Raw genomic sequence first — 144,179 nt, forward strand, 5'->3', positions numbered from 1 at the left:
GGACGTACTAATGATAATGCTGATGCTTTATCCAGGCTTCCCACAGAGACAGCTCCTGATGATGGGCGAGATGCTTGGGAAGATGTAGAGATGCCGGCCTTCTATAACAAATTTGCTCAACAGGATCAGGCTCGAGCTACCCATGACAGAGCCGCAGCCCCTTCACCCTCCAGTAGGCCTGAGCCCAAAGAGGAAAGGTGGGTGAAACTACAGTCTGAAAGTAGAGTGCTGGGTGAGTTGATGGACTTTATTACTAGTGGCAGAGCCCCTGAGAGGATTAGGCGTAAGAGTGCAGATCCAGAGCTCATCAAACTGTGGAGACAGCGCCATCAGCTCTTCATACAAAAAGGCCTATTGCTACGGAGAAGCCTAGACCCAGTGTCCAACGAAAGAGTGCACCAGATTCTCATACCCCGACGAGATGCAGGTATGGTGTTGGAGATGTACCACAATCAATCTGGTCATTTTGGAGTTCAAAAGACTGAGGCTAATATCCGCCAGCGGTTCTATTGGGTGGGCATGAGAGAAGACATTGAGAAGTGGTGTCGGGAGTGTGTAGCCTGTGCCTTAAAACGAAGTGAGCACCATGACCAGAGGGCACCACTGAGACCCATTGTAAGTACCCGTCCTCTTGAACTTGTCGCCATCGACCATGTGAAACTGGAGCCTAGTCGCTCAGGGTATGCTTATGCCATGACTATTATTGACCATTTCACTAAGTTTGTTGTAGCGGTGCCTGTGAGAGACCAGACGGCCAAGACTACAGCCGAACTGTTCTGGAAACACTTCCTCCTGCCCTACGGATGTCCAGAAAAGATCCTCACCGATCAAGGACCTGCTTTTGAGTCCCATCTGTTCCATGAACTGTGCCGCTTACACAACTGTAAGAAGATCCGGACAACGGCCTACCATCCTCAAGGTAATGGATTGTGTGAAAAAATGAATCAGACCTTGATAGAGATGCTGAGGGCCGTGCCTCCTGAAACCAGAGGAGATTGGCCCAGTCTGTTGCCACAGCTCATGTACACATACAACCATACCATCCATTGTTCCACGGGGTATACCCCTTTTTATTTGATGTTTGGGCGCCAAGGGACATTGCCTGCAGATCACTCATTGGACATACACGTACCTGATTGCATTAACCCATTACCTAACACCGACTGGGTTGCTGAGCATCAAAGGCGATTGAATACAGCCAAAGCCATTGTTCAGGAACGTATGGATTATGCTAGAGACCGACAGCAGAGAGACTATGATCAAGCAGCCCATGCAGAACCCTTGACAATAGGGGCTGTGGTGTGGTTAAAAAATAACCGCCGTACAAGTAAACTGGACAGTAAATGGGAGTAAAGTCCCTATGTTGTCACTGCAATCCCAAATGTTGGGACTCACACTTATGAGATCACCCGGGAAGGCAGGGGATCCCAAATTGTACACAGAAACCGGTTAAAACTCTGCCTGACGCAAGAACCCAGTGCTGAGAGTTCTAGTTCTGAATCACCTGTGTCAGAGCCATCAATACAGCCCGAGGATCCTATGCAGGCTGTCAGTAATCTAAGGTATGACTCTGATCCCATGCATTGGCTTCTGACACCATGGTTGAACTTGTTGGTGCCCGCTCCGGCACCTAATGTATCTTCACCTCCAGAAGAGCCGGTTCAAGATGCCCCGGATCCAGTCCCCCTTCTAGGGGATCTGGTTGTTCCTGTTGTTCCTGTTGTGCCTGACCAGGGTCTCACTGATGGAGACCCTCCTGTTGCTCCTCTCTCTTCTACCTCGATGCTAAGGGAAGAGGAGACCCCTGTGTTGAGAAGGTCCACCCGGATGAACAGGGGACGTCCGCCAGTCCTTTTAGGGGACTTTGACTATGCTGGTGGTGTCTCCTCCCGAGCAGTTGCTACTGGAAATAGCTTGCTGGACATTTGTGCGCAAGAATGGACTCCTCCACGTGAGCCCTTGCCTGTTATACACCCGCAGGAAACCCCTGGGTAGTTCTGTTATTATCCTGCAACCAAGAAAAATGGACTAACCTGGTTCACCTTAAGTCCGCTGTGCCAGGTCAGCGGCCGTGTCTAAGAAGTAAGAAGACGCCCCTTTCCCTTGTGTCATTTGTTCATTAAGTTACAAATGTTATAGTTTCTGTGTGAAATAGTTATTTATCATATTTATAATGTAGTGCTTAAATTATGTACCATTTTATGCCGGTTCAGGAAGGTGTGTGTGAGTACGAGGCCTTACTCATGTTAAAGTCTGGGGGTGTGCAGCATACGGGTAGGTTACCCGACACTGCTAGATTGTAATGTGTATTTCCCTTTAAGCCAGTTAGGCCTGTTGCAGGCAATCCTTATTCCAGCCAGCAGAGGGAGCCCCCAGTTCAGTATAAATAGGCTAGGGCCTAGCCTAGGAAGTTAGTTAGAAGTTTCTAGAGTCAGTTCTGAGAGATTCAGGGCTCCGTCAAGAGTGCAGAGATTGCACTACTGGTGTGGAAGGTCATTCCCACCCAGTTCTCCAGGTTAATTATACCTGAGGTACTCCAAAGATAGAGCCTGCCATCAGGAGGGAAGAAGACCTCTACCAAGTCCTTGCTCAAGGGATATCACCAGGATTTAGGTGTCTGGACCTTGAGGGTATTGCTGCAAGTAGCATAAGAGGGAATCCCTGATCCTAGGAGGCCTGTCTTGAAGCTAGTCTTTTTGTAAGTAAAAGCCTGAACCACTACTGTTAACTGTATGGTAAAGTGTGGAATAACTCTGGAACTGTATTCACTGGCTGTTCACCCTACTACAAACTCGTTCAGTAAAGTTAACCTGTTATATAAATATCCGGATTGCTCCATTATTCCACCTATCATTACACGGTGTGTCACCGTTCAATTGACACTGGCGTCACGACATTTATTAACTGCCTGTTCCAGTATTGACTCGGATTGAGGACGACAGTGAATCCCAGGTTAGTGGGTTGCCCTGCACTACGACTCCCCGCTTACCTAAAGCTGCTCTACTGACCCCCTGGGATACTGCACTCACGGTTGCCCCTGTACCGGTTCATTTCATCAAACTCGCACCAATGTCACAGATTTTTCGTACAAGTCACCAGTATTCATTTCTGTCTCGCCTTGTTCATGCACAATTTGTTCACAACCGTACCACCATTCCGGTCAACAGCTTGGCGCAGGCGGCCAATGAATTCTGGGCTAATCCCCCATTTCTGTTCATTTCATTTCATACATGCTGCACCAATGTCACGGCTTTCTCGCATCAACCACCGGCATCTCATTTCTCCTATGTCTTTTTCTGGCGTCTTCCCACAGTACCAACACTCCGGTCAGCACCCCTGTGGTTCCGGGCTCATTCCCCATTTCTGGGTTAGTCCATATCACCCCACATCATCCACATTCATGCCCCCCCCCCTCCTCATGTTCATGTGCACGGCTGCGGGTGCCAGCTGCGGTGCACCCGGTACACCCTCCCTTCATGTCCACCTTCACTGGGCATATCGCTGCCACAGGCATCCCCTCCCCACCGCCTCCGGCCTGTTCCGCCGCTCCTCCTGCCGCGCGGCCGATGGCGCCCGGCCGCGTCCCGGTGCCTGGTCTGCGCACGCGCGGCCGGGGTACTGCGCATGCGCGGCGTCCCGGCGGCCGTTCGCGCCGCATCTGATACGGGGGGCCGCCATCGGGCGGTCCGGCTCGGCTGGTCGGCGGAGCTCCAGGGGCGCCGGTCCCACAGCAGGCCCCTCCTGCGCAGGCTGCAGGGGGGGCTTCCAGCACGCCCCAACTAAGCACCCTGCAGTCAAAATCGCCCCAGCAGCCCAACATTAAAAAAAAAAAAGGGAGCAGGGATATCAATTGGTTGCTAATAAAAAATTAAAAAAATTAAAGTAAACAGAGCATGGAGGCTTTTGGATTCCGCCTCATGTCAAAAAAAAAAAAAAAAAAAAGGGGCAACAAACCAAAACATACCATTGGATTGCAAACCGCACGTTCCCACTTGGTGCATAGGCATGCGGCCACGCGCTGGTCTCTTTTCACACCATGCGCAAAGCTGTCATTTCACTGACAACCGTCATGATCCTCCGGGTCATGCTATATGTACCTAATGCATTTCACATTTCATCATACTGTTTTATGTCTACCCTCCCCCCTTTTTCAGGCGGTCAACCTATATTGTATTTTGCACTACCGTGTATCCGGAGAATATTTTCTTACTACCAGGTACGTTCACCTGCTCATTTACAAAGGTCTTCCATACATTTCGGATGGTCCCGCTAGGGTCAGCATGCTGGCTTTAGGGGCATCATCATCCCACTAGGTTACCCCCTTTTTGGCTTCGCCATCAGTTAGTGGTCCCGCGAGGCCAACACCCCGCCTCAAACGTTCAGAGGCAACCGCCCATCGCGCCACTCGTTAGTAAGCTGCCTCGCGTGTTGCATAGAGAGGGCCTCACCTGTCACTCCCCTCCCCTAGTCCTGTCTTACAGTCACCGAGAGGCCAACGCTCCTGCCACTTCGACAAGTGGCCTCATTAACCCCTCGCACCAACTCATAGGTAGAGCCTCTCAAGCCGCTTGGCAAATTAGCAGGGCCTCATCTGTCACCACACAAGTATAATTTTTCGCCATCCGGCCTAGCTAGCTTGCCAGCACGATCCTGTGTTTCCTCAAGCTAATCAACTGTTTTATTTTAGTATGTCTCTGGATGGGTTAGAAAACTTCTCCCTGCCTGGCACCCCTGCTAGATCCGTCACTGTTACCCTGGGAGACGATCTAGCCAGTCCAGCATCCATCAGATCCTGGACAATTCCGCGCATTACGGCGGAGTTGAGGAAACGGCATGTTCCCTTCCCCGCACGGCAAGGAAAGCGGAGCTGTTCCGGCTGCTGCGCGCATCAACTGATAATAGAGATGCAGGGGAAGGACCCAGCCAGTCCGGCACCGGGGACATCCATGCCATGCTGGCCTCCCTGATGACATCCATGTCGACAGTCAACGCCAGGTTGGAGAGGCTAGAATCGGTCACCACGACCCTTTCCTTGGCAGGTCCGCCACCAGCGGCGTCACCAGCACCGGCCGGATTACCGGTGATCACGCCGGCCGTTAGCCTGGAGGACCGGGAAGTCAACCCGGCGCACATGATACCAGAGCACTTGAAGAGGGATATCCTGGAAGGTAAGGATGTAAACCTGGCCTCCCTTCTGATTGCCTCCCAGGATGTGGTCGAGAACACGACTTATGCCTATGACGAGGTTTCAGTTGTGGTCAAGTCCAGGGATGCCCATCTAAATAGGAAGCTGACCATTCCCGAATTCGTTTTGGCTTTCGGTGTCTATAGAGAGGTCATCTGTGCGGTCTACCCCAACAGAAGGGAGGAATTCGACCTAAACATGCACAAACTGGTGGACTTGGGCAACAAATACGGAGGGTCAGCGTTATATGACTATCACAGGTCTTTTTCGGCGAAAGTGGCGGGGGCTTTCTCCCAGTACGGAGTCCGCTCCAACTGGGCAAGGATCGACACGGTCATATTCTGTCGCCACTTCGCAGGCCTCAGGACCCCAGCCTGTGCTCACTGCTCCTCCACGGCCCATACCACCAATTTCTGCCCGAACACGTCGGACAGACAGGCCCTCTCACAGGCAGCCGGTCCCTCCGGGGTCCCGGAAAGGTCAGCCCGGGACAAGCTGGGTCGGCCGATCAAGTTTCTGGGCAAATCCCAGATTTGCAATAATTTCAAGGAGGGGTCCTGCAATTATAGCGGGTGCAAGTTGTTACACATATGTACCAAATGTTTCCGGGTGCATGCCAAGTCCATGTGCCCAAATAAAATGTTTGCAAAAGCGTATCTAACAACTATCAACATGCCAGTTTTTACTGCGTTCATGTCACAACACCCATCCAGGCATCTCTCAGATTTCCTCGTTTCAGGGTTGACAGAAGGCTTCCACACGGGCATCCTGTATATGCCAACTGGCACCCTGGAGTGTCCCAATCTTTTATCCGCTCTACACAACCCCACCGCCATTGACGCCCTCATAGCCCAAGAAGTAACGGAGGGCTTTGTGCTAGGTCCTTTCAAAACCCCCCCATTCGCCACATGGCGCACCAACCCCATTGGCATCGTCACTGGAAAATCTTCCCAGAAACAGAGGCTCATCATCGACCTATCGGCGCCTCACGGGTCGGGCAACCCCAGTCTCAACTCCCTCATTCCCTCGGAGGAATTCTCTCTGCAATACACCACCATAGATCACGCCATCACAGCCATCATACAAGCAGGGGTGGGGGCATGGCTCAGCAAAACCGACATCACCAACGCCTTCAAATTGCTACCAATTCACCCTACACTGTGGCACCTGCACGGCATCAAGTGGTCCGGGGATTATTATTTTTTCTCCCGGTTGACCTTCGGGTCCAAAAGTAGCCCGGCCATCTTCGACATATTTGCAGGAGCATTATGCTGGTTGCTTTTGAATATAGCAAGGTGCCCGTTGGTATTACATTACCTTGATGATTTCCTATTGGTGGAGGAAAACACTTCCCCCCCCTCCAGCCTCAGAGCCACCACCGAGCTGTTCAAGGAACTGGGGGGTACCCCTCTCCACCAAGAAGACAGAGGGGCCGGACACGATCATCACCTTCCTGGGTATCACGGCCTCACGTGACCAGACCAGGCACCAGTGACTCACTCACCTTACCTACAGGCCAGGCCAGACCAGACCTGCCACTGCCGCGCCAGGAGGGGAGGACTCGGTAGGTAAAGGCTTTAAAGCAAAAAGCACGCATATATATTGACTTAATTCTACATTAGAAATTTAGACCGGTCAGGCTAATCACCAAATTAATAATTAACCACCCCAGATCCATTCATAAATTAGTGGGGGATTATAGAGACGGACGGCCCAGGAGACATAAGGGGTTGGGTTCTGTCTGCTGCTGAACTGGCCTGGGGCCACCACCGGCCACATTTACTAATCTTTGCTCAGGGGGGCCCTCATGGTGTGGTGTGGAGTGGTCATTTTCACTAAGGAATATAGTTTAACCGTTTATGTGAAAAACTGAAAAAAAGAGGTCACTATGTCAGCACCACTCCACACCACACCATGAGGGCCCCCCTGAGCAAAGATTAGTAAATGTGGCCAGTGGTGGCCCCCAGGCCACAATTCAGCAGACAGACAGAGAGAATCCCTTATTTCTCTCGTCTGTCGTCTAATAATCGACCAGTAATTTAAATAACCCCATTAGTGGGGGATTATTATAGAGACGGGAGACATAAGGGGTTGGGTTCTCTCTGTCTGCTGAACTGTGGCCTGGGGCCACCACCGGCAACATTTACTAATCTTTGCTCAGGGGGGCCCTCATGGTGTGGTGTGGACTGGTCATTTTTACTAAGGAATTGCAGCGTACTCAAGTTAGGTTTAGAAATGTTCCTGGGTGTTGTAGTGCAATAGACACTAACCTGAGACGGCTGACTCTCTGCAAGGGCAGGTGAGGATGAGAAATGTTCGTGACGCCAGTGCCAATTTGTCATGGTCTTACCTGCTTGCTGCTCTCCTTCGTTTGACATGTGCTGGCGGCCATCTTGGGTCCTGGGTTTCTTGTAGCCTTCCACCCTGCGGCTCCTCCTTCCCCTGGGAGGAGCTGGATGCCTAGCTCATATATATAGGAGGTCTGTGGCTTCAGTTCCTTGCTTGGTCCTCTTGTGTTCACATGCTTCTAAGACTGCTGCTGCTTCTGGTTCCTGATCCTGGCTTCGTCTGACTACCCTGCTGGTTCCTGATCCTGGCTTCGTCTGACTACCCTGCTGGTTCCTGATCCTGGCTTCGTCTGACTACCCTGCTGGTTCCTGATCCTGGCTTCGTCTGACTACCCTTCTGGTTCCTGACCTCTGGCTTCGCAAAGACTCTGCTCGGTTTCACCATCCGTTTGGACTTTTGCTTTACAGCTTTATTTTCAATAAAGCCTTCTTATTTTCACGTATCTCTTGTTGTACGTCTGGTTCATGGTTCCGTGACATTAGGACCAAGCCATGAATTCTGACGGTACAGGGCCATCCTCGCTACCCACGCTGGTTGCCAGACTTGATCAGCAGGATCACCTGTTGGGTCGGTTCGCTGTGACGTTGCAAACCCTGCTTGAACGCACGGCTCATTTCGCTCCCGTTGCCGATGGGTCGGTTGTCGCTCCTGGGCTCGCTCCTACTGCCGCTCCGGTTGTTGCGCCAGAGTCTACCCCGACACCTGTTGTTGCGCCTGCGGTGTTTCGGGGTATGACCGGTTCTGCCCCTCTTCCACAGCGCTTTGGGGGAGAGCCAACTCAGTGCCGAGGTTTCCTTAACCAGGTGGGCATTTATTTCGAGTTGCTGCCACATGCCTTTCCTACTGAGAGATCAAAGGTGGGCTTCTTGATCTCGCTGCTCTCGGACAAGGCCTTGGCCTGGGCCAGCCCTTTATGGGAGAACAACAATCCGGTGGTTGCCGAGTTTTCCGGTTTTGTTGCTTCTCTTCGGAAGGTATTCGATGTGCCGGCTCGTGCTGCCTCTGCTGCGAAGCTCCTTATGTCCATCAGACAGGGTTCACGATCCGTAGCTGAATACGCCATTGAGTTTCGTACCCTGGCAGCAGAGGTGGGCTGGAATAATGAGGCTCTGGTCGCTGCTTTCTCTCATGGTCTCTCGGATGCCTTGAAGGATGAGGTTGCAGCTAAGGACCTACCAGTTGAGCTCGAGTCTCTTATTTCTTTCCTGATTTTGATTGACACCAGACTCAGGGAGAGACCTTCCTTTAAGGAGAACCTGCGGAGGTCTTCTAACAGATTGGTGCCTACGTTTGCTGTCCCACCCGTGCCTCCCTCTCCTCCCACGCCTCCTGGGGATGACTTGTCTGGGGGTGAACCCATGCAGCTGGGGTTTGCTCGCCTGTCCGAGGGGGAGAGGGCACTCCGGAGACGCGAGGGCCGATGCATGTACTGTGGTCTCGGTGGGCATTTTCGGTTGGCATGTCCGAACCGTCCGGGAAACGCTCGTACCCTGAGATCCTGTCGGGGGCAGATCTTGGGTGGAGTCTCCTCGTCCCCGGTTTCCCGTGTTGACAAACCACTGATCACTGTTGTCCTCTCCTGGGTCGGGGGCTCGGTGACGACCCAGGCGTTGGTGGACTCTGGTGCTGGTGGTTTGTTCATTGATAGTGTGTTCGCTGCCGCCAATTCCATTCCTCTGCAGGCTCGAGGTTCCCCACTGGCTCTTGAGGCGATAGACGGCAGACCCCTTCTGCCGCCACACGTGACTCATGAGACCCTTCCAGTGGGGATAGCCATTGGTGCCGTTCACAGAGAGTCGGTCTGCCTCCAGGTTATTTCGTCTCCACACTACTCGGTGGTCTTGGGGTACCCCTGGCTCCAGAAGCATAATCCGACTTTCGATTGGAGATCGGTCGAGATCCTCTCGTGGTCACCGCAGTGTGGGGCTAGTTGCATCCATGGGTCTGTCAAGTTGCTGTGTACTTCCTCGGACTCTCTGTTGCCTCCTGAATACGAGGAGTACCGGGATGTATTCGATAAGGTGCGCGCGGTTGCCCTACCTCCGCACTGCCCATACGATTGTGCCATAGAGTTACAATCTGGTGCCGTTCCTCCTCGTGGCAAAGTCTATCCACTGTCGGTAGCGGAGAATGAGGCCATGGAGGAGTACGTGAGGGAGGCGCTTTCACGCGGACACATTCGCAAATCTTCGTCCCCGGCAGGGGCTGGATTTTTCTTTGTGAAAAAGAAGGGCGGTGAGTTGAGGCCTTGCATCGATTACAGGGGTCTCAATCGCATCACGATCAAGAACGCTTACCCGATACCCTTGATTTCCGAGCTGTTCGATCGCCTTAAAGGGGCCACGGTCTTTACCAAACTCGACCTGAGGGCGGCATATAACCTGGTAAGGATCAAGGCGGGCGATGAGTGGAAGACCGCGTTTAACACCAGGACCGGTCATTACGAATCCTTGGTTATGCCCTTTGGGTTGTGCAATGCGCCCGCAGTCTTTCAGGAATTCATCAACGATGTTTTCCGTGACCTGTTGCAGCAGTGTGTGGTAGTCTATTTGGATGACATCTTGGTATATTCTGAATCCATGGAGGCCCACATTCTGGATGTCAGATGAGTGTTGCAACGGTTACGAGAGAACAAGCTGTTCGGTAAGCTTGAGAAATGCGAATTTCACCGATCCCAGGTAACCTTCTTAGGTTACATCATTTCCGCTGAGGGGTTCTCCATGGATCCTGAGAAGGTTTCGGCTGTCTTACAGTGGCCCCAGCCCAGTGGTCTTCGTTCCCTGCAGCGCTTTTTGGGCTTCGCCAATTATTATCGGAAGTTCATCAGGGACTTTTCCATGCTGGCCAAGCCTCTCACGGATCTGACCAGGAAGGGCAGTAATTCCCAGGTCTGGCCGCTCGAGGCCATCCGAGCTTTTGAGGCCCTAAAGTCCGCCTTTGTGTCGGCTCCGATTCTGTCGCATCCCAACCCTGGGTTGCCCTTTGTCCTCGAGGTGGACGCGTCTGAGACGGGAGTAGGCGCCCTTCTGTCTCAGCGTAGAACACCAGAGGGTCCTCTGCTTCCTTGTGGGTTTTACTCCCGGAAACTGTCTTCCGCGGAGTGCAACTATCAGATTGGTGACAGGGAGTTATTGGCCATCGTGCAGGCCCTTAAAGAATGGAGGCACTTGCTCGAGGGTTCGGTGGTTCCGGTTCTCATCCTGACGGACCACAAGAATCTGACCTACCTTTCTGAGGCCAAGAGATTGACACCACGTCAGGCCAGATGGGCTCTGTTCTTGTCACGTTTTAATTACGTGGTCTCCTACCTACCCGGTTCCAAGAACATCAGGGCGGATGCCTTATCACGGCAGTACTCCGAGCTGTCCAGGGAGGAGTCGATTCCGACTTCGGTCATACCTCCGAATCAGATCCTGGCCGCCATTCGCACCAGCCTGACCTCTCCCCTGGGTGAGCAGATTTTGGCGGCTCAATCTGGTGCTCCCTCTGGGAGACCCAACGGCAGATGTTTTGTGCCTGAGGAGTTGCGCACTCGGTTGTTGCGAACCTACCATAACTCCAAGACCGCGGGGCATCCTGGAAAGAATCAGCTGTCCTGGGCTGTTTCACGTCTGTTCTGGTGGCCTTCCCTACGTTCCGACATCGCCGCATATGTAGCGGCATGCTCCGTTTGTGCCCAGAGTAAGTCCCCTCGGCACCTTCCGTTGGGCCTTCTGCAACCCATAGCCACCGGGGAGCGCCCATGGTCACACCTGGGGATGGATTTCATTGTGGACCTCCCTGCATCCCGAGGCCATACGGTCATTCTCATGATTGTGGATCGGTTTTCCAAAATGTGCCACTGTGTTCCTCTCAAGAAGTTACCCTCTGCACAAGAGTTGGCCACGATTTTTGCCAGGGAGGTCTTCCGGTTGCACGGTTTGCCTAAGGAGATTGTGTCGGATCGGGGGAGTCAGTTTGTGTCCAGGTTCTGGCGCGCCTTTTGCTCCCAGTTGGGGATTCATCTCTCCTTCTCCTCGGCCTACCACCCTCAGTCCAATGGGGCCGCAGAACGATCCAATCAGGCCTTGGAGCAATTCCTTCGTTGCTATGTCTCCGATCACCAAGACAATTGGGTTGACCTCCTGCCTTGGGCTGAGTTTGCCAGGAACACGGCGGTGAACTCTTCCTCTGGGACGTCTCCCTTCATGGCCAATTATGGGTTCCAACCTGCCGTGTTACCGGAGGTATTCTCTCCCCAGGATATTCCGGCTGTGGAGGATCACCTTTCCGTCCTACGTGCTTCTTGGGTACAGATCCAGAAGTCCCTTGAGGTCTCTGCGCAGCGCCAGAGATTCCAGGCTGATCGCAGACGAGCGCCTGCTCCTTCCTACCAGGTCGGAGACCGTGTATGGTTGTCCACCCGCAACCTCAACCTTCGAGTGCCCACTCCCAAGCTGGCGCCTCGCTTTGTTGGTCCCTTCCGAGTGCTTCGCAGGGTAAACCCGGTAGCCTATGCCCTTGCGCTTCCTCCTGGCATGCGGATCTCCAACGTGTTTCATGTCTCCCTGTTGAAGCCACTGGTGTGTAATCGTTTCACTTCCTCGGTTCCTCGGCCTCGTCCGGTCCAAGTGGGCAATCGTGAGGAATATGAGGTGAGCAATATCCTGGACTCACGCCTGGTCCGCGGTCGGTTGCAGTTTTTGGTCCATTGGCGTGGTTATGGTCCAGAGGAGCGTTCCTGGGTTCCCTCCGCAGATGTCCATGCTCCTGCCTTGCTCCGAGCCTTCCACGCACGCTTCCCTCAGAAACCGTTTGTGCTCCGCGGAGGAGGGGCCCTTGAGGGGGAGGTACTGTCATGGTCTTACCTGCTTGCTGCTCTCCTTCGTTTGACATGTGCTGGCGGCCATCTTGGGTCCTGGGTTTCTTGTAGCCTTCCACCCTGCGGCTCCTCCTTCCCCTGGGAGGAGCTGGATGCCTAGCTCATATATATAGGAGGTCTGTGGCTTCAGTTCCTTGCTTGGTCCTCTTGTGTTCACATGCTTCTAAGACTGCTGCTGCTTCTGGTTCCTGATCCTGGCTTCGTCTGACTACCCTGCTGGTTCCTGATCCTGGCTTCGTCTGACTACCCTGCTGGTTCCTGATCCTGGCTTCGTCTGACTACCCTGCTGGTTCCTGATCCTGGCTTCGTCTGACTACCCTTCTGGTTCCTGACCTCTGGCTTCGCAAAGACTCTGCTCGGTTTCACCATCCGTTTGGACTTTTGCTTTACAGCTTTATTTTCAATAAAGCCTTCTTATTTTCACGTATCTCTTGTTGTACGTCTGGTTCATGGTTCCGTGACACAATTAAACGGTGGCACGCCGTTTGCTGATAGCAGGAATAACTGAGGAACCACGTGATGTTAAAACAGAATTCAAACTTTAGTAGTCATCATATAGGGACATTGACGGAAGCGCAGTTCCTTTGAAGACAGTTGATTTTCAATACAGTTGATGCAGGCAATATATATATATATATATAGCAAGGTGACTTTAGAGTGTTAAACACAGGACTTGCAGTACAGGCAGCTTGCACTCTATTCCTGACTGATCCTGGAACATAGAAACTCTTCTCCAAGGTCCAATACCCTAGCTCTGGCGTATATCCTTGGTTTTATCTCTATCAAGTACCTCCTCTGTAGTCTTGAGTACCTCTTGCTTTTCTTGACTTGCCTCTGTCTCTCTCTCAGTGTCCTCAGGCTGATTAGCTGTGGTGTTCCTGCTTCTGCATATATAAATTCAGGAGGGGAACCTTTTCCTTGGATCTGGAACCCGGTTACAGGGACTGCATTACCCTCTCCTGGTCCACAGGCTTCAGGCCTGGACTTGACTCTGACATAGTCTAATCTCTGGTTAGACTAGACTACAGACTTCAGACTCCAACTACAACTAACTTTCCTTTCCCCGTCTGGGCCTTATATAGACTAGGGCTCCCTAGCTCCCTCTAGTGACTAAGAGCTGGAATGACACCCCTAGCAGGCCTGTACATGCACATTTTACAGCAACAGGGACATACATAGCATTACATTACATTTTATAAAGATGACTTATACCAACTTCCCCATAAATAAGGGGGACGACAGCACACAAGTGACCCTTCTGTAGTGACGGGCATTACAGTCCCCGTACACTACATACCCCACTGCTTTAAGCTGAGTACGACCTCGTACTCCATCAGGGCCCGCCCAACTGGAATTTCTACCTGAAACAGAAAAAGAGACATGCAGGCATACATATATGTAATTCATCTGCATTTACATTCATATCAGGTCCAATTGGCAAAGGTGAAGGGTGGTGACAAGGGGCGTCGTTCTCTTCTCTCAGGATAGTGAATGGAACTGGGGCGCTGACCTGGCACAGCGTGACATTAATACCAGGATAGTCCATATGTGCAAATTGTCCTTAATAGAACAGCAAGAAACGGTAAACAGTATAAAAGTTCTTGGAGGCTCAAAGAACAAATATGAGTCTGTACCCAGGTTACTTTCCTATAAATCACAGAGGCTCTCATGCGGTGGAGTCTATCTCTGGGCACATTTCCTTTAAAAAGAGTAAGATTCTCAGAGGCTCAGGTTCTTTTGAGTCTATCTCCGGGCACGGTTCCTTAGTATCAAGTTGCACAATATAAAACAAGTGCTGTAATACCCCTGATCAACCTGAAAAGGGGGTTAAGGGTAAAAGGTGCAACAAAGGAACAGGCACAACTTGGCGTGGGATAGCAAAAGCAGGCAGGAGGTCCTGGAAACAAACTTGGCTTCGTTGACTTTAATACTTCAGTGGTTAACACCTACCAGTGAACCGTGGATAAACTGGCAGCAGCAACAAACGACCAGGAAACATAGGACTCCTGTCCTGGAAGGGTTAAGCTTTCAACATCATTTTTTTGAGCAAAATAAATCAAAGGCCTAGCAGGCTGATTCACAGTGGCATGTCATAATCACCTGGCTCTGCTGGCAAATACGGCCTGTAGTAGTCCTCTACAGGGGGATGTGCCCACATCACAGTGTTAGGGGGCAGCTGCAAAGTGAAGGGACCCCTAATAAGTATTGGCCCCATAGGCCCAGGGGCAAACACTCTTGTGGACCGTACCGGTCCCGGCACAATGATTGTGGGTTGTGCTGCATTGGGTACCGCCGCTGCAAGCGGTCCGGTGGGCTCTGTGCAGCAATTCACAGGAATAGTGGGTCTTCTTTGAGGCCTGGACGGAGCAGTGTTAGCAGACGGTGGTTTACGGGTGGTGACAGGCACCCTTACCTCGTCTCCTTTAGGCGGCGTCTGGATCCTGGCGGTGGCAATCTTGCGCAGCTCCCGCAACTTCTCCTCCAGCCGGACGATCTGGTCACCTATACTCTCAGTGTCCGAATCGCTGTCCTCTGCTGGCGCCGCCGGCGCAGGTACAGTACACGATGCGTCGGACGTGGCCGCTGCAGGCTCCGGTGGCGCATCTGGTCTCCGACCTTTACGGATATTTTCCATGGTAACGCGGAGTCCTTTTAAATTTTCCAGGTCTTGGATGGTCTTCTCCCGACGAGGCAGCTCGGGGGAAGGATAGGGGCTCACCCATTTTTCCAACACGGTTGGCTGCCAGAAGACATTAGGCCCAATGAAGGAGCTCCGCTCCTGGAAGGCGTGGTGGGCCTGTTCTGGAGAGCGTTCAGGTTCCCGCTCGCAGCCAGAGTAGTCTTCTTCTGCCTCCCAGTCCTCAGGTTCTCGCTTGGGACGGGTCACAGCAGTCGCATATGGGCCTCTCAGGCTCTCGGCAGGGGTGAACTCCACCTCCTCTCCCTCGCGGAGGCTATGCTGATACGAAGGGAGGTAGTCTCTCTTGACAGATCTCCTGTTGACGTATAAGTCTCTGCCAGTTAGGTAGTCATGTATGAACCCGTAGCCACGGGTTTTGTCAAAGGACACCACCAACCCCTTTCTCCTTTCCAGGCGGGGTTGGTTGTTGGTGTGTCGTTCATGGATAGTCTTGGTCAGTTCCTCATAATATATTTTAGTCTTTGTATTCCGCTTTATAGCGGCCTCCCGGATCTCTGCCATTAGTGAGGACCACTTGAAAGAGGGCTGAAAGAAGTCTCTCCAAGAGCCATAGCAGGGCTCTGGTTCTTTCTCCCGTGGCGGGCAGGCGGGTTTCTCCGGTCCCGGAGAGTAGGTCGGTGGAGCCTCCTCAGGCTCTACACCAACATGATCCATTTTCGGTATTTCAGGCGCGGACCTGGCAGCAAAGCAGTGCTCACTCTCCAACATGCTCGATCCTTCTCTGGAGAGCGACAGGGTGGCGCCAATAAGATCAGCCAGATCCTCCCATTGCACTGGGAGGCTGCCCCCCAGGTATTCCAGTATGGGGAAACGGAGTCCATGCTGGCAGACATGCAAATGTCCAGATAAGCAGTGGCGCCTGACCTTGAACCTTTTCCCGCTTTTTCATCAAAAAGGCGCCAACTTTTCTCGCATTTTCGGGATGAAGATGACGCAGCAGTAAATTCGGCAAGCTCAGCGGCCATCTTTAGTAGAAACGCTGTCTATTCACTGACAGCAAGCAGGATGATGAAAAGTCCACAAAACCACACTCCGATGTGGCGATTTTCTTCCTCTTGATAGCGCAACACTGCACAGCGCTTTTTGGAGGTTTTAGGCACACTTTGGGTATGTATTTCAGTCCACAAAGTCCACTTTAATAAAACAGGCAATTTGTCACTTTGGTCACAGGGCAACTGTATAAGGCACAAAGTTCACGCTTCTTGCACTATAAAGCGTGCGTATCCTGTTCGTGACGCCAAAAGAGAGGTGCAGCGTACTCAAGTTAGGTTTAGAAATGTTCCTGGGTGTTGTAGTGAAATAGACACTAACCTGAGACGGCTGACTCTCTGCAAGGGCAGGTGAGGATGAGAAATGTTCGTGACGCCAGTGCCAATTAAACGGTGGCACGCCGTTTGCTGATAGCAGGAATAACTGAGGAACCACGTGATGTTAAAACAGAATTCAAACTTTAGTAGTCATCATATAGGGACATTGACGGAAGCGCAGTTCCTTTGAAGACAGTTGATTTTCAATACAGTTGATGCAGGCAATATATATATATATAGCAAGGTGACTTTAGAGTGTTAAACACAGGACTTGCAGTACAGGCAGCTTGCACTCTATTCCTGACTGATCCTGGAACATAAAAACTCTTCTCCAAGGTCCAATACCCTAGCTCTGGCGTATATCCTTGGTTTTATCTCTATCAAGTACCTCCTCTGTAGTCTTGAGTACCTCTTGCTTTTCTTGACTTGCCTCTGTCTCTCTCTCAGTGTCCTCAGGCTGATTAGCTGTGGTGTTCCTGCTTCTGCATATATAAATTCAGGAGGGGAACCTTTTCCTTGGATCTGGAACCCGGTTACAGGGACTGCATTACCCTCTCCTGGTCCACAGGCTTCAGGCCTGGACTTGACTCTGACATAGTCTAATCTCTGGTTAGACTAGACTACAGACTTCAGACTCCAACTACAACTAACTTTCCTTTCCCTGTCTGGGCCTTATATAGACTAGGGCTCCCTAGCTCCCTCTAGTGACTAAGAGCTGGAATGACACCCCTAGCAGGCCTGTACATGCACATTTTACAGCAACAGGGACATACATAGCATTACATTACATTACATTTTATAAAGATGACTTATACCAACTTCCCCATAAATAAGGGGGACGACAGCACACAAGTGACCCTTCTGTAGTGACGGGCATTACAGTCCCCGTACACTACAGAATATAGTTTAACCGTTTATGTGAAAAAGAGAAAAAAAGAAGTCAGCTCCAATCAGATATCTGCACATAGACCAAGACTCTTGGTCTATGTGCAGTTATCTGATTGGAGCTGACTTAGTGACTTCTTTTTTTCTCTTTTGCACATAAACGGTTAAACTATATTCATGAGGGCCCCCCTGAGCAAAGGGTGACACCAGTCATAGCAACGCCACTGCCTCTATCTGTAAGTCGCTGGAGTGCACGGCAGGCTCGCTTTTCTGAAGGAAGTGGAACTGTGAAGTGTCTGAACTCTGAACGGCTGTACAGTCAGTAGTGGCATGTGACACATGCGGCAATAGTAATGTGTTTGCTGGCCTGCAGCCTGGTAAAGACCTGTGTCATGTCATGTGTGATGTGCATCCCAATTATGCCATACATACGTGTGCAGATACTGGTCCTGTACTCCTGTGAGGCTGCAAGACAGGGGTGTGGTGTGGACCACTCCTGATACTGCATGTGCTTAGGCCTCATGCACACGGCCGTTGTTTGGGTCCACATCCGTTGCTCCATTACGTGGCCCCGCCAAAAAAATAGAACATGTCCTATTCTTGTCAGTTTTGCGGACAAGAATAGGCATGTCTACAATGGGACGCCCGTTCCGTTACGCAAATTGCAGAAGGCACACGGGCGGCTTCCGTTTTTTGCGGGTTTGCGGACCGCAAAAAACGGCACAGTCGTGTGCATGAGGCCTTACAGTCCCTAAATAAATAATACTGCAGTAGTAGTTCACTACTCTACGAGGTGTGTGGATTTTTTTTTTTGTGTGTGTGTTGTGGTGGAGGGCGTGATTGCATGCTAGGGTGTGGGAAGGCGGGATCCAGGGGGCCCAAGTAAATTCTTGCCCAGGGTCCAATCAATATTAAAGACGGCCCTGACCCCGTCATTTCAACAACTCATTCTGGACTAGAGGTCATCATGCGGCATAGCCAGTCTTTGTCCCACTTAGCGCTGTCAGTCAATACACATAGAACGTACAACAGAGCATTCACACTATTCAACAGGTTCCTGTTGGAACACAACATCACGCACCCTTTCGTCATGACGTCTCTTTTGGGGTTTGCTTCTTTCTGCCACCTCAAACTCAAAATGTCATACAACACCATCAAACTATATCTTACTGGCATTCAACATCATATGCTAATCATGCATCCCAACAACATCAGCTTCATGGCCTCACACCAAATCAAAACAATACTCAGAGGCATTCAGAAGACGGAACCCGCACGTCCAGCCCAGAGGCTGCCCATCAACAGTCAGGTCTTCAAAGCATTATCCGACTTGCTGGACGCCACGCCTTTTGATACAGATACCAACTCCGTCATCAAAACTGCAATTTACTTGGCCTTCTACGGGTTCCTGAGGCCCGGTGAATTCACTACAACCTCCACGTCCCAAACCTCACCTTGTCTTCTGGTCTCCCACTTGTCGAAACACCTGGATCACTACATCCTGACCATACCTCACTCCAAGAGTAGTCAGCATTCACCCGTCAACATCTCATATTACCCCACGCATAACAAATGGTGTCCAGTAAGGGTTCTGGACACCTACAGTCAGTTTCACAAGTTTCTACCCTCTCAACCGCTACTTCAACTTCATGGGTCGGTACTCACCACCACCACCTTCATGATCCATGTCAGGTCATTTCTCACCCAACTGGGCCTCAACGCAGCCAACTACTCAGGGCACTCCTTTCGCATCGGAGCTGCATCCACGGCCTCCAGTGCCAACATCCCTACTCATGTCATCAAGAAATTGGGGCGCTGGAAGTCATCCGCTTACGCACGATACATTCCCAATCCAGCGCAAGAGTTGAGAGTGGCTTTCCAAAGCATGACGGGTTGAGCTATTCATGTATTTATTGGCTACAATAAACTGGTTTATTTCCATTTTTGCCCTCTTCTTTCTTAGGCCTACCTCATCCTCGGTTTCGGCACCCCACAACCGACTGCACTCATTCCCTGCTTTCCCAGGGCTCTTCACTGTACTACCGTAAGCACCTAACACAAGTATTAAGGCATTTGCCTGGATTTGTGGGAGGGGCTGAGGTCCGCCTCCAGCCTATTTAGGGCACCCCCCTTACCTGGCTCCTGCACCATCTGAGGTCTGAGCTTTGTCCCTCCCACAACTCCACTCATTTACAACTCATTTATTTTATGTCTTTTCCTTGGGTGGGTCCTCTTCTTTCTTAGGCCTACCTCATCCTCGGTTTCGGCACACCACAACCGACTGCATTTCTTTCCCTGCATTCCAGGGCTCTTCACTGTACTACCGTAAGCACCTAACACAAATATATATATATATATATCTGTACACTAATGTGGGTTAAAGTGGTTGCCATATTAAGACAATTTATCCCCTATCCACAGGCGGTTGGACCCGAACCGGTCATGAAAATGGGGGCCCATGCTGCCCAGTTTGAATGGCGTGGTGGTCATGCAGATAGGATGCGGACCGAAAATACGGTCGTGTGAATAGGGCTTTAACAGCATTCAGAGAGATGCTTTACAGCAGCCACATGGTCCATAAGAAACAATAGACAGAATATGTTAATTGACTTATGGGAGAGTGTTGTGGGCATGCTCTGTGACCTGTGACGAGGTCATTGTGCAGGGAAAGGGAAGGTGACCTGTGACTAGAGATGAGCGAATTTTTCAAAAATTCGATTCGCTGAATTTTTTGGAAAAAATTTGGTTTGAGCCAAATATATTTGCGATGAATTTCATTTAAAAAACTGCTATTTCCGGGCTGCAGAGAGCCTTTATAGGTGTCTAGAACACTGTGCCTTGTAGTAACACGCATAGGGAGTCTGCTGTGGTAGTGAAATTATACTGTGAGTCAGTATGACATGCAGATGACAGGCGTCGCTCTTAGAATCACTGCACACTTCACTTATTTGGGCAGTAACGGGGCCAAAACTGACCAAATAATTCAAGTATGAACTCAGCCTTACAGGTAGATGTTAGCGACAAGAAGAAGCGCACTCCTTTTACACTGTCGTCAGCTGATTCCACATAGATGTCTACAGAACCTGTTCTATTAAACGCTTATACAAGTAGAGCCCCCCCGACAGAGTGGAGAGGGTGTCAGCAGTAAGTTTGTGTTGACGTCACTGATTATTTTGCCCTTCCTCTGATCTGTCAGAACAATAACCCCCAAAAAAACAGATCCTGTCTGTGGAGCATTCGCCTTAACTCGGTCAGCCTTTGGTCAGTAATCCATCAGTATTGCTAATGCCAAAAAAAAACAGGAGTGGATCCAAAACAGAGATAACATGTGAACAAAATATTTGTATGTCTTCTGTGTTTTGTACCCACTCCTGCTTTTGGCTACCAAATCATAAGCCAATTCTGATTGGACCATACAGGCCTTACAGCTGCTACACAGAGAGAATCCGTTGTGAGTCTTATTTTTCCTTCCTTCTGACAGATCAGAAGAAGGGTCAAATAAATGATGTCAGCCAAGCCAAAAAAGCTAAATAGTGGCCCAGTCATGAAGTGGGGAGGGTGGGAACAGCATGAGAAGTCCACAGAGTGGCCCTATGACATAGTGGTGAGGTGGCGGCAGCGAGGAGCCACAGAGTGGCAAGGTGACATATTGTGGAGGTAGCAGCAGCATCAGGAAACCACAGAGTGGCAGGGTGACATATTGTGGAGGTAGCAGCAGCATCAGGAGACCACAGAGTGGCACAGTGACAGTGTGGAGGTGGCAGCAGCAGCAGCATGAGGAGGCCACAGAGTGGCAAGGTGATATAGTGTTGAGGTAGCAGCAGCATCAGGAAACCCCAGAGTGGCAGGGTGACATATTGTGGAGGTAGCAGCAGCATCAGCAGAGGCGGCTCTAGACTTTGTGAGGCCTTAGGCGAAACTCAAATATGAGGCCTCATGCAGATCGTTGGGATGCTCGTGATCTCCCGTACGGAGCCCCGGCTCAGTTCTCAAGAAATAAGCTTTGTCAACCACCGCACGGAGCGGTGGTGTGGTCAACACTCCCCCTCCATGTATCTCTATGGAAGACTCGGAGATACACAAGTGCTGTACCTGAGGCTCTCCCATAGATACATGGAGGGGGAGTGTTGACCACTGCTCCGGGCACGAGGAGATCCGGAGTACCATACAGGAGATCGTCCTGATCAGACACTTATCTCCATAGGGGATTTATTTTGCTATCCCGGAGTACCCCTTTAATATGCAGTGACATCACAGTAAAGGGTTAATATGCACAGTGACAACACAGTACAGGGCTTATATTCACAGTGCATATTAACACTTTGCATTAACCCTGGTCCAGTTCTCTAAATCGACCCTCCCCCCGTACACCGCATTTTGCTGTACTTGCTATACAGCAGCACATACCTGTTACATCCAGGGCCTTCCAGGTGACGTCTCCTCCGATGTAGATCTTCTCTGTCATCGTCTTCTCCATTCAGTCCGGACAACTTCTCTCAGCCGCCTAGTCTCTGCAGAGTGTGACACACAGACATTTTAGCTTCCTTACTTTTCTATCATCATCCCCCAACCTGGAGTCCCCACAGTGTTATCCTGCTGCTCGCTGTGCTCCCCAATACCCCCAAATACTATCCTGAAGAAATAATAGTGCCCCCATAGTAATAGTACTCCTTATAGTCCCACCACCCCCACACTACCCCACATCATGTAATTTGCCCCCCACACTGCCCCATTAAGTCATTTGCCCCCACACCGCCCCAGCCAATCCTGGCTGATCCACGCCTGATTCATCTTGACAAAAGTCAGTCTCTCCACATTTAGGGTGGACAGGCGAGTTCTCCTTGAGGTAACTATGGCCCCCGCCGCACTAAACACCCGCTCTGATGCCACACTACTGGCTGGGCAGGACAGTTTTTCCAGTTGCGGCCACAAATCCAGTTTGACTGTCCAGTAGTCCAGCAGATCTTCAATGACGGCTGGCAGGGTGCACTCCAAGTATGCCACCACCTGCTGGTTCAGGTTCTGCTCTATGTATAGCTTCTGGTGAGTAGTTTCTTCACTAGCGGGTGAAGACAGCTGCTCATCAGCGACTCTAGACTCAGGCTGCTGCTGATGGAGCTGGTACTGCTCATGCCACCCCACGCCTCCCCAGCAACCATGGCAGTGGAACTTGAGCGCAGAGGGGCCCCCCGGTCAGACCTGCGAGAGGATAGACGATGGTGCAGATAGGCAGCGGCTAACTGACTACATATGATGTGTCTATAGCAGTTCAGTTTGTCCCTCCTCTGAGCGGCTGTAAGAAAAGGCCCCCATTTTGGACCGATAGCGAGGGTCCAACAGGGTGGAGATCCAGAAGTCATCCCTCTGCCGAATGGTGACAATTCGGCTGTCACTACCTAAACATCCTTAATCTCTACGGCATACTGCCACGGTGTGTCTGGGTCCTCTGCCTCATCTTCCTCATCGCCCTGTAGCTCCTCTGGCTGCTCCTGCTCATCCTCTCCTGTCACTTGTGTAGAAATGCCACCCATTTCGCTACACATTGCTTGTGCTCCAATGTCCTCCTCCTTCTCCTCCGCCTCCAATTCAGCCCCCACAGGGCTCATGTGGCCATGAGATGTAGGCGCCAAGTTTCCAGCCCCCTAACCAGCCAGATTTACAATCATCTGTTCCAGGACATGAAGCAGTGGAATGACCTTGTTCATCCCGTAGTCCTGGCGACTGACAAATAACGCGGCCTCCTCAAAGGGCCTAAGCAAACGGCAGGTGTTACGGATGAGCTGCCACTGGCTGACATCGAAGTTACACAAAGGAGTACTCCTGTCCACTTGGATCATCAAGAAATCGTTGATGGCCTTTCTCTGTTCGTATAGTCGGTCCAACATATGAAGGGTGGAATTCCAATGGGTGGAAACATCGCATATCAGCCTATGTTGGGAGATTCTGTTCTGTCGCTGCAGCTCAAGGAGGATGTGATTTGCGGTGTACGAGTGGCTGAAGTGCATGCAAAGTTTCCTGGCCATTTTTAGGATGTTTTGCAGATTGGTGGAAGACTTCCGGAACCACTTGACAACCAGATTGAACACGTGTGCAATGCAGGGCTCAGCCCTCCTTGACGCAGCGCAGACACCATGTTCTTCCCATTGTCAGTCACCATGGTTCCGATTTTGAGTAGTCGCAGAGAAAGCCAGGATTTAATTTCTTGTTGAAGGACACAGAGCAGTTCCTCCCCTGTGTGACTCCGTTGGCCCAGGCAAACCAGGTGCAGAACAGCATGAGAGTGATGAGAGGGGTCGCACATGGCTTGCATACATTACATGCCTCCAACATAATTCTTAGATTTCTACGGAGTCCTTTTGTTATGGCTTTGCACAGGGAGCAAGAATGTTACTGCTGGTATGTTGTCATCAGGGTTTACTGCAGGACCCACGACGACGTAATTCGGTCCATACCGCAAAAGGAGGTCTACAATCACCCATCAATTTTCCTGAAAAAAATATGTTTGAAATAAAACATTTCACCAATGAAAGGATAATGGAATTCGGTTCATACAGAACAAAGTCTACAATCACCCATCAATTTTCCCCCCAAAAAGTCTGTTTCACATAAAAAATTTCACCACTACGTAATTCGGTCCATTTTTCCACTACACAAAAGGCTTTTCAACATATAAGTGAAAGGCTAAACAGCGGTTATATTTTTATTTCGCCACTAATACACGGCAAACAGGGCTGTAGAATATATCACTGCACCGCACAAGGGCAAATATATTTTTCTTTTGCCACTAATGCACCGTATGCACGCCAAAAAGGGTTTACAACATAACTGCACCGCACAAGGGCAAGTAAGACTTACTGTAGAAATATTTCCTTGTAATAAACCCTGTTAACGGCTGTATCAAACAGCACTCGCACCCCAATAGCAAGAACAGTTTGCTGGAATTACAGAGCTGTATAATGACGATTTGGATCCCCAGTCAGTGCAGCAAGGTGTAATAGGATTGTTCCTATTACCCAGGCTGTAACCTCCCCTACTGAACCCTGTTCTACATAAATGCTGTGGAATGATTCCTCCCTATCCTTTCCCTGCACTTATAAATCGTTTTTTCACCACAATCAAGTCTTTTCTACCACTGTCCCTAGCGCCTGCTGATGTCTCTCCCTGCACTAAGTACACTGGTAAATGTCTGAATCCAAGATGGCTGAGGCTAGTTATAGGGCTGTGACATCACAGGGCTGGCTGGCTGCCCACTGGCTGCATGCATGGCATTATGGGTGGTCCCACCTTCCCAGAGTTCCTTGGTCCATGTCCGCATATGTGTAGCAGCCAGTTTAGGAAAAAAATGTGATTCGTTACCACAAAACGTGAGGAAATTTGGATTCGGTGCAAATTGAATTTTTCATGAAATTCGGATCGAATTCCACTTAGTCAACTTCGATTCGCTCATCTCTATCTGTGACCATCACCTATTGTGCATCCTGTATTATCTATATATAGAGGTTATCCGTCATTGCGATCCTGTCTGTGATAATAAATAAGATGCCTCCGAAGAAGTGATCTCTGCAGCCAATTGTGAGGTGTTTTGAAGTTTTTTTTCTCAAAATATATATATAGTGATATGGAAAATACTAAATTCTTAAATATGTTCAACATAATGCCTTGATTAGGTTATTTTCTAATGGATCATTCCATATTAAAATTAATTTGTGTCCACGTAATGCAAACACCTGACTGCCCACTCCAGATCGAGAGCTGCAGGAACTCTATTACCTACCTGTTCTGATAAGGCATGTGGAAATGTAAAAACCCTTTAACTGCTCTGCGGTCTTCTTACTTGCAGTACCACTTTAGTCAGCAGCAGCTTTCACATTGATAGCAATGAAGCAGCACCCCCATGTGGAGACAATATATATATATTTTTTTAATTATTATTTTTTGTGTGAACAGAGCAACTGTCTACGCTTACACGCTACCTGGTAGAGAAACAACTTGAGCATCGTACGTTCTGATTTTCTAACTTCCTTAGTTTTACATGATATTATCAGATTATTTTATGCTGCTGCTCCTCCTTTTTAAAGGGGCTCAAAAGAGGTTATTCCATGATTAATGTAAAAAATGAGAATAAGACATCATATAGTACATGAAAATCTCTTTCCAACAAACCTAGAACCTCACATGGATCCAGAGATCTGCCCATTCATGGCTCTAGTTCAGGGTTGCACAACCTGCTGCCCCCAGAGGCAAGGTTTGCGGCCCCCGTCCTGCTGGACAGAAACACAGCCGATTGTGCGATCAGCTGGGTTCCTTCCTGGAGCGCTGCACAGGGAAGGATGACAGCTCCTGCCCCTGCACTGTAGCACGAATCCGGATCAGGAAGGGTCCCCGGCTATAGGTGAGAGTGGGGGAGCCAAGGAGAAGGCAGGCGCAGTTTATCAGCGCTTCTGCCTTTTCCTTAAGGAGCGCTCTGCAGTTTAAACCCTGTCTTGGGGGCAGAGGAGCACAGAGCTGCAGAGTCAGAAGACCCTGATCAGCTCTGCCCTGTACAAAGCCCCCCTTCCCCACCGAGCAGGCTGGTTTCCCCTGTAACTGGGGCTCCTTTGGATGCTCCAGTTACAGTGGAAATAGTGTAAAAATTATGTGGCAAAAAAATAAATAAAAATTTAAAATATATATATATATATATATATATATATATATAAAAAAGGGAAAGTAGCGGCGGCACTGGAAACAAGCAATATGGGTGCTATGTCCAGGGATATTGCTGCTTACCCCAGATGTACAGGAACGAAGAAAGGACAGCACTCCAAGTAAAAATATACTGGTCTTTAATCACCCATGCAGATGGCAACGTTTCAGCTCCAAACAAGAGCCTTTTTCAAGCAATGAACACTGTGTATGCTGGGGTATATATAGTCCAACCCCCATTACATCATGATACAATCAATCAACAATAAAATATACAATTTAAAGTGCAAAAGTGCATATACAATCTCCATATGTAAATACAATTGTGTAATACCCATAAGTAAAAGATGATATAATAATACATCAGAAATATAATATATGGTGTACATATTATGACCTACAACGAGGTAATTGGTGATAAGAGACAGGTGTACACAATAGTGCAAGTAATAAAAATGATGATGCCGCAAAGAAAGAAAGAAAGTGTTGACATACCCAGCGCCGTCCACCGCATCAAACATGTCGCATATCAATCGAACCGGCGTTCGGAAACAGATAGTGCGCAGACGCCAACCGCGTCCAGTCACGGCATGACGTCACCAACAATAGTTGCGGAGACACACGCACGGACATGCGCACTACTGCCAAGAAGCTCGGTCGGCCATATTGTAAAAGGTCATTGTGTCCCACCACTGGGATACACACCCAGCTCTACACCAAACCTACTGATAAAAATACCCTCCTCTGTTACAACAGTGGTCATCCACGCAACACACTCAAGTACTTACCCTTTTCACAATTTCTCAGGGTCAAACGAATTGTTTCTGAGCCTAAGAATCTAGACTCCTCTTTAAACAACATGGCTAACAAATTCAAAAAAAGGGGGTACCCTACCAAATTATTGGATTCTCACATCAACAAGGTCCGTGATTTGGATAGAAGTAATCTTCTAAAAAGGAAGTCATCTGAAGGATCCTTGACTCGGATTCCTTTTATTTCCAAATTCACGGAACAAAGTGCAGAGATTAACTGTATCATCAAACGGCATTGGGGTATTTTGGGAGGCTGTCATAGTGAGATTCAGGAATTCAGATCTCCCCCCCTATTCTCATATTGTAGGTCTAGAAGCCTACGGGATCAACTGGTTAGAGCAGATATTGGCCCTAGATCTAGGTCGGTACAGACTGCACTAACCACATTAGGCAAGGGTAGTTTTCCCTGCCTGTGCTGCACCGACTGCAAATATATGGGTAAAGGCAGTGTTTTTATTCATCCTACCACTGGAGTTCTACACCCTATTCGTTTTCACCTTACATGTAATTCCTGTTACGTGGTTTATGTTTTGATCTGTCCATGTAAGTTATTATATGTGGGTGAAACTTCAACCGATCTTAAGACGCGGCTCAACAATCACCGTTTGTCCATACGTAAAAAGAGAAAGGACCTCCCTGTTGCCAAACATTTCACAGAATTCAAACATTCTGAAAAAGATCTGAAATGTTGGGCAATTGATCATGTACCCATGCCCAGACGTGGGGGGAACAGGGTACGGATTCTTAAAAAGAGAGAGCTTCTCTGGATTTACACTCTCAACAGTTTGAGACCAAATGGGCTTAATGTGGATTACAATCCGGGGATTTATGTTTAAATAAGTTGCTTGCCCTCTTTTGTTATATATGTGATATGCGCCTTTTCTCTTGTGCTACATAGTGTATTTTGAACACTACTAAGCCATGTTTCTAATTCTTCTCTTTCTTTTTTATATTCACAGATTTTTTATATTCACAGATTTGAATGATGCTGCGGAATCAAGATGTGTGACGTACCCGGTGCACATACACTGTATCCACATGTCCTCACTTGTCTATATGAGTCCCCTAATTGTGACTTGTTATTTTGGTTCGGCTAGTTTTTCATCGCCTCGATTTACATTTTGTGTCAGTCCACACTGCGGTATATTGTAACATGTTTGTTTTGGGGGGATCTGTGGGTGATCTGGGTGAGGATCGTGACACTCGTGTTGCGGTCTCCACTGTTCGCCCATGGATGGTGGGACCTGTGTCCTTTGAGATACAGTGCCCTTCCTTGCCCCCGCTTTATATACTTGTTGTATAGCACGGCTTGTATTTCCGTGTTGCGCTGTCCTGTCCTTATGTGCATGGACATGCGCATACACAGTGGTGGGACACAATGACCTTTTACAATATGGCCGACCGAGCTTCTTGGCAGTAGTGCGCATGTCCGTGCGTGTGTCTCCGCAACTATTGTTGGTGACGTCATGCCGTGACTGGACGCGGTTGGCGTCTGCGCACTATCTGTTTCCGAACGCCGGTTCGATTGATATGCGACATGTTTGATGCGGTGGACGGCGCTGGGTATGTCAACACTTTCTTTCTTTCTTTGCGGCATCATCATTTTTATTACTTGCACTATTGTGTACACCTGTCTCTTATCACCAATTACCTCGTTGTAGGTCATAATATGTACACCATATATTATATTTCTGATGTATTATTATATCATCTTTTACTTATGGGTATTACACAATTGTATTTACATATGGAGATTGTATATGCACTTTTGCACTTTAAATTGTATATTTTATTGTTGATTGATTGTATCATGATGTAATGGGGGTTGGACTATATATACCCCAGCATACACAGTGTTCATTGCTTGAAAAAGGCTCTTGTTTGGAGCTGAAACGTTGCCATCTGCATGGGTGATTAAAGACCAGTATATTTTTACTTGGAGTGCTGTCCTTTATATATATATATATATATATATATATATATATATATATATAAAAAAAATTGGAGACGCAATAAAAAAATAAAATTCAAATAAAAGGCAAAGTGCAAAGTGCAAAAAAAAAAATAAGTCAGTGTCCCCCAGAGGTCTTTTGAGCATACATACAGTGTTACAAAAATATATATAAAATTTTTTTTTTTAAGATATAATGTAAAAAAAAAAAAAAATACAATAAAAAGGAAAAAGTGCTTAATAAAATTGTTCACTGTCCCCTAATGGCTTTTTTACAACCTCTTGGGGGATATATGTGGCAAAAATATATATATAAAAAAAAAGTAATAAAGTGATTATATAAAAAAAAAAAAAATACAAATAAATGGAAAAAAAAGGACACTAAAAAAGTCAGTGCCCACCAAAGGTATTTTTGTAGCAGAGATCTATTTAAAAAGAAGTAAAAAATATATATATATTATAATACATAAATACACAACCAAAACCATCACTATTATCACCCCATTCACATGAAACTATACATATTATATAATAAAACAATCCAAAACAAAATAGGGAACTACTTATAATAATTTCCATATTTAAAGAATGAGCTATAGTTTGAATAAAAATGACAGTTTCCTGTACAAAAAATATTAAATAAACACCTCAGCCGTGTTAGCCCCCCATATCAAAATTTTTGAACAAAACATATGCAGTTGGTTAGATCTTTGTTAGATCAGGTTAGATCAATTGTTGTTTGCGTTAGATCTCACACAGAAGTAGAGATATTAACAGTTATTTGCAGGGGGGGCTAACCCATCATCAGCCCCCCCTTATCAAAAAAATTGACCAAACAATTAGCTATTTTGGAAGAGATTTGTTAGATCAGGTATGATCAACTAGTTGTTTTGTTAGATCTCACATAATTACAGACTTATTAAGTGATTAATGAGGGGGGGCTAGCCCCCCCACATGCAATTTTCAGGTAAAATTTGATGCAGACTAATAGGCCTTCGTTAGATCCGGTAAGATCAAGTGGTTTCAACGTTAGATCTCATTTAATTACAGAGATATTTCACATGAAAACACAGATATTAGGTAGTATTAAATAGGGGGGCTTGCCCCCCGCCCACATGCAATTTTCTGGTAAAATTTGATTCAGACTAATAGGCCTTCGTTACATCCGGTAAGATCAAGTGGTTTTAACATTAGATCTCATATAATTGCAGAGATATTATGGATATTTGGTATTATATAAGGGTTGGGCTACCCCCCCCCACATGCAATTTTGTGGTAAAATTAGATTCAGACTAATAGATCTGCATTACATCCGGTAAAATGAAGTGGTTTCAACGTTAGATCTCATATAATTAGAGATATTATAAATATTTGGTATTACATAAGGGGGGGCTAGCCCCCCCCACATACAATTTTCTGGTAAAATTTCATTCAGGCTAATAGATCTGCATTAGATCCGCTAAGATCAAGTGGTTTCAACGTTAGATCTCATATAATTACAGAGATATTATGGATATTTGGTATTACATAAGGGGGGCTAGCCCCCCACGTATAATTCTCGGGGAAAAATTCATTCAGGCTAATAGGCCTTCGTTAGATCCGGTAAGATCAAGTGGTTTCAACGTTAGATCTCATAATTACAGATATTTTTCACATGAAAACACAGATATTAGGAAGTATTAAATAGGGGGGCTAGCTCCCCCTTATGTAATACCAAATATCCATAATATCTCTGTAATTATATGAGATCTAACATTAAAACCACTTGATCTTACCGATCTAACGAAGTCCTATTCGCCTGAATCAAATTTTACCAGAAAATTGCATGTGGGGGGGCTAGCCCCCCTTACGTAATACCAAATATCCATAATATCTCTGTAATTATATGAGATCTAACGTTGAAACCACTTGATCTTACCGGATCTAACTAAGGCCTATTAGTCTGCATGAAATTTTACCAGAAAATTGCATGTGGGGGGGCTAGCCCCCCTATTTAATACTACCTAATATCTGTGTTTTTATGTGAAATATCTCTGTAATTATATGAGATCTAACGTTGAAACCACTTGATCTTACCAGATCTAACGAAGGCCTATTAGCCTGCATCAAATTTTACCTGAAAATTGCATTATGGGGGGCTAGCCCCCCTAACGTAATACCAAATATCTATAATATCTCTGTAATTATACGAGATCTAACGTTGAAACCACTTGATCTTACCGGATCTAACGAAGGCCTATTAGCCTGAATGAAATTTTACCAGAAAATTGCATGTGGGGGGCTAGCCCCCCTATTTAATACTACCTAATATCTGTGTTTTTATGTGAAATATCTCTGTAATTATATGAGATCTAACGTTGAAACCACTTGATCTTACCAGATCTAACGAAGGCCTATTAGCCTGCATCAAATTTTACCTGAAAATTGCATTATGGGGGGCTAGCCCCCCTAACGTAATACCAAATATCTATAATATCTCTGTAATTATACGAGATCTAACGTTGAAACCACTTGATCTTACCGGATCTAACGAAGGCCTATTAGCCTGAATGAAATTTTACCAGAAAATTGCATGTGGGGGGCTAGCCCCCCTATTTAATACTACCTAATATCTGTGTTTTTATGTGAAATATCTCTGTAATTATATGAGATCTAACGTTGAAACCACTTGATCTTACCGGATCTAACGAAGGCCTATTAGCCTGAATGAAATTTTACCAGAAAATTGCATGTGGGGGGCTAGCCCCCCTATTTAATACTACCTAATATCTGTGTTTTTATGTGAAATATCTCTGTAATTATATGAGATCTAACGTTGAAACCACTTGATCTTACCGGATCTAACGAAGGCCTATTAGTCTGAATCAAATTTTACCAGAAAATTCCATGTGGGGGGGCTAGCCCCCCCTCATTAATCACTTAATAAGTCTGTAATTATGTGAGATCTAACAAAACAACTAGTTGATCATACCTGATCTAACAAATATCTTCCAAAATAGCTAATTTTTTGGTCAATTTTTTGATAAGGGGGGCTGATGACGGGTTAGCCCCCCCCTGCAAATAACTGTTAATATCTCTACTTCTGTGTGAGATCTAACGCAAACAATTGATCTAACCTGATCTAACAAAGATCTAACCAACTGCATATGTTTTGTTAAAATTTTTTGATATGGGGGGGCTAACACGGCTGAGGTTAAATAAACTAATCTAAAACAAAAAAATATATTAATATATTAAAAAGCCCTGTGTCATAATAAAAAGCTGCAAGTTATTTTGGTAGTCCAACAACTAAAAATGTTACAAGTGTTTGAACCCCGTGCTCTAAACCACAAAATGACTGGTCATTAAAGGGTTAACCAATAAGTGCTTTCCCCACTAGTAAGGCCTCATGCACATGACCATACCGTGTTTTGTGGTCCGCAAAACACAGATACCAGCTTTGTGTGTTCTGCAGAACTGTTTTGCGGAACGGAGCAACGGATGCGGAGAGCACACGGAGGGCTGTATGCATCTTTTGAGTCCCCCTTGAAGTGAATCGGTCCGCATCCGAGCCGCAAACCAAAAACAACGGTTGTGTGCACGAGCCCTCAGGGAAAGTGCTTACTTGTAATTGTAGGGCGCCTACAGTATATCTAGGGGTGCAGGAGGCGGTAATAACCAGTGAGCGCCGTCCTCTGCAGTGAAAGTAAGTGCTTACTGGTTATTGTCTCACTGTCTCCATCTTCCAATCTCGGAGCACCTCTCCAGAACATGACTGACTTCAGCGGTGAAGCACTGCTTGTGGCCACATCACCACTGAAGCCAGTCATTGGCTGGAGCGGAGCATGTGACTATACCCATAGCCAGCTGGATGTGAACAGCGCAGGGACCGGAAGATGGAGACAGCGGCAGGGAGCAGGTAAGTAGGATTCTTCTGTTTCAAGGCCATGCTGCAGGAATGTGTCAAAAATCATTAGTCTTCATAGCAGCGCTCATTCCTGATATCTGGCCGGTATAATCATGCCGCTGATCAGCTGATTTGCATGTTTTATCAGGATGAAAGGTGTACAATTATGGTCAGCACATCTCACTGTGTAACCAGGAATGTGCTGCTAATAAATCAACAGAATTGAATGAGGGAGCAGTGACTGTGGTAGCGATCATTCCTCCCCATTCACTTTGCATCGGCCTGTGTAATAGGCTGATGCAAACAAGTGCTGACTTTTATTTTTGCGGCCCCTTGAAAGAGAGCAATGTGACAATGCAGCCCCCAGACCAAAAAATGTTGTGCACCCCTGCTCTAGTTGCTCTACTAGATTTATTGCAAGCTGGCAGTTCAGGGGGGCATGCTCTTTCTTCTACAGATCTCTACCTATCTCAGCTCAGGGGATGTGCCCTTTCTGCTGCAGCTATCTCCCTGTAACGGTCACAGAAAATAAGGCTGTTGGCAGATCGGAGCCAACCCCTTTAATAGGGAGACAGTAATGAGCACCTGAAGCTTATGTCCCTTGAGAACAAAAAGATTGGGCACCTGACACCTGTCGTTGAAGGAAAGCCCAGGACACCCCCATACGCATTACACAGTCCCATTTTAAATCCTATTTATGACCACTGTAACATAAAAATAAATGCATAAAATAAAATTTAAAAAATTTAAAAAAATTAAAATATAAAATCGACCTTCTGAAGCAAGCCCACAATGACCAATTTGAAACCATATATAAAAATAAGAAATGAAGCCGAATCTCTTTATTAAGGGACTTGTACTGGAAATAAGAAAGTTTTAGAACATAATTTAAAAAAATACAAACTGAAAACATAGCAAAATATATGTTTTTTGTTTATAGCAACTGAGAGCTACCAGCCAATTTACTACCAAACTGGTATATATTTCATAATATTTTTTTTCTTAAAAAGACATGTAAATATATAATTCATATTTATACATTTTCTAGCTATATACACAAGGAAAGCATTTACCATTCCGCTGCCCATATTTATATTACATAACTAGCATGAAACCTGTTTAAAAAAAAACAAAAGTCCCCCATGTTTTCTGGATAATCTAATCCAGGCCTTTTATTCTGGAACTTTGCCCCTGGGTGTAGGTCTGAGCTATGCTTATTCTAGAACCAGACTACCAAGAGGCTTTTGGGTAAGAGCTAAAATATAGGCCTGACTCAAACAATCAAGAAAAACAGCGATAAAACTGGAATATACCCCCGTACCGATAGCTGGCCAGCAGAGTTTCATTTAATATGGAATAAAATCAGTGTGCGAGATTTGGGAACAGTCCATTTGTGGTAGGTGCTTTTAACATTCCTTCAGTTTATTAAGACATGACACATTCATAATATATGAAGAAAAGTGGTGTCCATATCAGTGTGTCTGCATTTAGGATTCAGTTCAACTAATGGTGGACAAGGCTGCGTAGAGACTTCTTTGGAGAAAGACCTTATCCCAACTCTTCATGCCGTAGCATATGGTCAACTGTATTTGTAGCTTTTTAATGGCTAGGGCATTCTCGTAATGTGTAGAAAACTGAAAAAGAGCAAGATCGTTATGCATAAAAAAAAGACTCCAAATCACAGGTTTATGGAGACGTGAAGGTAGGCGACCATGACTTCAGATGGCATGGGAATAAACTTGAGGAGAATATGGATGCCCGTCCAATGAATACGTATGATGAGGTCATGCGTTTTCCCACAAAAACTTCTAATGTTGTACCTATAAGATCATCAGATGTTCTGGGGTTGACACCACCAGCCATAAGTTATGTAATACTTGGGCCCCACCTCCATTCCAAACATCTGAAATATAAGGAGTTCCATCAATGCATGAGGTAAGACTAAAGACACCGGCTCAAATGGTCCATTAGGTCTTGGAAATTGAGTAGTTTGAATGTTTTTCTTCTTCTTTTCAGGAATGCATAAAACCAAGTGTCCTTTAACTGGGATGATGACCTAGGATAAGGTGATCAACGCTTTTTAAGTCCTCCAATAGCATATTTGGGAAGACATGGTTCATCTGGTAAAGGATCATGAGAAAAAACGGAATCTTCCCCTGATGAACATGTGGAGCTTCGTGTATCGGGGAAACACGGAGAATACTGACTGATTGGCATGACAAGGTCGAGGTACTCCTAAAGAAAAGAGAAGGAATATGTTGACATAGGCCCGATTCAGTCAATCAAGAAAACCAGCAATGAACTGGAATATACCCAATATTGATAGCTGGACAGCAGAAATGCAATAATCACATACTGTTCCACCTCCCTAATATGAAAGCCAGCCATTACCTGGTTAGAGCTTAGAGCTACAATTCGGTCCAAATCTTCCACCAGTTGTACAAAGGTAGGTCGCTGGCTGGGGACGGCATGCCAGCAATCTCTCATCATCATGTATCTAAGAAAATAGGGCACAACATTACAGGATGGAGTGACCCTTGAGTAGAGTTAAACCTGATATTCCCACCCAAAACCCCCCACAATTTCCAGCAAGATGTGGACAACAGCAATAAGTGAGGAACAATTCTGCTGGTCTGTTTGCCAAGCAGGATCTATGCCAAAGTACAAGCGAGACAAATTAAATATTAATGATGGTTGGGCATACATCCAAATGAAAAGCACAAATGAATTTAGAAAAGGGGATAGACACCCATTGTAGAGATATATATTAGGCATCAATACAATAAATGAAACATCCATAAGAAGACTTCTTGAAAAAACTGTTCTGTACTCACAACTCATTGGTGCAATTTGTTGGCTTGTCCATCCGATGTCCTTCCTTCAATAACTTAAACAGTTCTTCCATTGGGACACCAGGGTATGGAGAACCTCCAAGTGTAAAGATTTCCCACAATAAAACCCCAAATGACCACCTAGAAGATTATACCAATATGTCTGTGTTAGTTAACAAATCCATACAGCCATATCAATGATTTATGGATTACTTAAGAGAACAGCAACATCAAATGATACTTACACATCACTCTGATGAGTGTAAATTCGATCAAATAGGGCTTCTGGTGCCATCCATTTTACTGGCAAACGACCCTATAAAAATAGAGATAAAGTCAATGTAAAACCTTGCGGAAAAAAAAGAAAAAAAAAGGAGGTGAACAGATATTCAAATATAGCGTTGATAACCAGGCCCACTATTACAACCAGCATTGCATTGCTTGAGACTATGACATTAAAGGCTATGGATACCTTTGGAGCAATTTTTTTATGATTGCACTTTACTAATTTTAGGCTAAAAATATATTTTTTTAAATTGGTGTTTATTAAAAATGTTCAGCCATTTTGAGCTGCAGGGGTTAAAGGATCATGTGTTTGCAGAGTATCACTTCTCAGTCCTGTCAGCCTACACTCATGTGAAGCCTCATCTCTGATCTCCTGACCTCATAAACCCTCATTATGGCTAAACGGTTATCAAACGGATAAGAATATGACTTGAAAGAGTGTTTAGGAGGTCAGGAGATCAGCGATAAGGCTTCACATGAGTATGACTGAGATGTGATACCCTAAAAAAACAGACAGATTTTTTTTTTAACCCCTTTAACTGAAAAACACCTGAAAATGTTTAATAAACACCAATTGAAAAATTATTTTTGTGCAAAATGGGTAAAATGCAATCAAAGAAATTGCTCCAAAAGGTGTCCGTAGCCTTTGAGTTTGCTGGCAAATCATTCCTTTTTGCCAGTTTCATCACTTACCATATAACCACCTCTTAAGAAACGGGAATGACCTATAGGCCGTCAAGCTTAATAGACCTTTCCCTTTTACCTTCCCCTCGCTGGGAACATGTAAAAGTTGAGGATGCTGCAGTCTGTTTTAGGCTGGTGCTGTGAGAGGGGAGGAGGGAGCTGACTGGTGAGAACACTGCTCTTCAGATACACCACAAATAAATTGCCAACTGTGCACATTCTGTCTGTCTGTCAACAGCTATTCCTCCATCTCTCTATGCTAACTTTCCTGAGTGTACACGTGTGCTGAATGGGGAGAGGGAAGTAAGCCGGTGCCGCTGCCAGACACCTCTGGGGGCAGTTTGTCTTCCTTGAGAGCAAAAGTACCATGTCTGAACCTTCTCTCCCCAACACTATCAAGGGAGAGTCCGAACACACAATACACATCATATAGATGGACAACAACGCCAAAATTATTATTGGGTTCAGCTTCTGGTAAACCATTGTTTATTGGCACCATTTACAGAAACAACGGAGAGGAAATGAAGAGACCAAAGATCTACAGGTTACACACATTTCAGGCTTCACTTGATGTAATGCACATCTACAGCTGTTTCAGGAGGGATGTAGAATGATCAATCGGCTATGGATAATCGTGAGCAGGTACATGAACTTCTGAGGACAAAAAAAAACAAAAAAAACACTTACATTTGTTGTCTTTTTGTAATAGTCAATGTGGTGGATATCCCGGGCAAGACCAAAATCGGCAATCTTCATCACATTATCCTCCGTGACGAGAACGTTCCGCGCTGCTACGTCTCTATGAATGCACTGCACAAAACAGTGAGAGACATGAAATGGCGTATCATTTATCACAGGACTGAGTATGAACTGAAACACAGCGAACTGTACAGAAATGATTGTGTACATTATTATTAGGGATGAGCGAATAGACTTCGGATGTTTCGCATAATACTTCGTTTGAATACTGTACGAAGCGAGCGCTCCGTACAGTATTAGAATGTATCGGCTCCTATGAGCCGAAGTTATTACTTCACGAAGTCTCGCAAGACTTCGCATAATAACTTCATAAATCAATTTCTACTGTAAAAAAAAAAAAATCCCGAACTCTGGTTCGGTTCCAAGCTCCGTACAGTATTCAAACTAAGTATTATGCGAATCAACTCTGAAGTCGATTTGCTCATCCCCAATTATTGGTGTTAGGAATATTTTACCATAATTTTTTTTACCTACAGTAGGGGCCCTGTCATAGGGAGATTAGGTGTGTGTGTAATATTATATATATATATATATATATACATATATACACACACACACACGTATACATACACACACTGTATATATCACACATACATATTTTTTTTAATAAATCTGTATGTCAGCTCCCTCTAGTGGTGGCTGAAGGGAACCAGAATTATATCATTAAACAGAGTTTTGACCTCTTTAAAGATGATTTGGCTGTGGGCCCTACACATACAATACCCTGGGCCCTCAGTCAGTCTCTAACTATCCAAACAGTCTGTCTGCCTATGACAAACCGTTTATGTAGTCTCAATGTATACCTTGACATACACTATTTTACAGCAGAAGTTTACAACTGGTGGCTCTTCAGCTGTTAGAAAAACTGCAACCCCTGGCATGGGTCAGATAGCTGCATGGTAGGTTGGGTTCCCACGGAGCAGCCGCAACCTCGCCCAACCATTGAAACCAATTGTCCACAAATTTGAGGGTTAATAGAGGCATTAAAGGGATTCTGTCATGACATTTTAGGCCTATAACCTAAACATATGGCCAGGTCCGTCCAAATAGCATGAATACGAAACTGTCCTTATTAAATGTGCCTGTGGCTCTATTAGCACATAAAACAGGTTTTTATAACCTGCCATTCACCTACCTAAGGTGCCCAAGGGGACGTCGCTTCATACAGGGTGCCCGGCCGCAGCCATCCCTGTCTGGTGCCCAGCGCCGCCTCCCCACTAGAAATCGCCGCCCTCCCTGTCTATAGTGCCGCCTTCCTCACCTCAGCCCCGCCTCCGCAATCGTCCGGTCCCTCAGGTTATGCCTAGTGAGCACGCGCAGGATCTGGCAGAGGGACCGAACGATTGCGGAGGCGGGGCTGAGGTGAGGAAGGCGGTGGATTTCAACTGGGAAGGCGGCTCTGGGCACCAGACGAGGATGGCTGCAGCCGGGCGCCCTGTATGAAGCGACGTCCCCTTGGGCACCTTAGGTAGGTGAATGACAGGTTATAAAAACCTGTTTTATGAGCTAATAGAGCCACAGGCACATTTAATAAGTACAGTTTCGGATTCATGCTATTTGGACGGACCTGGCCATATGTTTAGGTTATAGGCCTAAAATGTCATGACAGAATCCCTTTAACCCTTGCAACCATGTGCAAAAAACCCAGCCTAAAGACACCTGCACACAACCTTTATTTTCCATCCATGTGCCATCTGCATTTTTTGTGGATAGAACACGGATCGATTCATTTCTAGAAGTCTGCAAATTAATGGTGTGCAGGCCACATCTGTGTTTTCATTCAACAAATTATAGAACATGTCCTGGTCCACATTGCAGATGAGAATGGCCATTTCTTTTAATGGGAGCAAGAAAAATGCGGAGTGCACATGGAAGGTATACGTATTTTGCGGACCAAAATACGGATACGTTTATGTGCATGAGGGCTAATACTTCACTTCTGCTGTAATGGCCACTGTAGGTGAAAAGAGCAACCAATGACTTTCAAGCTGATGTTTCCGCGGCCTCTGGAGTTGGACCTGAAAACATTAGCCGATTTCCACAGCTGCTCTCATATTAAAGGTGTCATCCACCTTTGATTTGGCGATTTGGCATTTAGCATTGTGTCACTGGGCCTACGGAGGGAAGCATACTCACCTGCTCCCTGCATCACATCAATGGGTCAGGTAATACATGGGTGTATGTCACCACTGTGGGACACATGCCCTTCCCATCAAACTGGATGTTGAAAAGTTGGACCTGAACGGGCCAGAAGGGAACGAAGAAGCCGGGACATTGTGGCAGGGTCCTCAAAAGTGGATAAATCCTTAAAGGCTGCCCATACACAATGTGTCTGTATACAGGGGCTTAGCTATAGGGGAAGCATCTGCTTTGGGGCCAAGACCCACAAGGGGCCCCCTCAGGAGGAAGACTAAAGGATTTTATTGTCAGAGGCTGCCGGGCCTTGTCTGAGAGCTCGATCTTGACTAGCCTCAGGAGTGGGGTTTGCACGCGAGTTGGGGGTTACGAAGAAGTTGTTGCTGGGGTGGCCCATTCCAAAATTTGCTGTGGGGCCAAATCAGTTGTAGTTACCCCACCGTCTGTATAGTATGTAAGGAGTGGCCTGGCATTTGGTGGTGATCTGCATTGTACAGGGGGAGTCTAAGGGTGTATTCACGCATAGTAGCCGAGGTGCAGTTTACACTACGTTGGAGGAAAAATACATGTTTTTGCTATTGTTTTCTATGCTTTTGCATGTTTTAAAAGGTGAAACGTTAAAGAAATGCATTTCATCAGTAAAAATACAACTGTATAGAAACCTGAAAAAAAACAAAGAAAAACAAATGGGAATTTTTCTGATGTGGTTTTGACCACACCTCAACTGCTATGTGTGACTAGACTGTAAAGTTGTCTGCGACGGTCAAGTTTGACTAAGCAAATTCCTAATTTGTAAAATACCTTTTTAGAAGCCAGATATTCCATGCCCCGAGCCACCTGATAGGCACAGGAGACTAGATCTTTGAAGGAGAGCAGCTCGTCAGGGGCGCAGATGGGATTGTAACAATATTCCATGCCTGGTGGACGTCTTGCACGCAAGTACTCACGCAGGTTCCCTTTGGAGGCATATTCTACAATCACATATAGAGGACCTAGAAAACCAGACAAGACAAAAAAATAATAATAAATCAGAAACATATGATCGGTCTGGATATAGTTACAACTTATTTTCTAGAAGAGAAGTCTCTATCTTGCCTTGAATTATCTTCCATGAAATTTTTCAAAATTCCTCACCTCTTTCAGGTTACATTTTACAGTCTTTTGGAGCTTTAGGAGTATATTCACACATGGCAGATTTCTTTACTATTTGTTTACACCTCCCATTGAGAAAGTAGAGCAAGCTGAGCTAGGAATCCCTCTTTCTCCACTTAACAGCCACAGGCTGTGTGCTGGGAGCAAGGGTGCACCACCAATGAGGCCAGGTGAGGCGATCGCCTCAGGCAGCACCAGGTAGGGGCAAGAAGGGGGCAGCTGAAGGTCCATGGGCAATGAGCGCTGTTATTGTGGCAAAGTGGTTAGGTTAAGAAATTGGCATTTGGGGAAGGGGGGGGGGGGTCGCCGTTTCAGTTTTTGCCTCAGGCAGCAGAAAGGCTAGGTGCACCCCTGGCTGAGAGAGGGGAGGAGGGAGCTGACATGTGAGAACACAGCTCTTCAGATACATCACAGGGAATTCTATACTGCCAGCAGCTATCCCTCCCAACCCCCTCCCCTCATAGCAAGAATGCCCTTGTTATATTTCTTAGATGAACACCGTACACACATTAGCCATGTTGATCATTTTTTAGCTCAGTCAGCTACTATTTTTACACTATATATTTGTCTCTGCAAAAACTTACCATCTTGCGTGCAGGCTCCAAGAAGATTAATTATATTTTTATGCTTTCCTATCATTTTCATCATTTCCATCTCAGAAATTAGATCAGAAAGGTCCTTCTCGCTGGCGTCAGCTAAAATAGGAAGAGTACAGGTAATGATATGGTAGGAATGAAAGCGGAAGACTCCATCACCCTCCCTCCCAGTCACCAGCTTTTCCTTTCAGATCTTCTTAATATCATAATCATAGTGGCCCAGAGCTAAGCTCTGTTCACACTGGCATATACGTCATATCCATAGGACTTCATTCACCGATAGGGGCCAAAGATTATCCTTTGGGCCTCTATCGGGCTGGTAGATGTCGGTATACTTTGTTTTAGCTCAGTTTAATACACTTTTCTATGAAGAGGCATCATGCAGCCCTTTTTTGGGGGGGTGAAGAAGGCCACTCTATGTTCTATACAACAGCATACATCAGAGCTTTCATCAGGCATATTCCTGCCATCTGATGGAAGGCCCAAAGGTGATGGGATCTATGAGGCAGTCTTCAGCTAGATAGGAGACACAACACTTAACTACCTCCTCATTTTAACTATTGTTGGGGAGCTCACACCACCTAGGCCCCACTGATCAAATCTTTTGACAAGTCATAAATTATTATAATTTTTTTTAACACAGTTCCACTTTAAAGGGACTGCTTACAGTATTAGAAAGATATGGCTGCTTTCTTCCAAAAACAGTGCCACACCTTCCCACAGGTTGTGGTTGGTATTGCAATTTAACCCAAATCACTTAAATGGAGCTAAGGCTACTTTCACATGTGTGGCACAGCTCTCCGCAGACTGTTCTGGCAGAGAAGGCCAGGAATCGGCCGGACAAAAGAAATGTTGCCTGCAGTATTTTAATGTTCTGCCGAATCCCAACATATTTGCCAGGGAGTGGCTAGATCTCTGCCAGATGCCATTAAAGTCAATGGGGTCCGGTAGGCAGGCAGCACTATCTGGCAATACCAATCCAGAGTACTCCGGCAGGCTGTTCTGTGCCGGAACAGCCTGGCAGAGAGCTGTGCCGCAGATGTGAAACTAGCCTAAGCTGCAATACCAGAAACAACCCATGGATAGGCATGGCACCATTTCAGGAATCCTTAGGCCTCCTGCACTCGACTATAAGTGAACGCACATAAGATCTGCACTAATTTCTGTGTGTTTATGCAGCATATCCGCACCAAAATCTGCAATGTCTAATTGCAGATTTGGGTGCAAATTTAATGCGGTTTTGCCGAAGATCTCACCATTCCATTGAAAAAGGGGGAAATCTGCAGCTAAAACCGCAGAAATAACTGCTGTGCTATTTAATTTGAAATCTACACGGCAGGTCAATTTCCGTACGGAAAAACCGCACTTATTCCGCAATGTGTGCAGGTGGCCTTAGGGTATGGCCACACGGTCAGGTTTGTGCATGTAGTTTTGGAAGCCAAAATCAGGAGTGGATAGCAAAAGGAGAGAACGTATAAAAAGGACAGATACAGCTCATCTTTTTTTAATTGACTCCTAGCTTGGGCTTCCAAAACTGCATGCAGAAACCGGACTGTGTGGCCGTACCCTTACTCATTAGAAAAATCCCTTGGCAAGAAGCCAATTACAAAATGTCCCCCTGTTGGCCCTGTCAGCTGTAATCGGTGGGGAAACCTGGCAGTAAGTGTTCCATTTCCCTGCAGCGCCACCACAGGAAAAAAAGTTAAGCATTGCACAGTGCATCACATGAATAGATTGTCTGTGTAATGCAGGACAGGTTCTCTGGAGTGAGAGTTATTTTTTGCAGATACTCTTGACCCCAACCAAGAGATGATGATCCTGAATGGGTGATCCAACCCTAATATTAACTCAGGACTTCCTAAAAGGGGTTTTCTAAACTAGACAGCTCCTTTAAGGACACGCATCATAACAAACAACCCATTACACTGATCTTTGAAAGTCAGAAATGATGAAACAGATCAAATATCCAAACAAGCCTCAAGGAAGTGGATCCAGTGGAATGGAGATAAAGTCTTACATAGCAAATGCTTCGCAAAACCCAAGAGACTTACATTTTAACATCTTCACTGCAACTTTGGTGATTCTGTTTGGTTTTTCCTTGTCCAGACCTATGGCCTCTGCCATAACTACTTGACCAAAGCAACCTTCCCCAAGCGGCTTTCCAAGGATTAACCTGCAGCGAAGAGCAAGGTCAACCATCTGTAAATGGACAAGGCAGTATAAAGGATTAAGGGAATGGACCATGATTAGGGTCTTCTTACCGGTCTCTTGCTACCTCCCATCTGGGGTCTTCAGGAAGCTCATATTCTGACACTCCAGCCAGTATGGGTGTACCACTTGATGACAACCGAGAAGGTCTTACCAGTATCACTCCTGAATTCATTGAAGAACTTGAGTCTGCCGACACCTGTGTCAGAATGTCAGAACCAGCAGGTTACCATCATACCACCATTATTCATATACATGTTTTGTAAAGAGTTGATGAAGTGTTCTTTAAACTAGGAAAGAATAGACATCCCAATAATGAAGGGAGGGACTTCCATCTGATTGAGCCAACGATCTGCATATAGAAGCTCACCAAATGATCAGAGTTGCCAACCGTCCAGAAATTTCTAGACAGTCCATAAACATAGATGACTTCTCATCATTATAGTGAGCTGCAGACCTATATTACTTATTACTTTTACTATTCATTAAGGTTTTCCAATTTGTCCATAAAAGAAAGGTTGCCCCTATGTGATTTTTGTGCAGAAAAAAAAATATTCTGGTTGGCAACCCTGCAAATGATCTACACTTTGCAAAGTAGAATTTGGCTAGATTGTCTAGTTACAAAAAACAAACAGAAAAAGCAGATGAAAATAAAGTTGTGGTCAGTCTGTCGGTCAATGGCATTTGGTTTAGCGGATGAGTCAGAGATAATAGTATTTACCTGGAGGTGTTACAGAGGAAATGGCAAAGTACAGGGATTGCATGACACAAAGCAGTTATTTCAAGTAACAGCCATGCAGCTATAAAAGCTTATGTATCCAAACCAAAACCCTGTCCATATGCCCCTGTTAAGATATATGGATCTTATAGAGGGGCCTCAGATCAGCAGAACAAAGGGCCCCTTCAATGTCATTAGACACACTAGCTCATACCAGGCACAGTCACAGGTGCACTATACGTAGGTAAAAACGGAAGGGACTGAAGTGTTGCAGAGGTCAACTGATCGTCGGGAGTCTCATAGGGGTCAGACCTCCCTCACCAATCACACATTGATTATCTATCCTAAGGTCATCAGTTGTGTCATCCCAGACAACCCCTTTAAGGCCTCTTTCACACGACCGTATGCCTTTTTAGTATTTTGTGGTCCGTTTTTCATAGAACTGTTGTTTCGTTTTTTTGTTTCTATTGTGTTTCTGTTCCGTTTTTCCGTATGGCATATACAGTATACAGTACTTACATAGAAAAAATTGGGCTGGGCATAAAATTTTCAATAGATGGTTTTGCAAAAACGGAACGGATACGGAAGACATACGGATGCATTTCCGTATGTCTTCCATTTTTTTTGCGGACCCATTGATTTGAATGGAGCCACGTGATTTGCGGGCGATAATAAGACATGTTCTATCTTTCAACGGAATGGAAAAACGGAAATACAGAAATGTAATGCATACGGAGTACATTCCGTATTTTTTTTCGGAACCATTGAAATGAATGGTTCCGTATACGGAACGCAAAAAACGGCCCAGTAACGGATAAAAAAAAAACGGTCGTGTGAAAGAGGCCTTAAGGATACAAATCCGTGTTTTGTATATTCTATCTTTGTGGGTTCATGTACGATGACTTACATTAAATAGAAGATTCCCCAAAAACAAAAAAGGAATGCTTGCAGCTCCTGCATTAGAGGTAGTAATAACCACAACTCCAATTAGGATGCATAAGGAGATGCATTTTTAGGGTGCATTTTAAAGGGAGTCTGTCAGCAGATTTGACTGCTGACACAACTAGGTGGGGGCTGGATAAGGTGATCCAGCAAGGTTCCTCACTATGTAGTGCTCTCAGTGCTGAGTGGAAGCTGTAGTGGTCTCCTGGTTGGATGCTCCAAGTGTCACTCAGAGCAAGGGTGAGGGGTTGCAAAGCAATTTACTGCAGAGAACACTTCACAGTGAGGGTCCACCACCTGGGCACTTGCAGAGTGTCGAAAAATAAACCCGAGTCCTAATAATAAAATCTGCAAAAAATATATGACTACTCACCCGTCAGCAGTTTTGCAGGGTCAAAACTACTGACAGACTCCCTTTAAAGCACTTGTATAGCTAAGGATAGGAAACTAATTTTCATATACTCCATTTTGTGTTAATCGAGGGGGAGGGTATCCTCATCTCTTGCCCAGAGCAGAGGGCGGTTACACGAAATGTCTCTCTCTGTGGAGAACCCATCATGTAATGTCCTTACACAAACATCTCAATGACGTGAAGGTTCACTGAGCAACAATTTATTTTCCCTATGGTGGCACAGCAGAAAAATGAAGCTCTTACTGCAAGGTTTCCTCACAGATGACAGCTACAGGGCAAAACTGATATTCGGTTATCTGCTTATTTTCAAAGGACCCTTCTAAAATGTTCAGTTTTGCTTTAGAAGAAATAGTGTACTGAACGACTATGTGGACTATGAAATACCAATTATGGATGGGTTACAGTAGTCTAGGTGAGAAATGATTAGGGCCAGGATTTTTTTTATTTTTTTTTTAATAGGGACAGATGTGGAAGTATATTGTAATGTAGGTGGCGAAATAGAGAAGTACAGATCTAGAATTCATAGCAATAGGAAAATGCAGATGAACTGATTATTTTATGTATATCTAGTGCACTGCAATCCACTAGACCCTTGAGAGTGTTGTGTAGGTAATGCATTGTAAACCCCCTATATACTTTCTGTTACCTGTCTGCGCAGTGGTATGCTCTTGGCCAGTTTGTGGACAGCCATCTGACTATTAAATTCGGTCTTCTTGGACGGATGTTTCATCTTAAGGATGATGATGGTCACCAACATGGCCGACACAATGGCGGCTCCAGCACAGTAGATTATAATCTCCAGATGTAAGGACGTCGTCATAAGTGATGGTCTCTCTTCTGTAGCTGTACTCATGCGTACAAGAAGTTTATTACGGTTAAAACATTTTCAACTTTTTTTTCAATAGAATTATTCTCCAAGAAAATAACAGAGTGCGCATAAATCTGCGTATAGGGTGTAGTACTCATATAACCAGCGTAAACGTGTAAATGAACAAAAAGTTCATGCATTTCATATCATCTAATAGCTAAAACAGTATAAAAACAAAGTAAACAGTTCAATTATTGCATATAAATAAATAAAAAAGCACAAAGGTTTGAATAAAAAAACAAAACACCGAGTTGAAAGTAAAAGAAAAATGTAATTATATATATTATATATATATAAAAAATGAGAAAGTATAAAGCCATATATACAGATTACCCATGCAAGATGGACAGAAAAGGACACAACAAGAATACTCTGTTGGATACCAGTGCTTTTTTTTTAATTCTTTTTGTTAATTTATATATTACATACAATTTCCATTTATCTAAATTTTTGTCTTCATTGCTAATTTTTTTTAGAAAATAATGTAAAAAAAAGAAAAAAAAAAAAAGAAAAAAAGAAAAAAAGTTATTTAAAAAGGACAAAAACAAACAAACAAAAAAAAAAACACTGGAGCCCTCAACACAACACATGCATTTCATATCAGCCAAAAAGGATCCAGTTTTTGGGACATTTCAAAGCAAAGCATTTTAGAACTATAAATGTTGTTGCAACTCCCGAGTTACGAGTTAAGTCAGGATAATACAGGTCACATGGGCCTGCTAAACACTAACTTTACTGAGTTGTCAAATAAAATCATTTGCTCATACAAAGTCTCAGCCTACAGCGCATATTAGACTGAATTACCAGAAAAGGTGAGGGTTAAGTTCTAACAATGCAGGAAGGATTATTGTTTTTTCACTTTTTACGTTAAAAAGACATATAAAATAAATTTTAATTTTTTTTCTTTTTTTGCTTCATGCTCTCTTTGCTGGCTATGTTATGGATTATACATGCGCCATACAACCTACCAGAGTAGTCACTAAGATCAGCATGGCCTGCGAGTTAAGAGGTTACTTGAACCCGGAATGGTTATTTAGCATTTTTTTGCTTTAAGGTGTTGTACGGTATTATAAAAAGATGTCCGATTTCTTGCTGAAACAGCACCACACCTACCCATGGGTTATGTCTGGTATTGCAGCTCATCTTTGTTCTCTTCAAAGGAGCTGAGCTGTAATACCAGACATATCCCACTGACAGGTGTGACATTTCTGGATGAAAGTGAAAATGTTTATTAAACCTTTTGATATCCCTTTAAGGGTGTTATCTAGTTTAAAAAAAACAATTTCTAATATTTTACATAGGAGTCTCCCCATTCAGGACTAACTATTGGCAGAGAATGACTGCAAAGAATATCTCTAATTCTGGAGGACCCAGCATATCTATACATTACATGGATAGCTCACTCATTTCAATGGGTGTGGTGTAATGCTTCATTTTGCCTGCGGGGGTGGTATAGGGAAATGAAATGATTGCTAGACAGTATGTAATCTGCTAACCATAGAGCAACTCTAAAAAAATAAAAAATATATATGATCGAAAGTGTATGCCCTTTAAACAAGCATTCGACAATACAACAACTTGCATTGACCACCAGGTGTGGCACGGCACATAGCACACAAAGCTGTCTGGATTTTCTTAAAATTGTTATGATAACATTGATCCAAATTTGTATTCATTTTTTACTCTGTCAATTATTTAGGTTTAGAATTAAACTGAAGTCGTTTTTAATAAAAAATGTGGCTCTAGGCAACACCGGGGCTTTTAGCCGATATTAAAAAGGGAATTAAAATCTATGCTTGTATACAGCTGGGCTGACTCAAAAAGGTATAATTACTCACCATGAAATTGCTAACACAATATCTAATACAGAGTGTTATAATTTAGACAACTTTAATATGCATAATACATGTATTGTCCTTTGGGTAATCCTGCTCAATAACTAAGTTTGTTTCTTTGCAGAACACCATCCTATTTGAAAACTAAAATTAAGGCTTTCCAGTCAGTTTTTGACTGCTTTTTTTTGCAAAAAGAGGACCATGGGTTGTGTCTAGTACAGCAGCTTGGCTTCACTGAAGTGTATATGGCTGAGCTGTAATACACGCACAACAAGTTGTGGACAAGGGCGGTGCTAGAGAAGCCTAAAAAACAAAAATGTGAAAAAATATTGGAGGTGTAAAACTGGGTACGTAATTCTAGAGCTGGATTCTTTTGGGTCTGAAATGCATGCCACATTTAAGAAGATAGAAGAAAGAGAACCTTATATACCTTCAAGAACGGTCAACCATGCAGAATGATAAGAGTGCCCAATGGAATTAGCAGCCAAGCAGGTATACTGGCCAGCATCCTCAAAAGAAACATTCGTCAGGTGGAGAACCTCCATTTCCTTGTCGGTGGTGTTGACTCCTGCAGTCTATAGAAGAACAGCATCCAAGAAGGGGGGAGGAAATGGACAAGCGAAATGCCATGAGAACCAGAAGAGATGTGGGCAGGTGCTGTCCTGGAACCATGCAAGGTGCCATGAACAGCAAGAGAAACCACTGGAAGAAATCTGGTTAGAAGATTTGAGGAATACGTCTCCTTTTAGCCTGACCTAAAGAGAGGCTACCTTAGTTAAACCCGTCACCAAAATCGAGACCTCCTGCCCACTTAAAACATGCTAGAGATTGGCAACATGGAGAAATGAGACCTGAGTGTGACAGCCTTGTTTGTTTCTAGAAAAGGGAAACATTTAGAAGAAGAGGTTAAATACAGAAAGAAAGAGTCCAAAAGTATTATGGATAATTTTGAGGAAAGCTGGGTGACAACCAATATGACCAATCACTTCAACCCTTAAAGCTTCCCAAGATAAAAAAAATATTGAGACATGGGAGTAGCTATAAGCGGTGCAGGGACCCTCTACCAAGGACCTGATGCCTGAGATGGCCCAAAGACTTCTCTACTAACGGTCTTAAAAGACACCATAATTATAAATGGTCCAAAGTAGATGGGTAACCTTGTTATAGAGTCTGCATTGGGACACAGAAGTTATAAGTTACACCTCTAGAGTTTGAGGATGCACCGTATACCTGGGTAGACTTCCCCTCAGAAAATTTCAAAATCTGGGAGAAGTAATGATGGCCATAGTTGTTGTTACAAAAGTTTTTCAAAGACAGATATAACAAACAAAAAGATGAACAGATTGTTTTCAATACTGGAGAGACTCCAGGGAAGATATATTGGAAATGTTTCAATTTTGGATGGAAATAGGATTAAGACTTCGATATACTCAAAATCCTTTATAATTACGTGCATTCAAGAAAAGTGACTTTGTCATGAGTGTCTAACTCTACAGCAACGGATTAAATTCCACTACTTCCTGCTGCAGCCATTTTGGAACACTTTTGTTATCAACATGACTAAGATGTGCTCCAAGAGCCAAGAAGAGTGGCCAAGCAATCCAAAGCTATAAAGATCTGTTTAGCTGGAACAGAGATTTTCCACTCTTGATGGACAAAGACCTCAATAATTTCCAGATGGTCTGTTACGATGTGTATCATTTATGAATTCCAGTGGTAATGTAAAGTAGTTTTGTAGGAAAGATTAACCTGGGCAATGGTCTCCAAACTCTCTCAGGGGAGTTGTAGTTTCCCAACAACTTGAGACCACTGATCTATAGGAATCTGTTAATGTTTGATTGGAGTAGTTTCCCCAAGAACATCAGCATCTTGGATGCAGTGGAGAACACTAGGTGGTCATTAGAAGATTCGTTTGGTAGAGAGTAGAAAAAATAAAAATAAAACTAGAAACAGGCATCAGAAACGAAACCAGGCTGCACACAAAAGTATTTTTCCATGGAAATAAAGCAGACAAAAAAGGAGGAGAAATACAATTTGCCCGCTGAGAGTTTTGCAGAGCAATTGTTCCAACAAGGTTCTAAATTTCATTTGAGTTTTCTGGTGTTCTCAGGAGGTGTCACCGATTTTTAATATTTTTTTTTTACCTTGTATCTCGGGTCTGGTGACGGTAAGCCACGCAGACTGATTGGCCTCACCAATATAATTGGACACTTTACATATGTATTCCCCACTTTCTGCCTCTGTCACATTGTACAAGGTCAAAACTTCTGCGTCTGAGCTATATATCCCAGAGTGCTGAAATAAACCGATAACACGAGGGGTCAACACAGCAACATCACCACAAGTATGAGTGCAAGCTCTGCTGATCTATTGAAGTGTATTGACTCTTAATTGGAAGATGCTTAGAACCACTAGGGCTTCATTATTATAGCCTTTGTCCATAACATGGCTTCTTTCTTCCAAAAACCGTGCCACACATTTCCACAGGTGATGAGCGGTATTACAGTTCAGCATCATTCACTGCAATACCAGACAAAACCCATGGACAGCTGTGGTGGTGTTTCATGGAGTTGCCATGTTTTTCTAATCCTGGACAACCTCTTTTAAAAGACTACTGCTGGACACTATGACCGCCAGTAACATTCATCAAGTTGTGGTTGCTATGGGCAGAATAACCGTGTAGTTGCCCTAGTGTACACATTTTCATACGTGGTGCCAGAGAAGAGTAGCAGTAGTCACTGAGTCTGGAAGCTCTAATACTGCTGAGCAACCTTGTTTATGTGAAGAAGTCCTTTAGGAGAAGTCTGCACAACAATATGGCTTCAAAATTCTACCAGCATGGACCATAACAGTTTTAGATGATGCACTCAGCACATTGAGTATATTCAAAAAGTCATTTAGGCACCATCACAAGAAGCACAATTTGCTAATACACAAGCAACGGTTGGCCCTACCAGGCCCTTTACAGATGGAACAAACTTTAAAGGGATTGTCTCACTTCAGCAAATGGTATTTATCATGTAAAGAAAGTTAATACAAGACACTCACTAATGTATTGCGATTGTCCATATTGCTTCCTTTGCTGGCTTGATCAATTTTTTATCACATTATACACTGCTCATATCCAGAGGTGGTCGTGCTTGAACACTACAGGAAAAAGCTCTGTTCTATGTATATTTCTGTATTCCTGCCAACCAGCGCAACTGGCGCATTTTCCTATAGTGTGCAAGCACGTCCAGCTCTTTTGGATTGCAGGGTGGTCGTAACCCCTGGATATGAGCAGTGGTGTAAAGGAGGAGATATGGACAACCACAATACATTAAGTGCCTTGAATTAACTCTGTCTACACGATTAATGCCATTTTCTGAAGTGAGACATCCCCTTTAAGTCTGGGTTGCAAACTACACAGTCTTATGTCTAGACTGAGATTTTCCAGCTAATTGCAAACCATGTTCTGCATATGAAAACTCTGATTTCATAAAACACAGGATCAATGACTTAAGGTAGGACAAGCAATTTAGGACGTGGTGTAAGGGTTAACTTCCCTATGATGCACTGGATCACGGTGTGTGGTTAGGCTATGCTCATAGACGGATCTATATTTAGCAAACCCTTAGTTAATAAATACTACATATCCTGTCTGACTTGAGAGCGTGCCACATACTCAGTGCATGGAGCCGACAGTTTCCAGACCACAGAACATAGACATCACTATCTTCATCAGCACACCACCAGTTAGGACACATTTTTAGAAACGATTTGCTTGGTACATACCTTTAGGATCTCCACATAGGGCAAGCCATCAGATCCTATTTTGCTCCCATTGATTTCAAGGTGCCGGAGCCATTGGATGTGAGGTTGAGGGTCACTGTAAACCTTGCAATGGAACTCTGCGTTGCTTCCTATAATGGCCGTCATATTTGCCGGCAGACCGGCCTGGAGGATTGGCCGATGCGGAGAACGTTCTGATGGAGGGGGAAAAAAAAAATAGTTGTGATAAAAGTTTTTGAAGCAGATGCAAAAGTTTTTCAACCAATAGGCCAGATTGAATAATTCAGATTAAATGGCCTCTGTCAGCAGATCTGTCCCTATGACACTGGCTGACCTGTTACATGTGCGCTTGGCAGCTGAAGGCATCTCTGTTGGTCTTATGTTCATGTGTGCCCGCATTGCTGAGAAAAAGGTTTTAATATATGCAAATAAGCCTCTAGGAGCAACAGGGGCGTTACCATTACACCTAAAGGCTCCACTTTCTCTGCGACTGCCATGCCCTCTGCACTTTGACCTTGTCAATTAAAATGGAGAGTGCGCTGCAGTTGCAGAGAGAGCAGAGCCTCTAGGTGTAATGGTAACGCCCCCGTTGCTCCTAGAGAGCCATTTACATATAATAAAACCTCATTTTTCTCAGCAATGCGGGCTCATATGAACATGGGAGTCATGGGACCAACACATGCCTTCAGCTACCAAGTGCACATACAACATTGACTTTCATGCCGGATCCAGTTTGTTCAGTTTCGCTGAATGGACACACAATGCAACAAAACGGAACTGATGCATACTGTTCAGTTTTGTCCCCATTGACAATGAACGGGGACAAAACTGAAACGTTTTGGCTTGTTTTTGAGATCCTATGCCGGATCTCAAAACCAGAAACCCAAAACGCTGATGTGGAAGTAGCAGAAAATCTGTGGAGGCAAAAAGCCTACAAAGAAAAGTGGCCCATGTACTCTGGAAAAGGACCACACCCTGCTCCACAATTAATCAGAAGAGGTACTAGAGGTATCAGAAGAGATATTAAAAGGGGTTGCCCAGGATTTTTTTTTTTTGTGGGACCTGTAATTAATTACTTACCTGCTCCTCGTCACTCCGTTTGGGCTCTGAAGTTCACTGTCTTCATTGGACATCCGTTCCAGGCCTGTAAACTTCCTTCATGGACAGGGTCCCATGCGTCATTGAATGGCCCCAGAAGTAATGTGTCCCTAAGCAGCATGTGACCCAGCAGTGACATGCGGCTTGGGAACACATCCATATAGTAAGTTTACAAACGCTGAAGACGGCCTGGGAGAATTGGCTTACATAGAGAAGTAAGGGCCCCATAGCAAGCATTAAACCAGGCCCCCTACACAGGACAGAAGGGTTTCTGCCTAAACCCTTTTCAGTGCCTAATTTGCTAAAGGTTGTTCCTTCAGAGGGTAGAGTCCTGACCAAGCTTTCACATCCAGTAGAAGAGGAGATGATCCCAACTACAACTGGGCCCCCTCTTGCCCTGGGCCCAATAGCAGTCGCGTGGTCTGCAGCTATGGTAGTTACGCCCTTGTCTGGGAGCCAGAGAGTCCAAATAGAGCAGCGAGGAACAGGTAAGTTACTTCTCTCCACAGATCCCGAAGGGTGGTGAAGGTGGTTTAAAGAAAAAGATCGTGGACATCCCCTTTAACCCTTTAAGGACCCATGACGTGTTCAAATGTGACCATGGCATCTGCGCAGACCGGAAGTCGTGCGCTTCCGGTCCGGTAACAGCGTTCCCCGGCTGAGATAGGGGGACCTGTTACCTTGAACTAATTGACCGAAGCCTCAAGCCGGCTTCAGATTTAATTAGATGTATATAGCACCACAGGCCACTAGGTGGCAGCCTTGTATAGATATAGTGCAAATGAAGTCTTCAATGATGGCTATTTAGCCATCACTGAATACTATGGGCAATCGAATGATTGCCAGTTATTGTCACCCAAGGTGACTTAAAAAAAAAAGTTAAAAGTTTTTACAAATATAAAAAAAAAAAAAAAAGTTAAAATCGCCCCCCTTTCCTTAAAACAAAAATACTTATCGCCGCGTGTGAAAATGCCCATACTATTAAAATATAACAATATTAATGCCATACGGCAAATGGCATAGCGGGGGGAAAAAAATTTGCCATTTTTTGTCACTTGAACTACCCAATAATTTTTTTTTATAAAAAGTGATCAAAAAGTTGCACACACAAAATTGTTATCACTGAAAAGAACAGATCTTTCCTTAAAAAATGAGCCCTCACACAGCCCCGTACACATAGCTACAAAAAAGTTATAGGAGTCAGAATATGGTTATGAAAAAAAAAAAAAATTTCCTCAAAGCTTTAAAAAAAAAAAAATTCAGTATTAAAATGCAAGAAAAATTATACAAGTGTGGTATCATTGGAACCGTACTGACCTGGAGAATGAAGATAACAGGTCAATTTTACCGCATAGTGTACAGTGTAAAAAAAAACAAAAAAAAAACTCTCTACTACATGGTATGCAACCGTAAATGGTGCCATTAGAAAGTACAACTTGTCTCGCAAAAAATAAGCCCTCATAAGGCTATGTGAATGGAAAAATAAAAAATTTAGGACTATGGGAAGGCGGGGAGTGAAAAACGAAAACGCAAAAATGGAAAATCCCAGGGTCCTTAAGGGATTAAGGACTTTTTGACAGACACATCTTACAATAGCTATCTAAACAGAGTTCCATTTGTCAATGAAGAGCATGGCTGAATTATTAAAGGTGGAAAACGGAAAAAAAAAAACAAAAAAACTAAAAGGCTAAATAAACTCAGCACCTCGAGTAGGCCTCACGTTGCCCCCTGCACAGGAAATATCTGAAATTTAATTGGATCTGTGAGGTGGAAATAGGGGAAGCTTGAAAAAAAACTAAAATATGTTGGCTAATTAAAGGCGGATGTTGAGTGAAAGAAATATTTGTGAGGAGAATTGGCTACTTATTGGAGGAAATGGAGATAATTCCATGGTTTGTTAGACATAGGCCAAAAAAACTGTTTTTTTTCCCCCCTTGTGCATGAGTGCTATCACAACAAGCACAAATGCCTGATTTCTTTCCATTCACGTCTCAAATAACACAGCTGTTTGTGAAATGTTTGTTGTGTTTTTTTTGGTTTTTTTTTTATCTGGAGCGTATCATAGAAGACATCTGTGTGGGGGAATTAGAAAAATGTCCAGCTTAGATTTATTAGACGTCGTTCAACCATGATATACCACAGTCGAAATCACCAAATTACCTCAGCTCCACAGCACATGCAATCAGTGCTGTTTAATGTAATGCTAGGCATTTATTATCTTACGGACGTAGGCCCAAAAGCCTTTATCACTCAGGAATCAAGACACTAAAATACCGGGTGTAAAATAAATGGTTGCACATGGTTACTCCATCCCACCGACCTGTATAAAAGCCTCATTTATCTATCAACATTGAACCTATCCTAGATTACATCATTACAGGACGAGAACAATGTGGCAGATTTATTGCCCACAGCAACCAATTGCGGCTCAGCTCTCTTTTTCCCTAGAGCAGTTTAAAGAGGACCTTTCATTACGATAAAAAATCTAAAGTAAGTATGCTGACTTGGAGAGCGGCGCCCAGGGATCTCCCTGCACTTCCTATTATCCCTGGGCGCCGCTCCGTTCTCCCGGTATAGGCTCTGGTATCTTCAGATTTTCGGCTCAACTGGGAGGAGCCTGCTCGTTTTCCTGGGCGTCTCCTCTCAGGCTATGAGCTGAGCGCTGCGATTGGCCAGCGCTATAGCCTGGGAGAAGGAGACGCCCAGGAGAACAAGAGCAGGCTCCTCCCAGTTGAGCCGAAAATCTGAAGATACCGGAGCCTATACCAGGAGAATGGAGCGGCGCCCAGGGATAATAGTAAGTGCAGGGAGACCCCTGGGCGCCGCTCTTCATGTCAGCATACTTAGTTTAGATTTTTTATCGTAATGAAAGGTCCTCTTTAAAGGGGTTGTCCCATGAAAAATATTCTAAATTTTTCAAACCAACACCTGGAGCTGAATAATTTTGCAGCTGCATGTAATTAAGAAATTTAGTATAGCCCCTGAGCTATTCAATAAAATGCATCTGTATAGTGCCACCTGCTGTTTGTTCTTTTCCATATTTCTGTTTATTTTACTGAGGTGGTCACACACGCTCAGTTTGCAGTAATTCTTCAACAGTCACTATATATATATATATATATATATATATATATATATATATATATATGTCTTCCTTTAGAAGCTGTAGCTGTGATAGGAAGAGAGCTGCAGCAGAAAGGAAACACCTCCTGAGCTGTGATAGGGAGAGGGCTGCAGCAGAAAGGAAACACCTCCTGAGCTGTGATAGGGAGAGGGCTGCAGCAGAAAGGAAACACCTCCTGAGCTGTGATAGGGAGAGAGCTGCAGCAGAAAGGAAGCACCTCCTGAGCTGCGATAGGGAGAGAGCTGCAGCAGAAAGGAAACACCTCCTGAGCTGTGATAAGGAGAGAGCTGCAGCAGAAAGGAAACACCTCCTGAGCTGTGATAAGGAGAGGGCTGCAGCAGAAAGGATACACCTCCTGAGCTGTGATAGGAAAAAATGAGCTGCAGCAGAAAGAACACTACTCCCTGAGAATGGATGTGCCATCTGACCTGACCTCTTGAAATATTAGCAGAGTCAAACAATCTTTTAATGTAACTAAGATGAGCCAGAAGACTGGAGTAGCAAGCGGCCCAAACGTCCCCCTCGGTTGACCACCTAAGTACCACTCAGTGAGTGTGAAAGGTTTCATAATTTGCTGTATTTCTGCATCAGACATACAATGAATAATAAATGGTTTCCATTTTTGAAACAAACCCTTAGCCTGTCGTTCTTTCGCATCCAAGATATTCGATATTTCCATATGAAACACATTTTTAAATTGCTCTATTATGAACTGCAACCCGGTGCAACTCCCTGTAACCATTTTTGCAAGATACTTTGTTTCACTACCATACATATAGTATGGAATAAGCGAGGTAGGACCCCTCAGCCAACCTCACCATCCTTATCTTGCCCTTTTTAAGTAGCTCCCATTGCATGTTGTACCTAACAAAATAATTTTTTACATCTTCTGATCTGTTCAAGCAAAATGGCTTCATTCAGTGTTCTTCCAATCGATTGCTTGTTTAATTTGGGCCAGGGTGACATCCGCCACTGCAGCTAATGATTAGCTTCAGCAGGGACATGTCCACAAGTGACATGTCACTGCTGGGTCATATACCGTTTTGGAAATATCACTGCTGATGGCAGTCATTGGCTCCAATGGTGCACATGACCCCATGTGTACCCCAGCCAGAAGTAAAAAATTAAAACCTGGGGACTGGAAGAGTGGAGTGCAGGCGAGTATGATTCTTTCATTAGGTACACAGGCTACAGGGGCTAATTAAAATCCTGAAAAACCCTCTAAAGTGAAGCTGAAATGTAGGCTTATAGCAACTAACATGGAGCACTACATTACTCAAAAGTGTCCCTAATGCCACCATTCCAGAGATCCTCATTGACCGCTGCTTGGTGGCAGCCGAAGTCTTTGTCAACCATGATAGCATATCGCCATCTCTTTCCTCACTGCATGAGATGGCCTCAATGGGAGTCTATAGTCACATCTCTATTCCGTCATGAGCAATGAGGATAGAGAACGAGATAGGTGCTAGCTTCTGTCCCCTCATTCTAGGGATCTTTGGGGGTCTCAGCACTCACACCCACCCACAGATCAAAACTTTTGATATGTCTCTGTAAGTTATTTGATATGTACAGCTAACTTTAGGGGAATTTATTGTGAGGACAGGGTTTCCATTAAAGCATGTAGAATATCATAAAGTTGATTATCGATTCCCATCAAGTGTCAGACCTTCAGAAAATTGTTCTGCTGTACCAAGTCCATTAAGCAAAACCTTTAGGCCAAAATGGGTTCTGTTCTATCAAAAACTTGTTCTCAGGAACATCTAGACGGACTACACAAGACTACAGATCAATAATCCCCAGCATTCACTGGGCACAAACAGCTGCCAAAGTTGTCTAGTCCAAGACCAACCGGAGAACAATGGCAACGTTAACACAAGTGGTCTACGAACAGCTGATGAACGGCTGCCAATGTAAACTTTGTTGACATGCAGTAAGGAAAAGAACTGGGAAAAAATTGCCAAGGAAAAAATCAACAAACCTAAAATTTATTAAATGAGAAGATGACATTTCATGAAATATGTTTACAAAAGTAAACGTTTCTTTAATTTGGTATCCAATAACCCAGAAACTCTGATTTGTGGCACAAAATTGAAGATGAACTACTAATTTACAAGAATAGAAAGAAAAGACTGAGTAGAGACCACAGCAACACAAAAAGGTGGAAAAAAAAAAGGACAACTTCTGATATTTAAAAAAAAAAACTTCATAATCTAGCACCTCCTAGGGCCCATGGATGGAGTATTAAAGGGATTGTCAACTTACAAATACTTATCCCTTATCCAGTTGTTACACCCCCACGATCGCAAATGGAGTGATGGTCACGCATGCACTTTGCGGCTCCTGAGTACAAGAGCTTCAGGATAAGTGCTTTTCCTTCTAAAGGAATTGCATTGTAAATTAGGAATGCAACAGTGTCATCTTTATAGTTACTGTGGATGTTTGAAGACACATTAAAAAGGGGTCTCATCTTTCCAACCCTTTTTTCCATTGAAGCAGGTCTGGCGATGGCCTTGGCAATCAGAGAATTTGTCCCTGCCAATATCAACTGATGTAGGTGAAATGTCATATTTATCACATACTGGTTATTTAACTGAATGGCCAGCCATGAAATACATGGACAGATTGGGGTTTAGCAGAGTGAAAGACAGTCCTTGTTAGCAGCCCTCAGGCCTGGCTCAGGGATGGGTGTCCTAAGCAGGACCCTTCCTCCTCTATGAGGTCCATAGTCTCTAATGGATCATAGTGAAAGAATTAGTAGACCTGAATAACCCCTTTAAGGGCTGCTATAAAAAAGATATTATAAGGCATTGGTGTGAATACGGCCCTTTGTTAATTCACATCAATGCCTTGTATCAATACTTCGGAAAAAAGAAAATACATTTTTAGAGCCATTTACTACCGTTGCATTAGCAACCTGTGAGTAGTCCCCAGAGGAATATATAAACAGTCCATAGATGGCATAAGATTATATACACTCTTTCATAGAGGGGCAAAGGTTGAATTCACAATTTTTGCAAAAATGTATGCGATAGTCCCATTCAGATGAATGGGGCTTGTAGAAACCCATGTCTCAAGCACTCCTCTTAGCCTTCCTAGCACTTGTTACAACATTTGACTAAAATAATTATTAGTTGTTTTGGACAATAATAATCAAAGAGAAGACAAGGATTATCAAAAAGAAAGAGAAGACAAAGAATATTGCAGGTGGTGAGTCACCATAACAATCAGACCTACTGGAGACCCTAGTATCCACCCCTATAGCAATCATTTGGCTTCCTTTTCGTTTGTGTACATAAAAGGTAGCCATTGATAGAAAAATATATCTCCTACAGATGCTTTTGATTACATTGAGGCACTGGAAATGTTGAGTTCTTACCGACTACATCCAGCTGGTACGTGTGGTTTATGCTGCCATATTTGTTTTCCACAATACACGTGTAATTTCCCTTATCAGATGGGACCACTGAATCCATAATAAGGCTCCAAGATTGAGAACGGACCTAGAAGTGATCAGAGCATAGGATTACTTTTTGGTCTAATACCTATAAATTAATGATAATCGTGATTGCACTCATGGCATTTGTTCTGACCCCAAAGAGGGCTGCGTATAGTAGACTTATGAACATCACTTCTAGACCAAAGAAGTCAGGGATGGAGTATTTGAGTGATAAGACATCTGAAACATCTTAATGAGAGGGTACTACTGAGGTAGACAAACCTACATGTCCCAGACTATAATGCAGGAACTTGTAGATCTGATAAGCTCATCATCTACAAGATGGGCTTCAGCAATAGAAGAACATGAGCAATAGGTGGGAGACCAGCACTGTCACCACCATTGCTTCTTTCTTTCCATCCATTTGTTAATTACCCTCAGTTTGTGGAGCCATCTAACGAGCTCAGTAATCAGCAGGGGGATAGAATAATGAGCATCAGCTTCTAAACCTGCTCAGACAAGTGGGAACAGCATGCTGGGAAGGGAGAAAGGATGTCCCCAGTTCAAAGCCCAGCCTGGCATGCAAGGTGATCTCATATCCTGGCAGCAGCCCACTTAAAGAGGAGCATCACTGGAGTTGACACGCAAACACCACAAGACATCGTATTGAAGACTCAATGTTTTATTGTAGCATGGCTGTTTGTACCTTATATCCTCCAATCCGATGATCAGGTTTGAACTCTTTGCCGTTCTTCAGCCACCGTAGAGTAGGCACTGGTGTGCCCCCTGCCGGACATCGGAATCTTATGGTCTTTGCTGCTGGAACAGCATGAAGTTTCTTCTCCATCTTCTCTGGGTTTGCCCAGTAAGGCCCTATAGTTAATGAAAAAGAAAAATGTATTTGGATTGTACTACATTGTCATTTGTCCTGGTTGTTACAGGAAACCTTCAACAAGCATGGGGATTGCCACACATCCCTAACACAGAAGTCAGTCCTGCTAGATACTGTGTAATTACATCCATAAGTTTCTGTGGCTTTCTGCATCTTTGGCAGTGGGAAGAAAAGGTGGAGCAGTGGATTTTGGAGGACAACACCAAAATCCACCTACTAAGAGGCCACAGAAACCACCATGGATCGTGGGAAGAAAACCCTTGACTGCATCTTATCTCTTGGGAGAACAAAAAGAGTTGACCAGCTCAATGCACCCAATCCTTCTCTCCCCAGGAGAGAGAGGGTCAATAGCTACACATACATATTAAATTATTGGCTGGTCCCACCAAAATGCGTGACAATAGATTTAAATATGAAACAATTCATCAGCTTTGCTTTAAGACCTCATTTAACTCCTGTGCAAAAAACAAAACAAAAAAAGTATGAAAGTATCTTAGACGGGATAGCTTGCTTTATTCAAGCCTTACAAGTTGGGGACCCAGAAGTCAAAGTGTTAATGCTACACTACAGCCAGTCTTCCTTCAATTAGGATGGCATGGGGCCTGGAAGAATCCCACAGGAATTTAAGGTATGTGTTGTCTAAACGCAAATTGTTACCGGAGAAGAAGGGGATCATATGGCAGCCTGTCCTGATGGTTTCATCATTAGTTAGGTTTTGTTTAAAATAAAACAAAAAAAGGCCTATTTTGGGGGATAAGATTAAAAAAATACATAAAAATACATTTGAGGGAAACTGTACCAAGTCTTACAAGAATTATTACAGAGCAGGGTGTGTAGACTTTTAAAGGTTAGTTTTATTTATTTTTGTGTTCAGAAAAATCTGCTCCGCCTGAGCAGCAATTTCCATGCTTTCTAAACTATTCAGCAAGTATCCATTTAGATTATAGATAAAGCGCTGTAGAAGACCTATAGATTGTAGTCACAACATCACTGTCACCTGCTTTATTACCTGTACCCACAGAAGAGTGCATAGAAGAGAGTGGGTCCCATAAAAATAAATTTAAAAAAAGCAATATGGGTCCCCCCCGTTAAGGTTTTGGGTTTTGCCACCCAGGTACCCATGGGCCAAATGTTTATTTTTACCCTTAAGCCATGGACCAAATTCCCACCACTCTGACAACAATTGTGCTCCTCTAGAGAGGAGAGGCTGGCACCCAGTAATACATGGGACACCATCAACCAGATTTGGGCCCTCCTTTCTCCAAGTGCCTATAGCAGCCATATGGTCAGCCTCTATAATATTCATGCTCCAGTGTACTCACACAAACCCATACATTTTAATAGTTCCTTATCAGGGGGAGACCTACAGCTATGTTCATCCCAAGCTTCCTGGTTCAATAATAAATATGGCAAAAATGAAGACTAAAAAAACTTTTCATCAGCAGAAGGAAAGCCAGAGGAGTAAGGCCACATTCACAGATTCAGGTGCAAATTCCACCTACGTTCTGCTGGTAATGAATGTGAAAGCGATATATTATGTAGATGAGTGACAACACCATAATATACAAGACCAATGAAAAAAAGCTGTTGTCACCCCATTCTCTCATGGGAGGTCGCTATGAAACCATCTGATTTTAGGAGGCATTTCAATAGGCCCCATGCATACGACTATCTGTTTTGCGGTCCATAAATCGCAGATCCACAAAATAGGGATGCGTTCTGGGTGCCATTCGCATTGTATTTGTAGAGCCATTGTTTTCAATGGGTCTGTAGTCCCTATTTTGCAGAACGGACAAACGGATGCAGAAGGCACATGGATGACTTGTGTCCTTTCTGCATCCGTATGTCCCTTCTGTAAAAGTATAGAACATGTCCTAGACTTGTCCGCAAAATACAGACTGCAAAATGGGTCTGCTAAAAATACAGATGCAACACACACTGCATCCGTATTTGGGGGATCCAAGATTTGTAGACTGCAAAACGGATACGGTTGTGTGCATGGGGCCTAAAGAAGGGACAATAATAAGCAATTACAAAGTGACATTTTATGATTAGAGGAGTCTTCTAGTGGAAACCATTCATTGACAAATAATCAAGCCATAATATCCTATAGAATCACAGCTAACCTGCGTCTACGGGGTCCGTTAATAAGAGGGTTATCAGCTACTTAAAAAATATAATGGTAACTTGGATTTTATCAGAAGATCATGACTGATGAAGGAGAATAGGGCTGTCAGCTCAGACAAGAGACCACTGCACATCCAATAACCCATTCTTTCCTTCATCGAATGGCGTCATTAGTAATACGTAAGAAGCCAAATCAATGAAGGCTTTGGTGCTTTGATTTTTTTTTATCCCACTTATATTCTCTCTTTATTCAGAAATGTCAAGGCTTAGAGCATTGTTACATGTGAAATGTGCAGACTGTATTCTATCTCTGGTTAATAACACATTATCCTATTAAACAAACCAATCTAGAACACTAATGTAGACTTTTCCATTGCAACCTCAATTGAGTCTCAGAGAATACAGGAGAAATATAATGGTTAACACAGAGCAAAAAGTTCTATAATCTCCCTAACTATGGCTTCCAATATGTATTTGATATCCCTTGGAGGTTATGTAGAAAAAGTTTCACTTTAATATCAAATTTGGAGGAAGAGAGCTCATGAAATTTGCCAAAAGACATCACTTCAAAAACTTGCTTTTCCTTACTGGTAAAAAAATGCCAGGAATGTTAACTACCCCCAAAAGGTTTGCTGGTGTCAAAGCTAGTCCAAATCATTTGCTTTGTGTCATAATTAGTGTTGGGCGCGAATATTCAAATCGGGAATATTAATCGCAAATATCGGCACTTCGAGAATTTGTGAATATTTAGACTATAGTGATATATATTCCTAATTTCGAATATTCTAGATTTTTTTTTTCATCAGTAACCTCCCTTCTTGCTTGTGGGCCAATGAGAAGGCTGCAATATCTTTGTCTGAGCTTAGCAACATCCCTAGCAACCAATAGGAAAGTTGCCTGCCCCTTACTATATATGAAACTCCCAAGCAGCCATTTTCTACAGTTTTTTAAAGTTCTGAGAGAGACAGTAGTGTCATTGCTGTGCTCTGTGCTTTCCACACTACATTAGATATATATATATATATATATATATATATATATAATCTATTACAGATAGTTAGTGGGAGCTAGTCAGCAGCGATGGCCAGTTCGCAGTGTTCGGCAGCGAACACATGCGGGCTGCCATCTTTAGTAAGGTTAGTCTCACCCGTCCGCTGATGCACAGGTAAGCCTTTACCTGTGCCGCGAGCTGGTCTGAAATCAAATGCGGTCACCGGGAGCAGGCAGTTCCGAGAACAGCTGCCGGGTGCCTTCATTGGGCTGTTCTCGGAACTGCCTGCTCCCGGTGACCGCATTTGATTTCAGACCTGCTCGCGGCACAGGCAAGGGCTTACCTGTGCATCACCAGACAGGTGAGTCTAACCTTACTAAAGATGGCAGCCTGCATGTGTTCACTGGCGAACACTGCGAACTGGCCATCACTGATAGTGTAGGTTATATCCTGATATAGTGTAGCTGATAGGTTCTGCTGTCCATACATACATGCAGACCTGCTAAAATGTGAAGTTTCACGTATTGCACCAAAATATTCGCATCATTAGTGCTGATTAGCGCAATCACGAATATATTGGAGCACTAACTGCATATAAAGCCATTTTTAATGTTCTGCCATGCCAACCATTTTCTCAAGTCTCGGGAAACTTCTAGCAGCTTGGAAAATGTAGCAAAAGGTGACCCACGCCTGTATTTTGCGCGCCTTACGCGAATATTACAGTGCCGATATGACAAATATTCACCCAAATATTCGTGAAATATCGCAAATTCGAATATAGCCCCTGCCGCTCATCACTAGTCATAATCGCCCATACCTCCAATTCACATGATGCTATATGAAACTAACAAAGCTCTAGGGATGAAAGAACCACCCACGGAGATCAGAGTACATCTTGGTATCACAGAACAGGTCTTCAAACTATTACTTACGGTTTGGTTTGGAGCTCTCTGCAGCTTTCTCTTCCGAAGAAGAATTATCGTCGTCATCGTCTTCATCTTCGGCAGACGGTAGTGCATCTGTGATGGCACAACAGAAAGAATTCAGTGGACCCAAACATTTCCAGAATCATCAAACATAATGAATAGAAATTCCCTTAACAGGACACATAGTTGGACATACATGGTCATACTTTAAGGACCCAATAATCTAAACAAACAGTGGCCTTGTTGCCCATAAACATTCAGCTTTCATCCAGTCTAAAGCATTGTTTCCTATGGGCAGTAAAAACAACTTTTTGAAATGTGAGGCAAAAAGAAGAAAATGAAACTATTTTGACCACAGTGACCACAACATACCATCACTTCTGGTAGCTTTTAGAAAACTGCATACCCTCGTTTCTTTTTTGGGGCAGCAGGGAATAAAAAAAATAACGGGGGCAAAAGAGAGGCTTTAGAAAATAATATTTGGCTTTTTGTTGGCTCCTTGGTTCTCAGCCCATGTGAAGCAAAAAATAAAAATTGGGCAATGTATGTAAACTTAAAGGGATTCTGTCACCAGGATTAACGATTTGGAGATATTTATATGTGCCCATTAGTCTTCATGCAGTGTTTTCAATGATCCCTCTGTTTATGATCTGTGTGCCTTAGATTCTTATAAAAAGTGATCTTATTCATATGTAAATCACCTGTCAGGAGCCCAAGGGGGTGTCTCACGATCTCCTGGAGCCCAGCACCGCCCATCGATCTGGAGCCCAGCACTGCCTACTACTTAATATATTCACTGCACTATTCTGACGTCATGTAATCTCTGCTCCGTAGTCTCGCGCTTGCTGCCAGAAGATTCCTCCGCCTAGGACTGCCTTGCGCAGAGAGACTATTTTCCAGTCCGATCGGGGTGCGCAGGGAGCCGGCACATGCGCAGTGGACAAGTGGAAGCCAGTGCCAGTAGTCCGCACGGGCGCAGACTACAGTGTCCACTGCGCCTGCGCAAGACTACGGAGCAGAGATTACATGGTCAGGATAGTGCAGTGAATAAATTAAGTAGTAGGCGGTGCTGGGCTAAGGGTTGATGGGCGGTGCTGGGCTCCAGGAGATCGTGGGACAACCTCTTGGGCTCCTGACAGAGGTGATTTGCATATGAATAAGATCGCTTTTTATAAGAATCTAAGGCACACAGAGCATAAACAAAGGGATCATTGTAAACACTGCATGAAGACTAATGGGCACATATAAATATCTACAGGTGAAATCCCACCTCTGTTATTGCCTATTTTAAACAAAAAAATGGTCAGAGAAAATACAGTCCCATATGTTAGGCTGGATATACACATTAGTCTATGTTGGCTGAACCCAACCACCCAGATTTCAGCCAACCATCTAATATGTTTGAGGCCTCTTGACTCTCTCACCATGATTGATGTCAGATGAGATAAAGATCAGGCACACTGGATGTCAACTGCCCGATCCTTATCTCATTGTGCAGAGCATATGTGTGGGAGGATTGGGAGAGATAGCTGATGGCTGAACGAGCATAGGCAACAGTTGGGGCCCTATTACACGGCAGACAGAGCAGACGATTGTCTGGAGGGAAGCATTACCCCTCCATCAATCGCCTACTCACTAGAGGAGGAGACTACTGCTATTACATGCAGTGATCTCATCCTCAGTATAGGGACGACCGATCGCTAATGCATCACTCGTCCCTATACTGTCTCATTGTTTGCTGTCAGCAGAGCGCCTATTACACGACACGATCTGCCACCGCCAGAGCAGGATTTAACATGTTAAAAAATGCTGATTACTCGATATAAGAGCGTTTGATCATTCATCGGGTAATCCGTGGCAGTATTACACTGCCAGATGATCGGTAAAGAACCTTCATGCGGACGCTTGTTAGCATTCATCTAGGGCCGTCTTTAATATTGATTGGACCCTGGGCAAAAATTTACTTGGTCCTCCTGGATCCCGCCTTCCCACACCTTAGCAGGCAATCACGCCCTCCACCACAACACACACACCAAAAATCCACACATCTGGTAGAGTACAGTGAATGACTGTAAATACTTCCAGTTCTGAAGACTCCAGCGGCTCAGGATCAGTGCTCTAAGCAGCTGGGCTCAGGCTGGAAGTGGGCACCGCTCTGCAGGAAGGAGACCGGGGCTCGGCTCACCCTAGTGTTACAGTGCACCCCAGCACCCCACAGTATGCAGTATAGCACCCTATAGTATGCAGCAACCCACAGTATGCAGTATAGCACCCTATAGTATACAGCACCATACAGTATGCAGTATAGCACCCCACACTATACAGTACCCCACAGCATATAGGAGCAGTATAGCAGCCCACAGTATACAGCTCCCCACAGTATACAACACCTCACAGTATACAGTAGAGCAGTATAGCACCTCACCGTATACAGCACCCAAAACTATACATGATACAACACCTCACAATATACAGCGCCCACAATATACAGCACCCCACAGTATACAACACCTCACAGTATACAGTAGAGCAGTATAGAACTCCAAAATATACAGCACCCACAGTATACAGCCCCCCACAGTATACAGTACAGCACTCCACAATATACAGCACCCACAGTGTACAGCCCCCCACAGTATAGCACTCCACAATATACAGCACCCACAGTATACAGTACAGCAGTATAGCACTCCACAATATACAGCCCCCCACAGTATACAGTACAGCAGTATAGCACCCCCCACTATACAGCCTCCCCCACTATACAGCCTCCCCCACTATACAGCCTCCCCCACTATACAGCCTCCCCCACTATACAGCCTCCCACACTATACAGCCTCCCACACTATACAGCCTCCCACACTATACAGCCTCCCACACTATACAGCATCCCACACTATACAGCATCCCACTATACAGTAGTTTACAGTATATTAGCATAACAGCCCGTCACCTTTTTCTGATGTAATCTTCACAAAAAAAGCTCCACAGTTAAGGCAAACTTCTACAGCAACACTCCTGGTAGAAAGGACCTTGATGACCTCATAGCCATGTGACCATTAATATTGCTAGGTTACTGGTCACATGGTGATGATGTTATCTAAGGTCCTATAGAATCACAGCTCTCACAGTACACTGCCTGAAGTGCCGGCAGGCACACACCCCCTGTGTAGCTGACAGCCTGACACCCGGGGCAGTGGCTAGCAGGGCTCAAGAGGCAGCTGCCTTGGGCCCCCCAGGAGCAACTGGGCCTGGGCCAGCTGCCCCTTTTGCCCCTTGTTAAAGACGGCCCTGCATTCATCTTAACAATAATCTGCCGTGTAAAAGAAATAGTAAAACACCATGGTCTATAGACAACTGACCGACAAGAAAAATCTCCATTATACGAGGTGCCAATGACTGATAACACCTGTGGTTACACAAAAAGTCAAATTAAACTGATCAGCAATTTCAAAGCAATGTAGCCAAATTGAGGGCAAAGAGGTCTGATAAGAAACCATGCCATGATAAACACCATGTCTCCGTTGTCATATACACATTGCACCCCAAGAGATGACATATCTGGAAAAGGTCTACAAAAGCTCAGCCAAGGCATAGGTTATTTGCAGTTATGAAAGTCTTTTAGCCTCTGAGCAAATAATGGAGGTCAAATGAATGGTCAGATGTCCTCCTGAATGGCCTTTTCCACCAGTTCTATATAAAGTGTTAATGCTATGCATTTCATTACAGATTAGCGTGCAAAGGCTATTTGCAAGATAGATATACTGTAGTGATACAGTTGCATGTCACATGAAATAGAAACAAAGGACATTGTGGCAGTCAAGGTAGGGTGTGCTTCTAATTTATGAGGCCATTGATAGGGTTCAAGGCATTTGCAAGCAGCTTGTTCAAAAATATGCAAACCGCAGTTCCATACTTTAATTATTAGTATGTTTATTAATCTTGTAGTGCTAGACATGGTTTGACTTCTTTCTCTACTTACATCCTTGGTATTTCAAATACCAGTAGACATACGTTTCTGGCCAAATGTGGTCAAACTAAAACCTGACTATACAATGGAAATTTATAGTCATAATTAGGGATGAGCGAATAGACTTCGGATAAAACATCCGAAGTCGATTTGCATAAAACTTCGTTCTAATACTGTACGGAGCAGAAGCTCCGTACAGTATTAGAATGTATTGGCTCTGATGAGCCGAAGTTATTACTTCGCGAAGTCTCGCGAGACTTTGCATAATAACTTCAGAAATTAATATATACTGTAAAAAACATTTCCCGAACTCGGGTTCGGTTCCAAGTGGTATATTCATAAAACCTGGCTCCTGCTTGAATTGTGGTGCCACCAATCCCAAGATCTGTTCTACCAACTTTTTCTATTCAAATCAGCTGTTGGAAAGTAACTGCTATTGGTAAGTCTATTATACAACACCCTTCCTACTGCCCTGAGAAGAACCAGGCCGGATTTTGTTGGTGTTGTTTCCATCCCATCTGTGTCTTCTTCTAATCCATCCCAGGGCAGAGGAGTAGAAGAGGGTCTTCTTATTGCTGAAAGCAACTCCATTGGTGAGTGTAAGATTTTGGGGTCCATTTTGGATAGAAGTCGGGGGATCAAATATTGGAAATGGAGGCACCAAACTAAAGTGGAGGGCATCAGGCATGATGACTATAAATTCCGAATGTATAGTGATCATACTTTTGGTTTGGGACTGAAAAGTCACTTTAATGTTAATTTTTAAAAGGTGAACAGAGGAATTGGCCCCAAAAAAAAAATAAAAAAAATCTAACATGGCAGATTCTTTGAAATCACCCTCTCCTTCGAAAATGGATGCACAGAAATAGCAAGAGAAATACTAACTTCCTCCTTCCATATGTCCAAGAACATTGCTTAAGACTGAATTGAATGTGAATTAGAAATTAAGTTATTTGGGCCCCATTAAGAAATTTCTGGAGAATCTCTTTAGGTTTACCCCATAAAGAAAACAACATTTTACAAAGACAAACTTAGGTGGACACCGGCTACAAACCTGAAATGTTAACTTTGAATAAAACAGTATCTGTTCCAAATGGGCCACTAGTAACGCAGACATACAACCCAGAATCCTCCTGCCTGGCGTTGAGAATCTGGATAGCAACGCCTGTTATGAGAGTGCGGTTAGTCTCCGAAAGCTGAACTCCGTTTTTCACCCAGCTGATGCTCTGAACATCCTCTCGAAGCCTGCACTGTAAAATTATCGGGTCTCCAGGATGAGCCAAAAACGATTCCATTTCTTGTTTGGACTCTGGGCCAACTGAGTGGGGGGAAAAAAAAACAAAAAAATCTGAATTAAAATATATTTGTTTTTAATATTAGGCTTTATATGTGAGCCTTAATTTTTGTAAGGAATTGTAACTTAAAAGGAAAAAAAAAAGAGTTGGGACTGGAGTGAGATTAACTAGCTCTAAATGATGTGACAACTGGTGAGGTTCTTAAGGGTTTTTTGAAGGTTACCAATTAAGGTAGGTCCATTCATCACAGGATTTATGGTAAATTTTGATGGTCTGACCAAATCGAGAATGCTCTTTAAACAGATACTTCCATGCATATGTGAATATTCCTAAAGTCCTTCCTACTGAGGAATCAGGTGGAAAATATAAATGTTATGCAGGTACTTCATGGGTGAAGAACAGGTTGGATAGCAAGCTAGAAAATGTTAGTGTTAATTAAATATTAGAAGAAAAGCATAATACCAAAGCTGCAATTAACAAAAACACAAACATACACTAAAGGCTTTCTGCTTTAAAAATTGATAGTCCGAAACTACCTTTGGCAATCAAGTTAGCATACAAGTGAAAGTGTCAAACCTGTGGAGAAGACCCTGAAGTTGATGTGGTTCTATAACATTTTTAGATGCCATATTGATATTAACAGACCTTCGAGAGACCACCGATAGATTTTCTGACCAAATGATTTCTACCGGTAGGAAGCACAGACATGACCCAGATTGATTACTATAAAATGGGAAGTCCATTATTGACCTCTTGTTTCATTAACCCTTTAAGGCTGGGTTCACATATTTTCTGTGAACTCCGGAACTCTTTTTTTGGTGGAGGAGCAGACTGACCGAATTCACCGTATCCAGCATATATGCCAGCTTTTGGCCGGACCAAAAAAAGAAACCACATGCAGCATTTTTTTGTCCGGCTGAAAGCCAGGATATATGATGGGAAGATGCAGACTCACTGCCACTTCCCATTACAGTGAAATGGGATCCGGTGCTATACAGCAGATACAGTGAATTTTGGCAATCTGTTCCTCCTCTGGAACAGACTAGTGTTAAGCGGCATAGGCAATATTCGTTTTCGCAATATTTTGCAAATCTTTTGCATAATAGTCGCAATAATTTTGCGAATTCTAGAATTCGTGATCTCCAGTCATTATTTTTGTGATTGCGCAAATCGGCACTAATGATGCGCATATTTTTGGCGCAATACATGCAACTTAACATTTTATCAGGTCCGAGTAGATATTACTGATTGCTGCACTAAGTATTGTTGTGACATCACTACAGCACTATGTCTGTAGCATGTATGTATGGACAGCAGATAAAACAGTAATTCCTATCACACTACCCAACACCCTGCACTGGAATCTATAAGCTACACTATATAACTTACACTGACTATCTCCCACTAACTATCTGTATTATATACAGTATATGATCCAGGGCCGTCTTTAACGCGGTGCAAAAGGGGCAGCTGCCCCGGGCCCAGTTGCTCCTGGGGGGCCAGTGGCATAGCGTGGGGTGGGGGCTGTTGCCCCGGGTGCAAAATTCCAGGGGGCGCTAGCAGGGCTGCAACGCCAATTAGGTAGAGTGAGGCGATGGCCCCAGGTGGCGCTGCCCTGGTGACAAGTGGGAGGCGGCAGGGCATAGTCATCTGTATCGCCGTCCTCAGAACAGCGATACAGATAGATGTGCTGTGGCAGGGCAGAGGAGTCTCCCTTCCCCGTTCCTCTAATAGGCTGCAGTCCTAGTGCCTGCAGCCTATGAGAGGCCAGTGCAGGCAGCGCGATGATGTCATTGCGCCGCCTGAGCCGTACAGCGCAGGACACAGGCCTGAAGAGGCCTGCATCGCATTGCTGCCAGCCTAATGTAGGCAAGTATAAGTGTTTATTTTTTTATATGGTACTACTTACTGACACATGATTGGGGGGCATCTATGGGGGCACCTGTTACTGGCACATGATTGGGGGGCATCTCTGGGGGCACTTGTTACTGGCACATTATTGGGGGCATCTACTGAGGCCACAAAGAAGGGGTATTTTATATGGGGGCTCTGTATAGGGGCATTTTATACTGGGGCACATTATGGTGGGTATTATGGGGAAGGGGAGAGAGGCGTATTATGGGCTCATCTATGGGGGGCACTAAGGAGGGGTATTTTATACTTGCAAATTATGGGGGGACACTGAGGGCATCTACTGGGGCACTATATATGGGGCATTTTATACTGGTACATTATGGGGGGCACTAGGAAGAAGGGGGGATAGGAGCACTATAGGGCATTTACTGGGGGCACTATGTAGGGGTATTTTATACTGGCACATTATGGGGGCACTATGGTGACATTAAAAGGGGGTATTTATTGCACTGGCACATTATAAGGAGAATTATTACTACTGGGGGGCATTATGATGGCCTTTACAACTACTGGGGGTCTATGGGGAACATGATTACTAGTATGGGCACTATGGGAGCCTTATTACTTCTAGGGCACAGTGGGGACATGTTGGTGGGCACTGTAGGAGCACTATTACTACCATGTGTGCTCTAGCAGAGAATTATTCCTATTGGTGGGTGGGACTTTTGGGAGCACTATTACTGTGGGAGGACATTGGCACAGTATCAGCTTACCACAATTATTTTTAAGGGACGTTAGGTTTACACTATTAGTGTCAGGGGCACTATTTGCTGGGCAGTTATTTTAGGGCACTGTGTGCCAATTATTGAAGGGCACTATCTGCATGGTACTACTATTATCAGGGGATTTATCTGTTTCTGCAGTATAGTATTGGGGAGCACAGCGGCACAGTATTGGGGGTGGTAGGATGATTTGTCCATAAGATGGGAGGATGATGGGAAAGTAGTAAACTAAGATTTTGTTTGTGAAACTGCAGAGATGAGAAATGGCTGAAAAATGGTGGTCTGGTCTGAAATGAGAAGATAAGGAAAGAGAACATCTATATCAAAGAGACGTCACTGGATGTAAGAGGTATGTGGCGCTGTATTACCCTGTATGTAGGGGTGGATGGAGGGGTTAGTAGTACAGTACTATCTGCACATTGTAAAAAAAAAAAAAAGTAATCCACAAAATACATTTGTGACAGTTGTGCTTTTTTTTTTTTATAATAATGATACTTTTGTGCCGATTCTCCCCCCCCCCTCTATATTAAGGGACACTATAGTCACCAGAACCACAACAGCTAAACGTAGTAGTTCCGGTGTCTATAGCGCGTCTCTGCAAGCTTTATAATGTAAGCACTGCCCTTTCAGAAAAAAAGGCAGTATTTACATTACTGCCAAGGAGCACCGCTAGTGGCCACTCATCATAGAGTGTATGGATTTTTTTTTGTTTGTGTGTTGTGGTGGAGGGTGTGATTGCATGCTAGGGTGTGGGAAGGCGGGATCCAGGGGGCCCAAGTAAATTCTTGCCCAGGGTCCAATAAATATTAAAGACAGCCCTGATATGATTAAACTATCTAATGTAATTGGATAAAGAATAGGATCCAGATGAAAGCACAGAGCACAGCAATGTCACTGCTCTCTCTCTGAACTGCAGAAAACTGTAGAAAATGGCTGCTGGGGAGGTTCTTATATAGTAAGGGGCGGGCAACTTTCCTATTGGTTGCTAGGGATGCTGCTAAGCTCTGACAAAGATATTGCAGCCTTCTCATTGGCCCACAAGCAAGAAGGGAGGTTACTGATGAAAAAAATAAAATAAATCTAGAATAGTCGCGATTACAAATATATAGCACTATATTCTACATCTTCGCGAATTCTCGAAGTGCCGATATTTATATAAAAATTTGCGATTAGAATATTCGCGATCAACACTAGAACAGACTGCCAGAGTTCACAGTGCTTGTGTGAGCCCAGCCTAAGGACTATATTAGACCTGCAGCTCAGCATTTCGATTGTTGGGGAAAGAGGTGTTCTTCAGGTAATCGGCGGCCCTTTTGCACAGGCAGCAAAATCGCTAAGACTAATAGACCTATATGAAGAAAGCCACCTGTTTTCTTAGGCCTGTATGACACCAACAGATTATCTGTCCAATCAGACCAATAGTTGGTGTGTATAACAAAAGATCTGTGTGTGTTGGTCAGAAAATCTGTCAGATAATCTGTTTGTCCATTTCTAATCACTGTCAATAAGATAAGGGTGGTGCACTGTGCACTATGACCTTAAGCAAACCTTTTCTGGACACACAGGAAGAGAGGGGGAAAACATTTATATGGCAGGTTCTTCTATTATCATAAGGAGTGCAACACCTAATCTTGGTGGCACTGAAATTATTATTTTTTTTTTTTTAAAGGTCTAATGTCCCATCTACTAATTCTAAAGATGGTGTAAGCTTAGAGCAGCGGTCTACATCTGCAGCAGATTTATCACAAATGTAACGCCCCCGAGTGGCATTACCACTCTTATGCCCTGCTTCTATCTGTGTATGCTAATATCATTTCATCTATGCATTTATTCCAAGTCCTCCACATTGTGCATTTCCTATTTCTATGCAACTGTATATGTTCATGTAATGTACCTGGTTCACCAGTAGGTGGCAGCAAGCATAGCAGAGCTACAGTTAGAGAGAATGGAACCCTTCTTTCCATTCTAACCCTCTCTCTAAGGAAGGGTGGAGACTAGTTAGAGGTCAGTCCTAGCTTACCCCAAAGCTAGGTGAAGGTGTGCAGGGCCACGTCTCTTCGGGACGTACCCAAGTCCAAACCAAGCCAGCCGGAGCGCCCTAAGCTCAGCTGGACATGGAGGCAGAAGCTTGAAACCTCAGGAAGAAAAGTTCCCTGGTATAACTTAAGAGACAGACTACAGAAGGAAAGTGCAGCATACAGCAAAAGCTGAGTTATGTATCCAGCCTGTCAGTACAGCAGAGCCAGAGAGCAACAGATATAGAAGAGATGAGTTTGCCTGCCAGTTTTAAATGCTAAAGCCTGCTGGGACCAAGACAAAGTTTAAAAGACTATTTCTGATGAATGTTTATTCATGTAAACTGCTGTTCAACTACATACAAGGTCTGGACTCAATCATTTCTTCAAATCTCTCAATTATTCAGCCTATTTGTCTGCTTCGGAGCCAACGCCTGGGGTCCAGACGTGTCCAGGTAGGAGCACCGTGACATGTGCACAAAACATTAAGGGGCATTATAGGCCACCCTATACCACTCGGCCATTCCTATTCCTGGGTACCAACACCATTCGTTAAAGGGAAACGCTTATCTCATCTTAAAGGAACCCCATGCGGACCGCGCCTACAGGAGCTCAGGCTGGATGATCAATGTGGAGCAGGAAGAGCCACTTTTCTCTGTACCAACTATTGGCTGACTTACTTTGAGACAGATTTTTATGCCAGAATGGTGGTGCAATTTTGGTGCATCTTAGGCCCTACTTCATTACCCATGAAGCACCACCTCTTTTCTGCTAAGCCACACTCTCTTGCCGAGCATGCATGTGTAGAAACTCAAGATGTGCCAAACTGTGCCACTCTTATAGACCAAATTTTGGTGCAAACATATTAGTGAATATGGGCCAATACTCTGTCTTGTAACACAGACACAATACAAGTTCTATTTTTATAGCAAATTTAAGTTTGATAGAAATTTTAAACCAACAACTTTCCCTGTAAAAATTATGAACAATCCCTTTTTATTAGAAATGTTCTCCAGAACATAAGTTGATCACAGTCAGTTCCATTGCATTCTCCCTGCAGCACCTTCGCAGGGAGATAAAAAAAAATTACTGCATTTCCATTAAAATCAGTGGGTTGTCTATGTAAGAGCTCATGCACACGACCGCAAATTGTGGATCTGCGAAACACGGATGCTGGCCTTGTGCGTTCTGCAATTTGCGGAACGGGCAGCCCATGATAGAAATTGCTATTCTTTTTCACAAAACGGACAAGAATAAGACATGTTCTATTTTTTTTGTGGGGCCACAGAACGGACCAGCGGATGCAGACACAGCACACAGAGTGCTGTCGGCATCTTTTGCGGTCCCCTTGAAGTGAATGGGTCCACATCAGAGCTGCAAAAAAATGGTCGTGTGCATGAGCCCTGAAGCATAGATGAGCCCGGTCCTCCAGAGTGAGGTGTATCTTTTGCAGCTGTTCATCCCCCTGAATAGATGGATAGAATTGGGTATTCAGAATGGGTTTTCTAAACTGCACAGCCAATAATGGTGACCATATTATTGATCAACATTCAGTATATATAAATATATTGTAAAACTTGATAGATGACAAAAACTCTTAAGACCCATATAGACACTTCACACTCTAGTTTAGGTTATAATACAGTATTACAAACACATACGAAAATGTAGTCTTGGAAAAAACGAATTCATATAACATGACCTTTAAACGCAGCCTTTATACACCACCCCAGCATAGGCCAGAGTCCAACAATCTATGAATCAGTACCAAGTGTACTTTCAAAAGGCAAAGTGCAATACTGAAGGAATTAAACAGCGAGTACCGGAAAGAGGTAAACAGATTTATGGGGCGGTCGCTGTATTTAAAGATCTTCAAGTATTTAGCACCTTCACTTTTATCACAACCACCAAGTAAAAACCACTTTGTCCCCCAAAAATGCTTGACTAGTGCAGCTTTTTAGTCTTTTTTCTTTTTTTGGGGCATTTTTGTGGTGTTTTACCCAAATATGAGCACCTGGTGTTTTTATTTTTTCTTTCCTCATGGCATTCATTTTTATATAGGAAAGTATGTATCCCCCTCTGATGTCACTTTCTCTAGAGCAAGGCCATTGACCATATATGTAACTCCAGTGTCAAAAACCAGCACTGCAAATAATATTTCCCATACACTTTCTATGTCATTTCTGCAGCTGATTATTATTTTTTGTCTAAAAAAAATGCAGCGATAATTTTGTATAACCAATGTGTTATTCAATAAAATGTATCTGTATAGTGCCGCTGCACTTTGTTCTCTTCCTTATTTCTCTGTCCACCTCACCGAGGTGGACGCACGTGTTCAGTTTTATACTTCAACTGCCACCAGTCCTACCTTTTGTTAAAGGCTGTGACTAGTGTTTAGTGAAGTGGGCTTCGGGTGTTGCATCCTTGAAACTGAACTCTGGTTCGGTTCCGAGGTACCAGTCGGAACCGAAGCCCAGTTCGGTTTCACGTTTTTAAGTGGTTTTCCACTTTAAAAATCAACTACCGAAGTTATTCAACAAAGTCAGAGCACATACATTCTAAGGGTCCATTCACACGTCCGCAATTCTGTTCTTTCGGCATTTTGCTGGACGGAATTGTAGACCTGTTAATTTCTATGGGGCCGCACGATGTGCTGCCCGGATCCGGAAATGTGGACCCGCACTTCCGGGTCCGCATTTCCGTTCCCGAAAAAAAATAGAATATGTCCTATTAGATTAGGCGTATTCTATTATAGTGCCGGCGATTCGCGGTCCGCAAAATGCGGAACACACATTGCCGGTGTCCGTGTTTTGCGGATCCACAAAACACACACGGATGTGTGAATGGACCCCAATACTGTATGGAGACGGATCTCCGCACAGTATTAATCCAAAGTTTTGAACAAAGCGACTTCAGCTGTAGCATCCGAAGCTGGCTTCGCTCAACACTAGCTGTGACAGTAACAGGGAGATGGTTGCAGCAGAAAGGACATGTTCCCACGACAAAGGACACACCCCTGAGCTGAACACTCAAAAAAAAATTAAAATCTAGCAGAGCAATGAATGGCGAGAGCTCCGAATCCATGCAAGGTACAGGGCTGGCTCTAGTTGTGTTAGAAAGATTGTCACATACTATACGATTTCTGATATTTTTTTTAAATATCAATGATGAGATAGCCTTTTTAAGCAGATTTCAGTTAAAACGCCAATGTTTTACTGACTAAGGATATGGGTACAAATAATTTGGCATAGAAATAAGAAAAATCTAGCAAATCAGTCCCTACAGAGTATATTCAGCTAAAGATCATTCTACAATGAAATGGTCCTCGTTGGAAGCAGAGAACTAAAAGACGCTTAGAGAAAAGTAAAGTCAACTAAACTGCTATTTTCGTTGGGACCGGCTGACTATCTTATGTATGGGGTTGAGCGTAATCTGTCAGGGGTAAGACGGATTGGCAAGTTGAATTTGATATTTATGACTTATCCTCAGGATAGGTCATCAGTATCAGATCTGTGGGGGTGTGACACCGGGGACTCCCTCCAATCAACTCTTAGAAAAGGCCTTGAGCATGGCCTAATTGCATCTCAGCTCCTTTCAAGTCAATGGAACTAGGCTGAAATACCAAGTACTGCCACTATACAATGTACGGCGCCATCCTTGAAACCTTGGAAGTCTGCATCACCCACCAGAACTCCGGTGGGCGCAGCGGCTCCCTGAATCAGCTGATCGGTGGGGATGCTGGGACTTGTCCTCAGGATAGGTCATCATTATCACATGGGCGGGGGTCCAAGTCATCATCATCTTTTCCAGGATAACCCCTTTAAGCCACCACCAGAGGTGTCTGTTAGTGAATTACTCCCCTCTCCTGTTTGAGAACATATGGACACTCTGTAGAACCTAGCATGAATGAGCTTCTGAGAGCAAATGTACGGGCACCTAGATTCCATTGCTACCCCAACCACACAAAATACATATCAATTTTTTATTAATTTTTTTGTTATGCCAAAAATAAAAATCGTACAGAATACTTTTATGCTGTTTAAGCACTGGGAAATAAAAAGATACAGAAGTGGTGATTTTGTTCTAAATGACAATTGACTTGGCTCCTACCACCAGAAGCTTCAATAAAGAAGCTTTAGAAGGCAGTAAGTTGCTAGGTAACCATTATTTAATCGGAAAGACTTCTACAAGCTATTTTGCATTTTGATGGCACTTTTTTTTTTTTTTGTTCTTTATCTTTAAGAGTTTCCAAAGTGACAGATGCAGCTTTTTTTTTTTTTCTGCTGGTTTATATGGTCATAAAACACTGCGTTGAGAGACAGACCCGAAGATGATTTGAATACAAGTGAATAACCCTGCTACACCCATAATGGGGCCATTACGGGAACGGCCCTAAATGAGGTCAGCTGGGCTGTAGATGCCAGACAAGCCCATTTTTTATTGTTTAAATGACATTAAATGCCACTCCTTTTGATAGGTTAGGTGGCCGATCACTTAAAGTTATTGGCAATTGCGGGTTTTCAGACCATCGAGGCAAGAGCCTTATTTAATCTGTTGTTGTTCTCCTTGTGACAGGAGAGATGGTGGGAAAATTAACTTAGGTGCTCAAATTCTTGCTCAAGGCAACTGATGTAAATGATGATGCTCAGGTGGCAAGACGGACACAGGAGAGGATTTAATTTCAGACCTGCTCTGGGCTACTTATATCAAACAGGAGGACAACAATCAGCGAACAGCTCAATCATCGGAAAGGATGGTAGTCTTCAGTGGAAGTCTTGCAAAAAGAAATGCCGTTTTCTAATTCAAACCTTGATTTTGAAAGAAGGGAAATTGGAATTAATACTGTCCCAATAGTGGATAAATAATACCACCACACAACAGCCAAATGATACTATTATATAGTTCTGACAATAATATGCCACATAGGGAACACATAAAAGTGCCATAATATGTGGGGGGGGGGGGGGGGGGGGGGGGGGGATCCTAAAAAATGCCGGAGCAAGCCTAGGCTATTAGAGAAGCTCAAATTCCATTTTTGCCCATGGTAAAATCCCTGATGAAACATAGATACAGGTGGACAATGCTCAGAAAAATCTTTGTAGACCTACAGAAGAAACTGAAGCTTCAGCGTACAGTGTGTAACCGATATAAGAAAAGTGGGACATCTCCACGTGCCTAAAGCCCAAAGTAGTGAACATATGATCTGAAGCCTTTGTTGCCACGCCATTTGATATCTTATTGTAAAACATTCTTTGGTTAAAGAATCGGTATCGTATATGACAGCTCATCCGTGCCATCAGTTTCACACATACATCCTGAAGAAAGGTCAGTCTCCATGTCTGTGTGTTTCCTTCCTGAGGTGCTAACAAAGAGGCTTCTTCTCATATCAGGTGTCTGTGCAACCCTTACAAATCAGTGACAAGTCGCTCAAAGACATGGCAAATTAACAGGCGAGAACACAATATATTTCGGTAGTAAGAAAAAATAAAGTGGATCAAGCACATTAGATTTCTCAATCTCAAGAAGCCAATGTTTCAGTGTCAACATTGCGTAGGCGCACATCACCTAAAGTTAAAGGGGTTGTTCCACAAAGAATAGTCAATATTCTAAAAAATGTTATGCAGGGCCTGGATCTAGATACTTAATATTTAGTATGGACAATTAGTTATTCAATAAAATGCATCTGCATAGCGACACCTGCTGTTTTGTTTTTCTGTCCACTTCGCCGAGGTGGTCGCACATGCTCAGTTGCATTCTTCAACTGCTGCTATTAGAAGCTGTAACAGTTACAGGTAGACAGCTGCAGCAAAAAGGTCATACCCTCTGAGCTGTGATAGGAAGAGAGCTGCAGCAGAAAGGACATGCCCCCTGAGCTGTGATAGGAAGAGAGCTGCAGCAGAAAAGGACATACCCCCTGAGCTGTGATAGGGAGAGAGCTGCAGCAAAAAGGTCATACCCCCTGAGCTGTAATAGGAAGAGAGCCGCAGCAGAAAGGACATGCCCCCTGAGCGGTGATAGGAAGAGAGCTGCAGCAGAAAGGACATACCTCCTGAGCTGTGATAGGAAGAGAGCTGCAGCAGAAAAGGACATGCCACCTGACAAAGGACTCAACCCCTGAGCTGTCAGCTTGAAACAAAGCTAGCAGAGTAATTGGAGCAATGAATGTGGAGATCTCTGGATCCATGTGAGGTACAGGGCTGGTTCTAGGTTTGTTAGAAATATATTATCATGTAGTAAATGAGGTCTGATTTTCATTTTTTTTTTTACAGTAATCATGGGATAACCCCTTTATGGGGGCTGTGGACTACTTCAATTGAGGTCCACGTCTCCCAGTGCCTTGAGATGACCAAAATTAGAAGACTAAAATGCTGTCACTATGGTGGCCCACCAAAGTCAACAACTGCATATTATACAGGACACAGTAATATAATAGTATGCAGTAAGGTCCCTAGCTCCCCCTAGTGGCCAGTGCAGACAGACAGAATTGCATCTTTAAAAGCTATGGCCAAGGGAAATCTGTATCTGAAAAATGGAGCTTCGCCTGCTACTAGAGATGAATGAAGTTGACAAAAATTCAATTCGGCTGCTTTGCTGAATTTTGCAAAGAAATATGCTTTGTGGCGATTGCGCCGACCCCCGTCATTGAACCCCTCAGATGCCCCGTTCATTGCTGATCGAGATGAAAAATGAAGGCTTTAAGGGGTTAATCAGTTTGAAAAAAAAAAATACTAATCTTATCCATTTGAGCGCAAAGAGGCTGCCGCAGCCATCTTGGTTGCAGGTCCAGCGCGAAACCATACATCATACGTCACTGTGCATGAGATTTCACATGGGATCTTCAATCAAGATGGCCGCGGCGGCCTCTTCGCGCTCAAATGGACGAGACGAGTATGATCTTTTTTCTACCGCCATTTCAATGCAAATTGATTCGTTACCACTAATCACGAGGAAATATGGCTTTGCGGCGAAACAAAGTTTCCCTGAAATTTGGACGAAGTCCACTTCGCTCAACACTACCTGCTACGTAGCTATACTATGGAACGAATCGGCACAGAATGTTGGACCTAAAACCGCTATGGCGGTATAAGGTGGAGAATCACTGCAAAAGGCCAATTTGTCATACCCTGAAATAAATTTCAGTTATTGATCATATTACATTAAAGCAAAAAATAAAAGAAATCAGCGACTGGTGCAATGACACTTGTGGAGTTGCCATCATAATGAACATGACCCACTATATATATATATATATATATATATATAACTGTACGTAAAGCTCTCATTAATAGCATTCCTGAACTGCAGTGCGCTTTACTTTGTGGGCAGCTAATCACTCAAGCTGATAAAGAAGAGGATTTCTGTATCACTAAACATTATAATACTTCATTAACTTAGATTGCATATATAACGAGTCATCAACTCTTACCCTGTAAACCTCGGATAATGTTTAACCCTGTTCTGCTTCACAGAACAGGGTGAAGAGTCCACAGTCATACTGCAGACTATAATGGAACAAACAACTTCAAATGGTCACCAAATAGTATTTGTTGTATATAAACATATATATAAATCAAAAAGAGGGCAGCACTCCAAGATAAAAAAAGAAAAGAACTTTTATTCACCCAAGTGGTACAGCCACGTTTCAGCTTAACAATAGAGCATTTCTCTATTGTTGAGCGGAAACGTGGCTGTACCACTTGGGTGAATAAAAGTTTTTACTTTTTTATCTTGGAGTGCTGCCCTCTTTTTGATTTTTATATTGTGGGTAATTGCTTATTCCCATTGGGCTTTGCACCTATTTGCTATTGCTTTTGGGTCTGTGCTGCCATTTTTCTTATATTTATATTAAATTATATATATATATATATATATATATATATATATATATATATATATAATTTTTTTTTTTAATATACCTAATTTGGGAGGAGCTTGTTAAAGCCCCACCTCTTGTGGCCCGAACCACAGAACGGTCATGGCAAAATTGGGACAGTTGGCAACTATGCACGTGTCCTCAATTTATATGCGGCCTACATACTGGCCAAAATCATTTTTCTTTGTCCTGTTGACTCTCAAATACATCTCATCCAAACAGGAAGTTTCCTCGGCCTCTTCTATGATGTGCTGGTTTCTTAGGAGGTGGCAAATAAGATTTCCTTTCAAATTAAATCCTTGACGCCGCCTTCTGACTTTCACACAAACTGAGAGAAAACAAAATGAAATACTATAATCACGTTAACTTTCCAATTACATGTGCAAAGGCAGCACATACAGTCTTGCCAGGAAATTTTCTATTATTTTTTTTACAATCAAAGAGTCTCCCTTTGACAGCCTTTAGGTTGATGCATAGAAAAATAAAATTTAGAAAAGATAAATCATTTCAAGAAATTTCCTGCACCAAAGAAATGACAAATTTGAAAAAAAGATTGCAAGAAACAAATTAAAATATATTTTTAATAAAAAATAAAAAAACGGGGGAACATTTATTAAGCGATATACGCCACAATAGTGGTGTATTAAAGTCACAGATTATGTTGCACGTCAGTTTTGCGGTAACATCTGCTACTTCTCCCCGCTCGCACCAATTTTCCAAAGTGGCCAGGAAAGGGGGCATGGCATGGGCGGAAAAGCAGGCAGGCCGGCAGGTCCAGCTCATTTATCATTTTCCACGCTGGTTTTTGGCGTGGAAAATGGCTTAAGGCCCCTTTCACAAGAGCGAGTTTTCTCGCTTGGGTGCAATGCATGAAGTGAACGTGTAGCACTTGCATTGAATCCTGACCCAGTCTGTGCACCTGAGCGTTTTTTTTTTAGGTTTTTACACATCATTTCTGCGTTGCATGAGAATCGCAGCAATAGGTCATCAGTATCTGACAGGTGGGGGTCTGACACCTGGGACCCCTGCCGATCAGCTGTTTGAGAAGGCACCGGCGCTCCTGCGAGCACCGTGACCTTCTCCATGATTACCAAGCTCAGCGCCGTACATTGTATGGTGGATGTGCTTGGTCTTTCACGGAGGATAGGTAATCAGTATTAAAGTCTTGGAAAACCCCTTCAAGTCTGTCTCATGGCCTGCCGGAGGAATGACCAAACTTATGTAAAGGATTGCGCCCAGGGGCGTAGCTAGAAATGCATGGGCCCCATAGCAAAAAAAAAAATGTATGGCCCCCCCTTCCCCAGCCCCCACATATCTATCGGGCCTCCCACCACACCTTCCAGAGCTCCTTACCATGTGTCTTCAGTTAGATGAGAGAGAAAAGTCTGAGTGCACTCAGACTTTTCTCTCTCATCTCATCTAACTTTTACAAGTCAGACCCATCAGACTCCCAGTCCAGACTAGCCTGGTGCCTGCCACAGTAGTGCCTCTGCCACCACCAGCCCTGAGCCCGCCCACAGTGGAACCATCTACTGTGAGTACAGCAACCTTCAATAAGGAGCAGAACTTAGAGTAGTTTCACACTTGCGGCAGGACGGATCCGACAGGCTGTTCAGCCTGTTGGATCCGTCCTGCCGCTATTTTGCCTTGCCGCCACTCCGTCCCCATTGACTATAATGGAAATGGGGACAGAGCCCCGGTGCAGCACGGCAGTGTGCGGTGAAAGGCTGGCGGCCGAAAATTACTGCAAGTCCGACTTTTCCGTCCGGTGGCCTCTCACCGCGCAGTGCCGTGCTGCTCCGGAGCTCCGCCCCCATCCCCATTATAGTCAATGGGGACAGAGCAGTGGTCCAGCGAAATAGCGGCAGGATGGATCCGACAGGCTGAACAGCCTGCCGGATCCGTCCTGCCGCAAGTGTAAAAGTACCCTTAGTCTGTCATATAAGGGGGGGGGGGAGAAACCCCAGAACTAGAGTGTGCCCCCCAAAAGGAGGAAGGGGCGCCCTCCTTATCACTGCTGGCATCTCTTTTTAACTTCAGATCATCAGACTCTCACTTACTAATTACAGCAAACACCCCTGTAGTGTCCACCATCAGACAGGGGAGGGAAGAAAAGAAACCCCAGAACTAGAGTGTCAGTGTGCCCCCCAAGTTGGGGGGCACACTCTAGTTCTGGGGTTTCTTCCCTCCCCTGTCTGATGGTGGACACTACAGGCCAGGGTGTGTGCTGTAAATTTGTAATTTGTGAGAGTCTGATGATCTGAATTCTGAAGTTAAAAAGAGCTGCTTCTCTTGGGGGCCCCACTCTGCAGGCAGCTCTTTTTAACTTCAGATCAAGTATCTCATAATTATGATAATTTCTCACTTTCTTTCACTTACATTTATTTAGAGCACACTAGTCACAGCAGGCAGCAGGCACAGACTGGCAGGACTGGAGACCAGTTGAGGAGGAGGCAGGAGCACCGAGCAGAGAGAAGAGGACCGGTCCAGTACAGCGCAGGCACAGGCTGGCAGCAGTGCGAGACTGAGACACTCTCACTCAGTCAATCTCAGTCAGACACTGCTGAGCTGCTCAGACTAAATGTGCCCGCCCTCGGTCCTCCCCTAGCCTGCAGCTCACAATGGCGCCGCAAGTCGCCGGCAGCGGCGGGCGCAGGCCCCACCCCTTCCCACACACGCCCGCCGCGGGTTCAACTGTAGGGCCGGACCGGAACTTAGGATTCCTGCGCTGCGGCGCTGGTGGCTGGCTTCGTCCCTCAGGTACGCCCCCGTCCCGGCCCCCTCCACCGCCTACCTCATCTGCTGCGCGTGCGCCCTGCTCCAGTCCTGACTCCTCCTCCCCAGCCAGGCCCGAGCCGCGGAACGCCCTCGCCCCGCCCACTACACTAGTCTAGTGTAGTGGGCGGGCGGTCCGCGGCTCGGGCCTGGCTGCCTGTGTGTGTGTAAATAAAAAAATAAAAAATCAACAGAAGGCAGCCCGGATGGGCCCCCAGTGGCGTAGGGCCCCATAGACACTGCTATGGTTGCTATGGCGATCCCTACGCCACTGCTTGGGCCTCTACATAACTTTGGAGCTTCCTTCAGCAGCACAGAGGGCCTTGAGACCGGTGTGGAAAATGCTGGTCTTAACCACTTCCCATCTGGGCCATTTGCCCCCTTCCTGACCAGGCCAAATTTTGCAAAACTGACATATCTCACTTTATGTGGTAATAACTTTGGAACGCCTTTATTTATCCAAGTCATTCAGAGATTGTTTTCTCGTGACACATTGTACTTCATGATAGTCATAAATTTGAGTCAAAATATTTCACCTTTATTTATGAAAAAATCCCAAATTTACCCAAAAATTTGAAAAAATTCGCAATTTTCTAAATTTCAATTTCTCTGCTTTTAAAACAGAAAGTGATACCTCATAAAATATTTATTATTTAACATTCCCCATATGTCTACTTTATGTTGGCATCATTTTGGAAATGTCATTTTATTTTTTTAGGACGTTAGAAGGCTTAGAAGTTTAGAAGCAATTCTTCAAATTTATAAGAAAATTGCCAAAACCCACTTTATAAGGACCAGTTCAGGTCTGAAGTCACTTTGTGGGGCCTACATAGTGGATACCCCCATAAATGACCCCATTGTAGAAACTACACCCCTCAAGGTATTCAAAACCGATTTTACAAACTTTGTTAACCCTTTAAGCGTTCCACAAGAATTAAAGGAAAATGGAGATCAAATTTTAAAATTTCACTTTTTTGGCAGATTTTCCATTTTAATCAATTTTTTTCTTTAACACATCGATGGTTAACAGCCAAACAAAACTCAATATTTATTACCCAGATTCTGCAGTTTACAGAAACACCCCACATGTGGTCGTAAACTGCTGTATGGACACACCAAATATGTCTATTTTATTTTATTTTTTTTCTATTTTTAATTTTTTTTTTATTCCTAACTTGGGAACTTTTTTTTTTTTTTACATGTGAAACTTTATTTTATTTTTTCAACCCTTTATTTTTTTTTATTTTTTTTTTACACTTTTTGTCCCCCATAAGGTCATACAAGACCTCTGGGGGACATTTGCTTCACTTTTTTCTTTTTTTTTTTCACAGTTGATTTCTCCTGTAACTGGGGCTGACATAGTAGCCCCAGTTACAGGACAAATGCACCCCTATAGAGGCTGTACAGCAGCAATCCAGCGCTGTACAGCCTCAGTGCAGGGCTGATCGAGGTCTCTGAGAGACCTCACACAGCCCCTGCACTCTCCGGTCACGGCGGTCACATGACCGCCGGGCCGGAACAGGAAGCGCACAGCGCTTCCTGCTCTGCAGACACAGCGCTCGGTGAGCGCTGTGTCTGCAGCGATCGTGAAGGCAGGGACACCTGGGAACTGTCCCTGCCTGGTCTTAGGGTTGCCCTGCTGTCACTGACAGCGGGCAACCCGATCAGCAGCTGCACGATTAGCAGCTGCTATTTCTGACAGGACGTTTTAAAACGTGCTGTCAGAAATAGACGTCCACCCATAGGACGTTTATAGTCTATGGGCGGACGTGAGGCGGTTAATATATGTCCCTCACTGTGTATATGCTGTGGGGAAGATAGAAACTGTAAAGGAAAACTGGCTTAGTTGCCCATAGCAACCAATCAGATTCCACCTTTCATTTTTCAGAGCTCCCCTAGAAAATGAAAGATGGAATCTGATTGGTTGCTATGGGCAACTAAGCCAGTTTTCCTTTACAGTTTTGTTAAAGCGGATATTCCCATTTTGGACATTGGGGCTATATTGCTTGGATATGCCCCTAGTGTCTGATAGGTGTGGGTCCCACCTCTGGGACTCGCACCTAAACTTAGAACAGTGCCAAAGGGCGCACTGCCCTCCATTTATTCCTACGGGAGTGCCAAAAATAGCCTAGTGGCCCGCTCAGCTATTTACAGAAGTCCCCATGTAATGAATGAGAAGCGCACCGCACAAGTGTTGCCTCCACTCCATTAACTTCTATGGGGCTCAGTTATTTTCGGTCCTCCCATAGAAATGAATGGAGGGTGGTCACGCATGCAGCACGTATATACGTGTACGCACACATACGTATACATATGCTTGCCTGCAAAACGATTTTCTTTTACATGGGCTTCACAGAAATGAAGGAATGGGAGGAAGGAAAAGGACTAGGAAACTAAAAGCAGGGCCTATATATACACAGCACATGGAAGGAATCCTTATTAATACACACTGAGGGGAAACTGACGCAACATGTTTTGAAGAAAAAAAAAAAAAAAGCTAAAAGTAAAAAAAAGTTGAAAACATTGGTGCTTTCAAATGCAAATCAAGCAAAGCATGAGATGCAAACTTTAGCTAAGCTGATGCTGATGGAGATTTAGCCATAAAGGCCTTAAACAAAGCCTAACTAGGACAAAAGCTTAGTGAATGGTTCTAAGCAGCAGGCACTGGCTGGTTTCCATGGAAACGCCAATGGGGCCTAGTCAGATTTTCCCCTTCTACTTCCTGAAGCATACAAAAAAGACCTGTGGGTACCCTAATCCCAAAACCTTAGCAGAGGAATGGGGGGTCAGAAGTTTCCCACATATTAAAAAAGGAATAAAGCAAAAGCACTCAGCCACGTAACACCTTTTTAATCCCCCTTTCAATGACAGGAAAGCTGTATGTTTATATGTTACTCATCACAAACACAGGGTTAAACCTGCAGCTAGGTCATCTGGAAAGACACATAAAATGTGATCAAGACATACAAGAGATGTCTCAAAATTAAGTAGAAAAAAAAAAAAGGTCAAAAAACTTTGGTAAAACTGGCAAGAAATACCATAACTATGGCACATCTTATATAGGATGCAAAATTGCAAAGATCTTTACAGGGCCAAACGCAAGCTTACAAGGCCCAATTGTGGTACATGGTAAGTTTAAAAAATATATATCCACCCCATAAAACTTGCTTTATTGACAGTAGTCAATTAGGTTATTTTAAAAATATTGGTTTAATACTAACAGGAAAGGCAAACTTAGGCCTTGGTACAAGGGGATATTACCGGTTCCGTATACTATCTGATCTCTAATACGTCACCCAATGTCTATAGGAGTATGCTGTAGCCCAACGAGCCTTCATTGAATGGTCCTTTTGTTTGCTATACTTCAACACTCTTGCTTTCTTTTGTTGTGTACTACTGGACTATTGTATGATCATGGATGGAAACCTGTTCTGGGACCAATGTCATAAATGCCAGAGAGAGTGCTGGGCTAATCAAATTCTACACAATCAGGATAATAAAAATGACTGCACATAAACCGTATTGGAGGTCATCACCACTCGGCACCATTTATGACCCCACTATGCATTTGTGCTTAATTGGACATGCCTAATTAAAGTATTAGATCCAGTCCATACCTAAACTTGCATCATGCCTTGTAGCATACCTGGTGCCCTCCGTTCTAGTCCCTGTTGTATTCCATTCAAGATGGCCACCACCATCTCAGGCTTCCCCATGCAGAGCACTGTAGACAAGTTTAAGGCATGCCAACAACTCCACTGAACTCGGAAGGAAATGTATAGAATTATGGCTCCCACAACTCTTCCCAACCCCTGGTTGAATCTGAGAGACATGTCTTTTTCCAACCACACTATCCAACTATAACACACCACCTTTGTCATCACAGCTGGTTCATCTGAGGGCAGTGTGTGTGTGCGTAAGGGGTGTGTGGATTTGTCTTAGTCTTCCTACAGTGCTCTACATGGAAAAGTTTAAGACAGTGGTGGCCATCTTGAAAAGGAATCCAACAGCGTACTATAGCCAATTTTTAGGTTTAGGACCGGGTTTAGCTTTTTAATATAGAAAAACAAAACAAAACTATCATACTAAAAATTTATAAAAATACTAATCTTAAAAATAATAATTAAAATAAGCAAAAAATGTATAAAAGCGCTCTATAGTATGTGGAATATTCCCCCTAAAAAAAACAGCAACTTGGATTTTCCAGTATAAATTATTGTAGGCAATGTTATATCCATTATCAGACACTAAGGTTTACTGAAATGTGTCTACGGAGAGACAGTACAACGTATCTATAAAATTTGGCTGGCTAAGGCTTGTAAGTGCCAATTCCACAAATGATACTTCATTATTTATATGCATGCTGTGATAAATATCATTTAATTGCTAGTAACTAATTACATCTTGGAATCTCCCCAAAACTTGTTTCCCCTAAGAAAAAGTAGAGAAAAAAAAATGTTTTCTAGTTAAACACTTAAATCCCTTATCCATCCTGACCCAGGAAATACCTCTAGGACAAGCAAACACCCTTTGTCTGCTAGGGGTTGGGGGGAAGGGGGGAAGGCGATTCATTAATTCTGCACATACAAGCCCCAGTGCTTGACTACAAATGCATCTGTATAAGTGATTATACAAAACATGGATTATCTCTGCACTTAATTGGGTTAAAAAAAAAAAAAACAGCACAAAAAAGATACAGGAGTGCACTTACAGGTAATGAGCAACTTACAAAAACCAAGAGTTCCTAGGGATCCGGCATATACAGTCAACAGTACGTTAACATTATTACCCATGTATGAGCATTTCTGTATAATATATACATAGATATTTTGGGTGCTTAGACCAGGCATGTATAGATGCATACAGATGTAGCAGAGCTGAGTTTATGGGTGACTTCCATTTCATGGAAAAACTATTGAATCCCACACATATGAAAATTAGGTCTCCTCCACAAAGAAGAAAACCACCTCATATCAGCCAAACAAGACAGTGGTACGAGTTTGTTTCCAACTGAAGGAACGATAATTTGCATATTTTTCCTATGAGGCATTGCCTGGATCTCTTTAATGACACACATAAGGATGGGCCATCAATGTGTGATCGGTGGAGAATCTGGGAGGACAGCGGCATGAAGGGGAATCCAGAGAATGGTCATGTTAGGCACACACAAGCCGTTGTCCCTGGAGAGTGCCAGAAACCTTTCATTATCTTGCCTGGTGGGTTATCAAGGTGTCAAATCCTCAGCGATCAGAAAATGATGGCCTCTCCTACTTCAGGAGAAGTCCACTTAATGTTAACTGATCACATGATTTGTGAGGGATCTACCCATGTATTTGATTGTGGGCTACTAAACTTCTTGAGGTGTCTACTCTCCAAAACTACTCTTGTGTTACCATCATGAGTTGTAGGACAGATGGAAGTTTGTTCAATTCATTGTACGGTTTCCATAGATGCCTTTCACATGGAGAGTGAACCCATGCACCACATCCTTCTCTATTCATTCTGAGGATTAGTGTGGATCCCAGTGGCTGAACAAAAAAAATTGTATGGCTTTTCTAATCAAAAGGTCATAAAATTTAATTCTCTGGATTATTATTGGTTAAATCATCTTTGCTGACTATCTTTTAGATAACCAAAAATCTTGAAACGAATCAGGAGCAAATCTATATAAGAAAGTGCAGCATCTTCACCCAGACCTCCATTATTACACCATTCCACTTCCATCCTTATCTTTATTGGTTCCTTTTGTGCTGATAACATCCATTCCAAAAAGTAACGTTATCACTAATGTGCATCACATAGGAAGTGTCAATGCTGCAGACATGATAAACCTGTTTGCACTCTTCCACTTGGGTTCTTATGTTCTCAGGAATAAAAGTCAAACAACATTTGTCGGGGTGAATTAGCACAGACAAGTCAAGAAACTTTGGAACTCCATTGCTTAAGTTAGTCATTAGGTGATCAGTAATATTCAAAAGTTAGTTAACTTATGTAATCATTTAATTGTGGCAAAGTATATGTAAATGACACAGGGTCTGGTGAGTTGGGAAAACCTTAGAAACCACCACCTCTGATCCAAGAACAGGGTAATGTCTCAATGTAAGGTGACCATACCCATCAGAAAATGCCATCCATGTTATGTGGATTGGGGTGTCCTGGCTTTCCTTCGAAAAGCAGATGATGGGGAAGAGAAGAATCGGGCTTTTGATTTTCATCTTGCGCAATCCTTATATTCTCAGGGGAGATTAGCAGTCATCATGGGTCTGGCAGTAGCCGACTCCCCTGTCCTCGTTAAGAACACATACATGCCCCATTAAGCTCAGCATGCATGTATTTGGGGAAGGTGGCTGGAAGGAATAGCCGTCAGCCAAACAAGATGGAACATCCTCAAAACACCCAGTGTGTAAGCAGACTATTGGATGCAACTGGGTTGTCTGCTTGCGACAATGAAAAATTGAGATCAAGATAGTATTAATAATATGAACTGTCTTCTACCTGAATTTTGTAACAATTTGAATTGCATCTGACTTTTTGGTGATTCGATTTGGGAAAACTTTGAAGAGAGAGAGAAGAGAGAGAGAAGAGAGAGAGAAGGAGAGAAGAGAAGGAGAGAAGAGAAGGAGAGAAGAGAAGGAGAGAAGAGAAGGAGAGAAGAGAAGGAGAGAAGAGAAGGAGAGAAGAGAAGGAGAGAAGAGAAGGAGAGAAGAGAAGGAGAGAAGAGAAGGAGAGAAAGAGAAAAAAAAAAAAAAAAAAAATATTATATATATATATATATATATATATATATATATATATATATTATATATATATATATATATATATATATTCATATATTCCTAGGAGATTTCAGGCCAACTGGGGCACTTTCGATTCACGCCTGAATTAAATCGGTCAACTTATTAAAATTTTGACCGACTTGCTTATCTCTAATAGTAACGCTATATTATGGAATTGCTTCTTAAGCAAATCCTAATATATTCATGTGGGTTCAGTCTACGAGCAGAGATGGCGTGGAATCGTGGGAAAATTCTAAGTAAGTTCATAGTGCAAAGCAATACATAAAATGGAAGAGGATGCTCAGTGATTATAATCATGCAAAGCTACTAAACTTCTCTATGGTCAGGAAATAATTGTCTCAGGAAAGGTCAGAAAGGTGCTGCACGGCTCAGCGATTTATATTTTCAACTCTGGTGAGTAAAGATTTTATTCCTCAGAAGAGGGATTAATTCCTGAAGGAGGGAAGAAAAAACATACAACATAGGACCCCAGCTGTTCCAGTTGGCCTCTGACCCCCTCCTTCACGAAAGTGTGATTTTTTTCCCCCCTCACCCCTCTTGAGAAGCTTTCGCTCCCCCTCCCCCCCCTTTCCTCACAAGCCCAGACACAAAAGCTTCCTCAGTGCCTCTTGTTGAGGCAGCACAAAAATGTTTCTGGCCCCTTTGGCTAATGAAGTGTGGGGGTCAAAATGACTGTTTATATATGTTAATCTACTTCCTCTGTGTGCTGGAGACAGGCCTCTCATTCTAAACACAGGCTGAGGCAAGAGCCATTATAAATCACTCACACGCATGTGGTAGGGTAAGTATTACCCCTATAGTAGGCCCTTTTTTTAATATCCATAAATCTGCAGATTCTGGTCAATAAGAAGATCATTTAGTCATCACAGCAAAAATGTAAATCTAAATTTTTCACAAACCATGAAGCATAATGATTTTTGCTATGAACTGGGCAAGGTTAGGTTTACATATGCAGTAGTCCAACACAGAACAAACTACTGTATCGGCATAGTTGCATGCAGCGGTACTTGTATGGACGAAAGCCGTCATATCCCATTATAGTCAATGGGGATCCGGTCGTGGGCAGCAGATGCCTGGAATAGACTACCACAGGGATGCTCAACCTGCGGCCCTCCAGCTGTTGTAAAACTACAACTCCCATCATGCCCTTCTGTAGGCGGATAGCTGTAGCATGTCCAGGCATGCTGGGAGTTGTAGTTTTGCAACAGCTGGAGGGCAGCAGCTTGGGCATCCCTGTACTACCAGATTAGTTAACTGGGGGTAGGGCTGTTGGATGTGGAAGAGAGAGATGGATTGGGCAGTCGAATGTCAACTGCCCCAATCTTTTTGTTCTAGGGGAGAAAAGACGCTGCCAGATACCTCTCTCCTCTACCCATTCGGGAAACATACAGGCTTGGCCAAGATAATCATGAATGGAGGGGACCTGAGTGATAGTGGTTGGGTTGACAGCTCTCACATGTGTATAGCCAATATACCACCACATGACTGGCCATACGCATTCAACAGCTATTGGCTTAGAGCTATTACTTCTCACCTCTCTGTATACATACGATTCAGTGTGCAATTGACGAAGCTACTGCCAGATACCTTATTGCCCCTGAGAACAAGGGTCAGACCTATTCAGATTTAGGCTAGTCTCACACTAGTGAAGATCCAGCAGGCTGTTCCAGCAGTTTGTAAGGCTCTGTAGAGCCCACAGCGCTTTTCTTCCGGCTGATTCTCTGCATATTTGCCGGAATGCAGCCAGATCTTCACCTGTACCCATTATAGTTAAGGGAAACAGCCTGCTGGTACTCCGCTGCTAGTGTCAAACTAGCCAATCGGCACAACCCTATAACATAAGAAATCAGCAGGTTCAGGTGACTTTGCTCACATGTTTATGGGAGCCTTAAGATACAATCACTGATCAATCTCTGGTTTGATCTGTGACCTGGGCAGACTTAGCTGGGCCCAGGACACAAATTACGTCACAAATCTTGTCAGCAACTGTATCCAACAATGGCTGAAACTAGTCTAACTCTACAACATAATAGACGGAACTATATAGTTCCGGCTCTGGTGCTACGCCTTCAGCTAATCGGTGGGGGTGTGTTGTTGAACCCCTCCGATGAGATATTGATGGCCTATCCTGAGGATAGTCCATCACTATAACAAAACTTGGACAACCTCTTTTACCTACATTGGAATCCTTCAAAAGAAACCTGAAAACCCACCTCTTCAGACAAGCCTCCAACCAGTGACCCTGCTGCCTCTATACCGCCATGACCAACTTAACTCGCACCTACTGTGTCCTTCTCCCATACCATGTAGATTGTAAGCCCTCACGGGCAGGGCCCTCTCTCCTTCTGTACCAATTTGTAACTTGTCTTGTTTAGGATTAGTGCAATTGTCTGTATTATGTATGTGCACCGCTCATCATATGTACAGCGCTATGGAATGAATGGTGCTTTAATAATAATAATAATAATAATAATAATAATAATAATAATTTAATAGATGCCTCATACAACCAAGTTATCATACATCTGTCATGAAAGGAAAGGCTACATACGTCACCTATATTCTTCCCATGAACAAAGTTGGAACAGAGAAAGACTTTACTCAAGGCTACTCAATATATCTCATTTAATTTGCAACATGGCCGAACATCAGTATTATACAATTAGCGTATGGGACAGTTATCCAGAAATGTTAAAGTGTTCTACATACAAGTCAATCTTTACACTGTAGCTAATGATTGCCAAACAGCCAACTTCCTATTAGGAATCATGAACTTCTTGGTTTAGAGGTGCAAATCTTTAACCAGGAACATCTCCTGTGCCAGATACAGAGTGCTAAGTGACCTGGACAAAAGAGGGTTGGTGGGAAGGTAACCCCAGGTGGACTTCAAATTGTGGTGAATAAATGAAGATTTATCAAGCAGAACTAACTGGCATCATACATTTTTGTGAGACACTGTATGGCTTATGGGGAACAGTATTTAACACTGAAGCTCTGTAGGTGAAGTGAGTTATGGTCAGGAATTCTAGAAGAGATAAACCAGATGTTCCCAGTCAAAAGGAAGAAGTATATGCAAGAACATGTTTTAGAAGAGAGTATTGGGAATGGTCTCTACTGCTCAGAAATGCTTATCATGTAATGAAAAAACTACAGAAGGATCACACAAGTCCATGGGAATCCGAGGTGACTAGAGAGAATGGGTGCGCCTTCTGGTGCTGGTTCTAGCTACACCACAGCCAAAGCAACCCCTTGGGCGCATAATTTGCTCCTCTTGTTTTTTATTTTATTATGCTCCTTTCACATTGCATTCTGCAAAGTACATCAAAGATTTATATTTTGTCAACGGAAAGTTCAAATGTGTAGGTTTTTCTTAGTTTAACATATGGAAAGGGGGCCACTGAAACATTTACTGAATAAACAGTGAAACGATCTACCTCAGCTTGCCTCTAGAGTCCGTGTTAAGAGGTAGCCCTGCAGAGACCAACACTGACCATGGGGATGAGTCAAGATCTACATGGTCCTTTAACAGCCATTTCTCCCACATGGCCTTTCTCTAGGGTATTTGCAAACCTTCCCCCCCCCCCATGGCTTCTACAGTATTTAAACCCTTGTTCTGCTCAATGTGTCCCTAAAAGCCCATAGATTTCCCTGCGTCCATAGAAGGTACTTTTACATTATATACATTCTTGTGCTAGCCTTCAATTTCACAAATGTTGCTGTACAGAGGAGATGTTTCAATGTAAACTGTAATTTTTATCCACCCACATCAGATGTCTATCCTATCTATTTCAGTGTATAGAAGGATCAGTAACACAGGGCTGCATTCTGGTAGCTTCACAAGAGACTGCCAGAGAGGTATGTAAGTGTTTACCTAGAAGATGAGTGCAGATACCCTGGGGCTATGGAAAGGAAGACAAGTTCTTCGTTGGGACAAAGGCAAAACAGGAAGTCTGTGCTGGATTATCTGAGCCCCAAGGCTGGAAACCTGCTTTGCTCTATATGGTTTGGCAGCCATCAGGGATAGAATTTCCTTCATCGCCATTGACAAACATAGGTGAGTGGAATGCATAAAGGTGGTGCATAATGATCCACCCATTATCATCCAACCATGAATGATTTATGACCTTAGCACGTATAATATTAACTACAATATTTGAGCTTCGATTGGTGTCACAGATGCCAACGTTCAGCCAAAACTCTCAGTTCCTATCACATCTATCTAAGAGAAAGGGCATTATAAAGGTGCCCATACAACATAAATCGCTTTCACCAAGCATGCATATCTTTTCAATGGAGAGGAGAGTAAAGGCTGTATTACACCAACAGATTATCTGACCAACTTCTGTCCAATCAGACCAATAGTTGGTGTGTATAACAAAAGATCTGTTTGTGTAAACAGCCACCTGACTAATGGTTGGTCAGAAAATCAGTAACATAATCTGTTGGTGTAATATAGTACTTAGATATTTTCAAGACATGTCCAATGGTGGCTTATCTCCCATGAAAACAAAGGATTGGGAACAAAATAATTCATGCCCCATCCTTCTCCCCCCCCCCCCCCCCCCTCAAATGTAATTAGTCAGGGATGCAGACAAATGATTTCAGACATCCATTTGCAATTAATCGTTTTTTGGATTACTCCAGTGCATTACAGTAACAATATTTCAGGCCATAACATGATCTTGCCCTTTGCCAAGCCAATTTGTGTTTGCACCCTGCTAAAGGTGCAAACACAAATTAGCAGCCGATCCCAAGCAGGGTGCAAACACAAATTGGCTTCACAAAGGGCCGGATCATGTTATGGCCTGAAACCTTGATACTGTAATGCACTTTTCAGCTAGAGTATATTACTTGCAATTGGAGGGCTGTCTGAAGTTGTTTGTCTGTATTTAAGTTACAAGGTCCTTAGGTGGAGTAGGACCGGAACAGGACGAGCACCGTAAAAAAGCTCCAAATTGGACGAGTGCCGATATATTTATTTAAATGTTTGTCCCAGTCATTAGTCAGGGGAGAATCAGGACAGCCCCATACACATCAAAATAGTTGGCTGGTCCTGCTGAATTTGTCAGGTTTGGCCGACTTATGAATGGACATCTTCAGACTATCTAGTAGAATTAAGTTTCTGCTCAGTTGAATGTATTTAAAAAAAAATAAAAAATAATATAATCAGGGACTTCTATGATAATCTACGACTACTTGATACCCATTTCGAATGAAAATAAAACATAGCAAAACAGCAACAATGACTTACCTTGGTCTGACAAGGTGGAAGGGGGCCGGGCAGCTGAGAGAGCAGCGCCGAGTAGGACACCCCAGAGAAGCAATGACCTTCCAGAGAACATCCCCACTCGGCTAGTGCAGGCCAACGGAATCCATGAGGCCTCCAGTGTCAAGAGGAGGAGACGAGCCTCACGCTGTTCCTGAATAAAAAAAATAATAAAAAAAAGAGACAAACATGTTATAGACCAAGCATTCACAATCCTACTATTTAATAAACCCAACAAAAACAAAGTCAATGGGACATGCACAATTCTTAGCAGATGTGGCGTTGCTCATACGAATAGCCACATCGAAGGCCATCCACTCCCTACCATCTAACTGTATAATACTCTGTAAACTCTGGTTTACAATTCAGAAATATGGGCAATTTTCCAGTAAAATCAGCTTTTATATTGGCTCATGATCAATAGACAACCGTGGACCTTTATTCTACCTCTATAGATCATATTAGAAGCAGGAAGGTAGAAAACTTGAATAACGTTTCTCGAGTCTATGTGAGGTGGAGCGAGAACAGACAGGAAACATATTAGGCCAATAATGTGTTTTAAACAAAAGAATAGAACTGTGATTATGTCTCGGCCAAGATTTAGATTTTTTTCTGAATGCCACACCAGCACTGCAACATAGTCAAAGTCCGACATTCTACTTACAGTAGATGCAACAACGGACTGAGGTAAATCTGAAGCATATACAAAAATAGTCAACAAATTTGACGGGGTTACTTGTAGATACATACACCAAAGATACAACTGGGATCGGCTGACCATCTATTGTATAGCAGCAGACAATTCAGACAGACTGAAAGAGATACTTTTGTCTGTCATTTTTTTTCTGGATAGAATGATTTTGAAGTCACTTTGTATGTCCTATTTCCAGTCCTGGCTCTTTAACGTTCTCCTTTGTTTGGACTTATAGCAGACACTCAACTCTCTAAGTCAGACCATCACTGCGACTAGAGAGACCCCCCTCCAGTGACTCAATTAGACTATTACATTGATAAATGCAATGCTTTTTTTTGTTGGGACACCTTTATATAAGTCTATCAATAGAACACCAGAGCTGTCATACTGTTATACCAGTTCAACACATACTATTATCATGAGGATTATCCTTCAGATAACACCTTCCCCTCCTAGTAGCAGTAAACTGACATTGATCATCTGTTTAGGAGTTTTGCTGCCAGCTGCAGAAGGACAATATTTTGCACTTAATTTTCAATGTACTTATTTATTTTATGCAGCGCTGACATATTACACAGAGATTTACAGACATTAGCATCATGCTGTCCCCAATGGGGCTCACAATCTAAGTTCCCCATCAGTATGCCTTTGGAGTGCGGGAGGAAACACGGGAAGAACGTACAAACTCCATGCAGATGTTGTTCTTGGTCAGATTCGACCTCAGGACCCCAGCGCTGCAAGGCACCAGGGCTAACTTTTCAATGTCCTAGTACTGCCTGAAAAGTGTACACAGAATATGCTTGGCAAAATGGGGTCACAAATAGAAAACAAAATTATTATTTCAGGCTTGACATTAAAAGGGTTATCCAATTTCTCAACTCCCCGCCCCATGTGCCGGGCCTTCACAGGTAATATACTTACCCCGCTCCCGGCACCGCTCCTGGTCTCTGCACCGCCGCAGCTGCTTATCACTGTACACAGATGAAAACATCCTGTTTCGGGAGAAGGGGGGGGGGGGGGGAGAAACAGCTAATGGTAGGTGGGGACGAAGCTCCCTAGCATCGCGGGTGACGCTAGGGAGGCTCGTCCCCGTCTGCCATTGCCGCCCCCCCCCCTTCCCCGACACCGGATGTTTTAATCTGTGTACAGGGAGAAGCAGTAGCGGCAATGCGGGAAGCTGGTTAAGTATATTACCTGTGAGGGGCCCGGCACATGTGGGTTTTTGAGAAATTGGATAACCCCTTTAACTATTGACATTAGTTAAAGGGAGCCAACTCTTTGCCTGTTGTCCTTGTGTGGGACTGGCACATGTAATGTGTATGGTATGGTATGGAATGGCAATGTTGTAGTCTCAAGTCTACAGGGAAATCTACATGTGGACCTTGCTTTTGCAGGTTGGGGGTAGGGTGGGGGGTTAAAAAATCCTGGGCATTCCCAAAAAAGTAACCAGGGCACTCTTAATTGTTCTAGAATGTACATCAAACTTAGGCAACAATACTTGAAATACTGTACAGGAACAAGGTGGGCTGCTGGAGTCCATACCCACAGACCTTTTTATACCTATTACCCATTTACTGCTATAATCAAGATAGGTTGCTTTGAAACAATCTGAAGCTCAAAACTGCCACCAGAAGGTAAAAAAACGTGAATGAAAGAAATGAGGGCTTCACTAGCAATAAACAGTATAAAATACCACTGTCCAGTAAGCAGCTGCATTATATTTTAGATGGCCTTTACAAATTGAGGTCTAAAAGAGAAAACACATTAAATGCTATAAAAGAAAGACTTCCTTTCTACTATGACCTCCACAGCCTGACCTCAAGTCACCTTTCTGTCTAACTAACCTTTCTCGAATGCTCTGATGATCTCCGACAGCAAGTAGAGCAGCATATAGAGGAAATGAAGGAAGTTCTACACGGTACAAAACAATTGTCTCACCGGATATGAATTACTGTGAGATTATACATTGGGGAATAAAATAAAAAATAAATAAAAAAAAGTTAACAGAATAATTCTTAGAATTTAACAGTCTAATAAAAAGCATGGCCAGATAGGACCTCATGCACATGGTCATGTTACAGCTCTGTTGTATAGAGCTATAATGGGGACAACTAGAGGTCTACGAGTCCATAGTCAACCATAAAGTAGACCAAATAATGTGAATTTTGGGAGGCAGTTAGTTTACTCCTGAAACCAGTTGACTTTTCTTTTAGTTGCTCGACAAGGAGAACATTTATAGGCAAAAAAAAAAGGAAAAATGAGAGAGAAAGTATAGGCACCAGTCTACTGGGATTAATCCAGCTTTGATCGACCAGTGCATGTAATAGTGTGGCCAAAAATTAATTTAAAAAGGAGTTGTCCCACAAAAAAAATAAAAATAAATATTGTGCAGTTTTCAAACCAGCTCCTGGATCTGAATACTTTTGCAATTGCTAGCGATGAGCGGCATAGGCAATATTCGAATTCGCAATATTTTGCGCATTTTTGGCCGAATATTCACCATAAATTCGATTTCTCCAGTTATTGTTTACTTGATTGCGAAAATGGGCAATGTAATATATTTGCAATAAATTCGCGATTAGAATATTCAACACTATTCGCGAATACGTATATATAGCGCTATATTCTAAATATTCACGAATTCTAGAAGTGACGATATTCGCGATAAAAATTCGCGATTCTAATATTCGCGCTAAACACTAGTAATTGCATGTAATTAAACATTTAGTCTAGGCACTGAGTTATTCAATAAAATGTATCTGTATAGGGCCACCTGCTGTTTGTTCTTTTTCTTATTTTTCTGGATACCTAGCTGTGGTGGATACAAACACTTCATCCTTAACTGCCTACTGAGCTATGATTGGGAGAGATCTGCAGCAGAAAGGACATGCTCCCTGACCTTCAGCTGAGAGAACACTCGCCCTGAGCTGCCAGCTTGATATATATTAGGCAGAGCAATCGGAACAATGAATGGGGAGATTTCTGGATCCCTGTTAGGTAAAAGGCTGGTTCTAGGTTTGTACTATATGAGGTCTGATTTTTATTTTTTTACATTAAATCATGGAATAATCCCTTTAACACATCAAACCTGACCAACTATGATAATCTACCATGTTGATCAAGAAGTAGACCAATTAAAAACCTTGCAGGTGTCTAAACTTCTTCTCACGGACATGGACAATTCACCGTATCTCCATACACAGCAATTAGATTGAAACGCCCATCAATCACCAATACAGCTCACATCTTATTTGGACATGTGGTGCAGCTGCACAGATGGTCATGTGGTAAATAGAGGTGAAAGGGCTTTAGGGCATATTTTATTTTAACGATATTAAAAGATCTGACAGAACTAATGTACAGATGGAATTTGTAAAGTGCTACCAATTAAAAAGCAGCTATTGTTTACCCACAGATATTACTAAATAGGTGGAACCAGTAATCTATGAAGAGCTTCATTATATGGACTGGAGGACATCACGTAGCAATGTTCTTCAACATTGCCAACATGTATACAAATTGAAAATATCATATCTTAGTAAATCCAAGCAGGTCACCCAAGAGTACCTCATGTTCCTGAAGAAACACAATCTAAGCCAAGACAAATGGATCCAAGGACACCATCACAGTCAAGCGTTGCTCAAATCTTTCTCCCCTTATGGCCTAAAAATGGTTTACCATGTTCATGTAAAACATCAAATGTGGTGCTGTTTCTGGAAGGAGGCAACCATGTTTTTATTGTAACCCTGGACAATCCTTTCAAACCATTAGTTAGCTTTCACTTAGCATAAATGTTCCATAAAAAGAAAGAACAGCACAGCCAGGAAGACTGCAAACTAAACATGTCAAACAAGGACGACAGACTTCCTCAATTGATCACAGGGCACGTCAAGTATCAAGAGATACATAAACCACTCAGACATATCTTAACTGCTGAGTGATGGCCTATTCCAGTGGGATCATCTGCTTTCCCTCATGTTCCTGATTATTACATAGACCTTAAAATTGCAGAAGATAAGGTTAGATAGGTCTACCTCCCAGAAAACTCGATGGAGATTGGAGTCTGGTCCTCTAGAGAAAGCCAATAAATATAGCGCCAACTTCTAAATGATAAAGAAAAGATGATTTAAAATTCACCTAGACAGGCCAATATTAACCATTAAATCAAAGGGTTGGTCTTAAGGCCAACAAAGACATCATCTGACATTACTATTACATTTCAAGTCTGAAGTAGCAATATACTAAAATATAGGAGGTACAATTCACAAATATGAAGGCACAATAAACATGAAAATTGCCAGAAATTACATAGGTCCGTTGAATTAAGATTTATATGATGGAGTCTGACATCCTAGAGAAATCTACTATATGTAGATGTCAGTATTAACTAAGACATGTACCTCCTGCTGGATCATCTTTGAGGGTAGGTCCAAAGGTCAACTATGACATGACAACCATCACTTTGATTACAATTTGTAAGTTTGAAGAAGAGCCCTAGCACCACCTGAAGGTTCAATTCACATATTAGAGACTTCCAATTTTAACCTTTTCCACATGGACTACACAGAGACAATGGAAACAGAGAACAATAGCTCCTCGTAGTCCATTGAGACACACCTTAAAATTTGATATTTCCTATGGAAAACATCAAAATATCAAGTTTTAATACACCATACGTCTAATACTAGTAACAAAGAAACTTGGGCTTCCTATTTTAACATTTTGTTTTGTTCTAGGTCAACAATGAGAGATCCCCAGAGATACATTGTACCAGTCCACCCTGCACTAAGAAAAAAAAAAAATCCTTGTGAGAAAACTGTATATGCCTTTAACGCAAACATTATTGGAATCAGACGCCAGAGGCTGAACTAAGTATTTAATATTACTCTGTCACATATAAAAACCTAACTGGGTTATGAGCAATGTGTTATTAAATTCTGACAAATTAATATTTTCCAATGCCTGCTCCAAAAATTATTTGCAGAAAACATACAAAGAAAAGTCTCTAAATTTGCCAGCAGCACGTAAATACTAACTTCAAGCGATATGGTTTTAACCCTTGTGCCACATTCTGATAATGCCATGCCATCCTTGCTACCACTAGTGCACATTAGCATCTGCCGCTGCCAACAGACAGGCATACGTCAGTGCCGTCTGCGTTTTCCGTGGACAGCACACATAACCATTGACTGTAATGTGTGTACTCACACATCAGTGGTTTTCCACGGACCGTGGGTCAGTGGTGACACCATGAAAGCATGTCCTAATTTGTCGCACACATTAAAGTCTTTGGGTCTGTGAAAACCACAGATACAACATGGATGCAATCAGTGTTTGGTTTGTGGTTTTCATAGATCATTGCTAGGAGATGCTCTGGAAGCTAATTTTCAGCCTAGCAGTGTCTGTGAAACACAGATGACACATGAGGGGCAAAAAATAGACATAGACCAAACACGGGATGTTCATGGACATCTTTACGGATTAACCACCGACCATATTATCAAGGACACGAAAGTGTGAATGAGGCCTCAGGGGACCAAGCTACCAATTTCCCAGTTGGGAAACATCCATTATCAGCTGATCTGACATTGCTGAATAGTTTTCCTTCAGCATTTAAATCAGTCTGGATGAAAATATTATTTATAGTCCATGACAAGTTTTTGTGTGGGTTTTGGAAATTTTACTCATGGGGCATACAGAATGGTATAATTGGGTAGCCATGTCAACCATAGTGATGCTTGTTCTGAAGGTACAATAATTACCTCTATCAACATAGGTATTTACAACAGCTAAAGCTTACAGGAAGGAATGTGGTCAAAGTGGCTGGTTACCTGAGGAAAATTACTAGGGAAAACATCCAGACTTTCATGGAATAAAGAAGCCCACAATGTGAGAACTATAGGCCCAAACTGGTTTGGAACCATTGAAATGCTCCGGATCTCTCCTTGAAGGAAAGCCAGCTATATACTTTACTTAGACTGATGTAACAGAGGGCAACAGTATGCAAAATGTCTCTGGTGAGACTCATTTTTCAGCATGGATGTGTAGAAAAGGCCAAGAGATGATAAGCGAATAAAGAAAAGCCAGTCCGGCCAACACCCGTAGACCATGCCGTAATTGGCAGTTTCTTAAAGAGCAACTCTCAACATGGCTGCTTTAGTAAATACTCGTACTGCATATGAAATATGAATTCTGTAGCAACTTTTCTTTGAATTGTGGTGTTCCTCCCAGTTATTTATGAATAAATTGACAACTGGGTGTTACCACTTTCCCTTTACCAAAGGGAAAAGTCCCTACACTATCTGTCAGTGACAGAACAATGCAAGACTGTGCAGGGAGACACCCCTAACTAGTAACACCCAGTTGTCACTTTATGCATACATTTCTCAGAGGAATTAAAAGAGGAATGGCATAATGAGAAAATATAACCCAGTAATTACTAAAACAGACATGTCAGCAGAGATGGGTGGATTGTCCACCTTTGGAGAGTCTCTCTCTAACTTTGACGTCTACTGAAGGGCCCCATCTCTATATCTGTGTCTTACTGGCTCTTGTGCTTATATAACCTTGTCCCTCATAGATATAATTAGTAGTTTAGAGTGTTTTGCTGTATGTTCGTTTTATAGTTATCCATCGACGCGTCCATTAACAACACATATAGGTGAGAACAAAGAGAACTGAAAGCCTGGAAGCAGCAAGCTATGAAATGCACATTGATATGCTCTTATTACCGTACACACCTGCAAGGCAAAACGAAAAAATCCAGCAGCCAGATGGCACCAGCCTGCGACAATCAAAATAATTTATGTTTCCAGACGTGCAGGTTATTAGTATACACTAGATTATCAATTACCAAAAGGTCTATATTTAGCATACAGGAAAACTGGCATGTACTTGGGGCACCACCAGGGGCTTAACGAGGACCTACGGGGCCCCATAGCAAAACTTAGAATGGGGCGCCTCACCAACAATAGGAGAAGCTTATAATTATTAATCATGGTTTTCCTAATGTACGGGGATAATGCACACAGTAGTGTCACAATGGTGAGATAAAGGTAAACCCTGAAGTTAAGGTCCCTTTACATGGGACGACAGAGCAGCAGATTATCGGGAAGGAAGAGCTAATACTATGGCTCTTCCCCAAACTGACTTGTTCTTTGCACAGCGCGATCTGCTGCCGGCAAATGGCGATTTTTGCATACACAAAAAATCATCAGATTACTCGTTCATCGGGTAATCGGCAGTACAGTTACACCACCAGATCTTTAAGATTCTCGAGCGTGTAAAAGGGCTCTTTACAGCACAGGCATAATGTTCTCAATGATGTCATAATACAGTGATAAGGCTCATAGCGGTATCACAATAGTAGATAATACACATGGTGATGTAAAGAAATCAGTGATGTCACAGCACGGAAATAGTGCAAAAAGTAATGCACTCTTCCATTGCCCATATACATCACAAACTGCCCAAATGACTTCGTTATTGAGGCCCCATAACAGCTGCTATGCCTACTACCCTGGTGGTTATGCCAGTGGGCACCACAATTTACAGAGCAGGATTTTTCTGCCCACTGGTGGAGAACATATTACACGTTACATAAGCATTCAGATGAAAAAGCAATACAATTCAGACACGACCTCCAATTTAGCCATTATCATCTGAATAACAGGCATAGCCAAACAGTAATAATATGTTGATGATAGCTTCTTAACTGGCTCCACCATAACTTTACAGCTCTGTGCCTTGATGTCACACTTCTAGGGCAATACACTCCAGCTCATTTAGATCAATGCCGGTTATTGGTACACTATATTTTAATAAACTGCACCCTTTATGGTCAACGGCCTCAAATAAATGAACCATGACAATAATAAAATTATCACATGGCATGCAAATGTCAGCAGTTTAGATTTGAAGCGTAGGTACTGTGTGTAAGAACCTCATGCCACCAGTTGGAAGGTAGCTACCCTACAGGTCAACATTTTACCTTTAAAATAGGCCTTGAGACATAATTTAGGATTAAAGCCATTCTTTGAAAGATGTGGAATCAGTCAATGACATGGTCATGGATATAGTCATGGATAATGAACTACAACTTCAAGCATTTGAACTTACTACATTGTAAAAGGGTTGTCTCAGCGTGTGCACTAGTTGATGTTCAACCACTGTGACCCAATACCTAATATGAAGGTATCATGCCACTTCATCTTCTGTTGGCTTCATTTGACTATCTTCGAAGGCCAAATGGTCAGCCCACTATGGTCAATGGTCCACCATGTGTCCCCCTACAAAAGCCGAGCTGAAATGACTGCCATCATTTTATTTTGGCAGGTGTTGCAATAGATATACCACCCATGTCCATGCCAAATCAACTCTTTCTAAACTCGCAGTGCCGCCGCAGCCTTCTCTCTACTCCCCAAGCACAGCGCCACCCATTTCATAGCGGGTGACTGTGCTTGGTATCACAGCTCAGTCCTGTCCCATTCACTTCAATGGCGCCAAGCTGTGCCTAGGCCATGTGACCAATGAGCGTGACATCACATGACCTAGGGAAAGTTGCGAGAAGGCTGCGGCAAAACTGCCAGTGCCTTCTCAAATGAAACACATTAATAAGCACATTTCAAAATGGGAAGCACATCAAACAATAAAAAGGTATACAATTTTATTGGATCGATTAAAAACAATACCGAAATCTAGAGAACTCCAAATGCATAATAGGAGAACCTCCCCTCACAGCACAATTCATGATACAACCATTAAAAAGAGGTCCAGGCAATACTAATCAATACACTGATTGAAGTAAATAATTTGTTGACCATTAAAAAAAAATTAAAAAAGAAGGAGTCAAGAATCACAATTCAGCTTTACAAGGGGCCTTCTCAAATAGCTGATTGGCGGGGATCCTTGGTTTCGGACCCCCCACTGATCAGTTACTGAGGACCTATCCAGAGGACAGGTCATCCACAAAAATATCTCGGAGAACCCCTTTAGGGCCTCAGCCTTCCCCTTCTGCTCAGCAGATATACGTTTAGCTAAGAGACAACTATAATGGCCACCATTACAGCTCCAGCAGGGTTTATTACATTACTTTTTCTAATTTTTAAATGGCAAATAGGTTTCTAAGAAACTAGTATAGTGGCCTTGGTGGAAGATGATGCGACTCGTGGTTTTATATTTTTCAAAATTTCAAGGCACGGTTTGTTACAGGCTGGTACAGGGTTAATGGGACCACTCTCCTGGATAATCAATATTACCCATCGTTTTATTACATTTCCAGTGCCAAGCACAGAAAAAGGAAATCTTTGATTGTTCATAATTGCATAAGAAGGATATATAGGGCTTTTCTAGGCCTTTTATACTGAAGACCTAAGCTCTGGATCAAAATCTTATCACTGGGATTCCGATACCTCACATCCCCGCCAGTCAGCTGAAGCCCTGGAGCAGGAACTACATAGCTCCATTAATCGTGTAGTGGACTAGGCTGGTCACTGCAGCGCTGCCCACATTGAAGTTAATACGGCAGCAACCAGCCCCGTCTACCACACAATGGGTGGAGCCGTCTAGTTCTGCAGAAGAAATTATAGGTGGGAGAGCAGGGTGTGGGACCCCTGCTAATCAGGAGTGGACAACCCCTTTACGACTCCTACTCTAAATTCAAAATCTGATCTAGAAGGAAGTCACAACCACTGCAACATTAACCAATGTGTTCAAGAGTGTGCAAAAAGAAATAGACTCAAATAGTGCTCACACTTTATTTATTTTTTTAAAGCTGCAGTTTTTGACAGTTTTTCATGTAGTCTTTTAAGCCAAATCCAGAAGTGAATGTGAAAGAAACGGGAAACATAAAGGAAGGCGTTCTACTTCTCCTTTCTGATGGATCCACGTCTGGTGTTGGCTCAAGAAACTGCATCAAAACATTTTTTTTTTATGTGTGTGTGAAACCACCCAAAAGGAAGTCTCATCTAAAGTATTTAGGAACATATGTATTCTCTCCCCACCCCCGAAACTCATTTACCAAGCTCAGATTGGTAGCTACATGTCCTCTGTAGGTCAGTTTTAGGGACAGTCCATCTGGAAATCTAATATTTCCATGGGTTTCCAAACCACCTGGGAAAACAATTTCATGGTTAGATCATGTGGCCTACAGCCTCTTCACACCTAACCTTATGTTTCTGTCCAGCAGGGCTACTTCAAAGGCTGGTCATGAAAGCAGATGGTTATTGTCGCCTATTTGGAACAGGGAAACCCTGCAAAACAGCCAGTTAGACCTGAAAAACAAACAACCCTTCCATATACAACCAGGTCTTAAGTTCCAAATTAACACGTACTCTAAATATGCACATCCCTAATTGCATACAATCCAGCTGTTTCCTATATGTTATAGGCCAATGTTTTTAGATTTTGGTGGACATCAGACCATTACCGAATGTCCCATCACAAAAATTATATATAGAAACCTCTAATCGCCTTGATGTTGACATTTGGTGATCCTTTTTGAAGGACAACTTTCGTATGATGGGTGACTGTGCGGACTTACTGCCTGAAGCAGTTGTGTTATGGTATCCCATTGTGCGCCACTCAAAGTAGCCATGACAAAAGGCTTTGGGCAAGTTGCAGGAAACTACAATGTAGCCATGATATTCTCTGGAGCAAGTTAACAGGAGAAACAAACAACAAGGAAGGGATATCTGTTGCCGTGAGCAAGACTGAAGGTTGACTTGATGAATGTCTAACAGTCATCACCCCTGACTGCCCATCAACATGCAGATTAGACTTGGCCAACGTGCTTGTTATTTTGATAGGATGGAAAGGATAAAAATCTGCTGTTGGAACTGAAGTCATTGAGAGATCAAGAATGGAATAGGTTAAAGACTTGCAAGATGCATGGTCATCTGACAGCAGAAAACCATCTACCTGTCCCAGTAGTCATTCAATTTTCAATAGATCCTAATGATATTGTCAGGATTGACTGACACATTTTTGGGACTTTATCCACACAGATTTAAATATGTACCAGGCTGGGACACCATGACTTGACTAAACCAATTACATACATGGGAACAACCAAACCCATTTGTTTGCATATGGACAATCGCAGAAAGTGCCAAACTTTGAATGCTCAAATCCCCATATGTTCTCCAGCAACACATACAATGAAACATATAATCTGCCATGACAGTAAATTACTGCATGAAGCCAACGTACGCAATACAGTTTTCTAATTAGGCTCCAGGTACTGAGACGTCACTGTAAAGTCACCCTGGGGCACAGAACTGTAAAGGTTTCACAGGCACCATCTCTTCAGCCAACAGGTTGAGATAAGCAAGACAAATTATCGACGTATGTGGAACGCCAGCATTTAATCTAATTATTTACTGCAAATCAGACACATTTGTAACACACGGATGGAAACAATGGACTGAGGACTGAATGAGCAAGACCTGGAGACGAGGACTTGCCGGAAACGAATCGTCACCTCCAAAATTTCCAAACCACGTCAGTGCACGGGGTGAAGAGAACATTTTTGCCACACTAACTCATCTTGTTTTAAGATGCTGGATCACACATGTCAATGTGTCACACACTATAAAATGTATACTCTGGAAAACTGGCACATATTTTGCCAATTTCTGGGACATCTACCAGCAACATTACTATTTTTGGTGCCTTTGTAAGGTATCCACCTTCACAGCTTAGAAGTGCAACATCTTGGGTTAAAATCCTCAGGAACATAAAAGACTGTATAAAGAAAGGGTTTAGTACTAGGAATGACATAACGGCATCACAAAAACATCCAAAGAAGCTAGCAACCACTAGACCAAAGATGGTTCCATGCTCTTCTGGATGGTCTTGCAGTCCTATAACAGCTAGTAGTCTACTGATCGTCTAAGGTGCATGGCTTTTGGAATAGCCACGTTGTCCAGGTTATTTTTTTTAAGCCAAACCCATGAGTAGTTTTTTTTTTTGTCATATCTGTCCTTAATACCATTTTGGCTTCAAAAACTGCATAAAAAAAACCCGAACGTAAGGCAGCACCTTAGTTCTCTGCCTTCAATATTTGTCATCTGAGGTTTGCACCTGCACAAACACAAAAAAAATCTGAGAGCTTAAAAGAGATAAAAAGGTGCGAAGAGGAGACTTTAGATAGATAAAGTTTTTATATTGAGGAGAACAAGTTACTGAGCCTGACCCAGCAAAGTAGTTCATCTACAGGCTGGGTTTATAATGGAGTCATGGAACATTCTATTACAAACACTTTCCGTACTTCTCTCTCAAACACTTTTTGTGTCTGGTGTAGAGACTCTCTACGAGCAAAGGGGAGATATAACATTCTTTGATTCTCACGAACAGCCCCATCACACATGAGACTACTAATGTCCTTGCAGGCAATTCACCATGAGCTAGCTACTGTGGAACTACAATAACCAGAATGCCCCCCAGTAAGGAAAGCGTGCTGACATGTTTCAGAAAACTTTTTGGAAAACTGGACAGAGAGGTAATTAGACCATGTAGTGTAGACTCTCAGACTATTACGTAAAAAATGTAGATCTAATAAAGCAAAAATAGATGTGCAATACAATACGGATAATGAAACTGATAATAATTATAAATGAAAATAAAAAAATGCTATTGTAGTTCTCATTTAAAAGAAAATGAAAACTCCTGGCTGGAAAGTTGAATGACTAGAGAGGCAGACATTGAAGTCACCTATTGTACAAGTATGAAAACATAGGAACTGAGCAGGAAACTGTGATAGAAAACATATGTGCTGAATGGATCCCCCTGACTTACTTCATCATCATCATCATCAAAGCCAATGAACAGAATAAAATAAAGCAAAATGCAGTTTTAATACAATCACCTAAACCTAGTTTAGCATAAAAAACCTTAATAAAATACAAACATCCTGAAATCAACAAACCTAATACTAGCAGCAAACACTGGCGTGTAAGTATAAAGGGAAATATTTACCCACTTGGAATGCTTGATTCTTGGCACTGAAGTCTTCTCCTTTTATCTTCCTGAAGATTTCAACGGTTACAAAAAAAATATATATATATAAAAAATAAATAAATTAAAACTTATATAAAAACAAGGTTTTGTTTTTCGCCCAACTTCCAAAAAGTCTTAACCCTTTAGTTGCTCTCAGGAAAAGGAGATAAATATCGGGAGAGGGTGGATTTTTCTTGAAGTAACAAAACTTCTTGAAGAGGAAAAAATAAATTCAAAAAGTCTTGGAAGTATTGGAAGAATAAAAAAGGGGAGAGAGTTTAATTTAAACCATCTGGTGCCCTTAAGACAAAAATGTGGGCTGTGTGAAGCACCTCGAGGAGATCCAGGGAGAAGAGAAAGTTTTAAAGGTGGAAATAAAAAAAGATAAAGTTTTCCTTCCAGTGATCAAAACAAAAAAGAATCTTGAAGATGAAAAATAAAGACGGTTTGTGAGACAATATATCCAGCTCTGCTAAGTGTGCATGAGGCAGTAGTGTATCCCTCCAAGTGTGCAGGATTTCTTGAGCATGGGGAGAAGTGAGGCAGCTCCTATTCAGACTTAACAATACACTGCAGTCCCATCCCCCATGTTCCCTACAAGAATTTGCAGCCCCTCCCAGGCAGAGTTCATTTACACAATCCCCTCCCAGCCTCTCAGATTTCTCCCTGTGCACACTGGGTGTTGTAGTTTACATGCCAGCCTCCCCCCCCCCCCCCCCCCTCCTCTCTCTCTCTCTCAGGCTTCACTGAATATGAATACACATACAAGCAAGTGGTCAGGGAAGAGGACGCGGAGACTGTACTTCTGTCCAGTCCTGGCTCTGGGGGCAATGCTGCTGGCTTTATATGTGGCTTAAGCCTCATTTGCACAGACTTATTTTGTTTCCGTTCTGTTTATTTTGCGGAACCATTCACTTCAATGAGGCCGCAAAACCCCCCCAGAAATGACTCTGTGTGCATTCCGTTTCCGTATGTCCGTTCCGCAAAAAGATAGAACATGTCCTATTATTGTCCGCATTACGGACAAGGATAGGACCGTTCTATTAGGGGACAGCTGTTCCGTTCCGCAAAATGCACACGGACGTCATCCATATTTTCTGCGGATCTGTGTTTTGCAGACAGCAAAATACATACGGTTGTGTGCATGAGCCCTAAATCCGTGAAAAGGTGATGCCTCCGTGAAGATGTCCGTGATGGATCCGTGTGTCCATTTTTTGCTATCCGTGTGTAGAGCAGAAAAATAATTTTCAAAGCATCTCTTCCTAATGATCCGTGAAACACGGATCGCAACCGTGTTGCATCCGTGGTTTTCCACGGACCCATAGACTATAATAGGCGTGACAAAATAGAGCATGCATCCGTGCTAAAAAAACCGACCCACGAACCGTGGTAAAAAACTAATGTGTGAATACACACATTAAAATGAACGGGGACGTGTGCTGTCCGTGGAGAACACGTACAGCACATGTACGTGGAGCACTGACGTGTGAATGAGGCTTTGTAAGTTTACCTCTTTATCTCTATCTATGGGCTCATTCACACATATGTATTAAAAATCGTCTGTGCTGCATTTGCAACACAAGGATAAAATTTAGGACTCGGCTACACAGTGAAATATTTTGCAGAAAAGTCGCACAAAATTTTTTGTAATGATAGTCACTGGCGTCGCAATGCGACATGCTCTGACTGCGACGCAACAGTCACCAAATATCAGATTTTTTACCGACTGTTGCGTCGCAGTTGCAGCATGTCACATGGCGATACCGTTGACTATCATTACAAAAAAAGTTGCACAATTTTTCTGCAACAAGAATTCACACGACAAACGTCTGCGAACCTTAGTGCTGCTGCCCAATGAAATGAATAGACGCGGCCGCAGGTAAAACTTCAGAGTGGGTGACCGCTCCAAAGATCCACGGCAAAAGACACTGAGGGAGATTTATCATAACTGGTGTAAAGGGAAACTGGCTTAGTTGCCCATAGCAACCAATCAGATTCCTCCTTTCATTTTTTAGCGCTCTTCTGGAAAATGAAAGCTGTAATCTGATTGGTTGCTATGGGCAACTAAGCCAGTTTTCCTTTACACCAGTTTGATAAATGTACCCCACCGTGTGAACATACCGTTATATAGCGCTGACATATTCCACTGCACTTGCATTGTAAGTCAGGACGGATCCGTTTGGCTCCGCACGGCCAGGCGGACACCAAAACGACTTTTTCCTTCATGTCCGTGGATCCTCCAAAAATCAAGAAAGACCCACGGAAGAAAAAACGGACACGGATCACGGAACTACGGAACATGTTTTTGCGGACCGCAAAAAAAAAACGGTCGTGTGCATGAGGCCTTACATACATTATCATCACTTTCTCTCTACTGTGGAGCTCACAGTCTAAGTTCCCTATCAGTATGTCTTTGTAGTGTGAGAAGAAACCGGAGAACCCGGAGGAAACCCACGGGGAAAACAAACAAACTCCATGCAAATGTTGCTCTTGGTCAGATATGGTGCCAGGGCTAATCTATCTGTCTGTCTATCTCCATACCTTCCAACTTTTGAAAAACCCACAACATCAGTGGCGCATATGGTAGCTCGCAGTGGCAAGTTTTTAAAACACAATGGCGTAACTAGAACTGACTGGGCCCTATGGCAAATTTTTGAAAGGGGCTTCCCCCCTTGGAAGCAGACCTCAGACCAGACCAAATAAACCCCCAAAAACTCTTCTCCTCCCACAGGCGCCTCTGCTTTTTGTGCAGCACTGCATCCAGGCACGCACTACACTGTGACTTGACATCGCACGCTACGTCCCGTCCAGAAGCTGCCAGGACTTAGTGCAGTGCACCCGGAGAAGAAGACCAGGGAGTGGTGAGTAACACCAGTGATAGGACTAGAAGCACCATACTCACCGCTCCATGGGCCCTAAAAATAAATCCATTTGTCCTCCTCCTGGGCCCCATCCTGAGTTCGGGCCCCGTAGCAGCGGCTTCTCCTGCTTCCATGGTAGCTAAGCCGCTAGTCCTGCCCAATCCCAGCCAGTCCCCTTTGTGCCTCCACATAGTAATAGTGTCCCCAACCTAAAAGCCCCCTCACAGTAAGGGCTCCTGCGCAAGAATGTACTTTCTTTCCGTGTCCGTTCCATTTTTTTTGCGGACCGTATGAGGAATTATTCATTTCAATGGGTCCGCAAAAAAAAAAAATAGAACATGTGTAATTATTGTCCGCATAACAGACAAGCATAGGACTGTTCTGTTAGGGGCCAGCTGTTCCATTCCACAAAATGCGGAATGCACGCATACATCATCTGTATTTTCCGTACCGCAAAATACATACGGTTGTGTGCATGAGCCCGGTTACCATATCAGTGCCCTCAAACACTAATGATGCCCCTGACAAGTATGATGCCCCTTTAAGGCTCCTTGTGATTCCCCTTAGGCCCCTTTCACACTCCGGATGTGTGGTGAGCGCGGTGACGTCAGCGGAGGTCCTGCTGAATGAAGATAGAAGGTCATCAAAGGTCCTTTTGCAGGTCCTGAAAGATGAAGAAAGAAGACGATGCCGGCTGCGCGAACAAGTGGATGGGGTGAGTACATTTTTTATTTATTTTTTAACCCCTCAAGCAACATTTTAGTAAGCATTCCTTATTAAGGCCTCATGCACACGGCTGTTGTTTTGGTCCGCATCCGTTGCTCCGTTCCTTGGCCCCGCTAAAAAAATATAACATGTCCTATTCTTGTCCGCGCTTTGCGGACAAGAATAGGCATTTATATTGAAGGCTGTCCGTGCCGTTCCGTAAACTGCGGACCGCGCATCCGTGTTCTGCGGATCCGAGATTTGCGGACCGCAAAACACACCACGGTCGTGTGCATGAGGCCTAAGAATGCTATTATTTTCCTTTATAACCATGTTATAAGGGAAAATAATACAGTAAATCGACTTTTATCAATTTACTAACATCATCTCCTAGCAACCATGCTTGAAAATTGCATTGCATCCGCACTTGCTTGCGGATGTTATGCGATTTTCATGCATCCCTATTCATTTCTATGGGGCCTGCGTTGCGTGAAAAATGCAGAATATAGAACATGCTGCGATTTTCACGCAAAGCAGCATGAGTGAAAATCACCGCTCATCTGCACAGCCCCATTGAAGTGAATGGGTCTGGATTCAGTGCGGGTGCAACGCGTTCACCTCACGCACTGCACCCACACAGAATTTTCGCCCGTGTGAAAGGGGCCTTAGGGCTCCCTGACAGTATTGTGCTCCTAAGCAGTTAGGCCCCTTTCACACGAGCATGACAGATTGGCTACGGATGCGTTCAGGGTGCGTTCAGTGAAACTCGCACCATTTTGAAAGGAAGTTCAGTCAGTTTTGTTTGCGATTGCGTTCAGTTGTTCAGTTTTTTCCGTGCGAGGGCAATGCGTTTTGATGAGTTTTTCATGCGAGTGATAGAAAACTGAAGGTTTACAAACAACATCTCTTAGCAACCATCAGTAAAAAACGCATTGCATCCGCACTTGCTTCCAGATGCAATGCGTTTTTCACTGAAGCCCCATTCACTTGTATGGGGCCAAGGCTGTATGGGGCAACGCAGAACTGATGCGTGAAAAAAAACGCTCATGTACACAGACCCATTAAAATGAATGGGTCAGGATTCGGTGCGGGTGCTATGCGTTCACGTCACGCATTGCACCCGCGCGGAAAACTCGCTCGTGTGAAAAGGGCCTTAGAACGAATGCCTTGCAGCCCTGGGATCCTTTTAAATGCAATAAACCACCTTACCCTGCTGAAGTGTACGGGCCTGCTCAGAGGTCAGCAGCGAATTCAGGAAACCAAATCCAGGACTCTGGTGACTTCACGTAAAGCTTCCTCCTTATTGTAGAACACCGATCAAATAGTAGCACAACTTCACTTATATCCAAATTCCCTCCTAAAATACCATTTGGAGTGTTAAGCACGCCCACCACGGAACTAGTGGGTTGAAAGCACATGTCAGGCTAACCCCATACACACCACACTAATGAGAGAACAATCTCATGGAACAGATATTGTAGTAGAGGTAGATATATGTGTAATATGAATAATAAATGGATTGTTTCAATAGACAGACAGACATGAGAATATTGCCTCCAGCAGTTTGCCAGGTCCATGTCATACATAGACATACTCGTGGCACAGGGGCTCAGTGGTAGCAGTTTTGGGGGGACCTAGTTTCAAATCCAACTAAGTACAATATCTGCACAAGTTTCCTCCAAATACATACTCATATGAATCTTAGATTGCAAGCTCCATTGGCTGTAAAGCACTGCGGAATATGTCAGCGCTATAAAAGTGAGTAAAATAATAAAAATAAGTTCCCACACACAATAGAATGCCTCCTAAGTGCACCCCTTACATGTTACCATAAGTGCCCTTATACAGTATGACCCCCCTCAAGTGTACACATATAGAGGGATGCCTCCTAAAAGGTCTTGTCTCACCTCAGTTATTGGTGGCATAAATCTAGTATATGTTGCCAATGTCAGATAGGTGTAGGACCCACTGTTATCTTCAGAATGGGACCCACAAAGTGAACAGAGGCTATGTGTGCCCACCCTCCATTCATTTATATTCAATCGCTGGTTTAGCTATTTCTGGCAGTCCTATAGAGGTGCATGGTATGGTTGCCATTCATTTTTTTATTTGACTTCCAAAAATAGCGGGAACCCATTGACTTCTACTTCCCCTTTGTAAACCTGTAATATTGCTGTGTCCATCAGGCTTATGAGGCTTGGGAAAAGGAAGCCAAATACCTCATTGCCTCCTTTACAAGCTGTTTTTTTTAAATTATTATTATGATTAAATATCTAAAGGTGGCCATGCACATGAGATAATTGTCTGCTAAAACATTTGGCCAACAACTAGTAATGTAAAAAAAAAACACATGGTCGTTTTCTCGTGTTACAGTGACTAAAAGTTGTAAGTTGTCGAAGATAGGATGCTGTGCTCTCCACCCGTCAGGTATGACCAGGGGCAGACTGGGATCTTAAAGTGACCCTGGAAAAAAAATAAAAGTTGCCCCAATGTTGTGGGTAAGTCCAAATTGACAGAAGGTCGGGCAACGCAAGTAGATGCGGCCAATACAACTTGGCAGGGTCAGTAATACGATAGTAGAGCACAAATTACCTCTCCAGAAGCTTGTCTCTCTTTGGTGGCCATCAGTAGCCACCAGTCCTCCTCCTCCTCCAATTGTCTCTGATATGGAGCAGGGGGTTTAGAAGGTGAGATGCAGACCACAATACCAAGCCAATCCTTCTTTCAGCATGCTGCCTGGACTTCTCTAATAATGACCCCCTATAGTTCCCCCAGTAGTATGTACCTGGCAGTGAGAAGGGCTTGGGTGGCTCTATGGGCATTGGCCCACCAGGAGAATTCCCTATAGGGTTTATGGCCAGTCTGCTCCTGGGTATAACAATACCATTCATTATGACTACATGGTCAAAACTTTGTACAGTACAGTATGGGTTTTTACTCTGTGTCCTTAAAAAGTTGTGCAACATAAGACATGCATATACTACCACCAAGTATGTTTCCTCTAGTTTTAAATGTATTACTGTGTGGAAGGTTCTAAATAGGTTTGCCAAAATACCAAAAAGCATTTTTGACCACTTGGCGATCTCTTGATAGTCCAGAACTTTTTGCTCTCTTGTTAGATTTCTGTGGGGGAATGGCATCAAAACTTTTTCATGGAGGGCAAAAGCTTCATCTACAAAAACAAAGTTTAAGGTGGTCATTTATTATCCTGAAATACGTCTATATTAGGCGTATTTCAGGCGCAGACGGTTAGTTGCGCTGCAAACTGCGACTTTTTCCTACTCACGCCAGGTCTAAAAAAGTCATTCATCATTTTCTACGCCTGTTTTAGGCGTAGAAAAGGGTCTAAATATAAAACAGCTAGGAGGCTGGCTTACATTTAGACTGTCCCTGGATGCGCCAAAGTTATGTAGAGGCTGGCGCCTCATCATAACTTCAGCGGATCCACCGCCAGTTATAGGGGTTATTAAGACCGGCATCTAAATGTCGGTCTTAATAAATGAACCTCTAAATTTTCTGTCTCTTGGCTCTTGTGTGGTAGTTGTGGCTGGTGGCTTTGCAATTTTCTGTAGAAATCGATTAGCTCCATAAGGCTAGGTTCACTGTTTTGTTTTACAAGCAATAATTTTTTTTGAGCATCTGTTATGCTTAGTTATGCTCATTTGGCATCTGTTTTAGCCATTTTGGTCTCAGATCCGTTATTTCAAACAAAAAATAAGTCCTTCACAAATCACTTTTTCCCCGTCTAAAATAATGAATCTCAGATGGAAATGGTTAAAACGGATTCAAAATTAACATACCTGAGCATAATGGATGCTCAAAATAAATTATCATTTTTTTTTGTTGTTGTTCTTTTTTTCTGTTCTTCTGACGGGTCAGAAGAACAGAAATTGAAACGGTGAAGTGATCCTAACTCCAGGATCTGAAACACAACCCTTTGTTCCTATGTCCATCATTAAGGAATTATAACGGGCATTTACAATGGCCAATAACACAATACTAAAGTACCCTTTGTAGTTATAAAAGCATGAACCAGATTGTGCAGGTGCAATAATGCACACGTTTGTCCCTCTGCAATTCGGAAAGTTCAAAAATTCTTCAAACTGTTTTCCTGTTGCGAGCCACACTTTTGTACTTGTCGGAAACAGGAAAAAAAAAATGTTGGGCTTTTTAGACTGCCACCTTATCTCAGACAGAAGACCAGGATTTAGAACAAGAAACATAAGAAATTTAAGAAAAGAAAATATAAAAGGAAAATACATGAAGATGACCAAGAGACACTGCATGTATGAGCCAAAAAGAGGACGAACTAGACTTCTACAGCAAAACTGTTGACAAGAAAATAACGCAGGGAACCGCTAGAGGGAAGACTGGACTGTGAGCAGATTGTTAATGATATTTTGCATAACCTTCTTAAAAAAAAAAGTAGATGACTCATATCACTAATTCCCACCAAACCACTAACGCAAACCAACCTCTGGAACAACCACCCTACCACCCAAGTACTCCCTATCATGAACAGTTCTTTCATCATCTTCGTCTACTGGTAATGATTCCTGCTACATACACCTGTAATTGGTATTTCACTTATTTATTTCTCAACAGTAGTAGTTTTTTTCTCAATAGTACTACAAACCGGATTCCAAAAAAGTTGGGACACTAAACAAATTGTGAATAAAAACTGAATGCAATGATGTGGAGATGGCAAATGTCAATATTTTATTTGTAATAGAACGTAGATGACAGATCAAACGTTTAATCCAAGTAAATGTATAATTTTAAAGGAAAAATACGTTGATTCTAATTTTCACTGTGTTAACAAATCCCAAAAAAGTTGGGACAAGTAGCAATAAGAGGCTGGAAAAAGTAAATTTGAGCATAACGAAGAGCTGGAAGACCAATTAACACTAATTAGGTCAATTGGCAACATGATTGGGTATAAAAAGAGCTTCTTAGAGTGGCAGTGTCTCTCAGAAGCCAAGATGGGTAGAGGATCACCAATTCCCACAATGTTGCGCAGAAAGATAGTGGAGCAATATCAGAAAGGTGTTACCCAGCGAAAAATTGCAAAGACTTTGCATCTATCATCATCAACTGTGCATAACATCATCCGAAGATTCAGAGAATCTGGAACAATCTCTGTGCGTAAGAGGCAAGGCCGTAAAACCATACTGGATGCCCGTGATCTCCTGGCCCTTAAACGACACTGCACCAGAAACCATTGTCAGTGAACACAATCCACCGTGCCACCCGCCGTTGCCAGCTGAAACTCTACAGTGCAAAGAAGAAGCCATTTCTAAGCAAGATCCACAAGGCGTTTTCACTGGGCCAGGGATCATTTAAAATGGACTGTGGCAAAATGGAAGACTGTTCTGTGGTCAGACGAGTCACGATTCGAAGTTCTTTTTGGAAATCTGGACCAAAGAGGACAAGGACAACCCAAGTTGTTATCAACGCTCAGTTCAGAAGCCTGCATCTCTGATGGTATGGGGTTGCATGAGTGCGTGTGGCATGGGCAGCTTGCATGTCTGGAAAGGCACCATCAATGCAGAAAACTATATTCAGGTTCTAGAACAACATATGCTCCCATCCAGACGTCATCTCTTTCAGGGAAGACCCTGCATTTTTCAACAAGATAATGCCAGACCACATTCTGCATCAATCACAACATCATGGCTGCGTAGGAGAAGGATCCGGGTACTGAAATGGCCAGTCTGCAGTCCAGATCTTTCACCTATAGAGAACATTTGGCGCATCATAAAGAGGAAGGTGCAACAAAGAAGGCCCAAGACGATTGAACAGTTAGAGGCCTGTATTAGACAAGAATGGGAGAGCATTCCTATTTCTAAACTTGAGAAACTGGTCTCCTCGGTCCCCAGACGTCTGTTGAGTGTTGTAAGAAGAAGGGGAGATGCCACACAGTGGTGAAAATGGCCTTGTCCCAACTTTTTGGGGATTTGTTGACACCATGAAATTCTGATTCAACATATTTTTCCCTTAAAATGGTACATTTTCTCAGTTTAAACTTTTGTTCCGTGATTTATGTTCTATTCTGAATAAAATATTAGAAGTTGGCACCTCCACATCATTGCATTCAGTTTTTATTCACGATTTGTATAGTGTCCCAACTTTTTTGGAATCCGGTTTGTAGTTTTTGTAGTTACACACATTCATATATTCTTCTTCTAATGTCTTTATTGTGGCTGAACATGTCTGCGTTATAATGTGACCAAGCATCTATGCAGATATACCAGTCGACAACTTCTTCAAGAGAAAGCCCGGTAGCCAGAAAGTGCAAGGTTGCTATCAAACACTGTTCATCCAAAATTGTTTTGCGCATCCAAGTTTACTGCTTGGTCAACAAAGGTGCCACCATCTGAAGTAGACTTTGAAAGCTTGCATCACTAATGCGCCAATAGTTTTTAAAATCTTCGGGAGAACTATCACAGAGTTTCTTCAACAACTTAAGCAGTCAGTCCTTTGTCCATTTTTCTTTTCCTTTTGCAGAGTAGTAGAGCACATACGACTGCAGCTGCTTGTACCTATGGTTTGAAAAACCTTCGTTCCATGAATGTTCGTTTGTTCTATAGCAACGACCTGTACTGGCCCAAAGAAGGCCAGGCTACGATATGTAATATCCTTTGGCGCCCTTTTTGTTTGACAACCAACTAGCATTATATATTTTTGGGGCATTCGTCTGACTGTCTGGAAGACCTTTGTTGTTGTGCTTGGGATAATCGGCCTTAGGCTCACTGAAAATGATAATATAGTCTATGTTTTCAAGTAAATGTAATCACTGCCTAAGGAGAACATTAAAAGAAAAACAACTACTAACCTTATTAGAAAATCAATTAGAAACGGGGAAAGCACTTGAATATCTTAGGCAAAACCCAAGGACATAAGAACCTGCTAATAGGTGGTATATGAATAGCCGCCAATATAGGATCGGTGAATCACCCTCAGGTGCAGTGTGACAATACTACCACTCTTCGAAGAGTGGTTGTGCATAAGATCTAACACACAATTAGAAATTACTGCTCTGTAGTAAAGAAAAAAGGTGGGTAAACCTGCCCCCCAGGCATTTTGAAGCGTGCCAGCAAGCCATAACTCAATCTAGCATGAGAGCCCATCCAGACAAAGGAGAACACCAGTCTTCTTAGACATGTAAAAAATATCTTTTGAATATCACAGAGGACTGTCTGTACAGGAGTCTGGGTAGTATGTCCATCTTAAAGGCAGAGGTTTGTAGAGGTTTGTAATTAATATCAAAGAGGCAGAAGGGATTAGAAGCCAGATGGACGCCTAAGCATTTGATATACTCTCTGGCCAATTTAAAGGGGAAAGATCCTTTAATATACTCAACTTCCCATGTAGGAAGATTAATGTTTAAAAGCTCAGGTTTCTGTACATTTACCTTAAAGTTACTAAGGCGCCCCAAATTCTCGAATTCCTGAAGGACAGAGGGTAGACCTATTCTAGGAGCGGATAGATATAGTAGGAGATCGTCTGCAAAAAGAGACAATTTGTACTCTGTGGGTCCTATTAGTAATCCCTTAATGGACTGATTTGCTCTGAGAACATTAACTAGAGATTCCATAATTAAGATATATAAGAAGGGGGACAGGGGACACACCCCTGTCTAGTCCCATTGGGAATGGCAAAAGGGTCAGATAGTGAGCCATTAACCTGCGCTGTCAGAGCATAATATAAACCTAGGATCCTCTCTTACATATGAACCCCTATGTCTATATGAGATAAAGTTCCTGCTTTGAGTATAGCCTGATTTGGGCCCAAGGGCTCTATGAATCTGTTCAATATCAATTGGGTGCCCAGCATCCCAATTCAACAGCTTTCCCAAAAAAAACTCATAAGCCCATTTTCCTAATCTCGTGGTCCACTGACTCAGGTAGGCCCCTTATTCGGAGATTATTTCTCCTATTCCTGTTTTCAATATCTTCAAGATGAGTCAGAATGTCCTGAATATGAGCAGAATGATCTTCTATGGCCATCTGGTGAAAGTCCAAGACAGTGAACACCTGCTCTTGTATCTCTATGTCAACTACTCTCTGACCGACATGTTTGATGTCTTTTTACAGGACAGCATTGTCCTGTTTATGTGAGGTTTTCAGTTTAAGGAACAGAGTCTATTTCAGACTTTGTAGGCAGAGCCTTTAGGTGTGCCCTCCAATCACAATCATCACCTTGCAAATTGGGGCCCCTCTTCTGCACTGACTTGTTGGACATGACTGGAGAGTCACCCTGCAGGGAATGAGATCCTGGCTGCATAACCTGACAAGGGAGGCAAAGCAGAGCCAGGGCTATCCACTGCAGCATAGGATGGAGGAGAAACATCAGGACTTCTCATTGACATGTCCAGATTAGGAGCCTCACATGTAGAAGATGGTGTGCTCTGCACGCGGCCTGGTAAGGAAGCAGCTTACTGTGCAGCGAGCCAAAGAATCATGAAATGGCTCCCAAATCGCGATCTGCAGGAGTAGGGGCTGATGTAGGGCATCTTTTGCGCACCATCACCGGGAAAAAGCCAAGGTGAGATGCATAAATCTTTAATATTTGGCCGGAGAGGTCACACACTGTTCACTCCGCCATTGACAAGCTCCACCTCCCATATGACTACCTTTAAACAGTATCCCAGTACAAATGCTTACGAGATTAGTGTCTGAACAACTATTCGTATCCACCACTACTTTCTATGGCCATTAATATTCAGCACAACTTCATCATATCCACCACAAATCTCCATATCAGCCACTTCTTCTACATATGCATTGTAACTCTTCAGATCTACTGCAACTTTTCCAAATCCATGGTAACTCTTCATATCCAGCAGAACTCTCCATATATGCACAATTTCACCATACGCACCCGAACTCTCTGTATCAACCACAACTTCTCCAAATCCACCCAATCCACTCAATAGCCATCACAACCTCACTGTATCTGGCACATCTTCTCTATATATACCGCAACTCTCCATATCCACCACAATTCTAGTAATCCACCCCAACTTCATCATATCTGCCACAACTTCTCTATATCCACTACACCTTTCACCATGTTGACATATTAAGTGTTAATGTATTCCATCTTTGCCATGACTATTCCATAGGTGAGAAGAGAACTTTTCTTCTACAACTAGATCACATAAAAATATTTGTCATGTATCATGCCACAAGTTTTTTTTTTTTATCATTTTTTATTGTTGCACACTTTTTCAAAATTGTTGTGGTGGGCATAAAAATTGTCTAATAATAAATTGGTGCACACTTATTTACTAAATTTTTTGTGCAATTTGTACCAGTATTCTGGTCTATTATGTTTAGTATGTCACCTCCATTGCTCCCTCTGCCATGTACGTCAACGGGTTCTGCCAAAAAAATACATTTTCTGAGACAAGTACTTGCCTAGTCTAATAGTCCCCTGTTGCAGACCTATGCTAGATTATTTGAGGATTTTGTACAGATTGTCCATACACATTAATCACTGGCCCTAGTGCCCTTAAAGGGTTGTCAGCCCTTGGACGGTCCTTTTTTCTTAATCTCGGCTACCAAAAGCAGTGGACGGTGTGGCTAGTTTGATGGCACCAAATAATATGAACTAGAAATAATCTTAAATAAATTCTATGCCTTTTACAGGGGCATAGCTATAGGAGAAGCAGGGAAAGCAGCTGCTTTAGGGCCAAAACTCAGAAGGGGCCCACCCAGGAGGAGGACTAAAAGATTTTATTGTCAGGCCCCACTCAATAGTATTATAAAATTACCTTATATACAGAGACACCCTAGGAAAGGATGGAGTGGCTGCCTGGCCTCATCTGAGAGAGCTACCTTGACTAGCCTCAAGAATGTGGGTTGCACGGGATGAGGGGGTTGCAAAAAAGTTGCTTGGGGGGGTGGGGGACATTTAAAAATTTACTGTGGGGCCCAGTCATTTCTAGTTACACCACTGGCATTTTTACAACAATTTTGATTACTGATATTCTTGAAAAATAGAAGAAAAACATATTCTGAAGGAATTCTTCTGAAAATCCTAGTAGTTTTGTATACTGTACAAGATATGCATGTTGTAGATTTACAGAATACACTTGGGAGAATTATATTCTACTTCCTCTGGTCCATTCAGGACTTCATCCGGCAAAGCTCACCTCACCAGGGAAGCCCATGAGATACCTCCTTAAATCCATCAGCTTCTGTCCACATGACATGACCAGATGCACAGCTGGATGTCAGCTCTGCATGACATCTTCACCTTCTGTTGTCCCTGGAGGGTTAGCTGTACACTTGGAAGACTCACTCCCCCCCCTTCCCCCCCAAAAAAGAAAAAGAAAAACATTCACCTTCTGCTTTTCTAGTGAGAATATCTGAATGGTCCTACCACTCTGCACAACATCAACGAAGATTTCCCACCATCTACTTTTAGGTGGTAACAGCTGAACATCTATGTGAGGGGTGATTTAAAAGGGAGTGAAGGTTGACACATAGCTCTGGTTTACGAAACTTACATTAAAATAAAAGTAGAAATTGATTCTAAATTGTAATGAATTATTAGGCTTATCATCATCAACCTTCTGCTTTTTGATTCTTCTTTTGAAGCATTTTTTAGAAGTGAGAATTGTCGGTCTGATGTTTTGGCCTAATTCAATACTATGGTTATGTATTAGGTATGTTGAGTACTTGATGACCAACATTTAGAAGAGAAACTATATAGGCATGCATAATAAGCCCATTAGCAGACAAAAATGTATGACTTATTATGGTATAAATTAGAGTTGATCGCGTATATTCTAATTGCGAATTATTATCGCGAATATTGGCACTTTGAGAATTTGCAAATATCTAGAATATAGTGCTATATTTTCGTAATCGCGAATATTCAAGATTTTTTTTTTATCAGTATCCATGATCCCTCACTGCTTCTTGCTTGTGGGCCAAAGAGAAGGATGCAATATCTTTGACTTTAGGAGAATTTTCTGATTGCCGATTTTTGCAATCAAAAAAATAATGGCTGGAGATCACGAATTCTCGAATTCGCGAATATATGATGAATATTTGCCCAAATATTTGCGAAATATCGCGAATTCCAATATTGCCCCTGCCGCTTATCACTGGTATAGATACATGATACTTTATCTATAGATATGTCCAACTTGTGCATTTGTTTCCTTCCAATTTTACATGGAGGCATACAGAGGTTTATCTCAGAATGGTATCAATGAGAAAAATTGTGACATCTGCCATCCACAGTATAGGGTATAGGTGTCTGATTGGAGGGGGTCCAACTACCAGGAGCCCGTGCTGATTACAAGAACTGGAGCCCATACTCCCCATTTGAATGGAGCAACAGATATGCATGTGTGTCTGCTGCTCCATTCAACTCTATGGGACTGTTTTAGATAGCCGAGTGGCTCCGGCAGCCCCATGGAGCTGAATGACGCATGCATGTGTGACCACTGCTCCATTCAAACTGGGGAGCATGGGCCCCTGTTCTTGTTACAGTGGTCAGAGTCCAATTGATCAGACATATTGCCTATCCTTTGGGGTAGTCTTAATGTTATCTTAATAGGACAACCGCTTTAATTATTTAATTCCCCATTGAGTTAAATGGGTATTATCACAGATTGCTTATTAAGATGACACAGATGCCCACTGACACTCTCACCTGATGGGAAAATCTTTTGACCTTCATTCTCCCATTAGGTTGAGCTTTCCACCTATCAGACATACATGGCATACAGTATAGTGTACAATGTGAGTGTCCTGAAGGCATTATCCTGGTGATACCTTGGTTTTCACCTTTTAACACCTATACAGGGATTTGATCTTTGCTGCAGGGGAGCCACCAGGCTACTGCCTCTTAGAATTGTCCCGTGTGATTGGCTGCTGACCCACAGGGGACAGAGAAATCAGTGTGAAGAACCAAGGGATCGGGCAATACTTGTAGTCAGAAAACAGGCAGAAGTCAGGGCAGGCAGAGCACTTGCGAATTCCCGAAACAAGTCTGAGGTCAGGGCAGGCGGCAAAAGGACAATCTGGTAAACAGGCAATGGTCAGGACAGGCAGCAGAGGGTCTGAGTGATTAAACGGTCAGAGGTTGGGCAGACAAACAGAAGAGCACACCTTCACAGGGAGATAGCAAGCTAGACAGCTCAAAGGTCAGACACGCTTTCCTAAGGGAAGGTGATTTAAATATTGTAGGGTGACCAGTCATTGGCTGGAGAAGACTAGGATCCACATGCGCTGGCCGTTAAAGACTCAGAGAGCATGCATACATGTGTCCCCTATGAAGAGACCAGGGAGGCCTGACAGGGAAGTGCAGGCTACAGCCTGCAGCCGGAAAAGCACTGTGAGATGTTGACGGTCATGTCCACTGCTGGTGGGCAAGTGGGTCCAGACAACTGTCTTTGCCCCCTCGAAGGATCGGTACAGGGGCAGGCATGGGCCACCAGATTAACAGTGGAAATAGTCCATTAACCAAATATAGAGCTCCACATTATACTAATGACTGTAGACTTGTGGATATGTGTTACCACAATACAGTTTTGATCACACCAAACATTAGACAGACACGTGGTATGTCACACAATTTTTTGGATGTAATACTTTTGTAAAGTGTACAGAGGCATGAGGAGTCCCTATGCTTCTGTACTAAAGAGCTGTAGACACTCTATGTGCTACAATATGGTGCTTTTGTATAAGAATAAGGCTTCTGTTGAGAATACCTCCATATGTCAGCCAATTCAGCAAGCTATATTTTTCCCCCATGTACTCTGTATGAAATGGAAGGTATACATGGTTAAGATGTCCATACACCTTCAATACACTGCGTGCAGAATTATTAGGCAAATGAGTATTTTGACCACATCATCCTCTTTATGCATGTTGTCTTACTCCAAGCTGTATAGGCTCGAAAGCCTACTACCAATTAAGCATACTAGGTGATGTGCATCTCTGTATTGAGAAGGGGTGTGGTCTAATGACATCAACACCCTATATTAGGTGTGCATAATTATTAGGCAACTTCCTTTCCTTTGGCAAAATGGGTCAAAAGAAGGACTTGACAGGCTCAGAAAAGTCAAAAATAGTGAGATATCTTGCAGAGGGATGCAGCACTCTTAAAATTGCAAAGCTTCTGAAGCGTGATGATCGAACAATCAATAGTTTCATTCAAAATAGTCAACAGGGTTGCAAGAAGCGTGTGGAAAAACCAAGGCGCAAAATAACTGCCCATGAACTGAGAAAAGTCATGCGTGCAGCTTCCAAGATGCCACTTGCCACCAGTTTGGCCATATTTCAGAGCTGCAACATCACTGGAGTGCCCAAAAGCACAAGGTGTGCAATACTCAGAGACATGGCCAAGGTAAGAAAGGCTGAAAGACGACCACCACTGAACAAGACACACAAGCTGAAACGTCAAGACTGGGCCAAGAAATATCTCAAGATTGATTTTTCTAAGGTTTTATGGACTGATGAAATGAGAGTGAGTCTTGATGGGCCAGATGGATGGGCCCGTGGCTGAATTGGTAAAGGGCAGAGAGCTCCAGTCCGACTCAGACGCCAGCAAGGTGGAGGTGGAGTACTGGTTTGGGCTGGTATCATCAAAGATGAGCTTGTGGGGCCTTTTCGGGTTGAGGATGGAGTCAAGCTCAACTCCCAGTCCTACTGCCAGTTTCTGGAAGACACCTTCTTCAAGCAGTGGTACAGAAAGAAGTCTGCATCCTTCAAGAAAAACATGATTTCCATGCAGGACAATGCTCCATCACACGCGTCCAAGTACTCCACAGCGTGGCTGGCAAGAAAGGGTATAAAAGAAGAAAATCTAATGACATGGCCTCCTTGTTCACCTGATCTGAACCCCATTGAGAACCTGTGGTCCATCATCAAATGTGAGATTTACAAGGAGGGAAAACAGTACACCTCTCTGAACAGTGTCTGGGAGGCTGTGGTTGCTGCTGCACGCAATGTTGATGGTGAACAGATCAAAACACTGACAGAATCCATGGATGGCAGGCTTTTGAGTGTCCTTGCAAAGAAAGGTGGCTATATTGGTCACTGATTTGTTTTTGTTTTGTTTTTGAATGTCAGAAATGTATATTTGTGAATGTTGAGATGTTATATTGGTTTCACTGGTAAAAATAAATAATTGAAATGGGTATATATTTGTTTTTTGTTAAGTTGCCTAATAATTATGCACAGTAATAGTCACCTGCACACACAGATATCCCCCTAAAATAGCTAAAACCTAAAAACAAACTAAAAACTACTTCCAAAAATATTCAGCTTTGATATTAATGAGTTTTTTGGGTTCATTGAGAACATGGTTGTTGTTCAATAATAAAATTAATCCTCAAAAATACAACTTGCCTAATAATTCTGCACTCCCTGTAGTTGTCAGCTATTTTTTCCTACTCACCCATACACATACATGCTCAGATGCCCCTGGCGGTGGCTTGTCTTCCCTGTAAACAAAAGGATCGGGCACTGAAATTAAACATGCCTGATCCTTTTTTCTTAATCATCTCTTTGGGAAGAGGTGGGAGGCCCCCATACACATAAAATTGTTGGCTGGCTTGGACAACTTTACTCTGATGTTATGGTCCAATGGTGCGGATGGTCACATGCAACCAAGCCATGTCCACCCATGGCATCCAATGGCTGCACAATTTAACCACAAAATAGTGTGGTCATTGACTTCTGCGGTGGTTGTTGCTTGGCCGCATGAGGACAGCCACAAAATTGGGCCGTACCCCTATGACCTATGTCTATGGTAGCCATATTGTGGATTCTTACAACTTAATATATACATAAGTTCATAAGAAGATCATACACATTAGATTTAAATTTGGCTGAATGTGTAAATTTCATTGCGGTAGGCCAACAGTCTACCCTAAAGCCTAATGTCAGGAGTGAGAAGGATCATGTATGCCGGAAGACATGTTCAGCCAACACTCAGCTATTGTACATGCTTGAGCAGCACCGTCTAATATTCAGAGTTGGTGCACATCCTCTGGTGGGCTTGGAAAGACTCACCTAGACTACAAGCAATACTCGAATTTAAGGTTTCCGACAGCACACGAAAGAGGCAGGAATTCAGTGAATGGTGAAATCCAACATGCATCATTTTGGCAAACACTATAACATGCTTGATAAAGGGATATTTCCGCGAACGTTAGTTGCATGTTGGATTTATCTTGCATTGGACGGTGAAGGTTTTTTATTCATTCAAGTCATGGTGTATCAGTAGTAATAAGTCAAAGCAACTGGACTCTCAATTTCAAATAGTGAAAGCCAGTCAGATGACTAGCAAAACATCTTCATGAGAAAATACTGCAAGGCAAGTTGCTTCAATTTATTGCTACTGATATACTTGCAATGGACTTTTGAGTTCTTGGAAAATCCTTCAAGAAACTAATGGGCTGGTTATTATTTTTTTTTAAATGCACAAATACACTGAACAAAACCTTATTGTAAGCCAGCATCTTTTACCATAGAGACAAGTGACCTCAACTGTGTGGTCAACTTAAAGGGACACTACTATTTGCATTTGACATGACCACCCCCTGTAGGGGAATAATGATCACCCCATGCACCTTTTGTTAGCCAGGAAAGGACTGATTCTTCTTTTATATTGCATGGCTGTTTAATGTGGACATTATACCCAGATGAGGGACATGCCATGGCTAGTACAGTATGGATAACATAGCCTGCCCTACTGCCAGTCTTCATTTGCAGTTGTGTGTGTATTCAAAGTGACAATTCTTTGAGTCAAAGGCCCCATAGGAAAGCTTCTCTGTCTTATCATAGGATGCATATTCTAGGTAAGGGAAGAAGAAAGGAAACTGTCATGGTCTTCAACTTCTTTCCTTAAGGTCCCTTTACAAGGGACGATGTACCAAAAGATTGAAGGGAGGGAAGCGTTCCTTCCTGACAATCTGCTGGTCACTAGCAGAGAAGACCGCTGCTATTACATGCAGCAATCACCTCCAAAGTATGGGGAGGAATGATCACTAATGCCATTGCTATTTCCCATACAAACTCGTTGTTTCCCGGCAGCAGATTGTGTTTACACAGCATGATCTGCCACTGGGAAAGGAGGATTTTTTTGTTCACAGAAACGATCCAATTACACGATGAACAAGCGTTTCGCTCGTTCATCGGATAATCGTCCCATGCAAAGAGCCCCTTAAGACTGTATTACACAGCCCAATGTGGCAAACTATTGTCAGGAGGGAAGCGTTCCCTTCCGGCAATCGCCTGCTCGGTTGCTGAGGAGACAGCTGCTATTACATGCAGCGAGCTCCTCCACAACATGGGGAGGAGAGATCCCTATGCCATCGCTTGTCCCCATGTTGTATAGTGATTTACCGGTGGCAGATCCTTATTAGACACCATAATCTGCCGACTGCAAATGATAATTGTTTAACATGTCAAAAGATTTGGATTGCCCAATGATCGAGCGTTTGCCCATTCATTGGGCAATCGTTGGCTTATTATACTGCCAGATGATCGCTAATGAGCATTCATGCAAAAAATCATGCAGTGTAATACAGGCTTTACTGCTTTAATGGGATGTTATGATCCCCACTCCAGAATCTGATCATCGTTATAGGTTGGATGGTCTAGGATAGTCCAAGATCCAAGATCACATCTATGATGGCTTTTCCTGATCCCTTATTGTGAAATAGAAGTATACCTTTTCCAAGTGTAATGGACTGTGATCCATGTAATAGATAATCTTAAATTTATCTTTGAAAATAGATGGACATATCATTTCTGCCTGGCTTTTACCCATGGAGAGCCCAGTATGTCACCGGATCTCAAGAAATTCCCTTGCCCTGCGCGATGCAGCTTAAAAAGCTCCGATGCTCCACTCATTCATGGGATTCATGGTGGTTCAGCTCGGAACCCGGACAATCATTTTAAGTGTTTTCTTCAATAAAGTGATTTCTTTTAAACATAATTTTTTTTACAGTGAGTAAAACAATCCTTAATATCTGGGGTCTGAGTTAATCTGGGGTTCGATCAGGGTCGGAATTACTTTAGCTCCCTGATCTGGGGTCTGTATGAATTTAGGAGCTGATCTGGGATCTTTACAAATTTGGCGGCTAATTTGAGGGGTCTGTATGAATTTTGGAGCTGATCTGGATTGTGAATTCATGTAGGGCTCTGATCTCTGATCTGTATGAAGTTAGGAGCTGATCTGGAAGTCTGTATTAATTCTGGGGTCTAGTCTGGGAGTCTGTATTCGTTCTGGGGTCTGGTCTTGGGGTCTGTATTAATTATGGGGTCTGGTGTGGGGGTCAGTATTAATTATGGGGTCTGGTGTGGCAGTCTGTATTAATTCTCGGATCTGGTCTGGGGGTCTGTATTAATTATGGGGTCCAGTCTCGGAGTCTGTGTTAATTCTGGGGTCTGGTGTGGGGGTCTGTAATAATTAAGGGAGCATGGTCTGGGGGTCTGTATTAATTTTCGGGTCTGGTCTGGGAGTCTGTATCGATTTTGGGGTCTCATCTGGAGTCTGTATTAAGAAAAAGTTGTCCAGCCATGTAAAATTTATTTTTGAAAATTAATTGGATTGTAATAAAATAATAAAAGTAGTGATACCTTTCTGATTCCTGCTCTCCTTCCTGTGCCCTCGCTGGTCTTTGTACTTCCAAGTCTCTCTCCACTCGGACATGTGCCCTCTGCAGCCAGTGATTGGGAAGTGTTAGGACCCGTCTTATAGAGATCGCTTTGGCGTGTGGCAGACGGGCTCAAATGATTTTGTACAAAATGTATTTGCTAAGCATCTCTAAGTTATTAGCATAGCATAGCATTTGCAATGTAACATACTTTTGTACTCTACTTTTGGTTTGTAGAGTGCTGTTGCACTATGTGTTTTTCAGATGCAGCCAGTGATTGGGAAGTGAGCGTCAGGGATGAAAAACGTATAAATACCTTTATTATTTTATAACTTTCTAAGCAGTTTAAAAAAAACCTGCATGTCTGAACAACCCCAATAATGTTGTGTTCTGACCTGGCATTTGAATCTGTTTTGGGATCTGGTCTGGGGTTTGTTGCTTAAAGTTTACTTTGATTCCCATCATTTTCTAGTTCTGTATCTATGTTCTTAGGCACTTGTGTTTTGGCAGTACAGCATTTCGATTCATTGGGCAGCACTTTACAATATGTGGGCACATGGGGAAGCAACAGACACAGTATTGGTGGAAGCTACAGGATGGCAGTGTTATAGGTGGCAACTTGATATATATATTTTTTTGAATGGAATGAATCTCCTGGGCCTAATGCTAAATCTGTAACAGGCCCCATGTACAGTGTGCCATTTATTAATACTGATATCTTCTTATATGGCAGAGGGGGATACACACCCCTGGCCAAAGATGTCTGACCATGATGGTCTGGAGCAAATGGAGAAGAAAAGGAAAGTGAACTCAACTCTGTGGAGTCATTACTTGTAAATCACTATGCCCGTGACTGTTTCTTATAAAATGTATTTAAACCTCTTTAGAAGAAAGTAAGGTCACATTAAACTAATTCAGAGGGAGGAGCGCAATTTGGCTAGGGCACCAAAATACCTTGTCCCAGCCATTTACATTGTAGCTGAATTTATACATTCAGTTGTTCTTTCCATCCATGATGACATATCTGCTCATGTCCTTGCTTCTTGTAGACTTTTCTCTTCTAGTCCTTGCAATCTTCCAATATGCTGGTGGGCCCTGGGCCTAGATAAATGTTTATTTATAAATCTTTTTGTAGAAGGCCTCTTGTTATTTCTGCCATGTTATCTGGGCAGGCAATTTGCCACTGAAGCCCTTTATCAGCATCTCCTCAGTTCTTACTGCCCTGCCATAAACTCCATTACAAAGACAATCCTTTGTCTCCCAAGGTCCCTGTTTATGTGTCATTTATTGCTAATAGATCTTGTGGTCATAAACCACCCATAATAGTGACCGTGACTAATGTGTAGGATACATAGGATTCTTAGCTGTGTTGGAGGACAGCATGATGTAGACAGACAAAGCCTGTTAAGATCAGAGACTGATTAATTTGTGGCTCAAGGAGGTTTTCAATACTTAAGAGGCCATTATCCCCAAACATGAGTTATTCAAGAACAATAAACGTTTTCTTTTACAGCACTTGTTTTGTCTCGCTGCATTAAAACCATGCTCCATCTGTGTAGCCAGCTTTCATGTTGTGACATAAATTCACCACTAGGAGCACTATTTCTGATTTCCCGGATAAAGTAAATGCTGTGCACTGGAGACCTTGGATGCCTTTTGTTTACTGTGAATCCTGAGATTCGAGAAAAAATAGGCTTAACACAACTTAAGTGAGTAAAAAACTTACTAAACGACTATATGATACGAAGAGAGGTGGTGGTAGCAGGACACATCTTACCATAATGATGTCCTCAATTTGTTACATAGCTAGATGTTTTCTAGACTCCTGGCCCTCCTAAAGGTCTTCAGTGTGCAGTACACATGTACAGTTACTTCAGACTTTAGGAATGCGGCCAGGTACCAGGTACCACTAACCAACTACATTATATGGAATTAAAGGGGAAAGAATCGCTAAAATATCTTGCTATACACCTTCTCTTAGAACAAATCAAAACTTCAGCCTTGTGAACAGTAATCCAAGATATACCATGAAAGGTTACCCATAGACATTAGTTAGCTGTCGGAGGAATGCTTGTTTGTCCGATACCTATCTTGTCCAGCCAAACATGCATTTGGCAGCTTATCTTCCAAAGAAAAAAGGATCGGGCAGTAAAGGGAATATATCATAACATAATGCTTATGTTATGATATATGCTCACTGTATATAATCGTATCTGTAATTGTAGGCATTGTTAATGTATACATATTCTGGGTATCAGCGCCTGTATTACGGTACTTACAAGTGCTCGGTAGCAGAGAGGAGGGAGGAGGCAGGCCGGGAGGACGGGCGCTGGCAGCGTGAGTCACTTCTTCACGCGCCTGTGCCGCCCACTTTATGAATGTCCTCCTGGCCTGCCTCCTCCCTCCTTTCTCCTCCGCGCTGATACCCAGAATATGTATACATTAACAATGCCTACAATTACAGATACGATTATATACAGTGAGCGGGGCCTGTGTAGCAGAATACAGTCACTGCACGGGCCCCGCTGTCATTATAAAACCAGATGCGACCCCCACCCTCTGTATTGGCGGTCATTCACACTACAGGGACACTGTTATGGAGGGGATTTGTGGAAGACACATAGCATAAGATGATATATATGTGTCATCCACAGATCCCCCCATAACAGTGTCATCCACAGATCCCCATAACAGTGCCATCCAGAGACCCCAATAAGAGCCATCCACAGATCCCCCATAACAGTGTCACCCACAGATCCCCCATAACAGTGTCACCCACAGATCCCCCATAACAGTGTCACCCACAGATCCCCCATAACAGTGTCACCCACAGATCCCCCATAACAGTGTCCTCAACAGATCCCCCATAATAGTGTCATCAGCAGACCACCATTAGTTCAAAACCCACCAAAAGCACACCTTTTGGTTCAAAATTTTTTTTTTCTTATTTTCCTCCTCAAAAACCTAGGTGCGTCTTATGGGCAGGTGCGTCTTATAGGGCGAAAAATACGGTATTCCATGTCACTATCGATATAAAAAAAACAAAAAACTAAAATCATGCAGTTTTTCACACCAGCCACTAGGCCTAATAATATGTTGAGACTTCCTGTTCTGTAGAGATCACATTTCAGCAGCCATCGCAATATCATCACAGGCAGGATTACAATGACAGATACTACCTCTGTATAGATAACACAAGATCCACCATTCAAAATAGATGATATCACAGCTTATCTTCTCCCTCTTGACCTCTGCAGAGCACGCCCAGAAAACTCTCCCATAGAAGTCAATGATGTACACTCCAATCTATTGTGTCTATGGCCCGTGTGGCTGCTCTGAAAGAATAGGAAACTGTTGACATATTTTAGGCCTAGTGGCCAGTGTTAAAACTGCATGATTTTAGGAATTATTTTTTAATAAAGATATAGATAGTGACTTGGAAAAAATAAAAAATAAAAATCACTAGAAATTCTAAAAAATGATTGATTTGATGTGAACAACAGCACATTTTCTGATAAAACGTTCCCTTTAAAATCCAACAGCCCAATCATTATTTTTTTCTGGGACATCTGTCATCATGGGACAGTCAAGAGGACCCCTTTAAACATCAGATGTTTGCTGCTGGCTTCGAAGGGTTCAGACAACATAAATCTAATGTGGGTGGCCTGCTTAAACCTCCCATAAGACAAAAAATAGGCCTACACTTTGCCTAAGGGCTCATGCACATGAACATGTTTTCTTTCCGTGCCCGTTCCATTGTTTTTGCAGACCGTATGCGGAACCATTCCTTTCAATGGGTCCGCAACAAAAAACGGAAGTTACTCCGTGTTCATTCTATTTCTGTATGTCCGTTCTGCAAAAAATTAGAACATGTCCTATTATTGTCCGTATTACGGAAGAGAATAGGACTGTTCTATTAGGGGCCAGATGTTCCGTTCCGCAAAATACAGAATGCACACGGACGTCACCTGTACTTTCTGCGGGCCGCAAAATACATACTGTCGTATGCATGAGCCCTAAGTAATACTATCATAATGACAGAAAACTGTACCTATTGTATTCAATACAGACCACAAATTACAGTGCCGTACAATGATCACATTATCTGTATAGTGCCCTCATATATGACTCAAATAATGGTGCTATCCAAAATCTACATAACGCTGCCAGTAGAATGTACACAGCTCATGCAATGCTTTTAGGGAATACCCCCATCCATATAGCATCCAATGGCACTTATAAAATCAGAGGCACATGGAGGGACAGTAGAGGCCCCATGTACGTCTACCATTGCTCTATTATGACTATGTACAACATGGAACCTTAATACGGTCGCGGACCACTATAGAAGCAGAAGACAGTCTATTCTGGAGGTATCAAAGGGAAGAGGTTAGATACATTTGGTGTTTTGTGACAATTGCGAATTAAAGACCCCTAAATTCTTGGTGTCCCGGATATTTACCTTTTGTCCCATGCTGCAATCCAACCGTGACATCTCTTACTCAGTGGATTTTGTCACTCTGTGAATACCAAAGTCTACATTTGAAGAGTCATTCGATAAAATTTGTTTAACAAATTGTGATTTTAAATAATCCCTCCACTCATCTTCTCAGCTCCACAATGAGAAAAGCTGTGAAAACTCAGTGTTGACAGCTATGGAATGAACCACACTGAGATATCACACTTGTGTTGTCTTGATGGTAGATGCAGAAGTTGAAATGAAGATGCTCATGATATTAGCCACATGGCTTTTAGAGTAATTGGCTCGTTCTGAAAATGGGAAGTGCCCAAAAGTGTGGATTTCATGGAGATGGCTTCTACTTTCACACTAGCGTTCACAGCGGATCCGTCTGGGGTCTGCCCAGACGGATCCGCTCATATAATGGAGACTTGGGATCCGTTCAAAACGGATCCGTCTGCATTATATTGTAGAAAAAATTCTAAGTGTGAAAGTAGTTCAGACGGATCCGTCCAGACTTTACATTGAAAGTCAATGGGGGACGGATCCGTTTGAAAATTGAGCCATATAGTGTCAAATTCAAACGGATCCGTCCCCATTGACTTACATTGTAAGTCTGGACGGATCCGCTTGCCTCCGCACGGCCAGGCGGACACCCGAACGCTGCAAGCAGCGTTCAGGTGTCCGCTTGCTGAGCGGAGGACAAACGGTGCCAAACTGATGCATTCTGAGCGGATCCGCGTCCACTCAGAATGCATTAGGGCAGTACGGATGCGTTCGGGGCCGCTTGTGAGAGCCTTCAAACGGAACTCACAAGCGGAGCCCTGAACGCTAGTGTGAAAGTAGCCTTATGTGAAATTAATGGTGGTGCTGTTTTTCAGATATTAGATCTGAATTTGTTATCAATATTCAGGTAATGTACTTACCTCTTCATGACCCAGCGCCGTCTTTTCTTCCTTCCAGTCAAAATAATGAGTCAAATGGAGTCGTCTCATTATTATAGCCTTGCATTCGCTGCTACTTGAACTATTGTGTTCCAGATTTTGCGACTGCTCTTTTGGATTCTTCATTGTACTGCCTCGTTATCCTGCTTGACCACAATTACCTGACCCTTGGCTCATCTGGCCATGCTCATGCCTACTCCACTCTACTGGATACCAAATCCTGCCTGGCGTATACTGGTCTGTTTGTTCATGTTCATGTCTACTCTACAGTGCGGTATACCCTATCTGGCCTGACATATTGGCTTGTTGGACCAACGTTATCCAGCAGCAACGTATTCTTGTTGAGAGCTCTCCTCCGAAAGATGGGTTTGACAAGGAGATTTTCACTTTTTCAGTTGTGTGATTGTCATTACAGACCTCAACTGTTACACTGTATATGGACATCTTCAGTGGTCTCCAACCTGTAACTGTCCAGCTGTTCCAAAACTACTATTCCCAGCATGGATGTTCCCGCCTGGTCCTTTGTAAGATGTTGGAAAGAACGAATAAATCATGAAGCAGGTATCGTTATTACAGCCTTTCCTTGTTAGAGAGAACCCCCATCCCATTTATGAATCTAGTTGTCCACCTATGAACCCTCTCCAGCTCTTCTATATCCCTTTTTTTTTTACGATTTGGAGACCAAAACTGAATCCCATATTTGAAATGAGGCCTTACGAGTGAGTTATGTAGGGTCATTTGGATCAGATGTTTTTGTCTCTTTTTTTATACACTCTAAACCTTGCATGCTTTCGCAGCTGCTGGTTGACATTGAGTACTGCCACTTACTTTACCAGCAGCTGGTATACTCAAGTTTTCTTTTGTCTGTTATGCGTAGTTTTGTTTATAGAAATATTGATTCATTTCTTCAAGTTTTTTTTTTATGTGTATTGTTTCTCCTTTTTTAACCCTTTTGTATTTGAACCCTTATTAAACAGGAATGTCCAGAGTCTTACAAGGTAGAGGAGAGTAACACCAATGCTACTTGGTGTATATTACCATACATTAGGTTATCCATTCACCGGCTGAGGGCTCCTCTCTTATTACCTGGTAACACTGGTAACACTTTAGGTGACATAAGTGCCACTAGGTCTGCACAACTGACCATATGGCGGTGTTTACTGACATACAAGTAAGTGTTTGTGTACAGGCACAAAATGTCATTATAGCACCTATGCGTCATTTGTTTAAGCGTTATGATCATTTCAACAGTAAGACATCAAAGATACAAATATACAAAGACAGTAAAATTTCTTTAATCCACCATCTAATAGTTTAGACATTCTGATTGTCTGGCACTTATTTCCCACACAGAGCTTCACTATAATGTGGATACAAAAGATCAAGCAGAGATTGAAGGTGGACATACACCTTCAACGATTGCCAGCCGAAAGCTTATTATGCTTCCACACTTTGAGATGGTTTGGCCAACGCATCCTATATCTGCACCCCTCATCCTGAAAATTGCAGAAATATTCAACAAGAACCTTACTGCATACCTATAGACCCGCAGAGAGACTTTAGAGAGAGACAGAGAACTACAACCTCTATTATTGTTGCTGTGCATACGCTGCTACTGGGTAAGGATTGCACTGTATTACATGCTTTGGAACTGTGCCAGATGTACTACTACTGCCATTCTGCACTTTAGTGAAGGGAGAATTATTCACTGATACTAACTGGCCTGGTTACTGACTCCACCATCTGCCAGCCATGACTCCTGCTCTTCTGCCTTGCACCCAGACAAATACCAAATATCAAGGGCACCTCAACTACCATCAGGCAGAAGCCCCAACTCCATGGAATGTCCGAGGGGTGAAAGAGTGCACCCTCCTGTAGCTGCTCGGCCCCAGGGAGGGGGAGACCACTATTGTGACCTGTGAGTACCAGAACCACTTCCAGGCCATACATACCACTCCAATCCTCCGTCATGCGTTCCCCAGTGGGTTGATGCGCAAACACCCATTCACTGACTGAAACATCAGCAAAATCATTGATTCTGGGCAGCAGATCATACTGTGAAAGAAGGTTTGTACACAAACATAGAAGAGGATTCTTTACGGTAAGAGCAGTGAGACTATGGAGCTCTCTGCCTGAGGAGGTGGTGATGGTGAGTACAATAAAGGAATTCAGGAGGGGCCTGGATGTATTTCTGGAGCGTAATAATATTACAGGCTATAGCTACTAGAGAGGGGTCGTTGATCCAGGGAGTTATTCTGATTGCCTGATGGGAGTCAGGAAGTCGTTTTTTTCCCCCTAAAGTGAATAAAATTGGCTTCTACCTCACAGGTTGTTTTTTTTTGCCTTCCTCTGGATCAACTTGCAGGATTACAGGCCGAACTGGATGGACAGATGTCTTTTTTCAGCCTTTTTTCAGTAGCATAAACTATGTTACTATGAAAAAAGGGATATTTTGCCATGAACAATGAATCTATATGGAGGAGGAGTAATCACCATAGTGATCGTTCGTTCCTATACAGTGGAGGTGATTTCAGCATGTGAATGCAGCTCTCACCTCCACTGACAACAGTGACATTTTTAGGAGCATTAGGTTCGTTGACTATCACTATACCCGTGTAAAGGAACCTTTATTTATGTAAATTGTATATCTGCATTAAAAATATCAAAACAGCACAGAAAAGTAAAAAAGGAAGGCTATACCTTTTCTTAAAAGAGCTTGTCACCATAATGAACCCTTGTAAAGAGGTGTTAGAGTTATACATTTGGTTTCTAAGGGCTTAAAATCTAAAAATTATAAACTTTTTAATCTACTTCCATTTCAAAATCCCGCTGGGTATGTGATGCTAGTCACTAAGTCATCCACTGAACTCAAATATCAAGGTATTGTGCACATTTGTGGCAGAAAAGCTTTGTTGCTGTGGAGAGGGAATACTGCTAAAAGATCCTCCATACTTTGAGATGGATTGGCTGCCCATATTAAAGTTCTGTTCCCCTCAGTCCAGGAACTGTAAAAGGAGTTTATACAAACCTCATTGAATGCCTGTGCTTCTGCTGAGAGACTGTGAAGAGTTCAGAGAGAGAGCAAGCAAGGGAGTACATCAGTGTAATCGAATGTATATGACTGTCACCCCAGTTGGGCAGTCCATTTTTGTTAGAAGAGTCTGTCGATAATAACCTGATATCTTGCTACGAGGACCCCTAGCATTTGGCTAGAAGTTGCGTGAAGACCTGGCAGCAAGTGTTCTATTTTCCTGCAGCACCACCACAGGGGAAATTAAGTATTACACATCACACATTGAAATGAATGGGCTGTTAGCATAATGCATGGACATAGTGGGCTCTAAGAATGAGAGACGCCCGTTGTAGCCACTCTCATCTCTGGCTTATGGTTAATGGTCCTGGTCAGGGACTCCCAGAATGCCCAAAAGGGTGTTTAAAATGGGTTTTCTAAACCAGACAGCCCCTTAACATTAGCTTTTAAGCTAGTTACCACAAAAATGTGGATGTATGTTTTTTACACATCCTGTCTGAGTGTAATCCTGTTAATGGACACTGCAGGGGGCTTTTTAGAGTTCCTAATGGCTCATAGTAGAGTACAATGTCTAATGTTTAACCTAATGCTTCCATGCCCCTGTTCTCCCAACCCAGGTTGATTTACACCACTCAAAACTGTTGACTGTGAACAATTTCCCAAATGTTCACACTTCTAATGTGTTTGGGTTTGAAGACTCCATACACATTAGTGTTTTGTTTGGCCGACCCTTTAATGTGTATGGGGAGCTCCCGACTCTGCCCCAACAGATGATGGCAGCAGAGAGAAGAATCAAGCTAAATTAATATTTTCACCCAATCCTTGTGTTCTCCCAGAAGATAAACTGCTACCAAAAGTACCTGGCATCAGCTTTCTCTGCTCTCCCCATACACAATACACATACACGTTTGGCTCAGCTGATGTGTATGTGCATAGAGGAGTTGTTAGGAAGATGGGCTGTTGGCTGATTGTTTGGCCAAGAGCTACAGTATTTAATGTATATGCCCAGCTTAAGTCCACAACTGTAAATTGAGATCTATGAACCTATAGACTCATCATCTCTGGTGGAGATTCTGGAAGGAGCCTCTATCGTAGGTTCCGGCAAAAAACAAAACAAAAGGCCATACATTTGTATTTTGTCTGGTAGTAAGCCGGTATCTATGCTGGAAACCTGATGGTCTCCTTGATAGTCAATGAGATCTGTTGGGTGACAGTAGAACTAGCATATGCCATATCCGGTGATTCTGGTATTCTGATCCTACAATTTGACAGAATACCCAAATTTCAGTGCATAGTTGACAGGGCCGGTGCAAGGATTTTTGCCGCCCTAGGCAAAGATCCATTTTGCCGCCCCCTCATGTCACTCACTCACTGACAGACACACACACACACTGACAGACAGACACGCACTCAGACACTCACTGAATGACGTACACATACACTCACTGACAGACACACATACACTCACTGACAGACACACACACTCAGACACTCACTGAATGACGTACACAGAAACTCACTGACAGACATGCTCACTGACAGACACACATACACTCACTGACAGACAGACACTCACTGACAGACATACACCTACCCACTGAAACACACACACACACACACACACACATGGAAACTCACTGACAAACACACAGACACTTACTGACCGACAGACATCCACACTCACTGACATACACTCACTCACTGACATACACACACAGACACTCAATGACAGACACATACATTTACACAGACATACATACACTCACAGTCAAACACTTAAACACTCACCTGCCTGGGGTCCAGTGTGGTGCAGCTCCTCAGTCCTCCAGCGCGCCGTTTAGTATGCCTGCCGGAATGACGTCATATTCCGGCATCACAGAGGGCGTGCGAGGGAGGCGCCCTAGGCGAACGCCTAGTTCGCCTATATGGTTGCGCCGGCCCTGATAGTTGAACTTATCCTAAGGCCTTGTTCACATCGTTAGGAGATCCAGCAGGCTGTTCCTGCACAGAGCAACCTGCTGGATGGATTTTGCCAGATCGTCTACTTCACCGTCAGATCCCCATGGAAAAATCTGGTTGATTGGGTTTTGACAGACAAAAAATGTTGTATGCAACGGTTTTGTGTTTGACCGACAACCGGCATGCCGGATCAGGCAGCTGGATTTCCTAAATGAAGATGTGAACGTAGCCTAAGTGGCAAGTTTGATGTTCTGCTGCTGGCCTTAGGGGTCTTTTACATGGGCCAAGGATGGGGACAATTATTGGAGATAAATAAACAAATAAATGTCCGTTCCTGATAATTGTTCGATGTAAAGGTACCACCGATACCCAACAAATGCTGCTTTGTCGGATGATCACATATTTCATGTGGCACCAAAAATCATTGCTTGTTGGCAGTACATCACCCCCTGTAAAGAAGGATGTGCTGCCAACAAGCAAATAATCTGTTTGGGGATGAATGATCACAGTAGCTCTTTTTGAGTTAGCAGTTAGGTCATGGAGGGTCTTGAGCTGGACTATACTATTGGCTTTGTAAAGATAGGGTACACTTCTATGAACCACAGTCAAATTGCTGGAAGGCTGATCCACCACTGGCCCTTTCCAATGGTTCCATATTAGTAGGATGGTTTGTTTCTATGAACTAAATGTATTAAGTAGCTGATTCCCTCTATTCATTTTGGTAGTCCAACATTGGTCTTGGGATCAATAGCAATGGGGTAGGCAACCTCTATGAAATATTCAATACATTTTTGACTTCCTCTATTCTGGAATTACAGGATGAAGAATTTGGCATTGGACCCTTTTACAACATTTTATGTACAAGGCACAAGAGTAAATACATGAACGCAGGTTGTTTAGCCTTGTAGATGGTACTCACCAGGAGGAATGTGGCTAAGTCTTAGATCTCATTATGGACTGTGTTTGTTCTTTTCGCTCCTTTATAATCTTCATAGACATGTCCTGGGAAGTATGCAGCTGCATGAGATATCTATGTGTGTGTAGTTGTCAACATCAAAAACTCTCCTTTACATGTTTGTCCCCAAGTAACTTATTAAATGAAGCCATTAAGAGACATGTAAAGGAAGAATGTCATTCTGGATACAAGGGATGTATCACAATGTCTGAGATTTTATTGCATAACTTTGACAAGAAAACCCATCTCATATGTGATAGGGAATCAGATATAACATTTCTGCTACTTATTCATACTCATAATCTTGACCGTAGAGGGCATAGTAATAGAAGTTAGTTCTGAGAAAGTAACTAAAGCCTTACTGATTAGACAGTGTTCTGCCCAGTCATTCTGGATTGCATATGGCCATTTTCTGAACAACGTGACGATCACAGTTGGTCTGTGAAGGTTGTCATCTCGAAGAACAATGGCAATTCGAACAATATGACTAACTGATCTCTAGTATGATCTGTGGCCTGGTCTTGGCTTTCATTGATGGGATGTAGATCTGTTGTTAAATAATGTTTTAACTACAGCACCCAGCAACGGCCCAAACAAAATCCAACATGGCAGATATCTGCCATACAGTAAGTAGATAATAGTCCTGCACTGTTCCAGTGAAAGGTAAAAATCAACAGCTATGTAAATGAGGATGGCGTCCGTGCGCGTTCCGCAATTTGCAGAACGGCACGAACAGCCTGTAATATAACTGCCTATTCTTGTCCGCAAAGTGCAGACAAGAATAGGACATGTTATATTTTTTTTGCGGTCCACGGAACGGAGCAACGGATGCGGACAGCGCACGGAGTGCTGTCTGCATCTTTTGTGGCCCCATTGTAGTGAATGGGTCCGCATCCAAGCCTC

General features: G+C 43.4%; 1 protein-coding gene across 5 annotated transcripts; it reads right to left on the minus strand.

Moving 5' to 3' along the window:
• Positions 1 to 33,434: 33,434 nt before the first annotated feature.
• On the minus strand, positions 33,435 to 111,298 carry FGFR1 (fibroblast growth factor receptor 1). 5 transcript variants are annotated; one of them, XM_040414768.1, is made up of 18 exons: positions 110,714 to 111,298; positions 97,026 to 97,194; positions 69,438 to 69,701; positions 64,420 to 64,506; positions 60,184 to 60,350; positions 59,418 to 59,541; positions 51,823 to 52,013; positions 48,479 to 48,623; positions 45,992 to 46,188; positions 43,327 to 43,472; positions 43,117 to 43,238; positions 41,054 to 41,164; positions 40,119 to 40,309; positions 37,110 to 37,232; positions 35,699 to 35,769; positions 35,457 to 35,594; positions 35,014 to 35,119; positions 33,435 to 34,857 (listed from the first exon to the last, which is right to left on the minus strand). In XM_040414768.1, the coding sequence occupies exons 2-18, from the start codon at positions 97,114 to 97,116 to the stop codon at positions 34,693 to 34,695; spliced, it is 2,439 nt and encodes an 812-aa protein (XP_040270702.1). In that variant the 5' UTR covers positions 97,117 to 97,194; positions 110,714 to 111,298; the 3' UTR covers positions 33,435 to 34,692. The 5 variants fall into 5 exon arrangements, with proteins under 5 accessions (XP_040270702.1, XP_040270703.1, XP_040270699.1 ...); XM_040414769.1 differs by having other exon boundaries at positions 43,117 to 43,264; positions 43,428 to 43,472; positions 45,986 to 46,188; XM_040414765.1 differs by having other exon boundaries at positions 45,986 to 46,188; positions 110,714 to 111,297.
• Positions 111,299 to 144,179: the final 32,881 nt, after the last annotated feature.

This window comes from Bufo bufo, chromosome 1, assembly GCF_905171765.1.
Source record: "Bufo bufo chromosome 1, aBufBuf1.1, whole genome shotgun sequence".
NCBI lineage: Eukaryota > Metazoa > Chordata > Amphibia > Anura > Bufonidae > Bufo > Bufo bufo.

Excerpts from the sequence above, each read along its gene's own strand:
- FGFR1 (XM_040414765.1), bottom strand. The coding sequence starts at position 97,116 with ATGTTCTCTGGAAGGTCATTGCTTCTCTGGGGTGTCCTACTCGGCGCT. Across the intron at positions 52,014-59,417 it reads GTACCAGCTGGATGTAGTCG|AACGTTCTCCGCATCGGCCA; the intron begins GTAAGAACTCAA and ends CCCCTCCATCAG. Across the intron at positions 40,310-41,053 it reads TGGAGCCTGCACGCAAGATG|GTCCTCTATATGTGATTGTA; the intron begins GTAAGTTTTTGC and ends CTGGTTTTCTAG.